The 144,179-nt window shown below is 39.4% G+C and overlaps 2 protein-coding genes, 1 long non-coding RNA gene and 1 other non-coding gene across 7 annotated transcripts; 3 read left to right on the top strand and 1 right to left on the bottom strand.

Annotated features, from left to right (window-relative positions):
- Positions 1-13,345: 13,345 nt before the first annotated feature.
- RNF103 (ring finger protein 103) lies at positions 13,346-33,840 on the top strand. Its single transcript, XM_025405798.1, has 4 exons — positions 13,346-14,560; positions 16,742-16,881; positions 24,900-25,015; positions 31,820-33,840. Exons 1-4 carry the CDS (start codon positions 14,335-14,337, stop codon positions 33,393-33,395), a joined length of 2,058 nt encoding a protein of 685 aa, XP_025261583.1. The 5' UTR covers positions 13,346-14,334; the 3' UTR covers positions 33,396-33,840.
- On the bottom strand, positions 18,421-33,231 carry LOC112636973. Its single transcript, XR_003122359.1, has 2 exons — positions 32,875-33,231; positions 18,421-20,012 (listed from the first exon to the last, which is right to left on the bottom strand). It is a non-coding gene; the product is annotated as an uncharacterized LOC112636973 (long non-coding RNA).
- A 38,257-nt stretch (positions 33,841-72,097) lies between the features above and the next one.
- On the top strand, positions 72,098-132,126 carry CHMP3 (charged multivesicular body protein 3). Of its 4 annotated transcripts, none has more exons than XM_025405799.1 (6): positions 72,107-72,294; positions 95,804-95,864; positions 107,825-108,004; positions 126,164-126,285; positions 129,047-129,161; positions 130,713-132,126. In XM_025405799.1, exons 1-6 carry the CDS (start codon positions 72,250-72,252, stop codon positions 130,853-130,855), a joined length of 666 nt encoding a protein of 221 aa, XP_025261584.1. In that variant the 5' UTR covers positions 72,107-72,249; the 3' UTR covers positions 130,856-132,126. The 4 variants fall into 4 exon arrangements, with proteins under 4 accessions (XP_025261588.1, XP_025261584.1, XP_025261586.1 ...); XM_025405801.1 differs by having other exon boundaries at positions 72,153-72,294; positions 107,825-107,934; positions 126,214-126,285; positions 130,713-131,055; XM_025405800.1 differs by lacking the exon at positions 72,107-72,294 and adding an exon at positions 95,261-95,314 and having other exon boundaries at positions 130,713-131,055.
- LOC112605445 lies at positions 121,361-121,462 on the top strand. The gene has a single exon (XR_003115436.1). It is a non-coding gene; the product is annotated as a U6 spliceosomal RNA (small nuclear RNA).
- Positions 132,127-144,179: the final 12,053 nt, after the last annotated feature.

Genomic DNA, 144,179 nt, shown 5'->3' with positions numbered 1-144,179 from the left:
GAACCAAGCTCATACTACATGCAAAGATTAACTCAAAGTGGATCATAGACCTAATTTAAAAACATAAATCTATGCAATTTCTAGAAGAAAACATATACTAAAGTGTTCAACATTATTAGCCATTAGGAAAATGCAAATTAAATCCACAATGAGATAACACTACACACTTATTAGAAAGGCTAAAATTTAAAAGATTGACATACCAAGCATTATGAAGATATGGAGAACTGCACTCTTGTGAACTTTTGTTACAATGTAAACGTTAGAACCACTTTGGAAAACAATCAGGCAGTTTCTTAAGAAGTTGAACATGTAATGACAGCATGATCCACTCATTCCACTCCTGGATATTTACTGAAAGAAATTAATACATATAACCATATAAATACTTTTATGTAAATATTCATAAAAACTTTATTTGTAATAGCCGAAAAGCTGGAAACAGCTCCACCGTCCATCAAGAGGTGAATGGATAAACTATGGCATAGCTGTAAAATGGAATACTACTCAGCCATAAAAATAATGATTGCTATATACAACATATGGAGGAATCTTAAAATTATCATGCTGAGTGAAAGAAGCCTGCTTAAAAAAAAGAGTACATACTGTATGATTAAATTTATATAAAACTAGAAAATGCAAACAGTCCATAGTGACATAAAGCAGATCAGTGTCTGCTTAGAGGTGGGAGATGAGATGGTGTGGGAGGGAGGGATTACAATGGCTTATGAGAAAACTTTTGGGGGTGATAGCTATGTTCACTGTCTCAATTGCAGTGAGGATTTCATGGGTGTATACACATGTAAAAATTGTAGACTTGGGCTGAGCACAGTGGCTCACACCTGTAATCCCAGCACTTTGGGAGGCTGAAGTGGGTGGATCACCTGAGGTCAGGAGTTCGAGACCAGCCTAGCCAACATGGTGAAACCCCATCTCTACCAAAAATACAAAAAATTAGCCTGGTGTGGTAGCAGGCTACCTGTAATCTCAGCTACTTGGGAGGCTGAGACAGGAGAATCGCTTGAACCTGGGAGGCAGAAGTTGCAGTGAGCAGAGATCGTGCCACTGCACTCCAGTCTGGGTGACAAGAGCGAAACTCCATCTCAAAATAAAAGAAAATTGTAGACTTTAAACATGCAGTTTACCATAAAGCTTATATATATATATATATATATAAAGCTTATGTATCTGAATATAAAATTTATGTGTAAACTTTAGTGTGTGTGTGTGTATATATATATACACATATGTCTATCTTTATTGAGATATAATTGATGTACAATAAAGTGCACATTTAGAAATAAAGTTTTTTTTAACTTCAGCCCAGAAGTGAAAAATGTCACTTCTCATGTTTCATTGGCCAGTGAAAGTCCACATGTCCACACCTAACTCCAGGTGAGTCAGGAGAGTACATTTACAGTAGGATAATCAGTTAATATGAACTTGTTTGCTATATGAGAGTGGTGGGATTATGCATATTTTACATTTTCTTCTTTTTGCTTATGTGTATTTTTGAATATTTCTATAATAAATATGAATTACTTTTGTAACAAAATGTACCCTTTATTTTATTTTATTTTTTTACATACAATACTTTTATTTTAGACATGCAAGGAAAGCTATTTCAGAATCTACTATTTATTATTTTTTTAAGACAGAGCCTTGCTGTGTTGCCTAGGCTGGAGTGCAGTGGCACATTCTCGGCTCACTGCAACCTACACCTCCCTGGTTCAAGTGATTCTCATGTCTCAGCCTCCCTAGTAGCTGGAACTACAGGTGTGTGCCACGACACCCATCTAATTTTTGTGTTGTCAGTAGAGACAAGGTTTCACCATGTTGGCTACACAGATTTCAAACTCCTGGGCTCAAGTAATCCTCCTCAGCCTCCCAAAGTGCTGGGATTACAGGAGTGAACCACTGCCCCAGGCCACAAAAAAAAATACACTTTAATCTTCCCCTTTTAACTGAGAGCAATTTCGCTATCTTGATGTTCTCTTTCTTTTTCTCTCCTCCACGCTAACCAATTCCAACTTCCTTCCTCTTTCCTTAGAAGACCTACTTTTCATACTGAAATTATCTTTATCGGGCTTTTTAAGACTTTATTTTTGCCTTGTGTTTAGCTAAATTGAGTTTACTTTCAGAATTACTCTACCTTATGACTTGAATTTTTGAAAAAGCCTTTTCTAGTCTCTCTTTAATTTAATAGACTTATATTTGCACTACATTTCATTTAAAATATACATTAGCCAGATTGACACTTAAAACATGTTCACCTTGTATTCTTTTGTCTAAAGATAGACATATTAAGTGTCTTCTGTTTACTCTGGTACTCTCCGTATGCGTCATAACAGAGATGCATTCCTATCAGTGTATATGGGCACGTGTGTGTGTGTGTGTGTGTGTGTGTGTTCGCATGCATAAAACATGTGCCTTGGCCGGGCACGGTGGCTCACGCCTGTAATCCCAGCACTTTGGGAGGCTGAGGCGGGCGAATCACGAGGTCAGGAGTTCGAGACCAGCCTGACCAACATGGTGAAACTCCCATCTCTACTAAAAATACAAAAATTAGCCGGGCATGGTGGCATGCGTCTGTAGTCCCAGCTACAAGGAGGCTGAGGCAGGAGAATAGCTTGAACTTGAGAGGCAGAGGTTGCAGTGAGTGGAGATCACACCAATGCACTCCAGTCTGGGTGACAGAGTGAGACTCCATCTCAAAAACAAAACAAACAAACAAACAAAAAAAACATGTGTCAGACTCTGGGCTAAATGGCTTCTAAGCTTTACCTCATTTGGTTCTCACAACACTTTTATGAGATTATTGTTATTGTTTCTGTTTTACAGATCAGGGTTAGAGAGGGGGGCTCTAACATGCTAGAGATTAGCCTGAAAGCACAGGAGCTAGGCTATGCAGATGGCATCCAGCAAGGAAAGAGGGTAGTATAGAAATAAGACTATGTACAAGGCATTGTATGAGAAATGCTACACACATGTTTTTAAACACACATTTTCTGGACCTTCACTGATTTCAGTAATTTGGTTGCAGAGGACGGACTTCATGGGTATGTGAACAGTGCAGCTGCACATGGCCCCAGGTTCAGAAGAGTCCTGCATGCTTGGAGTTTAATGCTCTGCAGTTGCTGTCTTGATATTCTTAATAATTTAATCTCTGAATTTGTGTTTTGCAAGTGAAGTCCAATGGACATTGGAGCACGTGCCATTAGCTTACATGTGGTTCTGCCTGCTGCCAGCTCTCCACCTCCCTGAGAACAGGTCCTTGGCAGCCTGTTCTCCATTGCCTGGTTCCTGGGACCCTGCCCAGCCACCCCCTCTCCACATCTGCTCTCCCCACTATGGCCCCTGCCTGCCTTTACCTGGGATGGCAACTGGGTTGTGTCTGGCAGACGTGGGGGTTGGGGGTAATATTCTGCTGTCATCTTCTGATTTCAATAGGGACCTGGGTTGCACCCGGGAAGACTTGAGGCTGGGCATCCAGGGTCTCTTTGCAGCAGGGTCTGGCAGCACCACAACCGTTAGGGGGCAACTCGCCTCTGCCCCACCCCCAATCCAGGCATTGAGCTTGTCCTGGCACTGAGGTTTCAATCCCTTCAGGGTCAACCATCTGCTGCAGGTTGGCCCAGCACCAACCATTGGCCTGTGGCTGGAGAGAGGGTGGCCCCTGAGCCAGTGAGGACTCACACTTACCCTGGGAGTATCCCCTGCCCAAAGGCAAGCTATATTAAAGAGCAAATTTTAAAAGCATACCATGACCGATAGGTCGAAAGAGATGGTGAAAGAGAGGAAAAGCTTTGTATTTTAGCACTTTTAATGGCACTTTTTTTCTTCCTAGCCTTTTGAACAAGGGCCTGTATTGTCATTTTATACTAGGCTGGGAAATTATGTAGCCAGTCCTGCTGTCCCGTGGTTAGCTTCAGGCAATCAGAGAAAGGAATGGTTTACTCCACGAGGAACAGTGACTTCTTGTTTGTTTATTCCACCCTTCTTTATCTTTGCCTTCAAAGTGTTTATTCAGGGAGTCCTACTGCTGTTACTGGTGTTGGGAGAAGATAGCAGTGGTGACTGTTTCCGGCAGAGGAAGCTGCCAACCACTGATATAATTTCTTCTTTTATTTTATTTATTTATTTATTTATTTATTTATTTGAGACAGAGTTTTGTTCTGTCGCCCAGGCTAGAGTGCAGTGGCACGATCTTGAGTCACTGCAAACTCTGCCTCCCGGGTTCAAGCGATTCTTGTGCCCCAGCCTCCCGAATAACTGGGATTACTACTGGCATGCACTAGCATGCCTGGCTAATTTTTGTATTTTTGGTAGAGACAGGGTTTCACCATGTTGGCCAGGCTGGTCTCAAACTCCTGACCTCAAGTGATCCACCCACCTCAACCTCCCAAAGTGCTGGGATTCTAGGCGTGAGCCACCATGCTCAGCACTGATATAATTTCTTGACTGTGCATGGGAAAAGGTGGTGGGGAAAAAGGGAAATGAGAAATCAGGAATTTGAGATTATTAAACTGTGTGACTAACCATCACCTCCCGTAACTGCAGTCCTGTAACTTTCTGTTTTGACGCTGTGTATTCCTCATTTTGGCAACCTCATCTTCAAGGAAATCACACAAAAAGTTGACTGGCAGGCTGGCTGGCCAGAGTAGAAGAGCTGTTTATTATCAGGATGGCAATGTACAAAGCGAGCTGCCCCAGGGTGCATTCCTTTCAGCTTTATTGAAAGCCAGTTTCTGCAGGTATCTCTCTGGAGAAAAGGCAGTCCTGCTTTTGAAGACACCACCTCAAGTGCCAGATAGAGCTCTGAATAAAGCACTTGGCATTGCTCATTCCTGCAGATATTGGCCTTAATGCATTGGAAAAAGCAGCTTGGGACCAATGCTGTGGGGAGTCAGTCAACAGGGTCATCTCCACACAGGAAGAACAGGAAAGAGGCTCACAATCACAGCAGGGGCTGTGCCTGGAGAAGGCATTCTGGGGCAAGTTGGATTTTCTCACAGCACTGATATAGTAGGTAGCTGAGTGCTGACAGCTGAATCTTAACCCTCCTTTTTTATTGACCATAAATGCCATATTCAAATCAACTACAAATGATACAATTATATACTGCCCAGTGATAAGCTTTCAAAATGTAAATCAGTCTGGGAATACAGAAATCGATTATATGAATTTTCAATGATCTTTGTTTAACTGTTTAGGGAATTCCACAGAAGTGGGCTTGTGTAAGTGTGGGAAATGTGGGAGGAAAGGACTAGAAAAGGAAAGAGGAGCTTGGGCTGAGAGGGAAGAATCCAGGGGGAGTGTAGGTGGCAGGATGTGTGTGCACCTCCTGACTTCACCTTGTAACAGTTGTGGAACTGTCAAAGAGCCCCCAGGGCGAACTGCTGAAGGGCAAACTTTTCTAAGTCAAGGGAAACACGTATCATACTGTTTATTATTAGTCACTAATGAAATTAACATTTATGTCCCCAAATGAAATATCAAATATGTCTATATGCTGGAGACAGACTTAAAGTCACTTGCTTACCTGCCTAAAATCTGTGCCTAGCTGTGTTTATCAGCTAGATCTAAGATAACAAACCGACTCATCCCATCTATCTAAGTAGGATGCAGATTTCTAGCCTTTTTTTTCTTTTCACCATTTCTAGCCATTTTTACACTTTTTTTTTAACCAAAATGTATTCTTCATAATGCAGTTAGAGAGCAAAGTGAAGATAATAGGGTCTTTTCCTTTGCCTCTGTCTGCCACTCTCCCTGCCACAACAGAAAGCAAACTAGTGAAGGATTATTTTTCCTATGCTCCCAATTCTCAAGTTCCTGGAAGCCCAGGACTTGCTCCCCTGGTACTCTGGAATTGACTGTGTCTTGGATGCAGAGAGCTCTATAGCAAATATATATGTATGTATGTATGTATGTATGTATGTGTGCATGTGTGTGAGGGAGAAATATGTATATCTCAGCTAAAGATAAGAACAAATCCCAGGGGCCTCAGGGCCCAACTCTTTCATCCCTAGTTTAAAGGGCCTGCTATAGAGCAAAGGTCTCAGGGCTGTGCTCTGGGCCCACCCCACTCCCTACAGTCTGGAAAGGACTAGAGGCTGTTTTTTAGGGCCAGGTCTGAAAGGGGTAGACATCACTCCCACTAATTACAATTCAGTCACTTATCCAACCTAACTGCAAGAAAGGCCATAAACTCTGGTCTGTTTAGACTTATCGGAAGACACAATGACATGTTGGACCCATCGCATGACCTCTGCCACACTAACCAGTTAGTGCCACAGAACCCAGGAAAAGTCAGAAATTGGAAGCATAGCACTTTAGAAGCCCAGGGTGGAGGGTGAGGCCCAAAACTGAGGATTTGCTCAAAGTCTCTTAAAGTGCAGTTGGGCCCTGTGCAGCCAGGCCCTTGCCCCTCTCCTACCCCAGGGGAAGGTGGGGGTTTATCCTCTGAAGTGAACAGATTGGCTCTCCTAGCCCAGAGCTAAGCAAGGGAGAGGAGATGAGACACCCTACTGAAAACCATGGGATTAGGCACAAGCCTAATGGCTAATACTTGATAACCCCAGCTCCTTTTCCCTCTCAGTCCCAAAATGCTGGCAGCCATACTTGAACTCTCTAGGCAAGATTCCTCCCTTAAGAAAGAGAACAGCATGGAGAAAGGACTTATAGATAGATCCTCCCAGTGAAATGAGCAGGGCTCTTCTCTTTTACCTACAGTGAGCTCCATTCATTGTCAGAGAATTTCTAATGAGCTTTTCACTGCCTCATGTTTATGGACCTGTGAATAAAGACCCAAGAATTACCAAGCAATTAAAGGGAGCCTGTAATGTGAAAGGCAAAGTCGAAAGTAAACAAATAGAAAATTAATCCAGAGGCAATGCAAAGGGCAAAAGAAACCTCAGGGGGGACCACTATACTTAATATCTTCAGAAGGATAGGAGAATAAACATATTGCATACATAAAAAGAATAGGATGCCACAGAAAAGGCACATCCCAGTAACAAGAAAGAGCTTTTGAAAATGAAAAAGGAGTATAGACAAAATTAGAAAGTTAGGCAGTCATGGTGGCTCACGCTTGTGATGCCAGTAATTTGGAAGGCTGAGATGGTGGGATCCCTTGTGGCCAAGGGTTCAAGACCAGCCTAGGCAGCATAGAAAGACTCCATCTCAACAAGAGAAAAATTTTAAAATTGACTGGTCATGATGGTGCATGCCTGTGGTCCCAGCAACTTGGGAGGATGAGCTAGGAGGATCACTTGAACCCAGGAGTTCAAGGCTGTGGTGAGCTATGATTGCACCACTGCACTGAAACCTGGACGGCAGAGCAAAACCCCATGACTAAAAAAAAAAAGAATTTAATAGAAGGGGCAGAAGATAAAGGTGAAGACATCTCTTAGAAAATGAAATGAATGGCAAAGAAAGAAAAACTGGAGAAAAAAGAGAATATAATTATAGGATCAATTTAGGAGTTCCAACATCTTGCTAATAGGAGTTCCAGAAAAGTAAGAAAATGGACAGAGGAAATTATCAAAGAAATTCCCACAACTGAACGTCATGAGTTGCCATATTGAAAAGTACTCAACACAATTAAGGGAAGGAAACTTGGATTAAGGTACATCATAAAAGTTCAGAACACCAAAGATGAAAGGAAGTTCAAAAAGCATAGAGACAGAACAAACAAGTCACTTTTAAAGGGCAGGAGTCAGAATGATGCTAGCCTTCCAACAGCAACAACAGAAGCCAAAGGCTAATAGATCAATGCTTTCAAAATTCTGAGGGAAAATGATGTCCAGTTTAGAATTCTATATTTGGCCAAACTATCATCCAGCATAAGGATAACTGCAACTAATCCTCAAATGGTTCACACACAAAAAAAGTATGCACTTATGATTTAGAGAAAAGATGTGATTCAACAAATATGGCAAAAGGTTAACAATTGGCGAATTGGTAAAAACACTTTTTGTAATATTCTTGCAAGTCAAGTCTTCTCTAAGTTTGAAAAAAAAAAAAAAGCCCCATACAACTAATGGGGGTAAAATAAAGGAATTTTTAGATATGTAAGGCCTCCAAAGTTTATCTCCATGACCACTTTCTTACTAAGCCACTGTAGAAGTGGATGTGTTCATGCAAACAAGAAAATGAAAGAACTAAAGTGCAACCATGGGATCAAGAAAACAGAATCCAGCACAGAAGAGAAGAGGCGGGAAGTCCTGAGACAACAGCTGTGGGTGGGTCTGGATAGGAGCCAGGCTGACCTGGAGTGGGAGGACTGAGGACAGAAGGTTTATTTCCAATAAAATATGAAACTAATAGATTATTTCATCTATTTGATTCTTCTCTCTTTTCTTCTTTATTAGTCTTGCTAGCTGTCTATCAATTTTGTTGATCTTTTCAAAAAACCAACTCCTGGATTCATTGATTTTTTTGGGGGTTTTTTGTGTCTCTGTACCTCCTTCAGTTCTGCTCTGATCTTAGTTATTTCTTGCCTTCTGCTAGCTTTTCAATGTGTTTGCTCTTGCTTCTCTAGTTCTTTTAAGTGCGCTGTTAGGGTGTCAATTTTAAATCTTTCCTGCTTTCTCTTGTGGGTATTTAGTGCTATAAATTTCGCTCTACACACTGCTTTAAATTGTGTCCCAGAGATTCTGGTAATGTATCTTTGTTCTCATTGGTTTCAAAGAACATCTTTATTTCTGCCTTCATTTCATTATGTACCCAGTAGTCATTCAGGAGCAGGTTGTTCAGTTTCCATGTAGTTGAACGGTTTTGACTTAATTTTTTAGTCCTGACTTCTAGTTTGATTGCACTGTGGTCTGAGAGACAGTTTGTTATAATTTCTGTTCTTTTACATTTGCTGAGGAGTTCTTTACTTCCAACTATGTGGTCAGTTTTGGAATATGTGCAATGTGGTGCTGAGAAGAATGTATATTCTGTTGATTTGGGTTAGCTGTTTGAGTAATCTTAGAGTTCAGAGAGTTTGGGGATGAATAAGTGGCTGGGGCCATAGAAAATAGAACAAACCAAAATTTGAGTTAATTATTAACTCCAGGGGCAATGAACAATTGCACAAGAAAGGTTTCTTATATGGTTCAGCTATGAACAAGATTTATATGGGCATATTAATATAAAGATGAATATATAATATAATGTTGGGAATGAGCGGAGGGAAATGGTGTGTGAATAGAGGGCATAAAAGGCAGAATTCCTCATCGTCCATAGTAAGAAATCAATAGATAATGTATAAAATGGAAAAATCAAGAAAAGCAGTAAAAACCTATTCTTTGAAAATATAGAGGTAAACATGAAAAAATTGCTAAAATAATTGAAGGCAGTGTCTCTGAGGAATGGGAAGCAGAGATGGTAGGGAAAAGCAGTGGATGTGGTCTTTTTTGTTTTGTTTTGTTTTGTTGAGACAGGATCTCACTCTCTCACCCAGGCTACAGTGCCGTAGTGGGATCACATCTCACTGCGGCAGCCTCAAACTCCTGGGCTCAAGCAATCCTTCTGCCTCAGCCTCCTGAGTAGCTGGAACTACAGGAGGGTGACCACCATGCCTGGTTTATTTGTTTATTTGTTTATTTATTTATTGTATTTTTTTGGTAGAGACAGGGTCTCACTATGCTGCCCGGGATGGTCTGGAACTCCTGGGCTGAAGTGATCCTCCTTCCTTGGCTTCCCAAAATGCTACAATTACAGGTGAGCCACCTCTTCTGGCCAATGTGTTTTTTTATAAATAGGGTTTGTCAGGGACATTCTCAGTTTTTCCTCCCTAGTCTGGCATAATTTAATTACCATTGCCTCTTTTACTCCCAAAGTTGTCCCAGTTTTGTATGTAGCCCTGAAATGCTACTTCATTTTTTAAACTGTGTATGCATGATATTTTGATAACAGTGAAATAAAAAGAGAAAGCTCTTTGGACCTTAAATAAAATAACTCTCGTTCATCAAGCTCAAAGACTTTAATTTTCTTTTTTCCAAAAACTAATTCTTGGGTTTTTTTTTTTTTTCCAATTTTTACCCTCTGTACATTAGAATGTATTCAAAAACTAATTCTTGATTTTAAATTAATTACAAGCAATGTGTATTTCGAAGCACTTTTACAATCACTCACTCATTTAATCCTTACAATAGCTTCATAGGGTAAGCATCCTATTCCATTTTATAGATGATAAAAAGGAGGGGCCGGGCACAGTGGCTCATGCCTGTAATCCCAGCACTTTGGGAGGCCGAGGCAGGCAGGTCACGAGGTCAGGAGATCGAGACCATCCTGGCCAACACGGTGAAACCCCATCTCTACTAAAATACAAAAAAATTAGCTGGGCGTGGTGGCGTGTGCTTGTAGTCCCAGCTACCCAGGAGGCTGAGGCAGGGGAATCGCTTGAACCCAGGAGGCGGAGGTTGCAGTGAACTGAGATTGCACTACTGCACTCCAGCCTGGCAACAGAACAAAACTCTCAAAAAAAAAAAAAATGAGGTTAAGGAGGTCTTCTGATTGCCTACCAAGGTGACACTAGTCCACTGGGCTAGGCCCTCTAATTATAGTATGCACACTCTTGCCACAATATCAAATGATAAGGCATTTAAGCCATCCCACAAATGAACAGAATCTGAGCTATAAAACCAATAACCCAGATTAATAGCCTATTAGAAAAACAGATTATGAAAATGAATAATTCAAACATTCTTCTGTTTTTGAAAATAAATTCTAATTAGTCTGCCTAGCTAGGCTTAGTGGAAACTGAAATCAATCTCATGGGAAGACAGCCCACACCTCCAACCCCTGTCATCTTTGGAGTCCCAGAGGATGAATCACTGCTGCTAAACCTCCGGACCAGGAAAACAGTCCTATTGGTTTTTTTGGTTTGTTTGTTTGTTTGTTTTTAGATTACAAAGTAATACATGATTATTTCCGAAAATATAAGAAAATAGAGATATAGGATAAAAGAAAAAATATTCTAAACCCCATCACTTAGAGGCAAATACACCTAACAATTTAGTGTATACATCTCTGTCTTTTTGTAATACAAATACAAAAATAGGATCATATGATGCAAACTTCTCAGTTACCTGCTTTTTTTTCACCAAACACTATATTTTGGACATGGTTCCATGTCCATAACCATGTGTCTACGTTTTTCTTTTTAGTGGCTGCCTCACGGTTCATCATTTGAATTACTGTATTTGATCAATCCTCCGTCACTAGATATTTGGGTTCTTCCTTTTTTCTTTCCAGCATTAACTCTGCAACGACCACGAAATTCTATACACACATCTTTGTGCCCATGTCCAGTTATTCCTCAGGATAAATTTCACGAAGACAGATTACCATGCCAAAGAGCTTGTATTTTACAGGGGGCTTCTAACCCACATTGTATACCCCACCAACATAGAATGTGCTTGTCCATACTCTCATATTCAGATGACCCAATGTGTTCTCTTATCAATGCTTTTATCCCTCCTGTGGGTTAAACCATGAACTAAACAAAGCAAGGGGGTTGGGATGGGAGGCAGTTGAAACAAACAAGAAATTTCAAAAGAGTTCCTTAATTCCTTCTTTCTAGTCCCTCCCACACTCTAATGCTAATTTTTTTTTTCCAATTTGGAACTCTGGCCTCACTGGTTCCACCCTCAGCTCACACACCAACTTTCCCTGCCCATCCCTCTTCTGTATTTTTGAGATTGGGTCAGTCTCTCCTCACTAGCGAGTACATACATTCCTTTGAGGTGATGGACATCACCTTAAGTGTCAAGGTTTGGACAACAGTATCATCACAGGGTCACAGTGACATGCCCAAGAATTCTGAAATTCCAGAACCAGAGTCTCCCACACCGATCTGCCAGCCATTAGAACAAAGCCACATGGAAGCTAAAGACACAGGGGCAGTGTCCAGTCGCTGGCTGGACATTCCTACACCTCCTTCTCCGATTCTCAATGCTCCCCGGGCCCAGCCCCTTCCAACTCCTCCCCCACTAGCCCGGCACTGAAACGCCCTTGTTCACTTTATTTTAAATGGGCACCATTCGGAGGCTACATTCTCACAGTCCATTCTTTGCTTCTCGTTCCTCACTTGCTCCATGACCCGAGATCATATCCCTTTCTTTCTAAAACTGTCACCCCTAGTTTCGGATAGTTGATAGTTTTGCACAAATAGTCACATTTCCCAGTAATTCCTGTTTTTTGTTGGCTTGTTTGTTTGTTTTCCTTCCTTATCAAAAGCGGCTGGTCAAAGACAACCTGGTTCAATTTATGAACCCAACTCCTTCCTCCCTCAAGACTGACAGAGATTGAGGTAAAGAGTACGCTCAGCCCTGTTAAATTTATAAGCACAGAATCGGGTATCGCATGCTTGTCCATGTGACTATTTATTTTTATTTTATTTATTTATTTATTTTTGAAATGGAGTCTTGCTTTGTTACCCAGGCTGGATGGAGTGCAGTGGTAGGATCTCGGCTCACTGCAAGCTCCGCCTCCCGGGTTCACGCCATTCTGCTGCCTCAGCCTCCCGAGTAGCTGGGACTACAGGCGTCCGCCACCACGCCCGGCTAATTTTTTTTTTTTTTTTTTTTTTTTCTATTTTTAGTAGAGACGGGGTTTCACCGTGTTAGCCAGGATCATCTCGAACTCCTGACCTCGTGATCTGCCCGCCTCGGCCTCCAAAAGTGCTGGGATTACAGGAGTAAGCCACCGCGCCCGGCCCATGTACAAAATAAAGCACCCAGAACTTTGCACCTGGACGTATCAACATTCAACAACCTTTGTCCTAGGAACTCAGGGAGTTCACACCAGGCTTTTAACACCCCTGAGACTGAAGGAGGGAAAAGGCTATAACTGGCAGCGACAACTGGGCCTAGGATAATGCTAACTCCAGTTTTGGCCAAACCTCCTCCAACACACATGTGCAAAGCCACATTCTCATGAAGAGGGGGCAAAACATTTGCTTTCTGGGTTTAACCTTCTACCATCTCAAACCAACTGTGCCAAAAATTTCCCTGTTCACCAGGATTCATCAAAAAACGTATATTTCTATTTTTATCGATTTTAAGAGAATAATTAACTGCTCTATTTTTACAGAAAATACACAAAGTGATACAGTCCAAAGACTAATACTCAGACGAAATCAATTGCTAAACATTGGCGGGGCAAAAGAGGAGACCACGCAACAAAAGCACGGACAGGCAACTTTCGGCACCCCGGGAAGGCCCCGACCAGGCTGGGGCTCCGCCTCTCCTCCCACTCCTTGCTCGGTTGTCCAGGAGCCCCGCGGCTCCCCGAATTCCCCGCCCTCCGCCCCTGCGGGCCTGCCCTGCAGGCCCCGCCCCAGCCCCGCCTCGTCGCGACGTCAGTTGTTGTGTCTCAGCTCCGGCCGCGGCCGCCCCTGATCTACCGCTGTGGAGGCTACGGCCGCGGCCTCCGGAGGTGGCGGGGGTGCTGGGGACCCGTGCCGCGACCGGCGCCGCCCATCCGAGCGGGGCGGGCGCTGAGTGGCCGGGAGGCAGCCGGGTAGCCGCCTGGAGGAGCAGTCTCAGGGCCTGTTATTGGTTTTTTCCCACCGAGACCGATTCCCTCTGCAGGGACCGCGACGCCCCATCCTGGGCCGGGCCGCGGTGCCCGCCTGCCTGAGAGGCGCCGCCCGCCAACCGGCCCGAGCTAACGTGGAGCCGCCGCCGTGCCCGCCGTGCTTCTCGCGGAGCCTGGGCGGTCGGCGGGGCCTGGGGCCTGGGCTTCGGGCGCGGCGCTGCGGCGGTCGCTCCTCCCCGCGCAGGACACGCTGGGCCCCAGGCCTGGCCCGGCCGAGTGCCGCGCCCTCCTGACCCGCGGCCGCGGGAGTCCGGCCCCCACGGCCCCTGGGGCCCGGGCCTGCCGCCCGGATCCCCGGCTCCTGGGCGAAATCTGAGTTATTTTTTGGTCTCTCCCCCTCCCCCTTGAGATCGCGGCGCCGGAGGGCCGACCCCGCCACCTGGGTCAGTGTCCCCCGCAGAGGGAAGCGTCCCTCGTTTTCTTCCCGTGAGCTCTCCCCGCGCCCCTCGCCTCTCGGTGCTTAATGGATGGCGGTTGTGAGTTTTTCCCATTTATTTTTGTCGCCTCTTGACTGGGAGGCCCGGCGCGAGGCTCTGCGCCTCTGCGTCCCTCGTCGCCACCTCACGCCCGCGCAGATCCCGTCACCTGCCTCCCCGCCGCGGATGGCCGGCCAGTGACGGCGCCGGGTGGCCCGCGCGTGGACACGGGGCCCTCGCCCAAGCTGCCACCGAGCCGCGGCCTCCGCCCTCGACCCTTCTCTCCCGTATTCCGAGCTCTCTGGAAAGAGAGAAGACGCCAGGGAAGATGTGGCTGAAGCTTTTTTTCTTGCTCCTCTATTTCCTGGTCCTGTTCGTCCTGGCCAGGTTTTTTGAAGCCATTGTGTGGTATGAAACTGGCATCTTTGCCACCCAGCTGGTGGATCCGGTGGCGCTGAGCTTCAAGAAGCTGAAGACCATTTTGGAGTGCCGAGGGTTGGGCTACTCAGGGCTGCCTGAGAAGAAGGATGTCCGGGAGCTGGTGGAAAAGTCAGGCGAGTATCGAGCTTCCCCTAGGGCCCCCTCCACCTGGGAGAGGGGACGACCTGTACCTCCTGGTACCTGGCTGTTCCCCCAGAGTGAGGCCTTCCCTGGAAGGGTTAAAGCTGCCCAGGTTTCTTCGTCCAAGCTTTCTACAATCAAGTATGCGGACCCCAGCTTTGAGGAGGAGGCTGAAATTACTTGGAGGGGTGTTGGTGTATCCTTTTAAGGTTGTCGTAAAATGACAGTTTAAAGTGTGGCTTCTTAGCGTTGTTTACTAAGTTGAGTGATTTTCTCAAAATTCGGGAATATGAACTAGTTACAAACTGGAAAGCATTATTTGTCAGTTGAAGTTCATAAAAACGTAAGAAAAACTCCAAAACGTTGTCTGTCAATAGTAGTATTTGTCACGATAGTAATAATAAGGTACCCAGAGTGGGGACACATCTTTGGAATACTTACTATCAGAGGCACCTGGGCCTAGGATTTGAATGTTAGTTAAATCATGAGTTTGAATATAGACAGTGTACACCGACTTTAAGTCTGAAAAGGCGAATAAGTCTGAGTAAGATGAGCATTTTGTATAAATGCTTGCCATGTTCGAGTTTATATTATATTTCTGTTAGGATTTTTTTAAATTTGCATCTTGGATGTAAGAAAAAGTTTTTTTTTTCTCTTCTGTGTCACAGGCACCCTTGCATTGTTTAATGGGTTGAGAAATATAAGTGAAATAGTGCTGAGAGAATATTCAATGTCTTAAATAATGTGTTTTTCGTAATTGTTGGTTTTGGTAGGATTGGGTGAGAAATATGATTACTTTTTTTCACTGCTGGACAAAGTATATCTTTGCTTGGATATACTTCCTGAAAGTGGAATGTAATTTGAGAAAGGCTTTCTGCATTGCTGTAGGGAGCAGCTGAAACTGATGGTTATCTTTTTTTGTTGTTTCAAGTATTTCTGTCAGCTGTCTTTTACAAGACAAATCTTTTCCTTCTTTAGTACCCTATAGACATGTAGCGTGATAGACAAGAATATGAACTAGCTAGCAGTTTAACACTTGGATATTTGTAGGTTGTGGGTTATAAAACTCGTATCTCACTGTTAGGATAGAGAGGAACCCACTCTGCAAAAGTGATAAATATTTCGTTAGAGAAAATATAAAATCGTGTATTATTCTTGCCCCTTGTTTGCTGACTGGTTTATGGTGATTCTTATTTTTACCATAGGGGGAAGAAGTGGAGTAACTAGGGTAAAAGATCTCTACTAAATAAACTCTCTTGGTTTAGAGATGAGAAGTGTCTTAATTACTAAAGCCATCATTTTTTATGGAAAATAATTTGATCACACATTTTTTCTTTTGACAGTTATTTATTATTGCCTTCTTTCGGGACTAAAAATACATGGCACATTGAATGTATTAGGAGTCCACATATAACTTTAAGACGCACAGCCCAGTATGACTCAAATCACACATTTTATGGCAGAAAAGTCATGGTATAGCGGTTTAAAAATTTAAGTGTTTATTGTGAATGGTTTTGCTGCTATCATGGTGCAGTGCTTGGTTTCTCACTGTTTAATATTTAAGGCAAAAGTTAAAATAATTTGACTTTAGTGTTTTCCTTTCCTTTTTGTTTAATGATACAAGCTCTAAATTTACACTGTAAATTTGTATATGAATGTGAAGTTTGTTCTAACAGGTAAAGTTCTAACCTCCAAGTCATACAAACCCTGTTGCTCTTTTAAGCAGGGCTGATGGCAAATTCTGTGAACCCAATTCTACATCTTTTAAGTAAGAAGCATATGAGCCATACTGTTTAAAAATGTATATGAAGCCTGTATGTGTCATATGTAAAACTAAATAATTAATAAAGTGGTGCCTTTTTGGAGTGGTACAAATTTGGTAATTTCCTAATAATTATGTGATAACCCCACTAAAATATAAGCCCTATTCTATAAGAGATAGATTTTTGTCTATTTTGTTCGCTTTTGCCTGACACATAGGAAGTTCTTACTACATACTTATTGAATGTATGACACCTTAGTGGGTATATTCAGGTTCTACTAGTAGCTCTTGTCTATAGAATACAATGAAAGTACAATATCATGATTCTTAACAGTCTAAAAAATGGAATTACTGAAATTGGGAATCTAGGATTCTTGCAACCTTATTAGTGTTACTCTTTTCCTTTCTTTAGGTGACTTGATGGAGGGTGAGCTCTATTCTGCTCTCAAGGAAGAAGAAGCATCCGAATCGGTTTCTAGTACCAATTTCAGTGGTGAAATGCACTTCTATGAGCTTGTAGAAGACACAAAAGATGGCATCTGGCTGGTTCAGGTATGAAAAGCAGTGATAATTTGATATTTTGAGAACCCTAAAAAATTATTTTTACTCAAATAGTATGTACCAGCCAGTGACACTTCGTGTACTTGTGTCTTGTTTCTCACACATAACTTAGTTCTCTTAGGGAGGCTCTAGTAGCTTCTTAAAAAGGTTTTGGAGACTGAGGAAAATGAAAATTGACTAGTGGGAAAGAGAAAGTTGGGGGATGGGAGTCAACTTTTTGTTTAGAATCCCCAGAAGCAAATCTATTTTAATTATTGGACCTTTGTTGAATTGAGAAATACACATATATATCCCTTTTATTTAGTGATTTGCACTGTTTCTCTCAGTTTTTGTTATCTCCAGTTTTTAATTCAGTGGCCTGAATAATTTTTATATGTAAGTAAGAACCCTAAAGTAAAAGTAAAGGAATCATTTATTAGGGAAATAGCCAACTTTGTGACTATAGAGAAGCTGTTGCGGAAAATGGTGGGGGTGCTTATTACATAGCTCATGATGATGAGATTATAATTTTTAACCCTCGTTTTTATGATAGCAAAACTGTGAGACTTAATTAGCATATTAGAATTTTAGAGCTATGAAGGACCTTAAAAATATTTTATACTTTCCAAGATGTAATTTATGGCAAGTGGGCACGCATTATCATTTACATATTTTAATTTAAATTAGAAAAATTATATTAACATGTAAATTTCATAAATTTTGCTTAGGAAGGACTAAAGTTATTTACATTTTAAAACTGTACATTCACTTAAAGTGACATATCAAGTAAATTAACAGCATGAATGTGGCTAAAATTATTAATGTAGTCTGTGAATGGCTGAAGCTTGGAAATTGTATCAGACTAACCTTTTCTGAGACTCTGAGAGGTGAACTAGCTTGCCCAAGGTCATGGAACTAGTTGGTAATATTGAACCAGGGTGAAACCCAGATCTTCTGATTTCTTGTCTGGTACTCTTGTCATTTCACCCTGGAGTAGGCAAAGTTTGATTCAGGGCATGAAAATTAAAATAGTTTCTTCATGTTTCTTTCTGAGAGTAAAGACTGCAAATATGGTAGGAAAAGCTTTGAGTTCAGAGACCTTAGTTGCAGGTCTGGTACTGTCACTGACTAGCAGTATGATTGTGAATAGGTACGTTTTTCTGTTGTACATGACCTCAAATAAATACATATACATCTAAAAAGGATAAAATATTACAGTAGTCCTCTGTGCTAAAGAGTTGAGGTTTGGGAATTCTTCCAGAGATGACATTGTTTATCCATAGCCTTTCTTTATTGTAACCTTCCTATTGCATTTGTCCTTTTACCTTCCAGATAATCTAATTCAGTAATTTTAAGTTCAGCAATGGGAGAGAATGCAAGGGTATAGATGTAGTCTATACATTATCTGTTTAAATTTTAATTTATTTCTGTGTTAATTGGAGTTGAAAAATAAGCTGTAGCTTTTTTAAAGCTTTAATTTATAAGTATATTGTTATTCCATTTCCTTTCTCTGGTACTTATTTCTAATAGTCTGATTGAGAAAGACACTGGTTTTGATAATTTTAGATTTTATTACTGAAGATGAGTTGAATAGCCAGTCCCACTGCCCTGCGTTCAGTGTCTAAATGTTTGTCATCCACATTGACTGATCCCATGGAAATAAATAGTGAAGATGTTGCACCCTTGAAACATGGAAGGCCATGTCAAAAGTCTTGAGTTCTTTTGCTATATAGGCTGCTGCCTATAGACAACAAATACATTCTGGTTCAATAGTTAGCAGTATATTCTTGGCTTATAAATGATCTACTGTTTTTGATGTCCTGTTAAAGATATTTATGAATTAAGCTCCTGTAATAAATATGTGACAGAATTCATCAAAAGTTTATTTAGCAGTTGTGGGTGTGCCAGGCCCTGTTCTGGGCCCTAAAGATATACCAGAAACACATACCAAGCTATGTCCTTGCTCTGTCAGGTAGCTCACATTCTAGTTGGGAGAGGCAGACACCAAATAAATATTTAATATAACATCAGTTAGTGGAAAGTACTAAGAATAAAAATAAGCAGATTAAGGAGAGGAGAGTGGCAAGGAATTCTCTGGTAAGGTGGCAAATGAAGTGAAGAACAAATAATGATAGTAAATGGTAGCATTGTAAATTCTAGTTGCTAAATTTTTTTCTCTGAAAATATTTTTAAACCTCATAGGTATTAATAGCTAAAAAAAAACTCTTAAAAAATAGGATGTATTTCTATGGTTTTCTGTATATGGAAATGATGCAGTAGGACACCTACTTAATTTTTCCAATGATGCTCAAGGTTTGCACTGACCACCACTGTCTGGCTTGTGTTCCTTGAGGCCAGTGGCTTACATCTGTTAAATGGCTGGCCTGGTCTGAAAGAACAATCTCTGTCAGGACAACTGAGAAGAATGAGATTGAAACCTTGTCCGTGGCACTGTGAACTAGCCAGCTAAGCCAATCAGCACAGCCACCTTGGTTTAAGCCCTTAAAAGAGGGTTGTATTTTTTTTAAACTATGCTTAAAATTGAAAATATCTACTAGAAACAGAAGAGAAATGTCGTCTCCATTGCTTGCCATTCTTTCAGCTCAGATCATATATATTAATCTATTGTAAAGGATAACTTTCAAGAATTCAGTTTTTAACAATTTGAATTGTTGTTATTTTCTGTTTACGGTAGTCCCTCCTTATCTGAGGGGGATACATTCCAAGACCCCCAGTGGATGCCTGAAACTATGGATAGTACCAATCCTATATAATCTATGTTTTTTCCTATACATACATACCTGTGATAAAGTTTAATGTATAAGTTAGGCACAGTAACAACAACTAATGATAAAAATAGAACAATTATAACAATATACTGAAATAACATTTATGTAAATGTGGTGTCTCTCTTCCCGAATATCTAATTGTATGTAGCATTTTCGGACTGCAGTTGACTGCAGAAAGTGAAACTGAGGATAAGGGGAGGCCACTGTATTTTAGAAGAAGCTGACTAACTTGTTCTCTGTCATTTGTTTTAAGTCTACGAGGAGTGTTTTCATAGATGAAGATGCACAGATGCCAGCCAGTTCAATCCTCTTCACATTTTCAAGCTTTTCCAGGTCCATTTTACAATATAGTCTCTGTAACGTGAACAGAATTAATTTTAGTTTTTAAGGTAGCAACGTATGTATGACATCTTTACCAATGACACACTATGATATACATGAAGAACCAAGTGCTCTTTTTTTCTAAGTTATTTCTAACATTGTTTTTCCCCTTTGTTCCTAACCCAAGCTCATATCTTTCATTAGCTATTCATTTAACAGTTTTGTGGATTATTTGGCCCCAGTCTTCATAGCATTACAAACAGAAGATGGTTACTTATCTTTCAAAAGACCCTTAGTCAGAGAGGCAGATGGCACATTGGATAGGCTTCTGAGGTGGAGAAGTTAGCATAATTTATGGGTTTTATGGATTTATCCTCTTCTTAACATTTCTATTTCTCTGTTTTGACTTTTGTTATAGTTCAAAGAAGGACATTTTTGTTGCCTACTGGCTGTGTTACATCATACAGAATTTAAAGTCACTGGAATTGTAACAGTGAGAAGCATCGTATGATTTAAAATAAAGCTTTGGGTCAATATTTACTGAAGTATTACATCAATATATTTCCTGTTTGGCTTACAAGAGTTAATAGCTGATTTTAAACTTGTTTATCTTTGCTCCTAGACAATAGTTTTGTTCGAGGAGATTCTAAATTACGTATTTCTTTCTTGACACTACTATAGAGGTGAAACATAGCAAGCCACTTTATCTTATATTTTGTAGTGGTAAAAAAATTTATAAATTCTTAAAGTAAGAATACAAAAAGTTAAAAGACCACTGTTTTATTTTTGTCAATCACTTGTCCTTACTCTTAATGATTTTATATAGTTTGCGTGTATATACTAGGTTGCCTTACGATTTTGAAAGTAGAGACTCCCTATTATAATGAAATACTGAGAATGCAGAAAATATTGTAGCACAATGCTCTTATTGCTCCAGGGAGTTACGTTACTTAACTAAACCTGGATGTTATTGTATGGAGATTAACAATATTAAAAGGGGTATGCCACATGGTTTGATCAGTGATAAACCTCACCTCTAAATAATGGGCATTTTAAAATGCACTGAATTAGACATCTTTATGTCTGACTGAGATCAAGAACATTAATATGCAGTTGCTTAGCAGAGTACTATTTATCCAGAAAACATCTTGGTACAGGTTGCTGGGGAAGGGACTTTGATTATAACAGAACTCAGAAGCTTAAGAGTCTTTCCTTTAGAGACTCTGTGTAATCAGAACTAGAAGAATGAGTTATTAAACTGTAAGAAGCTGAAATTGTTTGGTTTGACATAAATAGTTATTGAGCACCCATATGAGCTGGGCACTATATTAGCTGCAGGGACCACAGTGGTGAGCAAGTGTGGGGATGCCAGAGGCAGATATCCTGGGAAAGGGAATGGAAAGATTGCTTCACTTCTAGCCTGTGTTGCCAGGTCTGTTCCAGACCTGGAACTCAAGCTGCACTTTCTCCAGTTTTTTTCTAGTCTTTGAAAATGTTCCCCACATACAGTGTTCCTTCCTGAGCTGCTGAGGAAAATGTCTCTCCTTTTAATGAGACCAGCCATATGAATGCTACTCAGAATCATCATGCATCCTTCTAGGATATGAGCTATAAATTGGGGACTCTTACTAGTATGACATAGTGTGTGTGTTTGTGTGTGTGTGTATGTGTATATATATATAAAATACATAACATATAAGGCATATATATATATATTAGGCTGAGAATATTTGTTGTGCTCTGTGACTCAGCTATATTAGTTATTTTGTGAAAATATTAGCATTTTTATAGTGGTTGGTTAATTTAAACTCCACCAGATTTAATTTATGCTAAACCTTCAGTTGAATTATATAACTATCTAGGACATTGAACAAATTTTTAATTGCATAAATATAGCTGTAAAGTAATATAAAATGCTTTCATGCAATGCCTACAAGATTTTTCATTTTTGTGTAGCTCAGTCAGGGATCCTTAGACTCTTCAAAAACAAATGCTAGAACAGGTTGCTGAATAAATAAGGCCCTGGCATTGAACATTGTCTTGTACCTGCCCCAGGTACAAGTATGTTCTCAACTCTTTTCACTCACTTCTGCTATCTCTGCTGGAACCAGGACGTACCTGGGAAGAACGCCTCTCATTCCTCCTTCTTTTCCTAACATTGGAGCTCTTATCACATGTCTCAAAGATACCTGTGCAGTGAACAGGGTCTTCACTGAAAGCTGCCTCCAGACTTAGGAACTAAATATTTATACTGGCGAGGCAACCTCTAAACTCCTTGGAACAGTGTCATTCTTCACACAGACCTGAAATGTTTGGGTTATTTGCAACCTTGATCAAGAAATAGGATAATGCCTGAAAAGTGAGTTATTTTTGAAAGACGGCAAAGAGTAAAGAGTATGGTAGTATGCTTGCACACATACTTCTTAATCTTCCTAAGGAATCTGAAAAATAAGTTAAACGTGTCTTTGATTAGTTGACTAAAAGAACTACCAGATTGACTCTTGAGTGGTAGCAATAAAAATTAAAAAAAAAGAGAAGAGGCAGCAGCAGTCTGCTTTGTTTGATCTTCCTGATTTTCTAGGTACAACCTTTTTTTCTTTCTTTTTTTTTTTTTTTTTGTTTTTGAGATGGAGTCTTGCTCTGTTACCCAGGCTGGAGTACAGTGGCACAATCTCGGCTCACTGCAACCTCTGCTTCCCGGGTTCAAGCGATTCTCCTGCCTCAACCTCCCAAGTAGCTGGGATTACAGGTGTGCGCCACCAAGCCCAGCTAATTTTTGTTTTTTTAATAGAGGTGGGGTTTTGCCATGTTGGCCAGGCTGGTCTTGAACTCCTGACCTCAAATGATCCACCCACCTCGGCCTCCAAAAGTGCTGGGATTAAAGGCGTGAGCCACCGCATCCAGCCTCCTAGGTAAAACTTATAAAGTACTTTGGGGCCAGAGAAAAATGTAAAAGCTAGGGACTTACTGGGTAGGGTAACTGGTATAAGCATCCTTCAAAAGAGCTTTCACCTATTAAGTCCATGTCCCCAGATTGCCTTCTTCCTGGTTACTTCAACTGTCTTGAGTATTTGAATAAATTGTATCTGCCTCAATAAGACCACTTATTTTCATTAAAAAGTAGTATCAAAACCATGGTTGGGTGCAGAGGTTCATGCCTCGAATTCCAACACTTGGGAGGCCAAGGCAGGAGGATCACTTGAGGCCAGGTATTTGAGGCTGCAGTGAGCCATGATTGAGCGACTGCACTTCAGCCTGGGGAACAGAGTGACACCCTGTCCCTTAAAAAAAAAAAAAGTAATATCGAAACCATTTGCTTAATGCCCTAAATTGTGTATATGTATTCATTAAGCTTCAGACTTATGTGATAAAGTGTTATGTATGCATGTGTGTCTTGGTAAGTATGAGGATAGTAGTGGAATGTCACAGGGGTTATTTGGCACTTCAAGTCACTTGTCATCACCATGTGCTGTCTCTTCTGCTGCCCTCTGACATTTGTTAGACGTTCTAGCAGAGAGGCCACAGATGAGGTGGCTGCACCACCTCTTGTATCTCCCAAGGAGTTGACTGTCAGCACTCATTTTACATACCTACCTGCAACTTCACTTCCTGGAGGCTTTGTGAGTGTGAAAATGGTCCTTCCTCCCAGAAAGATTAGAGGTCCCCAGAGTATTATGTTGTAATTTTGAATTGTATAGTATCAGTAATATAACATTTATGAAAATAAACTTGGCCTATATACCCTGGACTTAAACAGATGGTTTCATGATGACTTTAGACATTTTTGGCTTTCCTTTAACTTCCCATTTAGTTATTTTTTATGGTCTTGTTTTTAATGTTTTTTGGTTTTTACTGGTATCTGCTTTGAAATTCTGCCTTCATTAAAGGCAGGGAGATTAGGAGATAAAGGGAAAGGTATTAATGATTAGAAAGGCTGACATTTATAAGAGAAGTCTTAACATATTTTGAAGGTCTTGCTCTGTCACCCAGGCTGGATTGCAGTGGCACGATCTCTACTCACGGCAACCTCCACCTTGCAGGTTCAAGTGATTCTCATGCCTCAGCCTTCTGAGCAGCTGGGACTACAGGTGCCTACCACCACGCCTGGCTAATTTTTGTATTTCTAGTAGAGACAGGGTTTTGCCATGTTGGCCAGGCTAGTCTTGAACTCCTGGACTCAAGTGATGCACCTGCCTCGGCCTCCCAACATGGGATTACAGGCGTGAACCACCACACCTGGCCTCTTTTTCTTAAGATTCTTTTTCTTTTCCTAATCCTAATTGTGTTTGAAAGCTCTTGCAAATTTGAAGTACAAGTTCAATAATGTAAAATTCATTATGGTAATTATTTTTGTATGTTAGAGCCATTCATGATTGTTAAGCAAAAAGCCATAGAAGTAGTAGTATTTATTGATTTAGTCAAAACGTCCTTTAATAGAAAACATGTGTTTGACTCTTGGCTCCATAATTATACTTTTTAAACAGTGAAATTTGAACTTGTTGAACCTACATGTGATAATTTTTAGTAAGCTTTATTTGGATTATTGTTTAAAATTTTCTTTTCAGAGCAAAGAGAAATTATTCCAAGGGCCATTTTCTTTCTGTGTAACTTAATTAGAGAGAAGAGGCCATATGGTGGAGAACATGGCTAGCTTTTTAATACAGTTTTGACTCCCTACCTCTCTTTGTAAGTGCCACAGAGTGTGGGAGAGTTTAATTTACTTTTCAGTGTTTTAAGTCTTTTTTCCTATTGGATAGTTGCTCCTTCAATAAGAATTGTAATGATAATGTGATGATACAGTAAACAATAACTGGGAACAGAATATCTTTTTTTTAAGTGAAATTATATTGTTGATATAAATGGTTGGTTTGACTCCATTTTAGGTAATTCAAGTTCCTTTTTCTCTTTTTTTGGGAATAGGTCATAGCAAATGACAGAAGTCCCTTGGTGGGCAAAATTCACTGGGAGAAAATGGTTAAAAAGGTGTCAAGATTTGGAATACGTACAGGCACATTTAACTGTTCCAGTGATCCCAGGTAAGTTGATTAGGCAATTCTTAGAATTTGAGTCCTGACCAGCATCTTTCTTGTTTGAAAAGGACAATGATACTAGAAGCCTGCTTGAACTGAAAGCTTATTATAATGTGTAGCACACTCTTAGTTACACAGGTGCTTGATTAATAGTTTTTAATAAACTGGCAGTTAATTACTTTTACTCTAAGATCTATCTCTGTCTTCTCTATCTCCCTCTCTCTCCCTGTCCCTTTCTCTGGCTCTTCTGTGTTTTTTCATAGCTTTAGGTGATATCTCTGTGCTGATCTAAATCTTCTTCTATCATTCTGACCTCTAGTTTGCATTTCTTTGCTTATTTCCATTGGCTCTGCAAGTATCCCTAGATATTTTCTTTTCCCTGAAACCTAGTATCTGAAATCAGATTCATTCTCTTTTTCTTTAATCATCCATGTATCTTTCTACCTTTCTTTTTTTCTGTCCTTCGCTGGTTTTCCCCCCATTTTCTCAAATAAGAATCCTCAGAGGTGTTTTTGTTTATGTTTTGTTTTTTTGTCATCATTTCCAGTATTCAGTCTGTCACATTATTTCTTGTTTTATTATTCCATTATTTCTTCTTTGAAATGCCTTTTTTTTCCCATTTCTCATGCTAACAAGTTATAACTTAGACTCATTCATTCATTTAATTTTCCATTTGGTGAATATTTAATGAAAGATTAGCATGTACAGCATGTTTTTGTTTTGTGTGGAGGAGGAGGCATATATATATATGTCAAAAACCCCACAATATTAGCTAGTTTCTAACGTAGGTAGATATGCCTAACTTGCATCCTTTATATGTGTTAGCCGTAATGGGCAACCCATTGGTTGTAGAAAACTCTCCTAAACCATGACTATACCTCCTTTCCTTAGCCTTACATTTACTTCTCTTCTGCTTAGAACCCCTGTTTTGCCTGCTAGTAATATAAGGTGAGATCGATGGTAGAGTTCCCCTAAGAGTTGGGAATAGGAGGGAAGTTCCTGCATCTCTTAACTCACATTTAGTCTCCTCATCTACCTGCAAAGCTCTCATGCTCATCTTCACCACAGAGTCTTTTTTTCTTTTCTTTTTTTGAGACAGGATTTGGCTCTGTGACTCAGGCTGGAGTGCAGTGGTGTGATCATAGCTCACTGCAACCTCCAACTGATGGATGGGCTCAAGTGATCTTCCTACCTTAGCATCCCAAGTAGCTAGGACTATATGCATGCATCACCACACCTGGCTAATTTTTTTTTTTTTTTTTTTTAGAGATGGGGTCTTGCTGTGTTGCCAGGCTGGTAACCACAGAATCTTAATCACATCCCATGGACTTTTTGTTGAAATGTCCAAGATAGCTTAAGTCTTAATCCTCTTTTGAAAAGGAAATCATTCTGATCTCCATCCATCATTTACCAAAGATCCTATTTCCAAATAGAGTCTAAGTGAAAGGTCTTTGTGTCCCTCACTGATTTTTACAATACCTAGAACAAATGATGATGCTGATATTTAGATTTTTAAATTTATGTCAAAAGTCAGTATTCATATCACTATCTTCTTTTAAAATACTTAATGTATTTTTAAAAACTCAATAGAACTAAATAATATATTTCAAACATAGTTTATAAATATATTAGAAAATATCAAATAAAAACACATTTTAAAAATATATAAAGTTGAATACATTAATTAAAGTCTAATGTTATTAGATAATAAAGAATTCAAAAACAAAATAAAAATCTGTTAAATATGAAAAACTGAAAGAATGATTAGGTGGGGGCAGACAGATCATAATCTTATAAATCAGAGTGCATCAGAAGTGTCATAATTCAGTCCAGTGGATTTTAGTGCAAATTTGTTTAGCTCTTCTTTTAAAAAGCTCTGATTCTGTATTAGCTGAGAAATGGTGAAGAGATACATATAACTTAGCTCCAGATGTTTTTCTCTAAATCCTTCATCTTCAAATAATCCTAGCTCTTATTTACAATTGAAGCAATGTTTTTTTGAGTAACTTTTTGCTTTTTTGTTGATTGTAGCTATAGCTTTTGTTATTTAAAAAAAGTACTTCTACTCAGCTTCATCAGAAAATGATTTTGTTGCACAGTGACTTGTACCAGTTCCAATAATGTGTCCCTGACTCCTCATTTGGAAAGTCCTCCAACTGGAATAAGAACTGTTCTTGCCATAGAAGCTATGCTTAGTCAGGGTCATTTTTTTCTTCTTTTGATGACTATGGAGATATAGAAGAATAAAATTTAGAGATACAGAAAAGAGTGTTCAGAATTTCAATGCAGGGTATAAGTGGGCAGAGAATAGTGTTATTCAGGAAGTGTTTTAATCACATATTTTGAGTAATTGAGTCATCATCTTGATTTTGGAGTTTTAAAAATACCAAAAGTCTGTGCTGCATTCTTTGACTGTAGTCCCTTCTCTGGGTGGCCTCTGGGCAGCTGACTTCAATATGCTGGTCCCACTGTAGAGCTATACTTTCCTTACCTGTTTAGCTCCTGCCTTGTCTGTTTTGTGTTGCTCTGTAAGAATATCTGAGGCTGAGTGGTGGCTCACGCCTATAATCCCAGCACTTTGGGAGACCAAGGCAGGTGGATCACCGGAGGTGAGGAGTTCAAAACCAGCCTGGCCAACATGGCGAAATCCCGTCTCTGCTAAAAATACAAAAATTAGCCGGGCTTGGTGGTGGGTGCCTGTAGTCCCAGCTACTCGGGAGGCTGAGGCAAGAGAATCGCTTGAACTCAGGAGGTGGAGGTTGCAGGGAGCTGAGATTGCACCACTGCACTCCAAGCCTGGGTGACAAGAGCGAGACTCTGTCTCAAAAAAAAAAAAAAAAAATACCTGAGGCTGAGTAATTTATAAAGAAAATAGATTTATTTAGCTCACTGTTCTGCAGGCTGTATAAGAAGCATGGTGCCAGCATCTGCTCAGCTTCTAATGAGGCTTCTGTGCTGCCAGAACATGGCAGAGAAGGTCAAAGGGGAAGTGACCACATGTGAAGGGCATGTGGCTTTATGTCAACTCACTGTCAAGGAAACTACTCCATTCCCACAAGAACTAATTCAGTCTTGCCAGAGCTAGTACTCACTAACTTGAGAGCAGCACTAAGTATTCATGAGGGATCCGCCTCCATGACCCAGACACCTCCCACTAGGCCCCACCTCTGAACACTGCCACACTGGGAAGAAAATGTCAACATGAGGTTTGGTGGGAACAGACAAACCGTAACCAAACCAGAGCAGCTCCCTTAAGAACATTCAGGACTACCACTTCAGAGCAGCTTCTGACTCTGTCTAGTTGTAGCAACTTTAATTTCTTTCCCCATATACCCAAAAGGAGTGGCCTTGCCTGGCTCTGCCTCTTCGCATTCCCTAACCAACAGATCAATTTCAGAGAGCTTTTCCTATGAGGTTCATACTCTGTAATTTTTTTGAGAAAATAGGAGATGAGGTGGTAATGATGTGTGGGTAGGGTTGGGGAGATGGGGGTTGGTAAAGAGAAGATAGAGGACATGGGAATTGCAGGAGCTGAGTGGTAAACAGGAAGCCTTATGGCAAGAGTGTCTGGGATGGTGGCCTGTGGAAAAAACAGGGAAGGAGAAGAGAAGGGATTGCAGAGAGAGCCAGGAAAGCCAAGGAGGCCAATGACCTTGTCTGAAAAAACAGCATACATAAACAGAAACGTTAAGGTTTCTTTTTCTTTCTTTCTTTCTTTTTCTTTTTTTTTTTTTTTTTTTTTTGAGATGGAGTCTCACTGTATTGCCCAGGCTGGAATGCAGTGGCACGATCTCAGCTCACTGCAACCTCAGCCTACTGGGTTCAGGTGATTCTCATGTTTCAGCCTCCCAAGTAGCTGGGATCACAGGTGCACGCCACCATGCCCAGCTAATTTTTGTATAGTTCAGATAGGGTTTCACCATGTTGACCAGACTGGTCTCGAACTCCTGGCCTCAAGTGATCCGCCTGCCTTGGCCTCCCAAAGTGCTGGGATTACAGGTGTAAGTCACCAAGCCTAGCTCTTTTTAAATATAGCATGTCACATCAGCAACTGGAAGACCAAAACTCACAAGCCATGTTTCTTATCATTTTCAGTCTTAAAATTCTCTAAGAGATCTTAAAAGGTCTCTAAGAGAACTCAAAAGGTTTAGTTTAAAAACTAGAGGATATTTTCATGGTATTGTCATTGAATTTATTCAGATTGTAAAAAAAAAATTTTTGAATTGGCAATAAAAGTTTTTGTATTGATGTAAGGTAATACAACATTATTCTATCTGGAATGATAAAATTATTACTTAGCTCTGAACTGAAAAGAAAGCACATAATATGTTTGTTTTCTTATATGAAGAAATGTCTGCACTTAGAACTTGTTCATTTTACAAAGTAAGTTTTCTGTCAGAAAGACTGTCATTTAATTTATGACACAAATCAGAGGCCACAGTAGGAAGATAAAATGGATGGCCAAGAGTTGAAATGTGTCATCACAAATATCATGTGCAATGAAAACGTTAAAGATACTCGAAGATATTTAAGATATAAATAAGACAATTGTTCATATGCATTTGACTTGTTACTTTTTTGGGATAGGGTAAAAATAGAATTCATGTCAATCAATGAATTATTATTTTGCATTGAGTAGAAGATAATTATTTTGTAGGAATATATACTTTTCAGACCATTTAGTTAAAACAGTAATGATATTAATGGAATCTGTCTTATTAAGGAAGTGAATCAACTCAACAAGAAGCTAAGAGTCACGGTCTGTGATTTTGAGTCACCTAGACAGTTTTCCAGAATCATCACTAACCTTGTCTTAAAACATAGCATCTTGTCATCATTTATCTTAAACTATATCACAAAATCCCTGAGATAAAATTAGTCATATTATCATTATAAAGCCATATGCTATCTATGTCAAGACTCCTCTCTCTTCATCTGATTATGTGATGTGTAATATGCTTATTTAATAAAATATAATCCATGCTAAGTAAAGCATAATATCTATGAGTTTTACATCAATATTCTGAGTAGCAAAATGAGAAGTCAGATATTTATTACTATGCATATACAAATCTGTAACAAATAAAACGTATCCATGTGGTAGATTGTCTTTTTTACAATTGTATTGAGGTAAATTTTACTTAAAAATTTCACATGGTAGGTTTTGGGGAAAAAACTTTGTAAAAACAAAAGATTAACTCTTCTGTGTGGTACATGAAAAAAGAAACTAAAACGAGCTAAAACTAAAAACAAAAGGCAACCTGGGCAACATAATGAGGCCCATCTCTACAAAGAATTATTTTAAAACTTAGCCAGGCATGGTGGCATGCATATGTGGTCCTAGCTACTCAAGGAGGCTGAGTCAGGAGAATTGCTTGAGGCCAGGAGTTCAAGACTACAATGAACTGTGATTGCATCAGTGCACTCCAGCCTAGGTGACAGGGAAAGACCCTATCTGTTAAATAAAATAACTAAAAATTTAAAAATAAAAAACAAAAGGAAAATATTTTCACTTACAATCTCTTTACTGGGATACAACAGCTGTTTTCATTTTTCTTTCTTTTTTTTTTTTTTTTTTTTTTTGAGACAAAGTCTTGCTCTGTCGCCGAGGCTGGAGTGTGCCAGTGGCGTGATCTCAGCTCACTGCAACCTCTGCCTCCCAGGTTCAAGCGGTTCTCCTGCCTCAGCCTCCCAAGTAGCTGGGATTACAGGCGCGCGTTGCCATGCCAGCTAATTTTTGTATTTTTAGTAGAGATGGGGTTTCACCATGTTGGCCAGGATGGTCTCAATCTCCTGACCTTGGCCTCCCAAAGTGCTGGGATTACAGGTGTGAGCCAACTGCGCCCAGCCTGTTTTCATTTTTTAATATTTATTTTCTCTCATTACCTAGTTTTCTAAGGGGAGATGGATGTCACAAGTCTCCTAGCAAGAACCTGTCAGTAGACAGGTTTCCAAAAGGAAGAGAGTCCTGACCCTACTGAATAAATCTAAACGAATGATTGAATTTTAGTTAAATTCTTCTGAATATACTCTGCTGTAAAATGGGAATCATTCTTGAAGTGAACCTCTTAATCTAAATACTTCCTGTTTTTGTTTCCTCTTGTTAAATACTCCTCTTCATAATCTTCATTGAAGAAATAAGAGAATACAAACATATATGGGGCTTGCAGTTGCTCTTTTCTTGGTTGGCTTTTGTGCAGATTACTTTGTAGCAGTCAGGCATTGTGGTAGTTGTTAATTAAATGGGTGAGCATGACTCCTACCCTCAAGGAGCTTGTACCAAACCAATGACTCAGCCTTAGGATAATCTGTTTTCTTCTCTTTTCTCCACCCATCTGGATTCTAACCATCCTTTAAGACCTAGTTCAATTCCTGAACCATTCATGAAATCTGCACCAGCCCAAACTTTGAACTTCTTTTGCATTATTTAGCAACAGAATATATAAAGTTTTATCTCTGTTTTGTCTCCTTAATAGGATTTTAAATTCCTTCTGAGCATGAATTATTCTTATCTTCTGGATCTTAGCACATAACGCAGTTGTAGGTACATAAGAGATGCTGAAGTAATTGCTGATTCCTTTGAATCAGGCTTTTCAAGATACACTTTATTTAAAAAAAAAAAGAAACATAGAAATACAAAACAAACTAGAAAAACAGAGCTTGCTTTTCACAGCTGCCAAGTAGTGGTACTACTTTTTGATTATTTGGAGATTATTTGGTTTTGGGAACAGGTGCTAAAGAAATTTATCAGGGAAGATAAATTGATTGCATTACAGCCTAGCTGTTTACTTACAGTTTCCTCTCTTATAGATATTGCAGGAGAAGAGGCTGGGTCCGATCCACACTCATTATGTCTGTTCCACAAACAAGTACTTCAAAAGGGAAAGTCATGCTTAAGGAATACAGTGGACGCAAGATTGAAGTAGAGCACATTTTTAAATGGATAACTGCTCATGCAGCTTCTCGGATCAAAACCATTTATAATGCTGAACATTTGAAAGAAGAATGGAATAAAAGTGATCAGTATTGGTTAAAAATATACCTATTTGCAAACCTTGACCAGCCCCCAGCTTTCTTCTCTGCACTAAGTATAAAGTTTACTGGAAGAGTTGAGTTTATTTTTGTTAATGTAGAAAATTGGGACAACAAGAGTTATATGACAGATATTGGCATATATAATATGCCATCATACATACTTAGAACTCCTGAAGGAATTTACAGATATGGAAACCACACAGGCGAATTTATATCCCTTCAGGCCATGGATTCATTTTTGCGCTCATTACAACCTGAGGTAAATGATCTGTTTGTTTTGAGCTTGGTTCTAGTTAATCTTATGGCTTGGATGGACTTATTTATTACACAAGGAGCTACCATCAAGCGATTTGTGGTTCTCATAAGCACTTTAGGGACATATAATTCTCTATTAATTATTTCCTGGCTACCTGTGTTGGGCTTTTTACAGCTACCTTACTTAGATAGCTTTTATGAATATAGCTTAAAATTGTTGAGATATTCCAATACAACCACACTGGCTTCATGGGTAAGGGCAGACTGGATGTTTTACTCTTCACACCCAGCCCTGTTTCTCAGTACATACCTTGGACATGGTTTACTAATTGATTACTTTGAGAAGAAGAGAAGGCGCAACAACAACAATGATGAAGTCAATGCCAATAACTTAGAATGGCTATCAAGTCTGTGGGACTGGTACACCAGCTACCTCTTCCACCCGATTGCTTCTTTTCAGAACTTTCCTGTAGAATCTGATTGGGACGAAGACCCTGACTTATTCTTGGAGCGCTTAGCTTTTCCTGACCTTTGGCTTCACCCTCTGATACCAACTGATTATATTAAAAACTTACCAATGTGGCGATTTAAATGTCTTGGAGTCCAGTCTGAAGAGGAAGTGTCGGAGGGGTCTCAAGATACTGAAAATGACTCAGAAAGTGAGAACACATACACTTTGAGCAGTGAGAAGGAAGTATTTGAAGATAAGCAAAGCGTATTTCACAATTCTCCAGGAAGAGCAAGTCACTGTGATGCTGAGGCTTGTTCATGTGCCAATAAATATTGTCAGACCAGCCCATATGAAAGGAAGGGAAGGTCATATGGATCATATAATGCTAATGAAGATATGGAACCTGATTGGTTAACTTGGCCTGCTGATATGCTGCACTGTACTGAATGTGTTGTTTGCCTAGAGAATTTTGAAAATGGATGTTTGCTAATGGGGTTGCCTTGTGGTCATGTGTTTCATCAGAATTGCATTGTGATGTGGTTGGCTGGGGGCCGACATTGTTGCCCTGTTTGCCGGTGGCCTTCTTATAAAAAAAAGCAGCCATATGCACAACACCAGCCCTTGTCAAATGATGTCCCATCTTAACCATGTGCAATTTGTCCTTTATAAGCTTTGAGTATCTTACAGCTTGCCTCTTTAATGTTAGTCACAATGTTTTTGTGGTTTGAAGTTTAGTTTAATGTTAGTGCAGTGACAGGAAATACACATTATGCTAATGTTGATGACAGAATTTATTTGGTTGCCTTGTGTGTTAATTGAATGCATACTTAATTGTAAAATTTTTTATTTACAACATTGGAAATTCAGAAGTTAATGTTTTTTGTAAGCACAAAAGAAGTATGATAGAAATTTATCCTAGCAAGACGTTACAAGATAGGATCAAATTCTAATAGAATTGAGCCGGTTTCTTATCCTAAATGTTTCCTCCCTTTTTACAATCTCTGTCCAACACCTCTTGGTTAAATAATGTATGCTGTGAGACATGAAATTAAAACAGACCTATGAAATAAATTATTTTAAAACCAGAAGATTACAGATTTTCCAATGTTAAATTTTTTTTGATAAGGTGGCTGAATGATACAGGTGTTTTGCTGGTTTGTTAATTTCACAGGTAGATCAAACATGATTCTTGACTCATGTTGGGGAGGAAGACAAAATGTTGCTGGCACTTGCTAGAAGTGACAGTTCACCTTTTAGCTTGGTTAGCTTTGATGGGAAAGAATTTCATGGTGGGCTTTTGAAAAAGTACTAAATAATTTATTAGTACTTAGCACATTTATTCATCTAAATAAAATCAACTGTAGCATATTAGCCATACATAAATTATGTTTTTTCTGACTTCTACTTTTGAAAGTTTTTAAAGCTACAGAAAGCTATAAACATAGTACAGTGAACATCCATTTCTTTTTATCTAATTTCACCAAGTGTTCATATTTTGTTATATTTATTTTATCTCCTATCTCTTATGTGTATATTTCTTTTTTTTTTTTTTTTTTTTTTTTGAGATGGAGTCTCACTTTGTCGCCCAGGCTGGAGTGCAGTGACGCGATCTCGGCTCACTGCAAGCTCCGCCTCCTGGGTTCACACTAGTAGTTGGGACTGCAGGCGCCTGCCACCATGCCCGGCTAATTTTTTTTTTTTTCAGTAGAGACAGGTTTTCACCATGTTAGCCAGGACGGTCTCGATCTCCCGACCTCGTGATCTGCCCGCCTATGCCTCCCAAAGTGCTGGAATAACAGGGATGAGCCACTGCACCTGGCCACTGATTCTTTTGAAAATAAATTTCAGTCATCATGATGACTGAGCCCTAAATATATCACCACATATCTAAGAACAAGGACATTCTTTTATGTAACCACTATACCGTGATGACACTCAAGAAATTTAATATTGAATAATAGCTAGTGTATATAAAAATCGATACTCCCCAATTGTTCCTAAAATATCCTTTATATCTAAATGTTTTTGTTTTATTTTTATTGTGAACTCAGACATAGTTGATACATTAGGTTTAGTCTCCTCCTTTACATCCTTTCCTCTACAGTAATTCCCCCTGCCCCCACCTTTTACTTTTTCTTTTTTTTTTAAGACAGTTTCACTCTTGTTGCCCAGGCTGGAGTGCAGTGGCACGATCTCGGCTCACCGCAACCTCCGCCTCCCGGGTTCAAGCGATTCTCCTGCCTCAGCCTCCCAAGTAGCTAGGATAACAGGCACCCGCCACCACACCCAGCTAATGTTTGTACTTTTAGTAGAGACTGAGTTTCTCCATGTTGGCCAGGCTGGTCTCAAACTCTCGACCTCAGGTGATCTGCTCACCTTGGCTCCCAAAGTGCTGGGATTACAGGCATGAGCCACGGTGCTCGGCCACTGCTCCCCCTTTAAAAAAGTAGACTTCTTTGATTTCTCTCTGGTGTTCTGTTTTATTTTTATTTTTATTTTTTTATTTTTTTTTATTTTTTTGAGACAGAGTCTCTCTCTGTCGCCCAGGCTGGAGTGCAGTGGCAAGATCTCAGCTCACTGCAACCTCTGCCTCCCTGGTTCAGGCGATTCTCCTGCCTCAGCTTCCCGAGTAGCTGGGATTATAGACATGCACTGTCATGGCATGATCTCAGCTCACTGCAACCTCCACCTCCCTGGTTCAGGCGATTCTTGTGCCTCAGCCTCCCTAGTAGCTGGGATTACAGATGTGCACTACCATGCCTGGCTAATTTTTGTATTTTTGGTAGAGACGGGGTTTTGCCATGTAGGCCAGGCTTGTCTTGAACTCCCAGCCTCATGTGATCTGCCCACCTCGGCCTCCCAAAGTGATGGGATTACAGGCATGTGCCACCACGCCTGGCCAATTTATTTATTATTTTATTTTATTTTATTTTTATTTTATTTTTTAGAGACAAGGTCTTGCTCTGTTGACCATGCTGGAGTGAAGTGGCATCAGCATAGCTTACTGCAGCCTCAAACTCCTGGGCTCAAGGGATCCTCCTGCCCCAGCCTCCCAAGTAGCTGGAACTACAGGCTCGAGCCACAGTGCTACGTTTGTTTGTTTGTTTGTTGTTGTTGTTTTCAAGAGTTGGAGTCTTGCTCTGTTGCCTAGGCTGGTCTTGAACTCCTAGGCTCAAGCGATCCTCCCGAGTAGTTGGGATTACAGGCACAAGCCATCATGCCTTGCTAGTTACCTTTTCTGATACTAACATTTTTGGAGACTACAGGATGATTGCCTTACAGAATGCTCCACATTCTAGATTTGTTTGTTTCTTTCATGATTAGATTTAATTAAAGGATCTTGCCCTAGAAGATATGTACTTTCCATTTGTATGGCATCAGAAGGCACATGTGAGTTTCTCCCATTATTGGTGACATTTGGTTAAAGTGATATTTGCCTTATCTTCCCATTCTAAGATACTTTTTCACTTTAAGAAGGAGTCTGTTGAGACTATGCAAATATCCTGTTCCTCAACAATCTAACCCAATGACTTTAACATCTGTTGATTCTTTGCATCAGTCAATTATTAAATAGAAGTTGCAACATGGGAATTTTATTTCTTTATTTCAAGACAGGGTCTTGCTCGGTCACACAGGCTGCAGTTGCAGTGGCATGATCACAGCTCCCTGCAGCCTCAAATTCCTGGGTAGCTGGGACCACAGATGTGTGGCACCATATCCAGCTAATTTTTGTATTTTTTTTAGAGACAGGGTTTCGCCACGTTGCCAGGCTAGTCTCAAACTCCTGGGCTCAAGTGATCTACCCGCCTTAGCTTCTCAAATTGCTGGGATTACAGGCATGAGCCACCGTGCCTGGCTAAGATGGGGGTTTTCTAATACCATCATTCATTCTACATTTATTGGCTGACTTTTTGTGAACAAGAACTTTCCATTTTTCTTTCACACTTTTGATTCACAGATTTTTTTTAAATACCCTATGTGTTAGAATTTATTATTATTATTGATTTTCACATCATCCCAGATTTGGCTAGAGGGAGCCTCTCTAAGCCAACTCTTACGTCCTATTGATAGTCCCTTTAATCTTGAAGCACTTCCTTGACACAAGGTATCCTAAGTTCACTTTATTTTCCCTGAGCCAGCCCTGTAATCAGCCATTTCTTCAAAGTGCCCGTTTCATGGTAGACTTTTAAAATCCTTAACTGGATGCCCCCCAAAATGGCAAGAAATTTTTTTCATTCTGAATTGCTGTTGGACTACTAACATTTTTTCCCCTTCACAACGCATTGTGTCTCACTTTCATACGCTAAGGAATAATAAGGCCTAGCAGTTACTTTGTATTAATATTTGGGAGTTTTTAAATAAAAGTACAAGCACTGCTTCTTGTGCTCTAATTTTACTTTTGAAAAAAGTAATTATTCACAGTTCTTAAATATGAGCATAAAAACAAATTAAAAAAATTTTAAGTGCCCGTATTATTGTAGATGTTAGTGTTTCCCAAGATTCTGCCATTGGTTCATTGATTTTTTTTTCTCTCTTCATTGGCTGTCTCCTAAATCTACATATCTAAGCAAAGGTCCCTCCTAGATCTTCACTTTCATTTATAGCTATCTGCTGGACAGCTCCTCCTGGATGTTTTTAAGTACTTAATAACCCTAAAAGAGCTTTTTTATTCATTTATCCCATTCCCAGTCATCCTCTTAATTAAGGTCCTGATTTCAATGAATGAAAAATTATATATATATACACGTGTGTATGTACGTGTGTGTGTGTATTTATATACATAAATATATAATTTTTCTACACAAAAGCATAGAAATTTTTTAAGAGAATTAAAATTTCTCCAGTATTCCAGGACATACGTTGGAGACTACTAACTTGGAAGATAAACTAATCTCTAACACTGGCTTTCAAGGTTCATAATCTGCAACTGGCCTACCTCTTATACTCATCATGACACTCTATTCTGCTTGTGGCCCAGGCTCATGCTCTGATTTTTCCCCAGGTTGGTGCTTTGCTATTCCCTCTACCTGATATTCTCACCCCTTCCTCTGTGCTTTGCCTGGCAAATTCCCACATTCTCCAGAAATTCTGTCCCTTCCTACCCATCTTCTCCTTCCTCACCAGGCTTATAAAGAGACAAAAATATACAATGGACACTTAGGTGAATGTCACCCAAGTGATCAGACTTACCATTATCCTATGTGTGCCCTTCCTCCCTATCCCAGTGATACCATGTACATGCCTGTCACGTTTAGCTGCATTGAATTAAAACTCTTGTGTATTTGGTGAGCTCCTTTATGGTAGGAACTGTTTTATCCAACCAAGTATCCACAGTGACGGCACAAAATAGACATAATAGATTTTCAACGTTAGATAAGCAATAAAAATACTACAATGAGATCACAGGGAAAATAATTGCCAAAGTTACATGTCTCCAGGCGAGCTTGACTTATCGCTTAATTGTCAAGCACAACAAGTAATAATGCTTTTGTCAGATTTTCCTGGAGGTGGAGCACTGAAGGAAATATTTAAGGTTGACAGACTCTAAACTTTAGCTGTGTTTAAAAGAAAAGTTTGAATTCTTAGAACAACCTATCTCATGTAATGAGCTATGGATTTCAAATATGTGGGCTATGTAGTTACTGAACTCTATGGTTAACTGTAATAGTAGGTAGGACAGATTTCTTCTGATCAAGAGTCTTTCTTCTGTCTTCTCTAATAATTTCTTGTGTGGTCTTTTCTTTCTTTAAGGATAAGCTCCCTGAGGGCAGGAGTAACACTATAATCTACTCTTATATCCTTAACATATTAGACTCAGAGTAGATATTCAGTCAATAATTGTTGGCTTGAACTTTAAGAATCTATTTTATTTTTTCCCTTTACCAAACTTTTATTTATTTATTTATTTATTTATTTATTTATTTTTGAGACGGATCTCACTCTGTCACCCAGGCTGGAGTGCGGTAGCACGATCTTGGCTCACCACAACCTCTCCTCCCGGTTTCAAGTGATTCTCCTGCCTCAGCCTCCTGAGTAGCTGGGATTACAGGTGCACACCACTGCACCTGCCTAATTTTTGTATTTTTAGTAGAGTCCCCTGACGTTGGCCAAGCTGGTCTTGAACTCCTGACCTCAAGTAATCAACCTGCTTCAGCCTCCCAAAATGCTGGGATTATAGGGATGAGCCACTGTGCCAGCTTTTGCCAAACTTTTTACTATCCATTTAGAATAGGTGGAAAAGATTGAAGAAAACAGATTGTATTTTTAGTGCCCATTAAAAGTGACAAAAATATTAATATTTATGGCCTGTTTCAAGACAAAAATCTTAATTTTTCCCCATAGTTACATACTTCTTTTTATCTATTCCTTACATTGTTTGAGAGCCTAGCAGATTATTGATGTGATCTTTCTCCTTGTTCTCCCATGTTTTTCTCCTTGGCCATTTTATTATTCCTTAACATTCTACCAAAGGGACATGAGGTAGAGAAAGATGAGATGTTAGGTCCTTTTTGCTATTGGATCTGATTAAACACTCAGAGAAGAATAAATTGAAATTTAATTGTTAAAATATTTTTGAATCATCTGTGTTTTAATCATTCTTGTTCTTTGTTGTCAATAATTAAATTTATTGACATGATCAATTTAGGCAATCTTTTCTTTTCTTTTTTTTTTTTTTTTTTTTTTGAGACGGAGTCTCGCTCAGTTGCCCAGGCTGGAGTGCTGTGGTGCCATCTCGGCTCACTGCGAGCTCCTCCTCCTGGGTTCACACCATTCTCCTGCCTCAGCCTCCCAAGTAGCTGGGACTACAGGCGCCCGCTGCCACACCTGGCTAATTTTTTGCATTTTTAGTAGAGACGGGGTTTCACCATGTTAGCCAGGATGGTCTCGATCTCCTGACCTCGTGATCCGCCCGTCTCAGCCTCCCAAAGTGCTGGGATTACAGGCTTGAGCTGCTCTGCCCGGCCTAGGCAATCTTTTCATTTAATTTTTTGATAATTAAGTGTAATGATGTGAAGTCATTTTTTGTAATGATGTAAAATCTCATCAAAATATTTTATTGTTTTATATATACTAGATTATTCCACTTCATAAAATCCTTGTGCAACAGGTCGAGTAGAAGAATTCCCACTTAATAGATGATCAAGAACTCAGGACAATGCAGATAGTCACAGATGTGACTAGGATGCAGCTTTCAAATTTGCATGTCTTCAGGGTCCCAGGAAAGTTTAAGTCAGGAGTGATGAGAGCAGAAATGTGTATGCTCTACTTTTAATTTTTTTTTTTAGAGGGAGTCTTGCTCTGGTGCTTAGGCTGGAGCGCAGTGGCATGATCTCAGCTCACTGCAACCTCTGTCTCCCAGGTTCAAGCGATTCTCATGCCTCAGCCTCCCGAGTAGCTGGGATCACAGGTGCCTACCACCACGCCCGCCTAATTTTTGTACTTTTTACCCACCTCAGCCTCCCATAGTGCTAAGATTACAGGCGTGAGCCACCACTCCCGACCTGCATTGTGTCTTTTAAAATATACATACCTTAATTAAAAAATATTTTATTGCTAAAAATGTTAATGATCACCTGAGCCTTCACCAAGTCATAATCATGGGCTGGTGGAGGGTCTTGCCTCAATGTTGATGGCTGCTGACTGAGCAGGGTGGTCGTTGCTGAAAGTTGGGGTGGCTGTGACAATGAAGTTGACCCTATCAATTGACTCTTCCTTTCACAAAAGATTTCTCTGTAACATGCAATGCTGTCTGACAGCATTTTACCCACAGACCTTTTTCAAAATCGAAGTCAGTCCTCTCAAATCCTGCTGCTGCTTCATCAACTAAGTTTATGTACTATTCTAAGTCCTTTCTTGTAATTTTAACAATGTGCACAGCATTTTCACCAGGACTACATTTTATCTTAAAAAGAAAAAAAGTCACTTTGCTCATCCATAAGAAGCGACTCCTCATCCACTCAAGTTTTAACATGAGATTGCAGCAATTCAGTCACATCTTTAGGCTCCACTTCGTGTTCTCTTGGCATTTCCACCACATCTGCAGTTACTTTCCTGAAGTCATCCATAGAATTGGAATCAACTTCTTCCAAACTCCTGTTAATGTTGATATTTTAACCTCCTCCCATGAAGCATGAATGTTCTTAATGACATCTATAACAATGAATCCTTTCCAGAAGGTTTTCAGTTTATTCTGCCCAGATCCATCACAGAAACTACTATCTATGGCAGCTATAGCCTTAAGAACTATATTTCTTTTTCTTTTTTTTTTCTTTTTTTCTTTCTTTTTTCTTTCTTTTTTTTAGATGGAGTCTCTCTCTGTCGCCCAGGCTGGAGTGCAGAGGCGTGATCTTGGCTCACTGTAAGCTCCGCCTCCCAGGTTCATGCTATTCTCCTGCCTCCTAGTAGCTGGGACTACAGGCGCCCGCCACTATGCCTGGCTAATCTTTTGTATTTTTAGTAGAGAAGGGGTTTCACCGTGGTCTCGATCTCCTGACCTAGTGATCCGCCCGCCTTGGCCTCCCCAAGTGCTGGGATTACAAGCATGAGCCACCGCACCCCGCCAAGAACTATATTTCTTAAATAATAAGACTAAAAATAAAAATTACTCCTTGACCCACGGGCTGAAGATGGATGTTCTCATACATTAGCAGGCATGAAAACAATCTCCTTGTAGAGTTCCATCAGAGCTCTTGGGTGAACAGGCACATTGTCAAAGAGCAGTAATATTTAGAACTGAATGTTTTTTTCTGAGCAGTAAGTCTTATCAGTGAGCTTAAAATATTCAGTGAACCATGCTGTAAACAGATGTGCTGTTGTCCAAGTTCTGTTGTTCCATTTATAGAGCACAGGCGGAGTGGATTTAACATAATTTTTAAGGGTCCTAGGACTTGGGGGATGGTTAATGAACATTGGCTTCAACTCAAAGTCACCAGCTGTATTAACCCCTAACAAGAGAGTCAACCTGTCCTTTGAAGCTTTGAAACCAGGTATTGACTTCTCTCTGGCTGTGAAAGTTCTAGATGGCATCTTCTTCCAATGGAAGGCTGTTTTGCCTACGCTGAAAATCTATTGTGTAGTGTACTCACCTTCATCAGTGATCCTAGCTAGATCTTCAGGATAACTTGCTGCAGCTTCTACATCAGCACTTGCAACTTCACCCTACACTTTTACATTACGGAGACGGCCTCTTTCCTTAAACCTCATGAATCAACCAACCTCTGCTAGCTTCCAACTTTCCCTCTGCAGCTTCCTCACCTCTCTCAGCCTTCAGAATTGAAGAGAGTTGGGGCCTTGCTCGGGATTAGGCTTTGGCTTAAGGGAATTTTGTAGCTAGTTTGATCTTCTATCCAGACCACTACAGCTTTCTTCATATCAGCAATAAGGTTGTTTCATTTTCTTATCATTCATGTATTCTCTAGAGTAGCACTTTAAATTTCCTTCAAGAACCTTTCCTTTGCATTCACAACTTGGCTGTTTGGCACAAGAAACCTAGCATTCAGCCTATCTCAGTTTTCAACATGCCTTCCTCACTAAGCATAATCATTTCTAGCTTTTGATTTAATGTGATTTAATGTGATTTAATGTGCAACTCTTTCGCTTGAACACTTAGAGTCCATTGTAGGGTTATTAATTGGCCTAACTGGAGATGTCTGGCCAGTGTAGCAGCCAGAATACATGCAGCATTTATCAATTAAGTTCGCTGTATTATATGGGTTCAGTTCATGATGCCCCAAAACAGTTACAATGGTAACATCAACAATCACCGATTACAGATCATCATAACAGATATAATCATAGTGAAAGAGTTTGATATATTGCTAGAATTACCAAAATGTGACATGGAGACACAAAGTGAGCACATGTTGTTGGAAAAATAACACTGATAGAATTGCTTGACACAGGATTACAACAAACTTTCAATTTGTAAAAAACACAGTATCTGGCTGGGCGCAGTGGCTTACACCTGTAATCCCAGAACTTGGGGAGGCCGAGGCGGGTGGATCACCTGAGGTCAGGAGTTCAAAACCAGCCTGTACAACATGGTGAAACCTTGTCTCTACTAAAAATAATAAAAAAAAAAATTGCTGGGCATGGTGGCACGCACCTGTAATCTCAGCTACTTGGGAGGCTGAGGCAGGAGAATCACTTGAACCCGGTAGGCAGAGGTTACAGTGAGCAGAGATCTTGCCATTGTACTCCAGCCCGGGTGACAAGAGCAAAACTCCATCTAAAAAAAAAAAAAACCCACAGTATCTGTGGTGCACAGTAAGGTGAAGTGCAGTAAAACAAAGTATCCCTGACACTGACACTTATTACTGTCAAATTCCCTTCATTTATGTGCATAATGGGATAGTAGACTCCTTACATTAGATGTTAAATGGTTTTCGAGTATTCTTATTTACAGTCTCTTTTAAAATACACTCTTGGTGTTGACATAGAGGATACTTAACTAAATTTATAGCCTATTTATCTAATAATGAAGAACAAAAGTAAGCTTGAAAATAGAGAAGCACGTAAAGAGATGTCAAAGGCGTGCAGACATTTTCTTATTCATAAGCATCTACTGAATGAATGAGGAGCCAGAGAGAATTTATTTTTACTTTGCATAGATTTCAATGAGCTTATTGATCTGGTTTCCCAGTCTTCAGGAGTCACACCTATAGAAGCTATGGAGCAGGGGAGGAGCGTGCCAGAGGCAGGCCAAAGAAGTCATAGTTACAACCTTTGACGTAAAGGGTGGAAGTTATGAAGAAACAAAACAAAAGACAGTAGTTTGTGGCCAGGTAGTGTAGTAACAAATAATGTCTTGAAAGAATGTCATTATCTTGCCAACAATGATTCTGTGTCACCAAGAAAAATATTTTACCGGTATCATCTGCACAAGAAGTCAGGAAGATTCATTTTATAAAATTCAAAACAATTAACTTTGAAATGTTTGGCAAAGTAAAAAGTTTCTGTTTCTAGGAAAACTCATTTTGGGTGGTAGAGTGAGAAGGACAGAAATCTTGTTCCTAGATTCCCTTATAAAAGGTTAATGGAGGCTGAGGTGGGCAGGTCGCATGAGCTCAGGAGTTCAATGCCAGCCTGGGCAACATGGTGAAACTCAGTCTCTAAAAAATACAAAAATTAACCAGGCGTGATGGCGCGCATCCCTGTAGTCCCAGATACTCGGGGGCCTAAGGCAGGAGAATCGCTTGAACGTGGGATGACAAAAAAAAGGTTAATGGTCTAACAGTCTCACCAATTTTGCCTTAAACCATGCCATCAGTTGTATAATATAAAAATGATGTTCACATACAGTGTGTATTTAGTGTCACTACTGTTCTAAAATTCTGTGAACTTTTTTCACTGGGGAAGTTGCTTTGACAATGCTGTCTATTTATCGACAAAACAGTCTAGGGCCATGTTTCCACATGCATAACTTAGTTTTGTGAAGTCTTTTCACAAAGACAAAGTAGTAGGGTTTCAGGCACAGCAAAAGGAAAATTAGAACTTCTTGATATTTTCAGGGTAGCTTTTGTTTTTTTGGTTTAAGTGCGCTTCATTTATTTTTACTTAATTTCTGAGCTGAGTGGCTAAAACAGTAGGTTTCTGGAACAGAATTCTTCAAGCTGACTCCTCGCTTTGTTGCCAGAGGCTTAGGTAAGAGATACCTCTCAAAATGCCAAACATGGCAATATCTTGGAATTTTAAAACCATCTTGTTAAAATTATTCATTAATTTTGAATGTGGTAGACTTGGTGTCCAATCTTGACACACATTGCTGTGTTTTAAAAGCATCTAGGTTTGTTTGGTGAGGAAAAAAAGAATGTGATTCTTACAGTTTTTTTGTTTAAAATAATAGAATCTGAGTGTCAGAAGCAAATGTGAAGGTCATTTAGTACAATTTTCTCTATGAATTTAGATTCTTTTATGTCCCAGTTACAAATTGGCACACTTAGATCTCACAAAAGGCATGCTACATTTGCAAAAATCTATAAACATTCCACCTGCCAGGATCCACAGAAAAGCGTGCAGTGAGCTGGCAACGCAGCAACAGCAAGTGCTGAAAGCCCAGATCTGGACGCTTTGTTGGACACCTCCCAGTCATCATCTTTGGGAGGCAGGATGAGTCAGGAGTTTATCTTTTTAAAAAAGCTAGTCCTAATAGAACCTACTTGCTCTGAAATATATTTCCATTATTCATCAAAATGGCTCATAGTTTACCAGGATTTTTATTTAGAGAGAAATCTGTGAATGTAAGGCATTAAAGATCATCCTCATGAGTTCAGCAATAAACTCATTTTACTACCCTGAACATCTCCAAAAAAGGGAACAGGAGGCATGAGAGCAGCTTTCTTCTGCTTCAGCAAGCATACTCTCTGCTGTTACTGAACAAGGGCAGATTTACACAGACTTTACTGTATTTCTGTGGCTATGGGAAGGATGAGAAGTAATACTACCAAAGCATGAAAAGGATGAGAGGTAACACTACCAAAGCAAAAGAGAGTTTGTTGCATAATATGCACTAGATTGGGCTATGCAGAAATTAAAGACCCTTTACAATTTCAAATATTTCTAAGGATGAGAAAAGCCTGCAGTAACTCATTCAGTTGTATTCCTTTAACCTAAGCAGAAATGTATCTAATTAACCTATTCTGGAAAAACACGTCTTCAGAGTCCTATATTTTGTTCAAGCAGCTTGGAGTTTTTGTCAAGGAACAGGTAGTGTTAACTATAAGCCACATATTATCTGAGAATTATTCCACAGTCTGAATGGAGTAGTAGTGTTTTCTGAAATAATATTCCTATAGGGCAAACCACATGTAGGAAGTGGAAAGAGCTTTTGATGCCTCGTAGCATGTATTCATTAGCTAAAAAGGAGAGGGCTGGGACAGGAAAGGGATGGAACAAATGTGCAGCATCCTCACCAACTCTTGTTTGGCCATTTCCAGCCATCTAAGGAAAATACATTATTTTATCCCTTTAGTTAAAGCTTTCATTGAAGGAAAATATATCTTCATGAAAGTATACAAGTTTCAAATATGAAGATTATTAATTTGTCACAAAGTCAACACCCTGATGTAACCCATTACCCAGTTAAAGAAACAGAACAATTGCACATTCAGAAGGAACCAGAGGGAAGTTCTACCTTCACATTTCTCCCCAAATGTAATCTCTATGCTAACTTCTACATTCATAGATTCATTTTGCCTCTTTTTTAATATTATTTAACTCATATAGGATATAGTCATTTGCCTATAGTTTCTTTTATTTACAGTTGTGAGGTTCATCTCTGTCATATGTAGTAGTAACTTGTTCATCTTCAGTACTGTGTAGAATTGTATGAATACACCACAATTTATAGTTATTCATTCTATTATGGTGAGCAATCTAGGTTATTTTCAGTTTTTGGCAATTATAAATAGTACTACTATAAATAAATATAATGAAAAAAATAAAAACAACAATAAAACAAAAAACTACTATATGAATATTCTTGTATATAATTTTGGCTCATTTATATTCATATTCTCCTGAGGGTGTTGTGTTGTTGAGTGTGCTATGTTCATTTCTGGTAAACATGAATAGTTTTCTAAAGTGGTTGTACCAATTTACATTTTCTTCAGTGGTATAAGAGAGTTTCAGTGTTTCATATTCTTACTAACATTTGATGTTACATATATTTTTTCATATTAGCATTTCTGGTGACTGTATAGAGGTATATCTCTTTGTGGTTTTAATTTGCATTTCTCATTCCTATACACCAACAAGAGCCAAGCCACGAGCCAAATCAGGAATGTAATCCCATTCACAACTGCCACAAAAAGAACAAAGTACCTAGGAATACAACTCACCAGGAAGGTGAAAGATCTCTACAATAAGAATAACAAAATACTGCTCAAAGAAATCGGAACTGACACAAACAAATGGAAAAACAGTCTATGCTCATGGATAGGAAGAAAAATATCATTGAGATGGCCATACTGCTCAAAGCAATATACAGATTCAATGCTATTCCTATCAAACTACCAATGACATTCTTCACAGAACTAGAAAAAAACAACTTTAAAATTTACGTAGAACCAAAAAAGAGCTCTAATAGCCAAGGCAATCCTAAGCAAAAATAACAAAGCTGGAGGCATCACATTACCTGACTTCAAACTATACTGTAGGGCTACAGGAACTAAAACAGCATGGTACTGTTACAAACATAGACACATTTTGTTGAACTTCTGTTGTACTACACTACCTGATTTTTACCTACTTCTCTGATCTTTCCTTCATAATTTCCTTCCTGAAATTTTCTTCCTCCCCTGCTTCTTCGGAGTTATTGTTTTCCTAGAGTTCTGATCCAGTTTTTAATTCATTTGGGTGATTTCATCAATACTCATGTCTTTGACTTCCACGTACATACTGATGGCTTCTGAATCTACATCTCTAGTCCAGAACACTATTCAAGACCAGATCTGCAAATAGACTATCTGCTGGACGTCTCACTTAGATGACCCACAGACATCCAAGACAGACTGCTGATTGCCTCCCTCAGCTCCAATCCATTCTTCCATTGTACTAGATTTCAAAGTTTTTTAAAATTAGAACTTTTTTAGAGCTCTTAGGTTCACAGCAAAAGACAGAAGGTATAGAGGTTTCCCTTACATGCCATACCACCACACATGTATAGCCTCCCAGATCTCAACATCCCCCACAGAGTGGTATGTTTGTTAATATTGATGAACCTATATTGACATGTTATACTCACCCAAAGTCCAGAGTTTACATTAGGGTTCACTCTTGGTGTCCTACATTCTATGAATTTGGACAAATGTATAATGGCACGTATCCATCATTGTAGTATCATTCAGAGTCATTTCACTGCTCTAAAAATCCTCTGTGCTCCACCTATTCAATCCAACCCCTGGCAACCACTGGTCTTTTTACCTCCTCCATAGTTTTGCCTTCCCCAGAATGTCCTGCGGTTAGAATCATACAGTATGTAGCCTTTTCAGACTGGCTTCTTTAAATTGGTAATATGCATTTAAATTTCTTCTACCTTTTTTTTTTTTTTTAAGATGGCAACTGGCTCTGTCACCCAGTCTGGAATGCAGTGGTGTGATCTCGGCTTAGTGCAATTTACGTCTCCTGAGTTCAAGCGATTCTCCTGCTTCAGCCTCCCTAATAGCTGGGATTACAGGTGCACGCCACTATGCCTAGCTAACTTTTTTGTATTTTTAGTAGAGGTGGGGTTTCACCATCTTGGCCAGGCTGGTCTCGAATGCCTGACCTCAAGTGATCCACCTGCCTCGGCCTCCCAAAGTGCTGGAATTACAGGCATAGTCACCGTGCCCGGCCATCTTCCATGTCTTTTCATGGCTTCATAGATCATTTCTTTTTAGCACTGAATAAATAGTTCATTGTCTGGATGCACCAGTTTATCCATTCACCTACTGAAAGACATCTTGCTTGCTTCCAAGTTTTTGCAATTATGAATAAACAGCTATAAACATACATGTGTAGGTTTTTGTTTTCACCTCCTTTAAATAAATACTAATGCTGGATCTTATGTTAAGAGTGTTTAGTTTTGTAAGAAACTGACAAACTGTCTTCCAAAGTGGTTTCCATCTTGGCTTCCCATGAGAGTTCTTGTTGGTCCACATTCTCACCAGTGTTGCCTGTAATCAGTGTTCCAGATTTTGGCCATTCTAGTAGATGTGCGATGATATCTCATTATTGTTTTAACTTGCATTTCCCTGATGACTTATAATGTGGAGCATCTTTTCACATGCTCATTTGACATCTGCATATGAGGTGTCAGTTAAAGTCTTTGAACTATTTCTTAATTGAGTTGTTTGTTTTCCTATTGTTGAACTTAAAAAGCTCTCTTTTTTTGAGATAGTATCTCTCCATGTTGTCCAGGCTAGTCTCAAACTCCTGGGCTTAACAGACTTTCTTGCCTCAGCCTCCCAAATACCTGGAATTATAGCCTCATGCTGCCATCCGCAGCTGAATTGAAAGAATTATTTGTGTATTTTGGATAATAGTCCTTTATCAAATGAGTTTATTGCAAACATTTTCTCCCATTTTCTACGGCTTGTCTTTTTACTCTCTTGATTTTGTCTTTTACAAAGCACAAGTTTTTTCTTTTAATGAAATTCAGCTTATCAATTTTTTTCATGCATTGTGCCTTTGGTGTTATATCATCACCAAGTTATACCATCACCAAACCCAAGGTCATCTAAATTTTCTCCTGTGTTATCTTCTAGTAGTTTTATAGTTTTGCATTTTACATTTAGGTCAATGATCCAGTTTGAGTTAATTTTGTGTAGGGTGTAGTCTGTGTCCAGATTCCTTTTTTTTTTTTTTAATGTAGATATCCAGTTGTCCCAGCACCATTTGTTGAAAAGACTATCTCTTCTCCATAGTGTTGCCTTTGCTCCTTCATCAAAGATTAGTTGACTGTACATTCAGCCCTTCATATTTGTGGGTTCCACATCCATGGATTCAACTAAACATCGATCAAAAATATTAGAAATATACTGAACACGTTCCCTAAACAATACAGTGTAACAACTATTTATTAGGTTGCTGCAAAAGTAATTGTGGTTTTTTACCTTTGAAAGTAATGGCAAAAACTGCAATTACTTTTGCACCAACCTAATACATAGCATTTATGTTGTATTATTACAAGTAATCTAGAGATGATTTAAAGTACCCAGGAGGATGTGCATAAGTAATATGCAAATACTATGCCATTTTAAATCAGAGAATTGAGCATCTGTGGGTTTTGCTATCTGCAGGAGGTCCAGGAACCAGTCCCCTGTGGATACCAATAGACTACTTTATTTATATGGGATTATTTCTGGGCTCTCTATTCTGTTCCATTGGTCTATTTGTTTATTCTTTTGACATTATCACACTGTTTTAATTGTGGTATTATTATTGTAGCTTAAAAATAAGTCTTGAAGTTGTGTAATCTTAGTCCTGCAACTTTGTTCTCTTTCAATATTGTGTTGGCTATTCTGTCTTTTGTCCTCCACATAAATTTTAGAATTTGTTTGTTGATATTCACAAATTAACTTGCTGGGATTTTGATTGAAATTTCATTGACTATTGATCAAGTTGGGAAGAACTGACATCTTGACAATATTGAGTCTTCCTATCCTATAGAATATCTCTCAATTTATTTAGTTCTTCTTTGATTTTTTCCGTCAGAGTTTTCTAATTTTCCTCATATAGATCTTGTACTTACTTTATCAGATTTACATCTAAGTATTTCATGGGGAGGGCTTGCTGATGTCAATGTTATTGTGTTTTAAATGTCAAATTCCACTTATTCATTGCTGTATGTAGATGCTCCGTGACTTACAGTGGAGTTATGTACCAATAGACCCATGTTGAAAATGTTGTAAGCCTGAAATGCAGCCCAGAGAGTCTTTGGACAAAGAATCACCAGTGGTTAAAATCTGAAACTTCATGGTTGCCAATCACTTTTGCACCATTGTAAGTTGAACCACTGTAAGTTGGCGACTGTTTGTATAGGAATGCAAATGATTTTCATATATAAACCTTGTATCCTGCAACCTTGCTAAAATTGCTTATTAGCTCCAGGAGGTTTTATATTTTCTCTCTCTCTCTTTTTTTTTTTTGTCAGTTCTTTTGGATTTTCTACATAGATGATCATGTCATGTTCAAACAAAAGCAGATTTATTTCTTCCTTCCCAATCAGTATACCTTTTATTTTCTTTTCTTGTCTTACTACATTCACTGGGACTTTAGGTAAAACGTTGAAAGGAAGGATAAGAAAGGACATCCTTGCCTTGATTTTGATCAGTATACTAGAAATTTAGCTGAACAAATACCCAGTTATCAACTATATTTCTCAACCCACATTGCAGCTAAGTGTGGGCAATGTGACTAATTCTTGCCAATAGAATGTAAGCAAAAATAATGCATGCCGCTTTTGAGTTTTGACTTAAAACATTGGGTATGTGTGTTACCACTTTCTCTTCCTACTTCTAATCTGCTAGATATGTTGATAATGGATGCAACCTTGAAAGTTAGGTATGACTGTTGGACAGAGTTGCTTAGCCAACCAGTGTTTCTGCATGACTTCACAGAGCAGAGCTGCCCTACTATGGACATTACTGGATTATTCCACAAAACAGAAATAAACTTCTATTTTATTTAAGTCATTGCATTTTGAGGTATCTGTTATAGTGGCTTAGCCTTTAACTATGACAGCATCTTAGTCACACCATATCCAAAATTTGCTAGTCATCTTTCCACCTATATATTGTATGCTATAATGCCAGTCTGAGTAAAGGCTCCTATAGTCATCTAATCTTCATTCTGCTCTCAACCCCAACATCCAGTTTTCCTAAGTGCCGTTCTACCTCTTAAAAATGACTCAGGATTTCTACTTCTGGCCGTGATGGAGTAATTGGTACTGGACTAGTCCTCTTGCTACAAATAAATGTAAAACCGGACAAAAATACATGAGGTAGTTGTTTTCAGGCAATGAATAATAAGAAGTACAAGATTGAGATCTTTAAGAGAAAGGAAACTACCAGGGTAAACTCTGTGATTACCTAGCTGTCTGCATAGGGCAGTTTTCTTACTGCAGTGCAAAAAGCTTGAGTCCAAGAAAAGCGTGGTGGTCCCTATGAGATTCAGCCATAATGCTGCATGTATCCATAGTTCTTTCTTTAAAAACTAATATTGTGTATATTATATTGTATAAATATCCCACAATTTATGCATTCATTTTGTGGCTGATGAACATTTGTTTCCAGTTTTTGCTATTACGAATAAAACTGCCTTGAATATTACTGTACATGACTTCCAGTGGACATAACCACTTATTTATGTTGAATATATGTAAGGAATAGAATTGTTCTAGCATAACATTTAATATATTTAGCTCTAGTAGACTCTGCTAAAGAATATTCCAAACTGGTTGTACCAATGTACACTCCAGCTAGCAGTGTATGAGTCCCTGTTACTCCATATCATTTTCCAAATTTGATATTGTGAGTGCTTTCCATGGTATTTCAGTATGGTTTTTATTTTTATTTCTCTGATGAATATGATGTTAATCATCCTTTCATACTGTTACTGGCACTTTTAATATCTTATTTTGTGGAGTGCCTATTTAAGTATTTTGCTCATTTAAAAATTATGATGTTATTAATTTGTAAGAGTTCTATATGTATTCTTGATATGAGTATTCTGTTGGAAATATGTTAACAGTTTCTGGTTTCCTGTTTTACTCTCTCTCTCTCTTTTTTTTTTTCTTTTTGATATGGAGTCTCACTTTGTTGCCCAGGTTGGAGTGCAGCAGTGTGATTTCAGCTCACTGTAACCTCTGCCTCCTGGGTTCAAGCAATTCTCCTGCCTCAGCCTCCCAAATAGCTGGAACTATAGGTGTGCGCGGCCACGCCCAGCTAATTTTTGTATTTTCTACAGAGATAGGGTTTTACCATGTTGGCCAGACTGGTCTCGAACTCCTGACATCAAGAGATCCACCTGCCTTGGCCTCCCAATGTGCTGGGATTACAGGCATGAGCCACCACATCCAGACCATTTTTACTCTCTTAATGGTGTCTTTTAATGAATAGAAGTTCTTAATGTTTAAGAAATCCAATTTAACAATTTTTATAGCTAATTAAAATTTGTGTTCTGTTTAAGTCACCTTTGCCTACCTCAAAGTCATGAAAATATTTTCCTGTTGTTGATGCTTTGTCGGTTTACCTGTCTTATTTCAGTTTGCAATCCATCTCAGATTATTTTTTTTTATTTTCTTTTTTTGTGATGGAGTCTTGCTCTGTCGCCCAGGCTGGAGTGCAGTGGCATGATCTCAGCTCATTGCAACCTCTGCCTCCTGGGTTTAAGCAATTCTCCCGCCTCTGCCTTCCAAGTAGCTGGGACTACAGGTGCATGCCACCATGCCCAGCTAATTTTTTGTATTTTAGTAGAGACAGGTTTTCACCATGTTGTCCAGGATGGTCTTGAACTCCTGAAATCACGCAATCCACCCACCTCAGCCTCCCAAAGTGCTAGGATTACAGGCATGAGCCACCGCACCCAGTCCATCTCAGATTAATTTTGTGTGTGGTGTGAGGTAGAGATTAAAGTTCACTTTTTTCTTGTGAATATCTTTTTTTTTTTTTTTTTTTTTTTTTTTTGAGAAGGAGTCTAGCTCTGTCACCCAGGATGGGGTGCAACGGCGCAATCTCAGCTCACTGCAAGCTCTGCCTCCCAGGTTCAAGTGATTCTCCTGCCTTAGCCTCCCGAGTAGCTGGGATTATAGGCACATGCCACCACACCCAGCTAATTTTTGTATTTGTAGTAGAGATGGAGTTTCACCGTGTTGGCCAGGCTGGTCTCAAACTCCCGACCTTGTGATCCGCCTGCCTCAGCCTCCCAAAGTGCTGGGATTACAGGCATGAGCCACCGCGCCCGGCTTTCTTGTGGATATCTAAATAGACCTAACAAAACTTAATGGAAAGAATATCACGGCTTCCACTAAATTGTGGTAGCATTTGTTGTAAATCAACTGACAGTGTTTATGTATCTTTCTGCTACTGGATTCTCTATTCTGTTCCATTGTTCTATACAATAATTTCACAACACTATTGAATCTTAGTTTTCAGAATTCAAATATACCACTGATATCAGGTATCATGAATCTTCTGACTTTAGTATTTTGCATTTCCACATAAAATTTGTGAATTAGCTTATCAAAACCTACTACCAAAAGCCCTTCTGGGATTTTAACTGGATTGCATTAAATTTGTAGATCACTTTTGGGTTGAATTGTTACCTTTACAATATTGAGTCTTCCAATACATGGCATATTTCTCCATGTTTTTAGATCTTTAATTTCTATCATCAGTGTTTTGTGGTTGCCTGTAAAGGAGTCTTGTATATCTTTCTTTCAATTCATTCTTAGGAATTTGATTTTTCTCATGCTATTACAAATGATTATGTTTTAAAAATTTCCCTTTGTAATTATTACTTGTGTATAGAAATACTATATATATATATATATATAGTTTGTTTGTTTGTTTGTTTACTGGCTTTGTTGGTAGAAATTATGTTAAACCTATATATGTCAATATGGGGAGAACTGACATCTTTACTATGTTGCATTTTCCAGTCCATTAACATAGTATGTGTCTCCATTCTATTTAGATCAATAATTTCCTTCATTAGTGTTGTGTGATTTTTAGTATAGAAGTTCTGTACCTGTTTAGTTAGATTTAGATCCAAGTATTTCATTTTTGAGTGATTGTAAATGGTATATATTTTAAATTTTGGTGCTCGTGTATTCATTGCTAGTGTATAGAATGATATATAAAATTAATTTTTTTTTGTAAATTTATCTTTATTCTGCAACCTTACAGAACTCATCTTTAGTTCTGGGAGTTTTTGGTAGATGTCTAGGAATTTCTACATAGACAATCATATTGTCTTCAAACAACAAAAGTTTAATTTCTTTCTTTCTGGTTGGTATTTTTAAATTTCCTTTTCTTACCCTATTGCAGTAGTTACATCTTCCAGCACTATGTTGAGTGGTGGAAGTGAATATTCCAGTCTTATGGGAAAACTTTCAGTCTTTCACCATTAAGTTTAATGTTAGCTGTGTTTTTTGTAGACAATCTTTATCAAGTTGAGAAAGTTCCCCTCTGTTTCTATTTTTCTGAGAGATTTTTGGTTTGTTTTAGTTATGAGTAGATACTGCATTTTGTCAAATGCTTTTTCAGCATCAGTTGATACGGTCATGATATATTTCTTCCTCAGTCCATGAATAAGGTGGCTTACACTTATTTTTTAAAAATAGTCTGGGTGTAGTGGCTCACACCTGTAATTCCAGCACTTTGGGAGTCCAAGGTGGGAAGATCAGTTGAGACCAGGAGTTTGGGACTATATATACGTATCTATCTATCTATCTATCTATCTATCTATCTATCTATCTATTTATCTAGATATCTCTAGATCTCTCTAGATAGGTATCTCTCTCTCTAGATCTCTCTAGATAGGTATCTAGATATCTATCTATCTAGATATCTATCTATCTTATCTCTAGATAGATGGATGGATCTACATAGATAGATAGATAGATAGATAGATAGATAGATAGATAGATAGATAGATAGATCTAGATAGATAGATAGATATATCTTTGCATCCCTGAAATAAACTCTACTTGATCATGGTCTATAACTCTTTTTCTATGTTACTGAATTCTATTTGCTATATTTTGTTAATTTTTATGCCTATACCACAAGGGATTTTAGTCTGTAGTTTTCTTATTTTATACTGTTTTCTGTATCTAGTTTTGATATAAGGGTAATATTAACTTCATAAAATGAATTGGGAAAGGCTCAATTTTCTATTTTCTGGGAGAGATTTTGTATAACTGGCGTTAATTCTTCTTTAAACATTGGTAGAATAACTATCTGTGCCTAGAGATTTCTTTTTGGGAGTTTTAAAATTATAAATTCAATTTTCTTAATTAAATATCATCTATTGTATTATCAATATCTATTATATCACATATTTCATATTGGATAGTTGTGGTAGTTTGTGTTTGAGGAAAATCAGTCCATTTCATCCTTTAGTATTCCTTTCGTGTGTGCAGGATCTGTAGTGATATTTTATTTAATTGATATTGATCATTTATGTCCTCTCTCTTTTTGTCAGTCTTTCTAGAGGTCTGTCCATTTTGTTTGTCTTTTCAAAAAAATGGCTCTTTGTTTCATTAACATTCTTTGTTGCTTTTCTGTTTTCAATTTTATTGATTTCTGCTCTTATTTTTCTCTCCTTCCTTCTGCTTGTTTTGGGTTTATTTTGCTCTTCACTTTTATGTTCTTGAAGTGTAAATTTAGATTACTGATCTGAAATTTTTCCTGTTTTCTAATATATGAATTTAGTCCTATACATTTCCCTCTCAACACAGCTTTAGCTGTACCGCACAAACATTGGTATTTTTATTTTCATTCAGTTCAATGTGTCTTTAAATTTCCCTAGGGGCTTCTGTTTGATTCATTGATTATTTAAAAGTGTATTGTTTAGTTTCCAAGTGTTAAGGGGGATTCTTCTGTTATTGATTTCTAGTTTAATTGCACTGTGGTTGAATAACATACTCAGTGTGATTTCAATTCTTTTAAATTTCTGGAGGTTTGTTTCATGGTCCAAGATAGAGTCTATCTTGATGTTTTGTGGGCACTTGAAAAGAATGTGTATTCTTTTGTTGTTGGGTGGAGTGTCCTGTAAATTTCAATTTGATCCTGTTGGTTGATGATGTTCTTCTATATCCTTGTGTATTTCTATCTAGTTATTCTATTAATTGGTGAGAGAAGGGTGTTGAAGCAACCAACTATAATTATGGATCTATACATTTCTTCATTTCAGTTCTATCAAATTTACTTCACATATTTTGCAGTTCTACTATTGGTGTATGCACATTTAGGATTGGTGTATCTTGGTGCACTGACACTTTTATCATGATGTGTGTGTCTCTTTGTCTCTGGTGAGTTTCTTTCTTCTGAGGTCTACTTTATCTGATATTAATATGGCCACTCACCTGTAATCCCAGCACTTTGGGAGGCCGAGGCGGGTGGATCACTTGAGGTCAGGAGTTCGAGACCAGCCTAGCCAACATAGTGAAACCCCATCTCTACTAAAAATACAAAAATTAGCCAGGCATGGTGGCAGGCACCTGTAATCCCAGCACTTGTGGCCTGAGGCAAGAGAATCATTTGAATCTGGGAGGTGGAGGTTGCAGTGAGCCGACATTGCACCACTACACTCCAGCCTGGGGGAAAGAGTGAGACTCCATCTCAAAAACAAGAAAACAACAACAACCAAAAAAACACACATATATGTAGCCACTCCTGCTTCTCTTTGATTAATGTTTACATTATAAAGTTTTTTTTCCATCCTCTTATTTTCAACCTTCTCATATCATTATATTTGAAGTGAGTTTATTACAGATGATATATAATTGGGTCATATTTTTAAATCTACTCTGCCAATTTCTTCTATTGTTATATTTAAACCATTTACAATTAATGTAATTATCAACATGATAGGACTAAATATGTCTTTTATATTTTGCTTCCCATTTGTTCTCTTTGTTTTCTTTCCCTGTTTTCTTGTGTGTAACTTGAACATTTTTTAGAATTCCATTTTGATATATCTACAGGGTTTTATAATAGATTTATTGAGAGATAATCCACATACTGTACAATTCACCCATTTAAAGCATACAATTTAATGACTTTTAGTATATTCACAAGGTTGTGCAATCATTACCACTATTTAATTCCAGAACATTTTCACCACCACCCAAAAGAAACCCCATATCTTAGCAGTAACAACCCAGTTGGTCTTCCCCCAGGCCCTGGAAACCATTAGTCTACTTTCTCTCTCTGTGGTATCTATTCTAGATAATTCATATAAATGCAATCATATAACATGTGTCATTTGGGTCTGGTTTCTTTCACTTAGTGTAATGTTTTCAATTTTTCATCAATGTTGTAGCTTGAATCAGTACTTCATTTCTTTTTATGGTTGAGTAATATTCCATTATATGGATATACCACATTTTATTTATCCATTCATCAGTTGATGGACATTTGTGTTGTTTATACTTTTTGGCTACTTTGAATAATACAACTATGAATATCTATATACAAGTTTTTGTGTGATCATACATTTAAATTTCTTGACAGTATATACCTAGTGTGGAATTCCTGGATCATATGGTATCTCTATATTTAACTTTTTGAGAAACTGCCAAACTATTTTCCAATATTACTGCAACATTTTACCTTCTTGCCAGTAGTGTATGAAGGTTCCAGTTTCTCCAGGTCCTTGCAAACACTTGGTATTATCTGTCTTTTTAAAAATTATTATACAATCCTAGTGTGTGAAATGGATCTTATTATGGTTTTGATTACATTTCCCTGATAGTTAATGTCTATGGCATTTTTTAGTGTATGTCTTTGTATATGCTTTTTAGTAGCTGCTGTAGGTGTTACATTATATATACAAAATGTATTACAATCTACTAATGCCATCATTTTACCAGTTTGAATGATGTATAGAAATCTTACCTCCCTTTAAGTCCCCCTTTTCTTCTCCATTTACAATATAATGATCTTAACTATCTCCTTTATGTATTTTTAGAACCACATTAGGTAGACAGTGTTAACATTTTTGCTTCAGTTGTCAAATGCATCTTAAAAAATTTGAAAGCAGAATAAAAACCTATAGTATTAATATTTTTCCATATTTTTACCTTCTGTGTTCTTTCTTCCTTTCTAGTGTTACTGGGTTCCTTCTTTTATCACTTTTTTTCTGTTTAGAGAACTTTCTGTTTAGAGACTACCCATTCTTTTAGGGTAGTCTTCTGGTGACAGATTCTCTTAGTTTACTTTTATCTGAGAATGTCTTGATTTCCCATCAGTGTTCTTCAAAGCAATGGAATCAATAGGAGGTAAATTGATTGACTGATACACACACACACACACACACACACACAAATACATACGTAGATGGATGAGAAGTGATTTATAAGAAAATTGTCTCATGTGATTATGCAGTCTGAGAAGTCCCATGACAGGCCATTTGCAAACTGGAAACCCATGAAAGTTGGTGGCATGACTCAGTCCAAATCTGAAAGCCTCAGAACCAAGGAAGCTGATGATATTAACTCTCGGTTCAAGGCCAAAGGTCTGAGAACCCAGGGAGCCACTGATGCAAGTCCTAAAGTCCAAAGGCTGGAGACCCTAGAGTTCTATGTCCAAAGACAGGAGAAAAAGGGGTCCCAGCTCCAGGAGACAGAAAGAGTGAATTCACTTCTCCTCTGCCTTTTTGTTCTATCAAGGCCCCCAGTCAACTGAATGGTGCTTGCCCACATTGAGGACAGATTTTCCCCACTGAGTGCACTGACTCATATGTCAATCTCTTCCAGAAACATCCTCACAGACACACCCAGAAATAATGCCTTATCACCTATCTAGGTATCCCCTAACCTAGTCAAGTTGCCACCTAAAATTAACTACCACACCTTCCTTCCATTCTTGAAGAATATTTTCTCTGGATACAGGATTCTAGGGTGACAGTTCTTTTCTTCTAGTACTGGAAAAAGATTGTATCTCTTCCTGCTGTCCTTTATGGTTTCTGATGAGAAATCCACTGTCACTTGAACTGTTTTATTCTGTAGAGGTAAGGTGTTGTTTTTCTCTTGCTGCTTTCAAGTACTTTTTTAGCCCTCCCTCTTTCTTTTCTTCTTCCAGTTTTCTGATTGTATAAATGTTATATCTTTTGTTATAGTCCCACAGGTTGCTGAGGCTCTGTTCTGTTTTGTTTGTTTGTTTTCCAGTCCGTTTTATTTCTGTTGGTCAGATTGGGTGATTTCTTTTTTAATTTTTCTTTTTCTTTTTTTTTTTTTTTTTTTGAGATGGAGTCTCACTTTGTCACCCAGGCTAAAGTGCAGTGGCATAATCTTGGCTCACTGCAACCCCTACCTCCCCGACCTCCTGGATTCAAGTGATTCTCTTGACTCAGCCTCCCAAGTAGCTGAGATTACAGGCACCTGCCACCATGCCCAGGTATTTTATTTTTATTTTTAGTAGAGACAAGGTTTCATCATATTGGCCAGGCTAGTCTCAAACTCCTGACCTCAAATGATCCACCCACCCTGGCCTCCCGAAGTGTTAGGATTACAGGTGTGAGCCACTGTACCCGGTGGGTAATTCCTATTGTTCTATCTTCTACTTCACTGATTTTCTCTTCTGTCTTCTCCAATATACTGTTGAGCCCATCTACTGAGCTTCTTTATTTTGGTTATTGTATTTTTCAATTATAAAATTTTCATTTAGTTCTTCTTTATATATTCATTTTCATTGCTGAGACTTTGTATTTTCTTCATGTTTTAAGCATATTTTTAATTGCTTATTGAAGCATTTTTTTAAAAATTGTAGCTGTTTACACCTTTGTTAGAGTACAGTCATATGGAAAACAACAGTATAGAGGTTGCTCAATAATTAAAAATAGATCTACTATTGGCTAGGCACAGTGGCTCACCCCTGTAATCCCAACACTTTGGGAAGCTGAGGCCGGCCAATTACTTGAGGTCAAGAGTTCGAGACCAGCCTGGCCAATGTGGTAAAACCTTGTCTGTGCTTAAAAAAAAAAAAAAAAAAAAAAATGTGGTGGTGCACGTCTGTAGTCCCAGCTACTCAGGAGGCTGAGGCAGGATAATCGCTTGAACCTGGGAGGTGGAGGTTGCTGTGAGCTAAGATCATGCCACTGCACTCCAGTCTGGGTGAAAAAAAAAAATAGATCTATTATCAACCCAGCAATCTGCTATTTGATATATATCCAAAGAAAATGAAATCAACATGTCAAAGAGATATCTGCACTCTCATGTTCATTGCAGCATTATTCACAACAGTCAAGATATGTAATCAACCTAAGTGTCTACCAAGGAATGAATGGATAAAGAAAATGTCGCATATATACACAATGGAATACTATTCAGACTTAAAAACAAAACAAAACAAAACAAAACAAAACAAAACAAAAAAACAACAACAACAAAAAACAAGGAAGCCAGGTGCAGTGCCTGTAATCCCAGCACTCTGGGAGGCTGAGGTGGAGGGATAGCTTGAGGCCAGGAGTTTTGACCAGCCTAAGCAACACAGTTACCTGATTTCCTAAAAACAAAAGAAGGACATCTTGTCATTTCTGACAACATGGATGAACCTGGAGGACATTATATTAAGTGCAATAAGTCAGGCACATAGATATACTGCATGATCTCACTGATATGTGGAATCTGAAAAAACATCAAATTCCTAAAAGCAGAGAATAGAATGGTAGTTACCAGGGATTTGGGGTGTGGGGAGGAGGATGGGGAGACGTTAGCTAAAGGATCCAAAATTTTAGTTATACATGAGGAATAAGCTCAAGAGAGGTATTGGACAATATAGTGACTATAAGTCAATAATAATGTATTATATACTTGAAAATTGCTAAGAGAGTAGATTTTAGGTGTTCTTGGCACACACAAAAATGATACAAATGAGGTAATGCATATATTAATTAGCTAAATTTAGCAATTCTACAATGTACACATATTTCAAAATATTATGTTGTACACATAAATACATACACTTTTTATTTGTCAATTAAAAATACACTTTAAAAATCTTTATTAGATAATTCTAACATCTCTGTCATCTAGGTCTTGTCACCTATATTAGTAAGAAATTACTATAAACTACATGGCTTAAAATATATCTATTTATTATCTCATGGCTATTAAGGCTAGAAGTTTGAAATCAAGTTGTTGGCATGGTCATACTCCCTGTGAAGGTGCTAGGGAAGAATCCTTCCTTGCCTCATCTAGCTTCTGGGGGTTGCAGATAATCCCTTGGTGTTCTTTGGCATTTAGATGCATCACTCTAGTCTCTGCCCCTGTCTCTACATGGCTTTCTTCCCTGTGTGTGCGTATCCAAATTTCCCATATAAAGTCACCAGTCATATTGGATTTAGGGCCTACTCTAGTCCTGTATGACTTTATGACTTTTTTTTTTTTTAGACAGCTCTGTTGTCCAGGCTGGAGTACAGTGGTGCGGTATCAGCTCACCGCAACCTCCACCTCCCAGGTTCAACAGACTCTCATGCCTCAGTCTCCTGAGTAGCTGGGATTACAGGCCTGTGCCACCATGCCTCGCTAATTTTTATTTTTAGTAGAGACAGGGATTCACCATGTTGGCCAGGCTGGTCTCAAACTCCTGACCTCAAGTGATCCACCTGCCTTGGCCTCCCAAAGTGCTGGGATTACAGGTGTGAGCCATCGCACCTGGCTCTATATGACATCTTAACTTTATTTATCTGCAAAGACTCTATGTCCAAATGAGGTCACATTCATGGGCTCCAGGTGAACATGAATTTTTAGGAGATATTATTCAATCTGCTAAAGCATCTATTGATTGTCTGTTTTCATTGAGTTTGAAATCTTCCTGGTTCTTGGTATGATGAGTGATTTTCATTTGAAATCTGGACTTTCATATTATGTCCTGAGATTCTGCATTCCATTCAAACTTCAGTTTCTGCTGCTCTGACGCTGCTTTGGTAGGAGAAGTTGGGGAGCCACCTTGTTGCTTCTAGGCAGACATAGACGTCCAAGTTCCCTGCTTAGTTCCAGTGAGATCTAGGAGAGCTTCCTGCTTAATGCTGAGCAGAGGTGGGAGCTCCAGTTCTCTACACATTTTCAAACGTCACAGTGGTAGGGATGCTCTCATTGCCACTGGGTGATGGTGAAAGTTCTGGGTCTCCACTAGCCCTCTCTGACACCACCCCATGGTTGTCTTGTTACTACCAGATGTGGTAGAAATCCAGGTTTCCCAACTTCCATTATTTCTTTGACTTTTGAGTTATTTGGCAATGTGTTTTATGTTTACAAAATATTTGTTTTGATTTCTTTTTTGTCATTGATTTCTAACCCAATTGAAACGTGGTCATGAAATGCAATGTGTATTAGAGTGATTTCTTCACTTCCTTTATATTCTAGTGTGTAGTCAATTTTTATAAATATTCCATATGTGGTAATTTATTATTTACTTGATGTGGACAGGATGTGACAATTCAATGACGCATATCTTGTTTTCATGTCTTCTCTGTATCAAATGTTTGTCTTCTTGAGCGATTAATGAAACAAAAATTTAAATATTTCCCTTCATGACGGTGGGTGGTTTTTTTGGGTTTTTTTTTTTGTTTTTTTTTTGTTTTTGAGATGGAGTCTCGCTTTGTCGCCCAGGCTGGAGTGCAGTGGCAGCCATCTCGGGTCACCGCAAGCTCCGCCTCCCTGGTTCACGCCATTCTCCTGCCTCAGCCTCGGAGTAGTTGGGACTACAGGCATCCACCACCACGCCCGGCTAGTTTTTTGTATTTTTAGTAGAGACAGGGTTTCACCACGTTAGCCAGGATGGTCTCGATCTCCTGACCTTGTGATCCATCCGCCTCGGCCTCCCAAAGTGCTGGGATTACAGGCGTGAGCCACCGCGCCCCGCGACACTGGGTGTTATGGACAGAATTGTGTACCCCTGAAATTCAGATGTTTAAGCCTTAACCCCCAATGTGACTGTATTTGCAGATAGGGCCTTTAGAGAGGTAATTAAGGTTAAATGAAATCATAAGGATGAAGCCCTAATCTGATAACTGATGGTGCCCTTATAAAAGGAGGAAGAGATTCCCACAGATCTCTCTCTCTCTCCCCCCCCCTCCACCCCTTTGTGGGTACATGGAGAAGAGGCCACATGAGGTCACAGTGAGAAGGTGGTCATCTGTAAACCAGGAAGAGAGTTCACACCAAGAACCATATTGCTGACAGCTTGCTTGTTATTGCTAGTACCTTGCTTGATCTGGGTCTTCTCCAGAATTGTGAGAAAATAAATTCTTGTTGTTTAAGCCATTCAGTTTTTGGTATTTTGTTATGACAGCCTGAGAAGACTAACACAGTGAGCTTATATTTCTCCTTGAAATTCTGTCAGTTTTGCTTCACTTTTTTTGAGACTACATGATTAGCATCTGGGTAAACTGAAAAATTTATCATTATGTAATACTTTTTTATCCCTAAAAAGTTATTTTGCCTGAAACTCTATTTTATCTGATAATAATATAGCTATAACAGCTTTATTTTGGTTAATATTTGTCTGGTAAATATGATTTTTCATGTCTTTCTTTTTTAGTTTCAGTCTTGCTGTATCCTATGTAGAATGTGTGTCTCTTTTAAATAGCTTAAAACTAGATGTAAATAAATATCTAGTTTGAAAATCTTTTTACTGGAGAATTTAGTGCATTTTGTTATGAATACAAATGTATCTTTAACTTAATTAATTTAATTCTGTAATTGTCTTTTGTGTCTTCCACTTTTCTGTATTGTCCTTCTTACCTTACTTCGAGTAATATTCTTAATTCCATTTTTTCTCTACCATTTGGAAGTACTGCTTTTATTTTAGCAGCTATCCTTAAAATTCTAACAAACTTACTTAATATGTAAATTAGTCAATATCTTTACCTTTTCTCAAAAAAATTAGAGTCCAGAATCATTTTAACTTCAATGACTTCTCATCTATTTTTTCATATGATTATGGTAAAATGCTTTACTTCTATCTTTTTGAACTTCTCAAATTAGATAATTTTTATATAATCAACTTTTTAAAGATTAACCACAAGTTAACTAAATTATCATGATTTCTTCTTATATGTAAGGGCCTTTTTTCTGAGATCATGGTTATTATTTCTAAACTACATTCTTCAGAATTTTGTTTGGTGTTGATCTGTTGGTTTGTGGGGTTTTTGTGTCTGTTGTTAGGTTTTTGTCCCCATTAAAGATGTCTTTATTTTGCTTTCACATAGGGGTGATAATTTAGCAGGGCATGACTATAAGTTATTATTTTGAGGATTTTAAAAATGTTTTAATTTTTAATTCTTGTAGGTACATAGTAGGGTATATATAGTTATGGGACACAAGAGATGTATTGATACAACATGCAATGTATAATAATCACATCCGGGAAAATCGGGTATCCATTCCCTCAAGCATTTATCCTTTGTGTTACAAACAATCCAGTTATACTCTCTTAGTTGTTTTTAAATGTACAATTAAATTACTACTGACTGTAGCCACTCTGTTGTGCTACCAAATACTTGGTCTTATTCATTCTTTCTATTTTTTTTTTGTACCCATTAACCATCCCCACCTCCCCCAAGCCCCTCACTACTTTTCCCAGCCTCTGGTTACCATCCTTCTGATCTTTATCTCTGTAAGTTCAATTGTTTTGATTTTTAGATCTTTGGGGACTTTTTCTCCTCAGTAATTTGAATACGCTCTTTCCCTTTATTTTAGCTTCCACTGTTGCTATTGAGTAGGATGTTGACAGTGTGTGTTGTCTTCTTGTACGTATTCCATCTTTTCTCTCTGGTTGCTTTTAAAATCTCGGTGTCTTTGATGTTCTGCACTGCCACTATAATGTGTAGCTGTTTGTGTTGAACCTAAGATTTATGTATAGTTATGCACTGTATGACAACCTTTCAGGCAACAGTGGTCCCATAAGATTATAATATCATATATATTTTTCCTCTATCTTTTCTATGTTTAGATACACAAATACTTACCATTGTGTTACAACTGCCTACAGTATTCAGTATAGTAACATGCCATATATGTTTTTAGCTTAGTAGCAATAGATTATATAGCCTAAGTATCTAGTAGGCTATACGATCTAGATTTGCGTAAGTACACTCTATGATGTTTGCACAACGATGACATCACCAATACATTTCTCAGAACGTATCCCCATCATTAAGTGATGCATGATTACTTCCTTAATCTTCAAGATTAACATCTTAATAAATTTGGGGAAATTCTTAGCTATTATCTTTTCAAAATCTTGTCTCTTCCAGTTTCTCACGTCAATCTTTCTGGAACTTCAATTAAACATGTAATTGATATCCATATTCTAACATCTGTATGTCATCTTCTTTCTTATATATTCATGTCTTTGTGTCTTCAGGCATTATTATTATTTTGGATAATTCAGATCTATCTTCTGATTTACTTATTCTTTCTTATGTGTAATCTGTTGCTTAATTTATTCCTTGAGGTTTATTTGGTGACTATGTTTCTTATTTCAATTAGTATATTTTTCATGTCTACAAATTCTTTTATTTTTAATTTTACCTGGTCAATTTTTGTTTTTTCTTTCTTTTACTTCGTCATTTTTTAATGGTCTCTTGTTTCTTTCAAGTCTCTCTTTTATTTCTGTGAACATTTTAAGCATAACATTTTATACTCTACATTTGAGAATTCTAATATCTGAAGTGCTTTGAAACATAAATGTGATGCTTTTAAAATTTACTTCTGGCCATTAATGTTTATCTCATACATTTGGTAATTTTTGTTGGTCATAATTTGTAGAAATACTACAGTGTCTGGATTTGGGGTATATTCATTCAAAAAGAGTCTGTACTGCTCTCACCAGATCCCCAGGATGTTATCAACCTAAGAACAGTTTAAATTAATATCTAGGCTTGGGATTTCCAATACCATGAAAGTAGAATAAATTTAGACTTACAGGAGGACAGCCTTGTGGTTTCTCAAGAGCTACACCCTAAAACAAACATTTTCTGGTTGGCTCTCTTTGTTGGCAGATAAGTATTTTTTTTTTTCCCTAGCTTGTCTTTTCACTGAGAATGAAGTCTTTAAAACTCCCAGCTTTAGGGCATCTCAATTTTGCTTCACCATTTTGCCCAGCCAAAAGCCTTGCCTCTTGTTCCCCTGTCCAAACATTAAAACCAAGCACTATTTTATTTTATTTTTTATTTTATTTTATTTTATTTTGAGATGGAGTTTCGCTCTGTCGCCCAGGCTGGAGTGCAGTGGCACGATCCCAGCTCACTGCAAGCTCCGCCTCCCAGAATCATACCATTCTCCTGCCTCAGCCTCCCAAGTAGCTGGGACTACAGGTGCCCGCCACCACACCCAGCTAGTTTTTTTTTTTTTTGTATTTTTAGTAGAGATGGGGTTTCACCATGTTGGCCAGGATGGTCTCGATCTCCTGACCTCGTGATTCACCCACCTCGGCCTCCCAAAGTGCTGGGATTACAGGCATGAGCCACTGTGCCCAGGCAAAACTAATCTACAGAGGTGGAAATCAGAATAATGGTTATCTTTGAGGGTACTGCCTGAGAATGGGCATGAAGGAGCCAGTTTAGATTTAGAAAATGTTTTAAATATTTACAAATATTACACATTTGTAAAAATTAATCGTGTTTTACACTTTAGATCTGTGCATTTTACTGACTATAGGCTTTATCACATCAAAAAAATATGCAAACAAGGTTCTGGGTTCCTGTTATTGGCAGATATTCCTGATTTCTCTTACTTTTTTAAAAAGAGATCATCCATGCACATAAAATAATTCTGGTTATATTTTACTAAAATTCTGTGTTTGTAGTGGGTTTTTCATCCACTCCACCATAATGTTGATGTGTATCTCACATGCCACTCTTCTAATTCTGATACTGTTTTTGGAGACTTTAGTATTGTTTAAATATTCCAGTTGGATTTTTAAATTAAACGTCAGGCTTTTTCTCTGCTGTGAGGGAAATAAGGTAAGGTGTGTGAATCCTCCATGAGAGGACCTTTAGTGGTAGAAATGGTGCTCTACAGGGCAATGTGAGGCAGCCACAGTGATTTTTATGATTCCCGGGAGAAGATGCCACTTCCACACTAGGGTCAAGACTGACAAATCGACTTTCCCTTCCCAATCATGGAGGACAGAGGTCTGTTTATTTTAGAAGGATTCAGTTAACCATTCTCCCCTCACCCTCTATCACCCTCTTTTTTCTTTTCTTTTCTTTTTTTTTCTGAGATGGAGTCTCACTCTGTCTCCAGGCTGGAGTGCAGTGGCACAATCTCGGTTCACTGCAACCTTTGCCTCCAGGGTACAAGCAATTCTTCTGCCTCAGCCTCTTGAGTAGCTGGGACTACAGACATGCGCCACCACACCTGGCTAATTTTTGTATTTTTAGTAGAGACAGGGTTTCACCATATTGGCCAGGCTGGTCTCAAAGTCCTGACCTCAGGATCCACCGGCCTTGGCCTCCCAAAGTGCTGGGATTACAGGTGTGAGTCACCGTGCCTGCCCACCCTCTTTTTCCTTTAAAGTGAGGCACCCATGTGTGTCTATGACAGTTGTTAATAGATTGAATTGTGACCTGTTAAGATTACGTTGAAGTCCTAACCCCTAGTACCTTTTAATGCGACCCTTATTTGAAAATAAGGTATAATAACTGCAGATGTAAACAGTAAGTTAAGGTCATACTGAATTTAGGATCGGCTCTTAATCCAGTATGACTGGAGTGAAACATATGGGGAGAACATATAATTGGGTTATATGTTCACAGCAGATTGGAGCGATGCAGCAGCAAGCCAAGGAATGCTGATGATTGACAGCCATCACTAGAAGGTAGGAAGAGGCAAGGAAGAATTCTATTCAGAGTGTCAGAGGGAGCATGGCCCTGCTGACACCTTGATTTTGGATTTACAGTCTCCAGAACTTTGAAAGAATACATTTCTATTGTTTTAAGCCACCCAGTTTGTGGCATTTTGTTATGGCAGTCCTAAGAAATCAACACAAGGATTATTGTAAGTTTGGTGAAGAAAGACTGCAAATGGACAGGAGGTGACTCAAGGTCTGTCTTTGCATTATCTCAAGTCATAAGTTGTGGGTTGGGAGCCCGTTGGTCCTGAAGTTTAGTCAGGAACAAAGATAAATGCACTCCAAAATTATTACATAAGTCATGGGAGAGAGTTCAATTTCCAAACATTGATTTATATCTAACATTTCCAGGGTCCATCTGTTGTATAAAACAAGGTGTATCTTGGCTTTAGAAAGCCAAAATTCTTGCCAGGAATTGGGTTATGATTTTCCTGCCCAAAGCATTTCATTCGACAATCTACCTGGCAAATGGGGAACAGTTGTGAGCCAGGAAGCTCCTAAGGCTGGATATCTTAGTGAAATGAACAAGGAAAACTGGAAAGTGGAGGAAAAACAGTCCTTTCTATTTCCCATTTAAAATTCAGGGAAGGATTTAAAGCATAGGCATTGAGGTACCTCTCAAGGATACACATCTATTTATATTTTTCAGAGATCAGGAGGAGAATGCACATAAAGCCTTTGAAAATGTGTGTGAACAAACATCTATGTGAACATATGGCAGGGGAGTGTGATCCTGTTAAACACTCGCTGTGTTTGGTAGGAGTAAAGAGCTAGAATGCCTGCTCACTTAGTTCCTCCCACCCCCGCAGATGTGTAAGTCTTAGCAGGTGGGAGGATCTGTGGCTTGCTTCCTGAGGTCCATGTAGGAAGGACAAACTTCAGCCCTAACCTCAACTAAGGAGTGCTTTGTCCAATGCAAAAGCAGTATCAGGACACAAATGGAGAGTACATGTTACTCTAAGGATAGAGCCTAGAAAATGTGTGGAAGCAAGACGCACAGTGCAGAGGAACTGCACTGATGTGTTGATAGGGCTGTCAGTACCTATGAGCTCTATATGACATTGAGAGGCCATGTGCCAAGTCAAACCTTCCTCCACACCCTGCCAGGCCTCTCTGCCATTGATGGCCAGCTTTAGAACAAATGCAGCTTTAGGATCTGAAATGGCTGTGGCCTAAAACCTCCACCCAGAAACTGGGAAGGCTCTTTGGCACATGCTGTTTCTTTTACTCTGGATACTCTTCCTCTCTCTGCTAGCTCCTCCTTCAGGCCTCAGCTTATTTGTCATCTGCTCAGGGAAGAGTCACTGATCAGCACGTTCTTCGTATAGTCAGAATTTTGCACATTTGTAGTAACACAATTTCGTTTACAACCATTGTTTAATACTATTGTCCTTCTCATCAGATTGTAGGAGATTCTTTTCTGCTCACTGCCATTTTCCTGAAGCCTATAGAATGCCTGACATATAGTAGGCATTTGAGAAATACTGTTGACTAATTGGCTATCCAGTATCCACCCACTTGAAAAAAATGCTTATAGTTTATTCTCAAAAAAAGGAAGAAGGGTGTGGTGAAAGAGACTTTAAAAAATTCCACATTTTCAAAGGACTCCTTCAGCTTTAAAATGGAAGGAAGAAAGGAAATAAGGAAGGGAAGAAGGGAGATAAATGGAAAATGAACAAGGGTTATGAAGAAGCAAGTCACAGAAGAAATTCAAACGGCCAACAAATATATGAAAAGATGCTTATCCAGACTAGTAGTCCGGGAAATTAAAGTTAAAAACAATATTTTATGCCCTTAGATTGGCAAATTAAAAATATTGACAAAATTCACTTTTAGCATGGATTTAGGGAATAAGATTGTTGATATACACTATTGGTAATTCACAATAGTGCAATGTATATGGAAGATACTGGTATTAAGTTTTAAATTTTTTTTTTTTTTTTTTTTTTTTTTTTTTTTTTTTTTTGAGACGGAGTCTTGCTCTGTCGCCCAGGCTGGAGCGCAGTGACCGGATCTCGGCTCACTGCAAGCTCCGCCTCCCGGGTTCACGTCATTCTCCTGCCTCAGCCTCCCCAGTAGCTGGGACTACAGGCGCCCACCACCTCGCCCGGCTAGTTTTTTTGTATTTTTTTAGTAGAGACGAGGTTTCACCGTGTCAGCCAGGATGGTCTCGATCTCCTGACCTCGTGATCTGCCCGTCTCGGCCTCCCAAAGTGCTGGGATTACAGGCTTGAGCCACCGCGCCCGGCCAAGTTTTAAATTTTTAACTGTGCCTATATTTACAGGATTATTTACTAGGGAAAAACTAGAAACAACTTAATCTTATATAATAGGGAAGCAGTTAAATAAATTATGGTACATTCTTGCTATGGATTGCCATAGGTATTCACACTGATGAAAATCTCTATAAAATTTGTTTAAAAGGAAATTGTAGGACAATGTATACAACATAATATCAATTAAGTAAAAATAGGGCTGGGTGAGGTGGCTCAATGTATATAATATAATCTCAATTAAGTAAAAATAGGGCCCGCCAAGGTGGCTCACACCTGTAATCCCAACACTTTGAGAGGCTGAGGTGGGAGGATCACTTGAGCTCAGGAGTTTGAGGCCAGCCTGGACAACATGGCTAAACCTTGTCTCTACAGAAAAACTACAAAATCAGCTGGGCGTGGTGGCTGGCACCCAGCTACTCAGGAGGCCGAGGTGGGAGGATTGCTTGAGCCGGGGAAGTGGAGGCTTCAGTGAGGCAAGATCCTGCCACTGCACTCTGGCCTGGGTGACAAAGTGAGACCCTGTCTCAAAAACAAATACATAAATAAAAATAAAAGTATATTTTCCAAAGGAAAAGGTTTCAGAAGATTCACACTATATTTAATAGTTGGTGTGAATCCTTTGAGACCTTTTCCCCTGAGGAAGTGAGAATGCGGGTTTAACTTTTCACAATGAACAGGTAGTGCTTTTTTAAAGAGAACCTTATTGAAGTATGATGGACATAAAATAAATTGCACATACTTAGTGTCCAACCTGTTAAGTTTTGATATTGTATACATCTGTGAAACCATCATCACAATCAAGATATTATCCATCATCCCCCTAAACTTCGTGTCTCTTTGTAACCCCTCTTTTCTGCTCCTTTCCGACCCCACTCCTATCCGCTAGCAACCGCCAATGTACTTTCTGTCACTACGTATTAGTTTGCATTTTCCAGAATGTTATATAAATGGAATCACACGATTCTGGCTTCTTTCGGTTGGCAGAATTATTTTGAGATTCATCCATGCTGTTGCATTTATAAACAGTTTACTCTTTTTTATTGCTCAGTACTATTCCTCCGTATGGATCAATCACAACTGGTTTATCCATTCTCTTGTTGATAGACATTTGGATTGTTTCCAGTTTACGGCTATTACAGATAGAGCTGCTATGAGCATTTGTGTACAAGTCTTTGTAAGAACGTATGCTTTTTTCCCTCTTGGGTAAATAGCTAGGAATGGAAGGCTGGCTTTGTTTAGCATTTTAAGAAATTGCCAAAATGTTTTCAAAGCTGCCGAACCATTTTATGATTCCACCAGAGACAGGAGTATGGGGCTGAGGTAACAAATGGTCCCTTCACCATCCTCGGATGAGGTAATGACAGTAACCATCAGCTCACCGTATAGGCCTAATCAGGGACTGTCTGTGCTAAAATGTGTCTAGTTCTCTTTAATCAGACTCCTTTGAGAGTGTGATTAGGCTCACGGTCGGTGTGGCGTGTAGGACGGCACACACATGGACAAATGCTAGGCAGGAATCGCCCACGCTGTAAAAAGGGCGATGGCCTGAACAAAAACTACCGCAGTTGGGATGGAAAGGAGAGGGCTGAAGTTAGAATGGTTGGGAGTTGGTAGGAGGGGAGACAGGAGGACGCCTAGGGTTTAGCGACCAGATGATGGTGGTGCAAGCAGACGGGAGGAGTGGGTTGGCTGGAGGAAAAAGAGGCTATTTTTGGTTTGTCACCTGTGAGTCGCCTACTGGACACAAAGACGAAGCTGTCGGGAAAGTGATGGTAAGTGTACACGTCTGCGTGGAGATCCAGACTTCTGGTGAAACATCTAGGTTTAGGTGAAGTATCAGAAGCAGTTATATTCAACGCATTCGTATCTTTCAGAGCAATCATTTCTACACCCCACGAAAAACACCGAATCCGTGGTCTCCCCTACACAGACACGCCCAGAACATGCGCAATGACGTCAGCCTTGTTGACTAGTATCCCACTCACTCAATTCTGCGCATGCGTACGGCGCATGCGCACCATCCTCTACTGCTGCCGCTCCCTACTCTGGGCGTCGGCACTACCTCCCTCTCCGTGGGCCCCGCCCAGGCGGCTGCCCGTGACCTGCCTGGGCGCGGGGAACGGAAAGCCGGAAGGGGCAAGACGGGTTCAGTTCGTCATGGGGCTGTTTGGAAAAACTCAGGAGAAGCCGCCCAAAGAACTGGTAAGGGCTACGGCGGCGGCAGATAAGCGGGTGGATCTGTGTGGGGCGAACTGGAGTTGGTAATTGACAGGACACTCTTCTCCCCACCGCCTGCCCGATACCGACCGGCCCCCATTTCCGGGGCCTCCCACTCGACTGGGGGGCCCGGAGGAAGAGTCTTTAGGAGTTGGCTTTGGGGAGCGAGAGCTCCTGGTGCCACTCTCTACCAGGTAGCCGAGGGGTGGATGAAGAGTTTCTTCACCTCGCCACCGAGCGCTTAGGCAGCGACACCGTCCTGGCCTTGGAAACCCCTTCCCCCTGCGCGCGTTGGTACGACCCGCCCGGAACCTTTTCCCTGCGTAGGCCCCACCCCTCACGCCCGTCTGCGGACCCTCGGGAGAACCTTCCCTTGCCCGGAGCGTTGTTTGGAGCTGGCTGGGTCGCGTCTGCCGGAGGAGCCTGGCACCTGCCGCCTGTTCTCGGTCCTCCCCGTTGTGTTGAAAAGGAGACTGTTTCCTCTTTCTCCAGCCCTACAACCTTGTGTTGACCCTTGTTACATATTATAGCAGGGCAGGGACTCGACCCAGAGGGATGTTGCAGAAGATAGCTCTGGACCCAGCTTCGAATTCTCATTACCTATTAATTGAGATAATATTGGGAGGCAAGCAGTTGAAAGTTCCCTGCAGTCAGTCAACCTAAGTTTGAATCCTGCCTTTCCACATCTCACCTCTGTGATCTCTGGAAAGTTCACTTCTCAGTGCCTTAGTCTTCTCGTCTGTCAAGCCAAAATAATAGTAGTGTCATCTCAGAGTAATTGAAGATTCAGGGATGTAAAGTTTTCATATTGGTAGTTAGGGCTAATTCTGTAAATACGGCACAGCCTTGCTACTCAGGTGCCAACCAGCAGCATCAACATCACCTGGGAGCTTGTTAAATCTCCAGACCCACTGACTCCAGACCCACTGAGTCAGATTTTGAATTCTGACAGGCTCCCGAAGATGGGTGTGCACATCAGTGCTTTCAGAAGCACTGCTCTACCACACCTAGGCTTGTCCATAATGGAAAAAAAAATTCTGAAATCCTTTAATAAATGATCTTACCTGTTCAGCTCTAGCAGGCACATTTTAAAAACCAATCTTATGCATCTTGCAATTCCTGGCACATAATGTGCGTTAATGTAAATTTTTTGTTGTTGTTGTTAATCAAAGGCCCTAGAATAGTAGACACTCATTTTCGTCAGGAAACTTACTCAGTTTTGCTCCTTGGTAAAATAGAAATCGTGGCGCTTAAATGAAATAACGGTGTAACATCACTTTGGAAACTATAGAACATTATATAGATGCACATTTTGTGACATCTGTATATTCTAAGATTCTTGTTATTGTAGAAGTGTGGTAGGGAGAGATTATTTATTGCCTTCAGTATTTGACCTTGGCATTGCCATTTGTAAATTGAGCTAAGATTATGGAGAAACAAAAAGATCATAGGGAAATGGTTGCTTTACTGTTTAAACTAGTCTCCAGTATATGTATTACTATACTACTATAGTATATTATACACTTAGATTGCTTTTAAATGATAAATACAATTGCTAAGAACACGATGTTAGTACACTCTTCAGTAGGGTAATCTACCTGAGAAAGCTGATTGACACTGGAAAATGGCAGGGTTGATGCATGAGATTGGTTTGTAAAACTATGCTTGCCAGAGCCAAACAGGTAAGATCATTTATTGAATAAACATTTTAGGTTTTTTTTTTTCCCCATTATGGACAAGTCTGGGTATTGTAGAGCAGTGCTTCTCAAGCATTAATATGCACACTAATCATTAGGGATCTTATCAGAATTCAAAAATCTGATTCAGTAGGTCTTGGATAAGGCCTGAAAGTTCTAATAAGCTCCCAGGTGATGTTGATGCTGCTGGTCTGCACTTGAGTAGCAAGATTGTAGAGTGAATTAAGATTAGCCCTAACTACCACCACCTTTACCTAACATATTGAACCAGGCATTGTGTTAAGCATTCTGCAGTGTTGTGAATTAGGAGCTATTATTATCTCCACTTTACAGGTGGCAACCGAGGCATACAGTATTTAGGTAATGTGCCCAAGGTCATATAATTTGTGAATTACAGCACCAGAGGTTATGTGTTCTAAGGCCTGTACTTAGAACTACCATGCCATTTATGCTGCGTCCCAAAGAGGGATTATAAAGGTGAAATAAGAAGCCAACGAACTTAATTTCTAACAAATAAGATAAACATTTTAAGAACAAGTTTGGATAGGGCACCTGATACGGTTTGGATCTGTGTCCCCGCCAAATCTCATGTCAAATTGTCATCCCGTATTGGAGGTGGGACCTGTGTATGAGGTGATTGGATCATGGGAGCGGATTTCTCATGAGTGGTTTAGCACTATCACCCTTGGTACTGTCCTTGAGATAGTGAGTTCTCATGAGATCTGGTTGTTTAAAAGTGTCTAGCACCTTCCCCCTCATTCTCTCTTACTCCTGCCATGTAAGATGCCTATTTCTTTGCCTTCCCCTATGATTGAAGCTTCCTGAGGCCTCCCCAAAAGCAGAAGCTGCTGTGCTTCCTGTACAGCCTGCAGAACCGTGAGCCAGTTAAACCTCTTTTCTTTTCTTTTTTTTTTTTTTTTAATTTTACTTTAAGTTCTGGGTTACATGTGCAGAACATGCAGTTTTGTTTTATATACACGTGCCATGGTAGTTTGCTGCACCCATCAACCCATCATCTACATTAGGTATTTCTGCCAATGTTATCGCTCCCCTAGCCTCCCACCCCCAACAGGCCCCGGTGTGTCATGATCTCCTCCCTGTGTCCATGTGTTCTCATTGTTCAACTCCCACTTACGAGTAAGAACATGTGGTGTTTGGTTTTCTGATCTTGTGATAGTTTGCTGAGAATGATGGTTTCCAGCTTCATCCGTGCCCCTGCAAAGGACATGAACTCATCCTTTTTTATGACTGCATAGTATTCCATGGTGCCACATTTTCTTAATCCAGTCTATCACTGATGGATATTTGGGTTGGTTACAAGTCTTTGCTATTGTGAATAGTGCCGCGGAAATATTTTTTTTGTTTTCGAGATGGAGTTTCACTCTGTCACCTAGGTAGTGCAGTGGCGCGATCTTGGCTCACTGCAACCTCTGCCTCCCGGGTTCAACCGATTCTCCTGCCTCAGCCTCCCGAGTAACTGGGACTACAGGTGTGTGCCACCACACCTGGCTAATTTTTTGTGTTTTTAGTAGAGACAGTATTTCACCGGGTTAGCCAGGATAGTCTCGATCTCCTGACCTCGTGATCCACCTGCCTTGGCCTCCCAAGTGCTGGGATTACAGGTGTAAGCCACCGCGCCTGGCCCTCTTTTCTTTTTATGAATTACCCAGTCTTACGTATTTCTTTATAGCAATGTAAGAACCGATTAATACAGTACGACATACACAGGTATAGGAGTTCAGTGGTTGGAGTGATTATCTCTAGGCTGAGATGGTCAGAAACAGTTGACCTTTCACTGTCGTGTGTTCCATCTCCTTCCTGAATGGGTTCTTGATTATTTAGTAGGATTTTTAGTGTTAGGTGATCCACTTTATCTGGTGCTGGAGATATCCTGCCCAAGATTTTCTTCAAGTTCCTCCTCAGTTCTTCAAGGTACCCCTTCAGTTTTGATGATATGTTTTAGTTTGTTAGAAGAATGTCCATCCACTTTAGGGTCAGCTAGGCTTTCTCTCACATCTGTGACTTGTGACCAAAGAAAGCGTTTTGTCACCAGCCTTGGTTACTTAGCATGAGTCTGTAATTCAAAAAAGTGCCAGTAAAGCAGCGATGGTGTATTAATCAGGGTTTTCCAGAGAAATAGAACCAACAGGATGGATGGATAGATAGGTAGTTGAGAGGGAATTTAATATGGAAATTGACTGGGGATTTTGAAGGCTGAGAAGTACTGTGATATGCTCTCTGTAAGCTGGAGACCCAGAGAAGCCAGTGGTGTAGCTCAGTCTGGGGTTGAAGGCTGGAGAATGTAGTGAGTTGGGGTAGCACTGATGGAGGTCCCAGAGTCCAGAGAGTAGAGAACCTACAGTACTGATGTCCAAGAGCAGGAGAAGGCTATCCTAGATTCAGAAGAGAGCAAGAATCTGCCTTCTGCCTTTTTTTATATCCAGACCCTCAACTGATTGGATGATGCCCACTCACATTGGGTGGGGGCTGATCTTTAGTTCACTGATGGAAATGCCAGTCTCTTCCAGAAACACCCTCATAGACATATTCAGAAATAGTGCTTTACCAGCTATCTGGGTATCCCTCAACCCAGCTGAGGAGATACCTAAAATTAACCATCACAGATGGGAAATACTTTTTTCTCTATAGAACTGCTGATGCACTGATAAAGTATTGAGAGCTGTATATGAATAAGAAGCCAAGTAATGTTAGTTTGGCCTTTTTTTTTTCTTTCTTTTAAGGGAGAAAGAAAATACTTAAGAGGCCAAGTGAAGGAAATTTTTTAAAGATAAGAAAAAGTTGGCAGAAATGGAAGAGGTGTTAGAGAGAGAGGGAATTGACTAAATGCTGTAGTATCAGCTGGGCATTTTTGAGTTGGGATAAGCTTACAAGACAGCTCCTTCCGTTGGGGGCTGAAAGATGCAGACATGTGGGTCTGGGTCCTGGCACAGTATAAGCAGAGGCTAGGTGTAGTCATGTCACACCATCATGATTGTCACACATGGTACCATTTAGGCCATGGTGACAGGTCAATTCGGGCAAGTAAGATACATTATAGGTGGTTTCTCCAGAGCTCTGATATAACATGCAGCATACAGTGGGTGCTAAGTAAATATTTGTTGAATGACGAGTGAGTGTCAGAATAAAGTTTAGTAGGGTTTAAGGTCAGGTAGTCCCAAGATGAGCAATATTTCAAGGAACTCTCTAGGGAAACATTAACTATATTAGGAGCCTCTACAGACTAAAGTCTTTGCCCCTGCACAAACTTTGATGGAGACATCTTAGTGGTGAAACCTATTCTGTTTTAAAGGATGCAAGTAAAGACCAGACTGGGCCTGCTGAGGATGAGGATGCCTTAAAATCCATTTAGAAACCTGTGACAATCTTGGGGTGGGAATCAGGAGGACATGGAATTCTGCTGGAAAGAGATTCTTCTCTTAGACTTGAGGTTCTGCTGGGAAAATTGTTCTGTCTTACTTAGGGACTTCACTAATTTAGTCTTGGGGTAGAGTGCCCCCTTCCGTGGCATCCGAATTCTTAAATCATGTGACTGACTTATGTTCTTAGACTGGGTCATGACTCGTGGTTGTGGATTCTATCAGAAAAGTGAAGAAAATGAGAAGGGGAGCTGGAGAAAAAGATAAAGCTTCATTCACTTAGTTCATACAACAAATATCGAGAGATTTTGGTGTGCATTGGATTGGAATAAGGTTTACAAAAATAAGACACTATATGATGACTTAAAAGAATGTGGAGGAGACTGACATGTAAGTAAACACTATAGGGAGATAGGAGCAATAATTTAAGCATGTACAAAGTCTTTGATGCCATAGTGGAGGGAGTGATTATTCAGAATGCGGAAGGGAAGCTGGTCAGGGAGGGTCTCTGGGTCTTGTCACAAGTGGCATTCACCAGGTGGACAGGTAGGTATAGGATCAGGAAAGGGGAGGCATCCCTAGTAAAGTGAACTGAATATGCAGGGTTTAGAAGTGTGGAACATATGTTAGAGGAACTAGGGAAAACATTCAGAATGGGTGGAGGATGAAATGCTGTTCTGAGTGGAATGCAAGAGGAGTGATGGTAGTGGTAAGATGTAACATTGGAGAGGTAGTTAGAGGGCAGATTAATAAAGGTCTGTGTGTCATGCCTATAAAGATGGGAAGCATTCAGAACAGTGGGTTAGGGCAAGAACTAGAAGTAAGAGATTTAGGTAGGGAGGCCGGTTAGTGGCCCAGGTGATAGATGATGTGAGCCTTAGAATGGCAATGGGAATGGAGAGGATAGGATGAGTTTTAGAAATATTTAGCATAGATAGTCAGAATTTGCTGAACTACTGCATGTGGGATGAGTGCAAAGATGATTCTTAGGTTTCTGTTTAACCCTACCCGAGTCAAACCTGTTCAACCCCCTGAATGGCAGTGCCATGAGCTGAAATGGAGAGAATTCAGGAAAGGAGCAAATTGTATGGGAATGGTGATAGTGGAGAAGGAGCCAGAGCTTAGTTTTGGGCAGCATTTAAGAAATGAGAGAAGACAGACACAGGGAAATCCTGAAAGAATATTTTTCTCTTCTGCTTTGTGTCCTCAGCAAAATTGTAAACTTAAGAGCAAGGATTGTATTTCTATTTATTCTCTATCATCCACTGGGCTGGCATAATGTTGAACTTCCTCAGGAAGAGTAAAGTGCTTATCAGGTGCTTGTTTCATGGACAGAAGTAAGGATGGTGTGCCGTGTCCCACCCGCGTATCCTGGCCCAACGATGGATGAAAGAATGCACTCAGACACAAGTATCCAGTGAAAGAGCCTAGGGGACCAGGCTGCTCACAGACCCTGAGGAGGGTGTTGTAGTAATCACGGCCCTGACAAGCCGGCCCTGCAGGCGTTTCACTACAGATTTAATGACAAAGGCTTTGAGCCAACACGCTTGTGGGTAATTAACACCCCCACCTTCGTGGAGAGAGCAGTTCTGCTGGCGGATGATTAAAGGCCAGCTTCCCAGGCCTAGGTAAACTAACTTATCTAGATCAGTTTCTTTACATCCCCTTGAGAATCTGGCTGCCTTCAGCCAAATCCTTTTCTGAAGCTTTTGTAAAACCTCCCGACCTTCCATGAAGGTTTGTGTCTTTTTGCAATTTTTCCCACCACCGTGACCAATCTCCTACAATGGTGAGAGAAAACACTTGGACATTTGAAATATAGCATGATTAAGCTGATATATACTCAGCTGACAGTGACAGGAATAGGCAGATTTTGATCTAAGGTCACTTGTATTTGTTGCTTTTGGCTGATTTCTAGTTTTATGTATATTTTAGATTGTCTTGAAAGATATACAAAATCCTACATTGCCTCCAGGAGAGGAGCTAGGTAGCTGAGGGTCAAAAATGGGAAGGAAACTTATTTTTCACTATTTGCCTATTGAATTTGTTCCATTTAAATGTATTATCTAGTCTGAAATTATCTTAAAAATGTTTTCTGGAGTCAGTATTTTCCTATTTTAAATTGATTTCATGTATTTCTGTTTTTTTTTTTTTAAGGATTTGCTTGTTATATTTTTCCAGTCCTTTAATTTCGCTCTTAAATATGTAAAAAAAATCTTTAATATTTTAAATTAAAAAAACAGAGGATAACATATCCATTGTGGCAGGCTGAAAAAGTCCCCCACCCCCAAAGAGATCAGGTCCTAATCCTTGGAATCTATATATGTTCCTTATTTGGAAAAAGGGTCCTTACAGGTATGACTAAATTAAGGTTCTTGAGATGGGGAGTTATTCAGGTGGCCCCTAAATGCAATTACCTGTATCCTTATAAGAGGGATTTAGAGGGAGATTGGAAATACACAGAAGAAGAGAAGGCAATGTGAGGATGGAGCAGAGAGACAGCATTGAAGATGCTGGCCTTGAAGATTGGATGATGAGGCTGCAAACTAAGGATTACTGGTAGCCATTAAAAGTTGGAAGGCAAGAAATGGATTCTTCCCTAGATCCACTAGAGGAAGCATGGCCTTCCTGCTACCTTGATTTTGGCTTAGTGATACTCAGATTAGAACTGTGAAACAGTACATTTATTATTTATTATTTATTTATTTTTTTTTTTTTTGAGACAGTCTTGCTCTGTCGCCAGGCTGGAGTGCAGAGGTGCCATATCGGCTCACTGCATTCCCCGCCTCCCGGGTTCAATTGATTCTCATTTATGTTTTAAGTACTTTGTTACGGCAGCCTCAGGAAACAATACACTTATATACATGATTACTCTCTTTATCCCATTTTCTTACATCAGCCCACAGAATGACAGTCACTGTCCTAAATTTGGTATGATTCCTTTCTGCTCAGCATTGTTTGTGTATTTTGAAAATGAAGTTTATTCATACCAATATATATAGATGTATTTCATGTATTTTAACTCCATGGAATTTGATTGTATAAATTTATGACAATACATTAGTTCTAAGGCCGGGAGTGGTGGCTCATGCCTGTAATCCCAGCACTTTGGGAGGCTGGGGCAAGCGGATCACTTGAGGTCAGGAGTTCAAGACCAGCCTGGCCAACATAGTGAAAGCCCGTCTCTACTAAAAAATACAAAAATTAGCCGGGTGTGGTGGCAGGTGCCTGTAATCCCAGCTACTCAGTAGGCTGAGGCAGGAGAATCGCTTGAACCCAGGAGGCAGAGGTTGCCGTGAGCCAAGATCACCCCACTGCACTCTAGCCTGGGCAACAAAGCGGGACTCCATGTCAAAACACACACACACACAAACACACACACACATTTATTCTATTGATGGACTTCTAGGTTGTTTCCTTGTGTAATACAACAATGCAGTGAACATTCTAATACCTGTATGCTTGTGTATTTGTGAGAGAGTTTCTTTAGGCTATATACACGGGAAGTTATTGGATCTTAGGATATGACTTCTTTGTACAAAAATACTGCCAAATTGGTTTATAAAGGGTTGAACTGATTTATACATTTACCAGCAATGTATGAAAGTTGCTTGTCTTTAGATCTTCTCTAGCACTTGTTATTAACTGAATTTTTGACTTTTGCCAGTCTTAGAGGAATGAAATGAATATCAGGCTTTTTCCTGATTACCAGTGAGATTGAACATCTTTATCTTCTCCAATTATGTGACTTGTCATTTCACTATTGTATATATTATCATAAAGACCTTGTCAAGTTTAATTTCTTCTTAAAATAGAATACCTATGAAATGCCAAGTACTTTATTTTAAAATTTTATTATGAAAATTTTTAAATTTTTAGAAAAGTAGAAGTAATAGCAGTTGTTAGTACATTTGGGCTGCTATCACAAAATACTACAAGCTGGGTAATTTATAAACAACAGAAATTTATATTCTACAGTTTATGGGGCCAGGAAGTCTGTGATTAAGGCACTGACAGATATAGTGTCTGGTGAGGGCACTGCTTTTTGGTTCATAGATGGTGTCTTCTTGCTGTCCTCACATGGTTGAAGGGGCAAAAGAGCTCCCTTGGGTCTATTTTATAAGGGCATTAATCCCATTCCTAAGGGACCTAATCACCTCTCAAAAGGCCCCACCTCCTGATACCTTGAGGATTAGGATTCAACATACGAATTTGGGGACATGCACCAACATTCATACCACAGCAAATAGTACAATGAAAACCTGTATAATCAAATGTTGATAGCACTTTGCTGTTATTTGATATATATTTTTCAGCTGAGTCATTTTGAAGTAGATTATAAATATAACACATTTTGCAACATTTCATATTGCATCTCTAGAATATATGGAAATTCTATATAACCAAAATACCTTCATATCATTGAATATCTAGTCCCTATTTAAATTTTCGCAAGTGTTCCCAGTATGTCTTTTATAACTTTTTAAAACTTAGGATTCAGTGAGGTTTGTGTTTGGCTGTTACTTGATTTTATTTAAAAATCCCGTTTTGGGTCGGGCTCGGTGGCTCACACCTATAATCCCAGCAGTTTCGGAGGCCGAGGCAGCTGGATCATGAGGTCAGGAGATCGAGATCATCCTGGCCAACATGATGAAACCCAGTCTCTACTAAAAATACAAAAATTAGCTGGGCGTGGTGGTGCACACCTATAATCCCAGCTACTCGGGAGGCTGAGGCAGGAGAATTGTTTTAACCAGGGAGCGGGAGGTTGCAGTGAGCCAAGATTGCGCCACTGCACTCCAGCCTGGCAACAGAGCAAGATTCCATCTCAAATAATATTAATAATAATAATAATAAATAAAAATCCCCTGCTTTCTACTTACAGCATTGTAAGAATAAAGACTTATTTGTAAAGTAGGGCATTTGTTTTGTAGAATGTTCCTTGTTCTGGATTTGTCTGTGTCTTGTGGTTAGTTTTTTTTTCCCCCCCCAACTTTTAAGTTCAAGGGTATATGTGCAGGATATGCCGGTTTGTTACATAGGTAAACATGTGCCATGGTGGTTTGCTGCGCACATCATCCCATCACCTAGGTATTAAGTCCAGTATCCATTAGCTGTTCTTCCTGATGCTCTCCCCCCCCCCCCCCCCCCCCAAACTGCCCCCCCCCGCACTGGCTGACAGGCCCCAGTGTGTGTTGTTGCCCTCCATGTGCCCATGTGTTGTCATCATTCAGCTCCCACTTATAAGCGAAAACATGCGGTGTTTGGTTTTCTGATCCTGCATTAGTTTGCTGAGGATAATGGCTTCTAGCTCCTTTCATGTCCCTACAAAGGACATGATCTTGTTCCTTTTGTGGTTAGCTTTTTTCTCTACCCTTTGCGTTTTCTATGAAATGGAAGTTGGGTCTAAGTTTGACAAGATCCAAGTTAAACAATTTTAGCGAGAATGTCTCACAGGCAACCTGTGTACTTCATAGTGTATCACATCAGGAGGCATATAATGTCTGTCTGTCTCGTAATTAATGATGCTAATAACTTTAGCCACCTGGTTGAGTTAGTGACACACCAGATCTCTACATCATTTTCTTCCTTTTTATGCTAGTAACTAACCTGAGGGGTGATATTTTAGCGCCGTGTGAATGTCCAGTTCTTCAGTAACCCTTCACTTAGACACATTAACGTTTATAGATGTCCCTTTCTGGAATCAGCTATTCTATAAGAGTTTTTAGAGTGGTGATTTTTCTAATTCTCTGATTTCTTTTTCATTTTTAGCTGGCAGTCTTCTGTAAAGATCTGTCTCTTATTAGCTGGGGCTATTTGGTTACCTTGACATATAGTTTCTATTGAAAATGCAGGATAAGTGCTTAATGCTTTTTATTTAATTGCTAATATTTAGAATAAAGAATTGGTATAATAGTATCCGGTGGTATCAAATGCATTCTCTCTCCACCTGTGCCTCTCAGAAGCACCATTTTGGACTCATGGATTTTTGTATATTTAGTGTGTTATAGCCCTAACCATTATTCTGTTTGATGCTGAAAAACTTATATATTTGGTCAGTGGGAGCTATTTCAAGCCAGTTCCTATCTGCTTTTAGCATAATTTTACTGATCTTTGAATACCTCCTTGTTTTCTAGCATATATCCTGGTGTGATTTATGAATTCCTTGCCTGAGACCTGAAATCGGCCATTTCTCCAAGATGCGGTGGTTTCTTTTAGCGGGAATGCTATTTAGAAACCAAAATTTGAGTGCACATGATGCTTCTTGCTACTTGAGTGTCCCTGCTTCTAAGCGTTTCTATGGAACAGAACTAGGAAACATGTTCTTTAAAAAATCATGAAGGTGTTTATAGACCAAGTTGCTTTGAACCAACCCTTTGCCAAAAAAACTAAAAGAGCTAAACAAAAAATGTAACTATTTGAAATCACTGAAAGCTACCAGGGCAGTGAGAAATTGCAAAACCAAGATCTCAGCGAAGAGGGAAGCTCAGTTACATGAGCCCAATCTCTTGGAACTACCTTCCCCCTAAAGAGATCTTCTAATTCCTAATGCAGTGGCTGGCAAATAGAATTTGAGTAGAGTTTTTGACAAACCCTGTGGCTGGGGAGTATAAAAATTGGAGTTCATGGCCAGGCATGGTGACTCACACCTGTAATCCCAGCACTTTGGGAGGCTGAGGTGGACAGATCCCCTGAGGTCAGTAGTTCAAGACCAGCCTGGCCAACATGGTGAAACCCCATGCCTACTAAGAATACAAAAAGTAGTCGGGTGTGGTGGCGGGCATCTATAGTCCCAGCTACTCGGGAGGCTGAGGCAGGAGAATTGTTTGAACTTTGGAGGCAGAGGTTGCAGTGAGCACTACTGCACTCCAGCCTGGGTGACAGAGAGAGACTCCATCTAAAAATAAGTAAATAAATAAATAATAAATTGGAGTTCGTAAGTAGATATTCAGGGCTTTTGGTTGGGACTCTGAAAGAATCCCCTTTAGCAATAATAGTGACCTGGAAATAGACTGGCTTTCACAAAGACTGAAGACCAGTTTCAAATAATCTCTATCCCCTGATAGGATTAATTACGATTAGTTAAGAACCAATTGCCAGGACACTTAAGCTGTATGTTTGCCAGAAGCAAATGTAATTCCTCTTTGGAAGAAGACAATATCATTCAGAAACTTAAATTATCCTGCAGATTTTCATATGTAGTTGTTTCTCAGTATCTGAGGAGGATTGGTTCCAGGGTCCCTCCGCCCATACCAAAATCCATAGATGCTTAAGTCCTTGATTTTAAAAGAAAAAGGTAATATTTGCATATAATCTATGTACATCCTCCTGTGTACTTTAATCTGTAGATTACTTACAATACCTAATACAATGTAAATGCTATGTAAATAGTTGTTGCACTGTATTTAGGGAATAATGATAGGATCTATATGTTCCATGCAGATACAGCCAACCATTTGTTTTTTTAAAATATTTTTAAACTGTAGTTGGTTGAATCCACACATGCAGAACCCATGGATATAGAGGACTGACTGTACAATATTGAGAATTCCATTCTTAAAAAATAAGTAAATGCCTTTTATTTATTACCATTTATATGGTTACAAATATTATCTCCCAGTTTGTAACATTTTTCTTTTTTTTTTTTTGAGATGGAGTCTCACTCTGTCACCCAGTCTGGAGTGCGGTGGCGCGATCTTGGCTCACTGCAAGCTCCACCTCCTGGGTTCACACCATTCTCCTGCCTCAGCCTCCCGAGTAGCTGGGACTACAGGCGCCTGCCACCACGCCTGGCTAATTTTTTGTATTTTTTAGTAGAGACAGGGTTTCACTCTGTTAGCCAGGATGGTCTCCATCTCCTGACCTCGTGATCCGCCCGCCTCAGCCTTCCAAAGTACTGGGATTACAGGTGTGAGCCACCACGCCTGGCCAACATTTTACTTTCTTAATGGAGTCATGGTGAATAAAAATTTGTAATTTCAATATAGATAAAAATAACAAGCCTTTTCCTTTTAGTGGTTATTGCTTTTGTGTCTTGTTTAAGAACTCCTTGTCTAACCTGAAATCATAAATGTGTTCTCCTATACTATCTTCTTAAAGCACCACAGTTTTGCATTCCAAATGTTTTCAGTCCACCTAGAATGAATTTCAGTGAAGGATGGAACAGGAATTCAATCATTTTGTTTTCTATTTGTCTTAAGCCGTCTCTCAGCATGATTCATGGAAAATACCCTCTTAATGGTGTTAGTGTCCTTTGCCTAGTTTGGCATATAATAGACTCTCTATGAATGACTTTGAATAAAGGATAATATTTGGTAGTGTGAAACTCTAGAGGTTCCTTGTGGTTTTCAAATATATTGTATAATTTACTAATTGATTTTTTTATTCTGTACTCCTTATGTTCTGTTTTGCTGATCAATTATAAGGGCCTCTCATACTACTGAAATCCTATCGGCACTAAATTAATATTTGTCGAATTTTCTTTACATCTGTTTTAAATTTCCTGTTGTTTATTGTAGTGGTCTTTACAATTATGAGACTTGCTTGATACATTTTCTTGAGCTCTTTGTCTTAGACTGTGTTTTTTAACTTGAACATAACATTACAGTCACCTGAAGAGATTTTAAATGCTACCTGTCATTTGGGCTCTACCCCTGGCCCAGTTAAATTAGTATTTTTAAAGGTTCCCAGTTGACTTTTGTGTAGTTCAGGTGGAGAAGCACTGGTCTGAGACATGACTGGATATTTTGGTTCTTCAGATTTCTCTTAGGTAAGTTTTTCATTTTTGCAAAGCCCCTTTTGATTTTATAAGTTTAAAAGGAATTTCTCTTTTTGACAGATTTTATGAAACTTTTACTCTTTGACATTTAAAAACATACATAGAAAGTTTCTGAAGATTGTTACATAAGTGTTATTTATGGCTGAAATTTTTTGTCCCATCACATTTTGTATTCCATGCAATTAAATTCAACAGATATTTATTGTCCTTTGTGCCAGGTATTATGCAAGGGCTTGGTGAATAAGAGAAGGTCTTTGACTTTCTGGAGCTTATAGTCTATACTTGTAAGTAGCTCTCCAAAAGAGGTGGGGGTATAGGGTGCTGTGCAGTTGTACTGCCTGGAGGGTTGAACCTATTCTGTGAGTCAGGGAATGTCTCCCTGAAGTAACATTTAAGCTGAGACTTTAAGAACAAGTTCAGAAAACACATTCTTTAGATAAACTAGACTTTTTCAAAGTTAAAAACTTTTGTATTTCAAAGGACATTATCAAGAAAGAAGACTTTCTTGAATGGAAGAAAATATTTGCAAATCATGTATCAATGAAAGGTCTACTACTATCAGAATGTATAAAGAACTCATACAACCCAACAAACAGACAACTCAATTAAAAAATGGACAGAAGATACGAATAAACAATTCTCCAGAGGAGATATAGAAATGACTAACAAGCACATGAAAAGATGTCCAATTTCAGCCGGGTGCAGTGGCTCATGCCTTTAATCCCAGCACTTTGGGAGGCTGAGGCAGGTGGATCACCTAAGGTCAGGAGTTCGAGACAAGCCTGGCCAGTGTGGTGAAATCCCATCTCTATTGAAAACTCAAAAATTAGCTGGGCATGGTGGTGAGCACCTATAATCCCAGCTACTTGGGAGGCTGAGACAGGAGAATCACTTGAATGCTGGAGGCGGAGGTTGCAGTGAACTGAGATTGCGCTAAGGGAGGAGACCACCCTTCATATCGTCTTACGCCCAATTTCTGCCTCCAAAGAAAGAAGAAGTAAAAACTAAAAGGCAGAAATGAAATCCACAGGCAGACAGCCCGGCGCCACACCCTGGGCCTGGTAAAGATTGACCCCTGACCTAATCGGTTGTGTTATCTATAGATTACAGACATTGTATAGAAATGCACTGTGAAAATCTCTATCCTATTTTGTTCCGATCTAATTACCAGTGCATGCAGCCCCCAGTCACATACCCCCTGCTTGTTCAATCAGTCACGACCCTCTCACATCCACCCCCTTAGAGCTGTGAGCCCTTAAAAGGGACAGGAATTGCTCACTCGGAGAGCTCGGCTCTTGAGACAGGAGTCTTGCCGATGCCCCCGGCCGAATAAACCCCTTCCTTCTTTAACTTGGTGTCTGAGGATTTTTGTCTGCCGCTTGTCCTGCTACATTTCTTGGTTCCCTGACTGGGAAGCAAGGTGATTGGCGGATGGTCAAGGCAGCTCCTTAGGCGGCTTAAGCCTGCCCTGTGGAACATCCCTGCAGGGGACTCCGACCAGCCTGAGTGACGCGGATCCTGAGAGTACTCCCGGGTAGGCATTTGCCCCAGTGAGACGCTTCGCCTGAGCAATGTGTGGCAGGCCCCCATGGAGGATCAACGCAGTGGCTGAACACCAGGAAGGAGTGGGCACTTGGAGTTTAGACATCTAAAACTTGGTAAGACTAGTCTTTGAAACTTGCCCACTCCATTTGAGTGGAAGCATGGCCTGATCACCCACGGTGTACCTGTACTGGCACTATGGTTTTTGTTTTTGACTTGACTTGGGTTGCTTGATACTTTGGTTTTGGTTTTGACCTGGCTTGAATTTCCAGATATTCTGATTATGGTTTCGATTTGGGTTTGGTGTAAACTACAAAAGTGTGTGTGTGCCCTTTTTACCTGTTGTTTTGTGATGTGTGTGTGGTGTGAGTGTGGTGTTTTGTCTCAAGGAAACATGGGTAGGCATAAAGTAAGCCCACCCCAGTAGGAGCTATGTTGAAAAATTTCAACAAAAGGATTTAAGGGAGACTATGGAGTACTATGAAACCAGGAAAACTTAAAACTTTGTGTAAGATAGACTGGCCAGCATTAGAGGTAGGTTGGCCATTAGAAGGAAGCCTGGACAGGTCCCTGTTTCAAAGGTATGGCACAAGGTAGCCTGTAAGCCAGGGTACCCAGACCAGCTGCGGTACATAGATACTTGGTTACAGCTGGTTTTAGACCCCCCCCCCCCACCCCCAACACACAGTGGTTCAGAGAACAGCAGCATAAGCGGCTGGCAGAGGCAAGGAAAGACCAGCAGAGAGAGAGAAAGGAAAGAGACAGAGGAAAAGAGGCAAAAAGAGAGAAAGAGACAGGCAAAGAGGGAGTCAAGGAGAGAGAGAGAGAGATTAAGAGAGAGGTAGAGAGCGAGAGAGAGAGAGAGAAGGATAGAGGCAAAAGGAAAGTCAAAGAGAGAAAGATGATTTAACATTAACCACTGAAAATTCCCTTAACCCAGCAGGTTTCCTAACAGGAGATCTAAATCTTAATTGCCATACGGATGTCTGACTGGACCTAGGAGGAACTCCCTTCAGGACAGGATGATTGATGGTTCCTCCTGGGTAACTGAAAAAAACAAAAAACTAAAAGTCTTTTAGCACCTGTACCACCCCTAGAATTTCTAGTAAACCAGTACCAGCCTGAAGATCACATTCTCATCAAAGGGTGGAAAGAAGAAAAACTTGAGCCAGCCTAGGAAGGACCCTACCTTGTGCTGCTAACCACCGAGACTGCCGTTCGTACAGGAAAAAAAAAAAAAAAAGGATGGACTCATCACACCTGAGTCAAGAAAGTGCCACCCACTCCAGAGTCGTGGGCCATAGTCCCAGGGGAAAACCCTACCAAACTAAAGCTAAGAAAAATTAAACTCTTTTCATCTATTCTATTACTCTTTCTTCTTTCCTTGTTCTATTGCTGACCATGTAGTCAGCAACATAACCAAGTCAATTTCACCACAAACTATTGCATATAATGCTTGCCCTGTTATACCCTGTGAGGACTTGCCAAGTCAAAGACAGCTTTATATTTCAGAAAAGCACTTTTGTCCCTCCTGACTCTCCTCAGACTGGGCATTAGTAAACTAGGACCATTTAATCCGGGGAGATTTCGATAAAGACCCCAGTGCCAACCAGGAGTCTTGCCCCCCAATGTAGAGCTTTCATGCCGTAGTTGGTCCAGCGTTCTATGGACCACTGAAGAGCAAGGATGGGTAAACTAGGACCATTTAATCAGGGGAGATTTCGATAAAGACCCCAGTGCCAACCAGAAGTCTTGCCCCCCGATGTAGAGCTTTCATGTTGTAGTTGGTCCAACGTTCTATGGACCACTAAAGAGCAAGGATGGGTAAACTAGAACCATTTAATCCAGAGAGATTTCAATAAAGACCCCAGTGCCAACCAGGAGTCTTGCCCCCCGATGTAGAGCTTCCATGCTGTAGTTGGTCGAACGTTCTGTGGACCACTGAAGAGCAAGGATGGACCGCCCCAACTGGTTTTTGTAATTTCCTTAAAACCATACATTCATTTTACTAGAGGATCATAGAAGTTAAAGACTTAAAACAAACTTTACCAATTAAGACAGGATACTAAGATGCAAATGCCTGGTTAAAATGGATCAAATGTTCCATCTGCATGTTAAACAAAAGCAATTGTTATGCTTGTGCACATGGCAGGCCAGAAGCCCAGATTGTCCCCCTTCCACTAAGGTGGTCCTCCAGTCGACCAGGTGTAGGCTGCATGGCAGCTCTTTTCCAGGATTCTACAGCTTGGAGTAATAAGTCGTGCCAGGCTCTCTCTTCACCCTGCGGTTCAGCCCCCGAGGGCCGTCTAGCTTCCATCTCCCAACACTAAGTTCACTTCGTGTCTCTCACGACAGGGAGGAAACATAGCATTCCTGGGAGACCTGAAGGGATGCGATGAGCTTAAGAATTTTCAAGAGCTTATCAATCAGTCAGCCCTTGTTCATCCCTGAGCAGATGTGTGGTGGTATTGTGGTAGACCTTTACTGGGGACTCTGCTGAATAACTGGAGTGGCACTTGTAGTTTAGTCCAATTGGCTGTCCCTTTCATCCTGGCATTTCATCAACCAGAGGGAGAAAAAATAAGACATTGTAAAGTGAGAGAAGCCCCTTGTGGGTCTTTTGACTCTCATGTCTATTTAACACAACTGGAGTCCCATGAGGAATACCAGGTCAATGTAAAGCTGGAAATCAAATAGTTGCAGGATTTAAGTCAATATTTTGGTGGGTGACAGTTAATAAAAATGTAGATTAGATAAACTACATCTATTACAACCAACAGCAACGAGGTTTTCATGAGTTAAAAGAAAAACTCATGTTGGCCCCGGCCCTAAGGCTACCTGATCTGACAAAACTCTTTACACTCTGTGTGTCAGAAAGAGAAAAAATGGCAGTTGGAGTTTTAACCCAGACTGTGGGACCCTGGCCAAGGCCAGTGGCCTATCTCTCAAAACAACTAGACAGGGTTTCCAAAGGCTGGCCCCCAGGTCTAAGGGCCCTAGCAGCAACTTAGCACAAGAAGCAGATAAACTAACCCTTAGGCAAAACCTGAATATAAAGGCTCCCCATGCTGTGGTAACTTTAATAAATACCAAAGGACATCATTGGTTAACAAATGCTAGATTAACCAAGTACCAAAGCTGGCTATGTGAAAATCCCCACATAACCACTGAAGTTTGCAACACCCTAAACCCCACCACCTTGCTCCTGGTATCAGAGAGCCCAGTTGAACATAACTGTGTAGAGGTGTTGGACTCAGTTTATTCTAGCAGGCCCAACCTCCGAGACCATCCTTAAACATCAGTAGACTGTGAGCAGTACGTGGATGGGAGCAGCTTCACCATCCCCTGCAAAATGACTCTGACGAAGACGACAAGCCCTGCTCCAGTCACACCCGGAAGCTGACTGGTCCATGCATGGCCGAAGCATGAGGAAACTCATCACGGGACTCATTTTCCTTAAAATTTGGACTTATACAGTAAGGACTTCAACTGACCTTCCTCAGACTGAGGGCTGTTTCCAGTGTATACATCAAGTCACTGAGGTAGGACAAAAGGTTGCTATGGTCCTATTATTTTATGGTCATTAGAAGTGTACTGGAACGCTAAAAAGAACTTGTTTGTATAATGTTATTCTATACAAGATATGTAGCCCAGGAAATGACCAACCTGATGTGTGTTTTGCCTCATCTGAGCCTCCCATGACCACAGTTTTTAAAATAAGATTAAGAACTGAAGACTGGTAGGGACTCATAAATGGTATCAGTAAAGTGTTAGCCAAAACAGAAAAAAAAAAAAGGGTGCCCAAACAAGTCACCTTGAAATTTGATGCCTGTGCCGTCATTAATAGCAATAATTAGGAAGGGGATGTGGCTCTTTTAGTTGGCAAAAAGGCTATATGACCAAAAATAAGTATATTTGTCATGAATTAGGACTGTATGGAAATGAATGTGGCTACTGGTCTTGTGTCATTTGGGTCACTTGGATAAAAAAATGAAGAGGATCCAGTCCACCTTCAGAAAGGAAAAAATGGCCCTTCCTGTACTAAGGGACAGTGTAACCCCTTAGAGCTAGTAATAACCAATCCCCTGGATCCTCTCTGGAAAAAAGGGGAGCGTGTGACCTTAGGAATTGATGGGGCCGGACTGGATCCTCGAGTAAATATCTTGGTTCAAGGAGAAGTTTACAGATGCTCTCCTGAACCAGTGTTTCAAACTTTCTATGATGAACTAAATATACCAGTACCAGAAATTCCAGGAAAAACAAGAAATTTGTTTTTGCAATTAGCTGAGCATGTAGCCCAGTCTCTCAATGTCACTTCATATTATGTATGTGGAGGAACTGTAATGGGAGATCAATGGCCATGGGAATTCCGAGAATTAGTACCTACAGACCCAGTTCCTGATGAATTCCCAGCTCAAAATAATCACTTTGATAATTTCTGGGTCCTAAAAGCCTCAATTATTGGACAATATTGCATAGCTAGAGAAGGAAAAGAATTCACTCACCCTGTAGGACGACTTAGTTGTCTGGGACAGAAACTGTATATTGGTACCACAAAAACAGTCACTTGGTGGAGTTCAGATCAAACAGAGAGGAATCCATTCAGCAAATTCCCAAAGTTGCAAACCGTGTGGACCCACCCGGAGTCCCACTGGGACTGGACAGCCCCCACTGGATTATATTGGATATGTGGGCATAGAGTTTATGCCAGATTACCTGACTAGTGGGCAGGTAGTTGTGTTATTGGCACTATTAAACCGTCTTTCTTCCTACTGCCCATAAAAGCAGGCGAACTCCTGGGCTTCCCTGTCTGTGCTTCCCGTGAAAAGAGAAGGATAGTTATAGGAAATTGGAGAGATGATGAATGGCCCCCTCAGAGAATCATACAATATTATGGGCCTGCTACTTGGGCACAAAACAGCTTGTGGGGATACCGGACCCCCATTTACATGATCAAACGAATCATACGGTTACAAGCTGTCTTAGAAATAATCACTAATAAAACCGGCAGAGGCTTGACTATTCTGGCCTGGCAAGAAACTCTGATGAGAAATGCTATCTGTCAAAATAGATTGACTCTCGACTACTTGCTAGCAGCTAAAGGAGGGATCTGTGGGAAATTTAACCTTACTAATTGCTGTTTACAAATAGATAATCAAGGGCAAGTAGTTGAAGACCTAGAAACATGACAAAACCGGCACATGTGCCCATGCAAGTGTGGCATGGATTTGATCCTGGGGCCATGTTTGGAAAATGGTTCCCAGCACTAGGAGGATTTAAAACTCTTATAATAGGAGTTATAATAATAATAGGAACCTGCCTACTGCTCCCTTGTTTGATACCTGTACTTCAAATGATAAAAAGCTTCATCACTACCTTAGTTCACCAAAATGCTTCAGCACAAGTGTGCTATATGAATCACTATCAGTCTGTCTTGCAAGAAGACATGGGTAGTGAAAATGAAAGTGAGAACTCCCACTAATAAAATGAGAGTCTCAAAAGGGGGGAATAAGGGAGGAGACCACGCATCATATCATCTTATGCCCAATTTCCACCTCCAAAGAAAGAAGAAGTAAAAACTAAAAGGCAGAAATGAAATCCACAGGCAGACAGCCTGGCGCCACACCCTGGGCCTGGTAGTTAAAGATCAACCCCTGACCTAATTGGTTATGTTATCTTACAGACATTGTATAGAAATGCACTGTGAAAATCCCTGTCCTGTTTTGTTCCAGTCTAATTACCGGTAAATGCAGCCCCCAGTCATGTACCCCCTGCTTGCTCAATCAATCACAACCCTCTCACACACACCCCCTTAGAGTTGTGAGCCCTTAAAAGGAACAGGAATTGCTCACTCGGGGAGCTCGGCTCTTGAAACAGGTGTCTTGCCGATGCCCCCGGCCGAATAAACCCCTTCCTTCTTTAACTTGGTGTCTAAGGATTTTTGTCTGCCGCTCGTCCTGCTACAGTACCACTGCACTCCAACTTGGCCAACAAAGAGCAAAACTCCGTCTCAAAAAAAAAAAAATATCCAACTTCACTGGGCATTAAGAAAATGTGAATGAAAACAGTGAGATGCCACTTCACACTCAGCAGACAGCTATCATTAAAAAAATTAGAAAATAACAAGTATTGGTGAGATGTGGTAGAAATGGTAACCAAAAGGTATAAACAACCCAGACATGCACATGCATTAACAGTTGAATGGATAAACGAGTTGTGTTATACACATATAAAGAAATAATACCCAGCCATAGAAAGGACTGAAGTACTGATACATGCTACAACATGGAGGCACCTTGAAAACATCATGTTAAATAAAAGAACCACAAATGAAAAGTTAACACATTGTGTGATTCCTTTCATATTCAGAATAAGCAATCCCATAGAGACAGAAAGCAAATTAGTGGTTGCCAGGGAACTGGGGAGGGGGAGATAGGAAGAGATTATTTAAAGGGTATAGGGAGGTGGTGGTTGTATGACATTGTATATGCAGTAAATGCCAGTGAATTGTATACTTTAAAATGATTAATTATATAAATTTCACTTTGAAAAAAACTACATAAACCTGATAAGATTTTTAAAACTTGTATGAGCATACAGTTTTAAGTGCTTAAGTATTTCTTCTGAGTGGAGTTGGTCAACCTAAATAACAAGCAGAGAGAGGTTCCCTAGAAGAAAATGATGGTTCTTTGGCAACAGCATTGCAGTGGGAATGTGCTTGCCATGGTAAACTATGTATATATTCAAAGACGTAAAGGAAGGCAAAGATTTTTAAAGGGAAAAGGAGGGTTATGTAATTGTTTTGAAATGATTATCCTTGGCTACAGAGATCAATAACAAGAGTGATGCCAGTCCAAGGTTGGACAGGCAGTTGCTGGGCAGATGTCCTTGTGAAAGTATTTTTTGTGTAAGATTGCAGTGCCTCTGAGCAAGCAAGGCTGTGGTTTTTGCAGAGTCTTTTGTGATAGTTTTTGTCTAGGTATACAAGTGTGAGAACCCTCTTAGCCTTTCCAGCTGTATATGTCAGATTTTTTAATACACTAGTGACTTCATTTTGATTCTGACAGCTTTCACAAATTATTACAATTGTTGTTGCATAATAGTTTACAGATTTTGTTCAATGTTAAACATTAAAAATGAAATTTATTGGAAATACATCTTCTAATGGTATGGACTTTTAAAAAATGCCATTTAGTCTGTATGTCCATGGATGACTGCTACATGAATGAATGCTACAAGGGTTCAGCATAAATTCTGTTCCTGTTTTATGATTTATTAGACTCAAGTGCTGAGAAACCTTGTTGATGTAATAAAAGGGTAATGGAAGGAGTTTAGTTATAGCAGTGTCACTCATTTTTTTGAACTTCTGAGTCATGTTACTAAAAAGCACATAGTAATTTAGCATAAAATTGACTTTTAATGATTGACTCACACAACTCAGGTTTTCCTACAGGGTTTTTGAAACGTGAAGAATTGGAAAACAGTTCACTTGCATAACAATTTGGTAATCATTAGAGTAATTTACTACTTCCTCAACACCTCCATCAGCATTTCCAGTCCACCCTCTGTTTAGTGCTTCAGAAATGTTTGCCTGTCAGGGAACTACCATGGTAATAAGAGACATAGGTTAGGGGAATGCTTTTCTTTTGTAAAATGGAAAAGCATTATTGTTAAAGGGAAAAAGGGAAAGATGAGTTCTCATCACACAGGCAGAATAGTTTTTGAAATGATTACCTGTGAAAGATGAAAATTTTCTGATGCTCTTAAAGCTAACTGTGCACTTGGACCTCTTCAAATCTTTGTGTACCTAGAGAGTACCATACTCTTTCTGAGGTTTTATATAAAGTGCTGCTTACAGCCTGCCCTCAGCTACAAATCTTTGAATAAGGTGAAACTCCTGTGCACTGTGAATAAAAAGAGGTGAAATTTTAAAAAAAGTAAAATTTGACCCTAAAGCTCTGTCTTTGAAAATGGCTTTTTTTTTTTTTTTTTTAAATTTTGTATCTGGAATAAATGTAGAGTTAATACAAAATTGTCAAATTAGATTGAGTTAGGAGTTTCAGCTTTTCTTCTCATTCCTTTTCTAAAAATTTTCCCAGGTCAATGAGTGGTCATTGAAGATAAGAAAGGAAATGAGAGTTGTGGACAGGCAAATAAGGGGTAAGTTATCATTTTATGTCTTCTATTTTTCACCTTCTTGGTATATTTTGCTTCAGTTCATAAAAATAAACTGCATTTATATATCATAAGACATAGTTTATTCCTATATCAGTTACTTATAGCTGTCTGACTTATTTTGCTTTTTAATTCTGTAATCAGTATTTTTAAAAAAGATCATGAGTTAGAAGAAACTTTATATTTTGGAAGAGCAAAAGAAACCTCTTGCTACTTATAAAGAATTGTCTTTTATGGAATTCAAATTAAATAAATTATACATAAGTAAGGGATACAGTTCCATTGTGACTGCTCTGTTTATCTTATCATGACTGTAAATTGAGGACAGTATGTTTATAAATAAAGTTGATTTTTTTTTGTTTAGTACCATTTAAGGTGATTTACAAAGGGATGGTAATATTTAAACTTTTAAGGTTTTTAACACTCTCATGATTGGAGAAGAGTTAATATCATAAAGGTATCCCAGTATCACTTTCTTTAAAAAGAATTGGAGAGGGAAATTCCATTCCCAGCCATGAAGGAGTAATTGCTTTTCAACTTGCATTCTCATTGTAAATAAAAATTTGGACAAAGCAAGAGAGAAAAAAAAACTGGACAAAAATCTGTGAAACAGCTGTTTTCAAACATTGGACAGCTGGCACTACAGGGTTGTGATCACTGAGAGAATAGAAACAAAGACAGAGAGCCTTAATATGACCCTGTCATTCTGCTTGGAGATACTTTCTGGATTATAGCCCATGGAAAGACATTCCAAGCAGAGCATAGTGGTTTCACTGGGTTGAGAATAGAGATAAGGGTTCAGAGAGTGGCTGGAATTTGTGGGGCAGAGTATCAGAGAGAAGGGAAATACTCAGAGAAAGAACTTCAAATGTCTCCATAGGATCCATTGGAGTCTTTGAATACTAAGCTGTGCATGCTTAGAGTGAAATTCTGAGAGGCTGGGCAAATAACAATTACTAGGAACAGAATAACTACCAGGAAGCTGTAAGGTGAATAATTCCTAGAGCTAATAAAGGATTGAGAAGTGGTTGAGTTCTGATCAGACACAGAAAAGAGACTTTGTTGAACCTCTGGGATGTTCAGTAGAGACCTCAGAAGAGTCACACCTTAATAATAAGGATCAGGTAGGTAGTCCTAGAAAAAAGGCTACTACAAGCCCATACCAACTAACCAACAAGACTTAAAAGACTTGAAGGCTGATTTGCAGGTAATTTGACTGCCTGCCAAAGTAAAGATTAACACTCTTTAAGGGAAGACTACAAAATTCAGACACCCAACAATGAAACATACACAGTGGCCAGCTTCCAATGAGATACTATTATGAAGAAGCAGGAAAATGCGACCCCAAATCAGGAGAAAAGCCAGGTAATAGAAATAGATTAAAAAAAAAAAAAAAAAATTCCAAAACCCCCACGAAAAAAACAGATGATTGAATTCACAGTCAAGGATTTTTAAGCAGCTATTATAAATATGTTGAGATTAAAGGATAATGTATACATAATGAGGAGATAAATACAAAATACAGAAAATAACAAAATGGAATTTCTAGAGGTGAAAGATCTGAAATGAAGTGAAATTAAATGAAGACTCACTAAATGGGTTTAACAGCAGAATAGACACTACAGAAAATGAGATAAGTGAAATTGAAGATATACAAAATCTAAAATGTTCAAATGAGCATTTCCTTTGAGTGTCCTATCAGCAGCCCAAATATTTCAGATTTTGGATTTTGGATTTTCTGATTAGGGATATACAACTGGTATGATGCAAACCTTCCGAAATCTAAAGCCTGAAAGACATTTGGTTTCCAAGCATTTTGGATAAGGGATATTCAACCTGTAATACAAATTATCCAAACTGTAGTACAGACAGAAAAAAGAAAAAAAAACAACACAGAGCTTTTAATATCAAGTGAGCTAATGTGTGTAATTTGAGTCTCAGGAGGAGAGGGGTCAGGAAGAGATCATATGAAATAGTAACTGAATGTTTTTCAAACATGATGAAAGCTGTTAAGCTTGCAGATCCAAGGAACTCATCTCCAAATCGAATAAACACAAAACCATACAAAGGCAAAGCATAATCAAATTACTGAAAACCAAAAAGATAACCCCCCAAAAAAGACAAATTTAGGTCCAATAAACAGTGATAAGAATGATTTTTAAATTCTTATCAGAAACAATGCACACTAGAATATCTTTCATATGGTGAGAAAAACCCCACAAAACAACCCCATGTTATCCTAGACTTAAGTCCAATGAAAATAACATTCGTAGGTAAAGGTGAAATAAAGATAATTTCAAACAAAAGCCAGAAAGAATTTGTTGCCAATAAAATAAATGTTAAAAGAGGTTGTAGGCTGAAGAAAAATCATACCAGATACAAACTTGGATTTATATGAAGGAATAAAGTATGCTGGAAATGGTAAATATATAAGTAAATATAAATTATTTTTTCCTCTTAAGAATGTGTTTAACTTACTGACTCTTGAAAGTAAAAATAATAATGTATTGTGGGGCTTGTAACATGTAGAGGTAAAATGTATGACAATTATAATAATTGATTTGTGTCAAAAATAAATGTTAGAAACCTCATAAGTTTCATTAGTGTCTCACAGCCTTGCATATTCCTTTTTTGTGCTATGCTCACTGTATTTCTTCTCACATCCATAGCTCATTTTGCCTTTTAAATGACGATCTTCAAGCCCAGTATCTTTCATGTATGTTTCCTATTATTTGTCATTAATAGTAATTTATTAATTTACTAACTCTAACATGATATCAGAAAAAGATCATGGATTTTGGAGTCTTAACATTACCAGGTTTAAACTCTGATATCACCTGTCCTTATATAAACTTCTTTGAATCTCATAGAATTGTTGTGACAGTTAAATCTGTGAATATATGTAAAATGTTTAGGGCAGTACCTGGCATACAGTAGAGACTTCACTACTTGATGGTGATACCAAAAAGGGGGATGGGGCACTTTGATAAAGTGTGACTATGAAGTAATGTGATTGCTTTAAATGTTACTTGTGAAAGCATATGAAGGTTTATCGTAGCAGTTGGTTTTTCATTTGGTTTCATACTAGCAGTCAAGGTGAATGGATTTAAAAAGAAATACTAGTATAAAAATGAGCAACTGCAAAACAAATTTATGTTCTCAGAAGTCAAGCTATTGGCTATGCTTATTGGGGGGAAATGGTGGATGGAAGGTGACATAAGGGGGCCTTGTGGCATGTTGGTGATACTCTGTTTCTTGATCTAGGTCCTGGTTACATGAGCATGTTTAATTTGTGAAAATGTATATAGCTGTACAGTTATGGTTACTTTTCTGTATATATGTTATACTTAAATAACAAGTTAAGTAACTTAAAGCAAAATGTAACTATAGGGTGTTCTCAGCTTCTCATGGAAGATTTATGGTAGTCCACATGTTTAGCTTTCAGTCAAATGTAACACATTTTGAACACTCATTATAGGCAATAATTGGAATGAATTTAGGTAATTCATTTCATCTTCTCCTCAAATGAAAATAGTCAGCTTGGGTGAGTACTCATGACTATAAAGGTGAAATATACACATGTGAAAATTCAGAAAAGTAGAAAGAAGAAAGTTAAAATCGCCCTGAAGTTTGACCACTTAGAGATAACCACCACAAATACTTTTTATGATCATCCTTTTCCAGATATATTTCTCTCTGTTTTTGTATTTATACCCAAATGTTTATTTATAAGTGAGTCATACTAGTCTTGCTGCTGATTTTTATTTATTTTTATTGTAAAATTTACATAAAATAAAGCTGACCATTTTAACCATTTTTAAGTGTACAGTTCAGTGGCAGTAAGTGCATTCATAATGTTGTGCAACCATCACCACTATCCATCTCCAGATCCTTTTCCTCATCCATACTGAAACTCTGTACCTATTAAACAATAACTTCCTATTTCTCCCTACCCCCAGCCCCTAGTAACCACTCTTCTACTTTCTGTATCTAAGTATTTGACTATTCTAAGTACCTCATATAGGTAGAATCAAATAATATTTGTCTTTGTGTCTGGCTTATTTCACTTACTGTAATGTTTTTAAGGATCATCCATGTTGTAGCAGGTATCAGAATTTCATTCCTTTTTAAGGCTAATATTCTGTTGCCTGTATATACCATATTTTCTTTATACACTCATCTGCTGATGGACATTTAGATTGTTTCTACCTTTTGGCTATTGTGAATAATGCTGCTATGAAGATGGATGTACAGATATCTGCTTTGCTTCCAATTCTTTTCAGTACTTTTGCATACATAAACGAAATCATTATTGGATCAAATAATAATAGTATTTTTAATTTTAGGGGGAACCATTTACTGTTTTCCATGGCAGCTGTGCCATTTTACATTTCTGTCATCGAGAGCTAGGCTACTCAAAAGTAGCTGTATATATGAGGGAATATAGAAGTCACTGTGCATGCCCAGGGAATGGTACAGGCTCATAAAATAGCTCAGAAGACCTTGAGTTTATACCTTGTGCTGATCTTTACCACAGAAACCCTATGCCAATTTTAAAAAACAAAAAAGAAAACAAAACCAAACCTGATGAGCCCTGGGGAAGAGGCAGCATCTGATCTCCAGAGTTATCACATTAGAAGATTCAAACATTCAGTAAAATCATAAGGCATACAAAGAAACAGGAAAATATGGCCTCCTCAAAGCAGGGAAAAGTAAGTCACTAGAAACTGTTGCTGAGAAAGACTAGATGGTAGATTTGCTAAACAAAGACTTAAAGCAAGTATGTTACAGATGTGCAAAGATCTAAAGGAAGAGGTGGATTAAGTTAAAAAAAAAAACAGTGGGAACAAAATGGAAATATCAATGGAAAGATAGAAAACAAGAAAAGAAACCCCAAAATTCTGGAGCTGAAAAGTGTAATAACTGAAGTGAAAACCTTACTTGAATGATTCAAAAGCATATGTGAGCAGGTAAAATAAAGAATCAGCAGACTTCAAAATAAAACAATTGAAATTATGAAGTCTGAGGAACAGAAGAAAAAAATGAGACTGGCTGCAATGGCTAACGCCTATAATCCCAGCGCTTTGGGAGGCTGAGGCAGGTGTGTTGCTTGAGGCCGGGAGTTTGAGACGAGCCTGGGCAACACAGCAAAACCTCATCTCTGCAAAAAATAAAAACAAAAATTAGCCAGGTGTGGTGATATATGCCTGTAGTCCTGCCTACCCAGGAGGTTGAGGCAGGATCACTTGAGTCCAGGAGCTTGAGGCTGCAGTAAGCCGTGATCATGCCACTGCACTCCAGCCTGGGCAACAGAGCAAGACCCTGTCTATAAAAAAAAAAAAAAAGAAAAAATAAATGGACGGAGCCTAAGAAACCTGTCAGACATTATCAAGTAGACCAACATGCAATGTGGAAATTTTAGGAGAAAAGAGGGAGAAAGGTGCAGAAAGAGTATTTGAAGAAATGGCTGAAAACTTCCTAGATTTGATGAAAGATATGAATATAAACCTCCAAGAAGTTCAGTGAACTCCAGGTAGGATAAACTCAAGTGAGATCTCGCCAAGAAAGACACATTATAATCAAACTGTAGAAAGCCATAGACAATGAGAAAATCTTAAAAGGAGCAAGAGAGAAACATCTTGTCACATACAAAGGATCCTCATAAGATTTTAGAAGATTTCTCATCCGAAACATTAGAGGCCAGAAAGCAGTGGGTTCAATCGCTTGAACCCGGGGGATGGAGGTTGCAGTGAGCTGAGATCATGATACCACTGCACTCTAGCCTGAGTGATAAAGTGAGACTCAAAAACAAAGAAGCTCATGCAAATTCACATTAGAGTATTATAAGTTTAGGATGTTAAGCGTAATCCCTGTGGTATCCACAAAGAAAATGGCTATACAAAAGGAAATAAGAAGGGAATTAAAATATTTCATTACAAACAAATCAAGTAAACACACAAGAAAACATTAATGCAGGAAATAAGAGACAAAATAGCTATGACATACAGAAAATAAATGACAGGTTGGCAGAAGAAAATTTGTCCTTATCAATAATTCCTTTTTTTTTTTTTTTTTTTTTTTTTGAGATAGGGTCTTGCTCTGTCACCCAGGCTGGAGTGCAGTGGCGTGACACGGCTCACAGCAGCTCGACCTCCTGGACTCTAGCAATCCTCCCATCTCAGCCTGCCAAGTACCTGGGACTATAGATGCATGCCACTGCACCAGCTAATTTTTGTATTTTTTGTAGAGACAGGGTTTCATCATGTTGCCTAGGCTAGTCTGGAACTCCTGGACTCAAGCAGTCCTCCTGCCTTGGCCTCCCAAAGTGCTAGGATTACAGGCATGAACCACTGTGCCCAGCCCACAGTAATTACTTTGAATGTAAATGGATTTAAAGTCCCAAATCAAATAACAGACATTGGCAGAATGGATTTTACAAAACATAATCTTATATTTAAAAACACATATGCTGTCTACAAGAGTAAGACTTTAGATCCAAAAATGCAAATAGATTGAAAGCAAAAGGATGGAAAAAGATATTTTATGGACATAGTAAATAAAAGACAGCAGGAATGTCTATGTTATTATCAGATAAAACAGACTTTAAATAAAGATTATATGAGACAAAGAAGGATATTATATATTAATAAAAGATTAAATACAGCAAGAAGATAAAACAAGTGTACATATTTTTGTATATAATAACAGACTGTCAAAACATATGCAGCAAAAGTGGACAGAATTAGAGAAATAGTTCTTCCGTAATAGTTAGACAATACCCCACTGTCAACAATGGGTCTATTAACTAGATAGGAATTAGGTAGGAAAACAGGGGTCCTGAAGAATTAAGGCAGAGCACAGTGGCTAACACCTGTAATCCTAGCACTTTGGGAGGCTGAGGCAGGTGGATCACCTGATATCAGGAGTTTGAGACCAGCCTGACCAACATGGCGAAACCCCGTCTCTACTAAAAATACAAAAATTAGCTGGGTGTCATGGTTTGTGCCTGTAATCCCAGGTACGGGAGGCTGAGATAGGTGAATCACTTGAACCTGGAAGGTGGAGGTTATGTTGAGCCGAGATTGTGCCACTACACTCTAGCCTGGGAGACAGAGCGAGACTCCATCTCAAAAAAAAAAAAAAAAAAAAAAAGAATGAAATAAAACAATTAGATCTAAAGATGTATACAGAATACTACCCAACAACAAAATACACATTCTTCTCACATATATGTGAGACATTCTTTAGGACAGACCATATGTTAGACTTAAATCAAGTCTCAGTCAAATTTAAAAGATATATAAGGTATCTTCTCTGACCACAACAGGATGAAATTAGAAATCAGTAACAGAAAGAATACTGGAAAATTCACAAATGTATGGAAATTAAGCAACACATTCTTAACCAATGGGTGAAAAAAGAAATCACAAAGGAAATTAGAAAGTACTTACAGACAAGTAAAAACCAAATCAGAACATACCAAAAGTTAGAAGGTGCCGCAAAAGCAACACTCAGAGGAAAATTAATAGCTATAAATGCTTACATTAAGAATGAATGCCAGGTGTGGTGGCTTAATCCCAACACTTTGGGAGGCCAAAGCGGGCAGATCACTTGAGCCCAGGAGTTTGAGGCTAGCTTGGGCAACATGGCGAAACCTGTCTCTATCAAAAATGCAAAAATTAGCTAGGTGCTGTAGTCTATGGGTAGTCACAGCTACTTGGGAGGCTGAGGTGGGAAGACTGCTTGAACCCAGAGGCAGAAGTTACAGTGAGTTGCGATGGTGACCCACCTTGCACTCTAGTCTGGGTGACGGGAGTGAAACCGTGTCTCAAAAAAAAAAAACCTCAGGTGAACAACCTAGCTTTCAACTTAAAGGCAATAGAACAAGAACAAACTCATCCCAAATCTAGCAGAATGAAGGAAATAATAAAGATAAAAGCAGAGACAAACAGAACAGAAAAAGAATAGAGCATTAACAAAGTCCATAGTTGGTTCTTGAAAAAGACAACGAAATGTATATGCCTTAACTAGATTGACTAAGGAAGAAGAGAAGGTTGAAAGTACTAAAATCAGAGTTGAAAGTGGAGACATTACTACTGATTCCACAGAAATAAAGATTATAAGAATACTATGGACAATTGTATGTTAATAAATTGTGTAACCTAGGTGTGATGGACAAATTACTAGAAACATAAAACTTACCAAGATTGGAACATGAAGAAATAGAAAATGTGAACAGACTTATACCTAGCAGGGAGAGTGAATCAGTGATCAAAAATATCTTGACAGAGAAAAGCTGTGGACCTGATGACTTCACTGGTAAATTCTATCAAACAGTTAAGAACTAACACCAATGCTTCTCAAACTTCAAGAAATTGAAGAAAAGAAAACGCTTCATAATTCATTCTGTGATGCCAGTATTGTCTTGATATAATATCAGACAAAGATGCTGCAAGAAAACTATAGACCAGTATCTCTTATGAACATTGATGCAAAAATCTTCAACAGAATACTAGCAAACCAAATCCAGCAACACATTAAACACATCACGGCCAAGTGCGATTTATCTTGGAATGCAAGAATGATTCAACATATAAAATTTCATCAGTGTAATATATCACATTAACAGAAGGGGAAAAGAAACTCACATTATCATCTCAATTGACACAGAAAAGGCATTTGGCCAAATTCAGCACCCTTTCATGCTAAAAACAACTAGGAATAGAAGGACCTGAACATAGTAAAAACCATGTATGAAAAGAACCACAGGGACTATCATAGTAAATGGTGAAAGACTAAAAGCTTTTCCTCTAAAATCAGGAACAAGGCAAGGAGACCCACTTTTGCCACTTCTCTTTAACATAATATTGAACTTCTAGCCAGAGGAATTGGACAAGAAAAAAATAGTTAAAAGTATCTAAATTGGAAAGGAAGAAGTAAAAATCTATTTGCAGCTGATACTATAAGTGTAATACCCTAAAAATTTTTCAGAAAAGACCTATTAGAACTAATAAATTCAATAAAGTAGCAAGATATAAAATCAGCACCAAAAACATCAATTGTATTTCTCTATATTAACAATGGACAATCTGAAAAGGAAATTAAGAAAACCCATTTTCAATAGCATCAAAAATAATCAAATACTTAGGAATTTACTTAACCAAGGAGGCAAAAGACTTGTATAATGAAAATGATGAAATATTACTGAAAGAAATTAGACATAAATAAATGGAAAGATATCTCATTTTCATGGATTGGGAGATTAAATATTGTTAAGATGTCAGTACTACCCAAAGCAATCTTATACATTCAAAGTGCTATCCTTATCGAAATCCCAATGATATTTTTTGTAGAAATAGAGATATCTGTCCTAAAATTCTTATAGAATCTTAAGAGACCCTAAATAATCAAAATAGTCTTAAAAAAAGAAAGTTTGACCACTCTCTTCCTGGCTTCAAAAGTTGCTACAAAGCTACAGAGATAAAAGCAATGTACTTAAACTAACATAAAGACAGACATATAAACCAATGGAATAAAATAGGTATCCAGAAAAACTGTGCCTGTTGTCAACTGATTTTTGACAAGGGTAGCAAGACCATTCAGTGGAGGAAAGGACAGTTTTCAACAAATGGTGCTGGGAAAACTGAATATCCATTTGCAAAAGAATTTAGTTGGACCTTTACCTAACAATGTATACAAAAATTAACCCAAAATGGATCAAAGACCTAAATGTAAGAGCTAAAACTATGAAACTCTTAGAAAAAAACATAGGGCAAAACTTCACAACATGAAGAACAAACTGCTGGGCATGGTGATGTGTGACTGTAGTCCCAGCTACTCGGGAGGCTGAGGCTGGAAGATAAGTTGAGGCCAGGAGTATGAGGCTGTAATGTGCTATACTAATGCCTGTGAATAGCCACTGCATTACACCCTAAGCCACATAGATCCATCTCCAAAAAATAGAGTAGACAAACTGGACTTCATGAAAATAAAAAATTTTCGTGCATCTTAAAAAGATTACCTGGCAGGGCACAGTGGTTCACGCCTATAATTCCAGCACTTTGAGAGGCTGTGGTGGGTCAATTGCTTGAGCCCAGGCGTTTGAGACCAGCCTGGGCAACGTGGCAAAACCCCATCTCTACAAAAAAAGAAAAAGAAAAATTGTGTATTAAAAAGATAAGAAAATGTTACCAACAGAGTTACTCATAGGCAACTCATAGAGTGGGAGAAAGCATTTGCAAATCATTTGTCTGACGAGAGATTGTATTCAGAATATATACACAACACCTAAAATGCCACAACAATAAAACGACTTGATTCAAAAAGAGGCAAAGGACTTCAATAGACTTTTGGAATTTCTCCAGATAAGCTGTACAGACTGTCAGTAAGCATATGAAAAGATGCTCAACATCACTAATCATTGGGGAAATGCAAATCAAAATGACCTCATACCCATTAGAATGACTACTATCAAAACAACAACAACAAAACCCCCAGAAAATAACAAGTGTTGGTGAATATGTAGTGAAATTGGAACCTTTGTATACCGTTAGTGAGAATGTAAAATGATGTCGCCATTGTGAAAACCGGTACAGCTGTTCCTCAAAAAATTAAAAATAGAATTACCATGTAACCTAACAGTTGTACTTTTAGGCATATGCACAAAAGAAAGCAGGGTCTCGAAGACATGTTTGTACATTCATGTTCTTCACAATAGCTAAAAATTGGAAGTAACCCAAGTATCCATTGACAGATGAATGGTTAAGTGTCGTATATACATACAATAGAATATTATTGAGCCTTAAAAAGGAAGTTCTGACATATGCTACAACATGGATGAACCTTGAAAATATTATGCTTAGTGAAATAAGCCAGTCAGAAAAAGAAAAATATTCCACTTAAAGGAAGTAACAAGGGTAGTAAAATTCGTAAAGACAGAAAATAGAATAATGGATGCCAGGAGTTAGGGGAAAGGGGAAATGGAGAGTTACTGTTCAGTGGGTGCAGAATTTTAGTTTTGGGAAAGTTGAAAAAAGTTCTGGGCCAGGCGCGGTGGCTCATGCCTGTAATTTCAGCACTTTGGGAGGCCAAGGCAGGTGGATCACCTGAGGTCAGCAGTTCGATACCAGCCTGGCCAACATGGTGAAACCCCATCTCTGCTAAAAATACAAAAATTAGCCGGGCATCATGGTGGGTGCCTATAATCCCAGCTACTTGGGGAGGCTGAGGCAGAATCACTTGAAACCCAGGGGGTGGAAGTTGCAGTGAGCTGAGACCGCACCATTGCACTCTAGCATGGGCAACAAGAGTGAAACTCCGTCTCAAAAAAAAAAAAAAAAAAAAAAGAGAGTTCTGGGTGGAGGTGATGGTTGCACAACAATGTTAATGTTACTTTATTCCACTGATTGTACACTTAAAAATGGTTAAGATGGTATATTTTATGTATTTGCCACAGTTTTAAAAATTGGAGAAAACACTACTGATCATAAAGCATATAATAAAGACATATGTTACCTTTAGCTGATGCTGGTATGAGACTTATAATATGTTCAGGCTTTCCTTAAGTTGCAGGTTTCTAGAAATGATTAGTGACTGTATAGAAACTGTACTCTTATGATTGTGGGAATACTACTTATTGATTATTGGAGCAAGCTCTGGAATGCATTTACAGTAATTTTGTTTTTTAAGTTCTTAGGGCCAGTACCAACAAATGTAAGAAGGGTGTTTCGAAATTTTGTCAAGTGTAATAATATCGTACTTTTCTTTTAAACTACTTTGATGTTGTTTCTGGAAATGATGAATATTCACTACGTTATTTTGATTTTATGTTTATCCTTCTACATGTTTTTCTACTTAATAGACACATTTAGATCACAATAAGAATGTATTTGAGTGCCAATAAACCTGACTTACCCTTGATTTTTGATGTTCTGTTCTAAATTTAGATATCCAAAGAGAAGAAGAAAAAGTGAAACGATCTGTGAAAGATGCTGCCAAGAAGGGCCAGAAGGATGTCTGTGTAGTTCTGGCCAAGGAGATGATCAGGTCAAGGAAGGCCGTGAGCAAGCTGTATGCCTCCAAAGCGCACATGAACTCAGTGCTCATGGGGATGAAGAACCAGCTGGGTAAGGCTGCACTTAACCTTACAGTCAGCTTGTAATGCCAGTGTTGCTGTTATTATCAACATGGGTTCCTTGAATAGGAAAAACTCTACTCCGGTTTTTATTCTTTGTATTTTCTTAGTGTTGAGTGTTGTACAAATGCAAAATATAATAATGTTTTCTTTTGTTAGTATTTTCTAAATAATAATGAAATCTACATATATATCTGCTTTGTTTAGAAGTTAGAATGTATTGAACAGTGTTATCAAGTGACCTGAGAATTCAGTTGTAGAAGTAAGGGGCCAGCTTAGATGTTTGGAGGGAGACTGAAGAAAAGAGCTTTCTACCTTTGTCCTAGTCCCAGAGCAGCCCCAGGCAAAATGTTACAACAGGCTGTGGGGCTTTGGCTCATCTCCTTTTCTCCTTCATCTCTGTCTACCTAATGCTTCCTCACATCTTAGGAATCTGTAGACCACGTTATGGGTATTCAGCATACATGTGAACTGTTCATTTTCTATGACTTTTAGGAACTCATGATATTTAAAATAGGAATAAACATTGTTTCCTTTCAGTATCCAGTACAGTACTGTTTGTAGTCATTCATCTAGTTGGTTTCTTTTCTTAATTTCCATTAAATTATGAAGTAGTTCTAACTCAGAACTATAATTCTTTAGTAATGGCAGCAAATGACTGTCAGATATTTAGATTGAATACAGACTCAGAAATCATGGAGAGCCACGCATGGTGGCATGCAGTTGTAGTCCCAGCTGCTAAGGAGGCTGAGCAAGGAGAATTAAGTGCTTGAGCCCAGGGGTTTGAGGCCACAGTGAGCTATGATTGCACCTGTGAATAACCATTGTGCTTGAGCCTGGACAATATATATAGCAAGACTGTGTCTGTAAAAAAGAAAGAAATTATGGAGAAATTTTTCACTAAAGAATATTTTCAACTCTGTCAGATACTTCATTGATCACACTCAAAAGAAGTTAGAAGATGAAGTGATTTAATTTATAGAATGGTGCCAAATGAGTTTTTAATGCATTATTTGGTTGTATTTCGTTCTGAAGGCATTTTCTTCACATTCAATTTTAACATTCAAATGTGGTTTTAAAATATGCCTAACCATTAATGTATCATTAGTTTCTTTCTCCAGATACTGAAGAGAATAATCGTGGGCTGAGAAAGAGTAAAAAAAATGACAAAATGTTTGTACCACATCATCTTTTAAAAAATCTATCAAGATTATCTTTTATTTATTTACTTTTTGTTTTTTGAGGTGGAGTCTGTCACCCAGGCTGGAGTGCAGTGGTGCGATCTTGGTAACTGCGACCTCCACCTCCCAGGTTCAAGCGATTCTCCCGCCTCACCCTCCCGAGTAGCTGGGATTACAGGTGCCCACCACTACGCACCCCTAATTTTTGTATTTTTAGTAGAGATAGGGTTTCGCCATGTTACCCAGGCTGGTCTCAAACTCCTGACCTCAGGTGATCTGCCTTCCTCGGCCCTGCAAAGTGCTGGGATTACAGGCATGAGTCACCACTTCTGGCCTATCTTCACTTTTAAATACCATGTTATTTCAGCCCTAAAGTGATGATTTTAGGCTCTTGAAATACTGGATATATCACCTAGATATGCCTTTTGACCAAACTGAGTATCAGTGCCGTAAAGAAATAGTCTAATCTTGTCATGTTTGAAAGCTCAAGTATTCTTGTCTTTTATAGCCAGCTTGAAAGTTTCAGATTTATTCTCAATTTTTCCTGCAACATGCTCAAAAGACACATGTTCAGTTGACCATGATAAGCTTGTTTAAAAATTTTTCACTCTTTCCTTATTGCTTATTTTGCCTTTTTTCCTCTGTGAATAAAGCAAGTATATGCACAGCCTCTTTTTTCCAATTGTGGAGATGAAAGCAGAGGATAATATAATAAATCTTTATGTACCTATCATGCAGAACTAATAAAATCTATCTTTTATTTATTTATTTTTTTGGTAGAGACAGGGTTTCGCCATGTTGCCCAGGCTGGTCTTGAACTCCTGAGCTCAAGCGATCCACCCACCTCAGTCTTCCAAAGTGCTGGGCTTATAGGTGTGAGCCGCTGCACCTGGTCCAGAACTAATAAAATCTAACGTTTTGTTGTATTTGCCTGCGTCTATATTATAAAAGAAATAAAGCATTATTACAAAAGTTGAAGTTCCTTTACTACCCCTTTCCAGTTTCATTCTCTTCTCTCCCATCCTCTCCAGAGAAAACCACTATTGTGAATCTTAAAATTTATATGAATAGTATCATACTATAGATACCATTCTGCGTCTTTTTTCTCCATTTATCATTGTTTTTGAAATACGTTCATATGGATAAATGTAGGTGGGGTACAATGGCTCACACCTGTAATGCCAGCCCTTTGGGAGACTGTGGCAGGAGGATCACTTGAGCCAGGAGTTCGAAACCAGCCTGGGAAACATAATGAAACCCTGTCTGTATAAAACAAGACAAAAAAAACCAACAGCAACCACAATAAAATGATCTATGTATATATATAGAGAGAGGGAGAGGATGCTGTAGTCCATTGATTTGAACTACTAGATGAAATTACATTGGTGTATCACATTTTATTTTTCTGTTCCCCTTTTGATGGATATTAAGGTTATTTTCAGGTTTTGCTATGTGTAAAAGTTTAGGACAGTTGTATACTCAGAAGTAGAATTGCTAAGTAAATAGCTGGGTTTAAATTTTGCTAGAATTACAAAATTGCTCTCCAAAGAAGCTTTACTAATTTATATTTCCAGCAGCAGTTCATGAGTTCTTTTTTTCCATACCTTTTTAATTGGTATTGTCATACTTTTTTATTTTTGAGAAATGTTATCTTGTGTTAATAGTTCTCTCAGAGCTACTAAACTTGATCATTCTCTTTTCTTTGCCCTTTCTTCCTGTATCCTGATTCCAAAATACCTTTTCAACTAGTTATAGTAAGTAATCATTAGTCTGCATAGAAAAAACTCTTTTATCATACACTTTAAGCGGTATACATAACAAAAGCTCCCCTGTGCACTGCACATAAGAGCCTATTGTTTAAGTATACACCCATAACCATATGTTAAGTTGTTTGTTTCATATATACTGTAGCTTTACCAGAATTGAAAAGTGAAGTATTTGCTCTTTGGCTTCTGAATGTTAAGGTGCTAGGGTTCTATTCTAGATCCTCTGCTCCTTTCCATCTTTACTCCCACTGGTTGATCTTATCTAACCCCATGCCTTTAAATGCCATTGATTTTTAAATTTTTATCTTCAGGGCTGACTTTATCTCTAAGTGCGTAATTGGCATCTCCACTCAGATGTCTTAAGGGGTATCTCAAAATTGATATGCCTATAAAAAAAAATCTTGATTTTCCTTCTCCCACCACTTTCTCTTCTTCCAGTCTTTCTACTATGAGAATTTTTTTTTAATTTTAATTTTTGGCATCATTAAAAAATTAAACATATGTATACTCTGGGTTACATTATAATTGATGAGTTTAATGAGACTTCAATCCCCCATTTGCATTTTTGTTTTTGAGGTTTGGTGTCAAATTTCACTGTGGCAATCCAGTGTGAAAAGAGGATAACTCAATTTACTGTGTAAATGTCCTTACCAAAGGAATCCCATCTGATGCAAGGATTTTAAGTAGCCTTTTTTTATTTTATTTTTTGAGACGAGGTCTCGCACTGTCGCCCAGGCTGGAGTGCAGTGGTGCCATCTCGGCTCACTGCAACCTCAGTAGTCTTAATGGAGAAAAGTGGGAAAGGAGTCACTGGACAGATAGATGAGAACAGTATATATATATGCATAGTTCTCAAGTATTTTATCTGTAGCATAACCCACATTATAAGTGGTGTTTTAGTTCAGCAAAGTATCACATGAAATTTATGTTGTTAATGTGAATTTTATTGATTTTGAAGTTTTTTTATATTTAAGTTTGTTTTTGAAATAGTTTTATAATTGTACAATTATAGGCATTGGGCATTTGTACCCAATTAGTAAAATACACATAAGTAAAGCCAACAACAGAAAGTTGTTTGTAACAGGGGAACTGTTAACATTTTATTTTTCTTCAGTGAAGGATTGAATCAGTAAATTATGATTTATTCAGGTTTCAGCATAGTAGTCAGCTATAGAAAGATGTTAATGATGCATCATTTAATAAGAAATCAAGTTGCAGAACAGTATATATAGCATGATAGCGCTCTGTAAATAAGTAAATAGAGGATGCGTTTGTGTAGGTGTGTAAATAAATGATAAGTGGATAAACAGAGGTCTGAAAAAGGTTTACTTCTCAGGAGAGAAGTTGGATTGTTTGAATTGTCCTTATTGTTTTCTCTTTAACTTCTTATTATGGAAATTTTAAGCATATGCAAAAGCAGAGTGAATACCCAAATGAATCTCTATGTACCTATCACCCAGCTTAAACAATTGTCAACTCTTGGCTGATTTTACTTAATCTATATTCATCTCACCTAGTCCCTGTGTTTTCCCCTGGGAATCCATATACATTTATCCCTCGGTGTCCACAGGGGGATTGGTTCCAGGATCCCCACAGATACCAACATTTGTGGATGCTCAAGTCCCTTATATAAAATGAAGTAGTATTTGCATATAACCTATGCATATCCTCCTGTATACGTTTAACCTCTAGATTAATTATGTAATACCTAATACAATGCAAATGCTATGTAAATAATTGTTATACTATATTGTTTAGGGAATAATGACAAAAAGCTTATCCGTGTTTGGTACAGACACAGCCTTTCATTTTCATTGTTGTTGAATATTTTTGATATTGAATATTTTGTTGTCTTTGGTTGGTTGAATTTACAAACACTGAACCCACAGATATGGAGGACGAACTGTAATTTCATCTATAAGTATTTCCATATGGATTTCTAAAAGAAAAGCATTGTATCCTTCTATTCCTTGGCGCATCTTTTCAGTCCTGGGGACTTGTATCCTACAGTGCTTGGATGTGTGCATGTACATTGCCTTTGCACTGTATTTTCTGTTTCTTTCTGAAAGCAACAGTCTTAGTTATTGGATTTCTCAGACTGGTCCTTTAATTTTCTTATCTTTTCCATGTTCCATTTTGAGGATAATAATAGTTAGTGCCTTCCTCATAAGCAGGTTGTGAGGCTCACTTCATTGTCTGGCATAGTAATTGCTGTATAGATAGGTTCTAAATATTCTCATCATTATCATGATCAATTTTGTCTGTATAATACTTTTTGCAAAATTTCCTCAACTTTATTTTCCATTTTTTCTCATGAATTCTTTATTTTGGCTATCTTAACTTTAATTTTCAAGAAAGAGTTCTCAGTTTCTTATTTTAAAAGAAATCATTCTGTTCTTCCTCGTTGGTGCAGTATTTTCTTTTGTTAATGATAGTTGTCCTTTTGAAATTTTCTTACGTTCTGTATACTGTTTCTCAGAACTTCTCCCAGTCGTCCTCTTCTTTCCTATTCCACTTACCTTTTTAAAGAAAGAGGTGGGTGGGAGGGAGGGAGGCAGAGGAGAGAGTGGAAGGGAGGAGGGTAGGGGAAGCTAGATTTAAATATAGGCTTTCTGAGTACCTGCCCTCCCTAGTCTTTTCAGGCATATAGACTGAGCTACAAAAACCAAAATGTTAATTCATTTAATAAATATCTCTTTTAGCCCTATTATGTGCTAGGCATACTGCTGGGCACTGGGGTTAAAATCGTGAATATTACAGGCACAATCACTGCCCTCTAGGTATGGGGTAAATTGCAGATAATTGAAGAAATATAATAAAAATTAAAAATAATAAATAATCAAATGGATATTTATAATTGCAAACTGTGATATGCACTAGCAGAATGTAAAAGAGAAATGTAGAATCAGGGATGGCTCCTTTCAGGCGCTGATGAATCCTGAAGGAAGATGAACTATTAAGTTTGTGGGGGCGTGGGAAGCGGTGTGCCAACTTGGATGGCTAGCATGTGTGAAGGCCCTGGGGCCAAAAAGAACTGAGCATTCCCGGCACAGAAGGAAGGTCTGGGAGGTTGGGTACTGAGCAAGTGGGAGGGATGGCTGGAGAGGATGAGCAAGGAGGTGAAGATGACAGTTTTTACAGCTGTTAGAAGAGCAAGGTTTCTCAAAGACAAATTCAAAATAAGACGTGCTGTAGCGATGCAGATAAAGTGCAATGCGAGTTAAGAGGAAAAGTATTTTGGGGAGAATCAGGGCAGCATCTGAGTATAGAGGGATTAGGTGTACTAAGGCACAATTGAAATATTTCAGGCTGTGTTCAGGAAACAGTTTGACAGGAATACATGAAGGGGAGCAGTGGGAGGTGAGGCTGGAAAGGTAAGTTGGAGTCAGAGTTCTGAGATATCAGGCTGAGGAACTTAAATTCTTTTGTAGACATTTGAAAGCTTTAGCACGTTATAAGCACAGAGCACAGGTGCAGGGAGGGACAGTCCATTGTGATTGGTGGCAGTGGGACCTGAGAAGTAAAGGAGTGGAGTAGGGGAATGGAATAGGTTAGTCTAGTGAGAATGGAGTAGAAGACACAAGAACAGGTGCAGAGTGAAGGTATAAACAAAGGCTGAGATGCTCTGAGCCTTTGAGCCTGGAAAGAGACTGCAGGGCCATTAACAGACACTGGAAATACAGGGAGAGGAACAGGTCTAAGAGAGGAGTCTTCACTGATCAGACTAGCCCCAGGAAATCAGTGGCTATTTGGTTCACCTGGCCTCTGCAGCGCCTAAGCTTTTGCTGGCAGGAAGGATTCCTAGACAGCATTGTTGCGTTGGTTAATAGTGGAATGTTGCTTGTTGGGAGATTAAATACAGCAGAGTAGGTACCAGGATAGAACTTGGGACAGGGCAGGAAGGAAAAGGCTACATTTTGGGAGTGGAAAAAGAGAAAACTAACCAAAGTTCCTGAGATGTCTTTGTTGTCTTTCCATGGCCCCATCCCATCCCTAGCCTGTTGCTGCTTTGAAAAGCCAAGATTTAACAAAGTCATTCCTCTTTCTTAAGATGTTCGCCTATTAAAATGCAGATGCCTCTGGGGAGGGGTGATCTGTTCAGCCTTGTCACGTATTAATACATTGTCATGATTAGGTGCTTTCCAGATAACAGCTTTCTGAAATCAGCTCCTTGTAGTGTAAGACAGATGATGAGTGTATTTTGATTGGAAGAGAGGGTTAAGGGAGAGGGTCAAAGGTGGGGCAGGAAATGGAATTACCATATGCTCCAGCAATTCCGCTTTTGGGATCTACCCGAAAGAATGGAAGGCAGGGACTCAAATAGGTATTTGGATGCCAATGTTCATAGCAGCAGCATTCACAATAGCCAAAAGGTAGAAGCAACCCAAGTGTCCATTGACAGATGAATGGGTAAACAAAATATGATGTATCTGTATAACAGAATATTATTCAGCCTTAAAAAGGGAGGAAATTCTGACTTATGCTACAACAACATGGATGAATCTTGAAGGCATTATGCTAAGTGAAATGAGCACTTCAAAAAAGGATGAATACTACACGATTCCACTTACATGATGTACCTTGAATTCTCAGATGTAGACGCAGAAAGTAGAGTGTTGGTTGCCAAGGGTAAGGGGAAATGGGGATTGAGTTGAGTGACGGTACAGGGGTTCAGTTTGGGAAGATGAGAAAAGTTCTGGAGATGGATGGCGGTGATGATTACACAAAAATGTGAATGAATGTACCTACTTCTACTTAACTATATACTTAAAAATAGATACATTACAAATTTTGTTATGTATAATTTTGGGTTAAAATAATTTATGTATATTTTACCATTAAAGCAGTGGGGCAGGTGTGAGTGCTGAGCTATGGTGGGATTCTGAGTGGCAGAGATGCATGAGAGCTCCAAACTCTTATATATTGATGACACTGTGTCTAGAGGGGGCAGGCCATGCAATAAAAGGGAGGCCCAGGTAGGGTAGTACATCCACCTAGCTACCTTTGTCCTTTTATTTTGTTTTCTTCTGTGCTTTGATTGGAGTACCTGAAAGTGAGTTTGCAAGTATGGATCTTTGGGGTCAAGCATAACGTTTGTGAAGTTTAAACCAATTTGTTGAATCAAAACACATTTTAAAATAATTTTCTAGTATTTTTAACTTAAGTGTTACAGATTTTGATATGATTTGGCTCTGTGTCCCCACCTAAATCTCATGTTGAATTGTGATCCTGAGTGTTGGAGGTGGTCCTGGTGGGAGGTGATTGGATCATGGGGGTGGTTTCTAATGGTTTAGCACCATCCCCCTAGTGGTGCCTCATGATAGAGTTCTCATGATCTGGTTGTTTGAAACTGTATAGCACCTCCCCTATCTGTCTCTCTCTCTCTGTCTCCTGCCTGCCATGTGAAGATGTGCCTGCTTCCCCTTTGCCTTGCACCACAGTTGTAAGTTTCCTGAGGCCTCCCCAGAAGCTGAAGCCTATACAGCCCACAGAACTGTGAGCTGATTAAACCTCTTTTCCTTATAAACGACCCAGTCTGAGGTGTGTCTTTATAGCAGTGTGCGAACATACTAATATAGACTTATTGTTTTTTAAAATGCTGTAGAAATATGTAAAATAAAAGTAATTGTTCACCAATTTCTTTGTCTTGGCCTCAGCCCCCTTACCCACTGGTAGCTACTATTTGAGTACTATACGAACTGTCCTGCAGTTTGTTTTTGTTAGTCTAACATTATGTCATTTTATACATACCACACACATTTATTACTCAGGTCTACAAATTTGAGTCCTTAAATAAACAAATTTTGCATTTAATATTAAATTGTGATCTAGCATATGCAAGATTAAAATTCAGTTTCTTTAAGGCTTGCTGAATAATAAGTAATCTTCTAAAATAAATACATATCCGTGTCATGTGTTGTTCATGATGGTGTTTATTCAAGGATTTTAAGTTTTCCCCTCCAAAACTTTTACAGATTTCAATTCTACAGTGCATGATTGTCTTTTTCAAATGAAATATTTGCCCCTACATAAGCAAAATACAACATTAAATGAAATTTTTAAAGGGAGTGAAAAAATCATCTACCTTCCTCACAAATTGATTGTTTCATATTTAATTTTAGTTGTTATTCATATGAATGTTTATTTTATACTCTGTAAATACCATATAAAAACACATCATTGGCGTTAAGTGAGAGTGACAGTAGGCAGTCATCCTTCTAGAATTTTAAAGTCCAATTCCTGTTAGCAAGCTGGATCCTCAGAAACCCTTCTCCATCCTCCTGTTTTACTTCCCACAGCAATGCCTTTGCTGAGTTGTTTTCATAGTATTCCTTTGCTTTTTGTTGTTGTTGTCGTTACCCAGGCTGGAGCACAATGGCGCAATCTGCTCACTGCAACCTCTGCCTCCCGGGTTCAAGCTACTCAGCCTCGCAAGTAGCTGGGATTACAGGCGCCCGCCACCATGCCCAGCTCATTTTTGTATATTTAGTAGCAACGGGGTTTCACCATGTTGACGAGGCTGGTCTTGAACTTCTGACCTCAGGTGATCCACCCGCCTCGGCCTCCCAAAGTGCTGGGATTACAGGCGTGAGCCACCCGCCCAGCCCTCCTTTGCGTTTTTGTGGTGGGTAAGAAAACAGCCACATGAAGATTATTTCTATAACTTCTATACAATTAGTGGTGCAGTCAATAAAGATTATATGCTTTAATATTACTTAATATTAAAAGCCATGGAAGAAATTTATCTTAGAAGCTAGCCTGAAAAAAAGTCTTTCCTAGTGAAACCGTGTTGCTTTTACCAGTGAGTGTCCTACAGCCCAAAACATGATTAACTTTTATGTTTTAGCTGTTGAGATGCTCACAGCTAAACTTAATCTCAGTTGCAGTAGCTTTTATTAGCCTAGGCCACTGATTCTCAACTGGGGCTTGGGAGACATCTGACAGTATTTGGGGCCATTTTCAGTTGTCACAACTGGGAGGAAAAAGGGTGCTGCTACTGGCATCTAGTGGGCAGAAACCAGGGTTGCTGCTGAACACCCTAGAATGCATAAAACCGCTGCCTCCAAAAAAGAATTGTCCAGCCCAAACTGTCAATAGTGTGGTTGTTGAGATACTCCAGCCCACATTTATGGAATCGACTCACACTTTTGAGCGTTTTAAATTTATTTTATTGTATCTGCCATATACATCTTTTTGATAAACTGCTTCAAGTTATTTTTTTCAAGTGGAGCGTGTAAGTCATAAATAAACGTGACTTTAAATTTTTAAAGTTTCTGAAATGTACATTGTTTCGATATTCTTTTGTGACATCCTTTTGGTTTTGGTTCACCATATTATAGAATGTTTGTACTATCTCCTTTTAATTTTTATCTTTCTGTTCATTATTATTATGTGTTAGGGATTTTTTTGGAAATCATGATGTACCCTTTAACTGTTTTTTTTTTTTTTTTCTTGTTACAAAGAAAAGGTGTCTTACTCTCAAGGGATTTTTACTTCTGAGGTTCAAATGTTTTTAATATCCCTTCTCTGAGCTTTCATTTATCATTATTGTGAAATGTCATAAGATTTCATATTTTCTTATAATCTGATTCATTGTGTTTGTAAATGCCGGTTTTAAGTTGGCTTTTAAAACCCACACTGTTGGTCTAGTGAGTCAATGTATTGCTCCCCTGGGCTCTTGCTACCAATGAGCTGCATGTTTTTGATGCTGTTTTTAACATTATTTTTACTTCATTTTATTTTTATTTTATTTTTGAGATAGGGTGTGTTGCCCAGTCTGGAGTGCAGTGGTGCGATCATGACTCACATAGCCTCAACCTCCGTAGCTCAGGTGATCCTCCCACCTCAGCCTCCTGGGTAGCTGGGACTACAAGCACGAGCCACCTTACCCAGCTAGTTTTTTGTAGAGAAAGGGTTTCACCGTATTGCCCAGGCTGGTCTCGGTCTCCTGTGCTCAAGTGATCCGCTTGCCTGGGCCTCTCAAAGTGCTGGGATTACAGGTGTGAGCCACTATGCCTGGCCCCATTTTTATTTGCTAATTTTAAAAAAATTTAACTAAAATTTAATTTTTAAAAAATTAAATTTTAAAATTTTAATAATTCCCATGAGAGCCTGTGATAGGTAGAAAGAGTTCTCTGTTTTTGTTGCTTTCATTATTGGTGTCCAGATTATTTTCAGAATATTTTCACTGGGTTCCACATCTACTGATTATGAAACTAATTTTTTTTTTTAATTTTCTTTGAGACGGAGTCTCGCTCTGTCTCCCAGGCTGGAGTGCAGTGGCACGATCTCGGCTCACTGCAAGCTCCGCCTCATGGGTTCACGCCATTCTCCTGCCTCAGCCTCCTGAGTAGCTGGGATTACAGGTGCCCGCCACCACGCCCAGCTAATTTTTTGTATTTTTAGTAGAGACGAGATTTCACCGTGTTAGCCAGGATGGTCTCGATCTCCTGACCTCGTGATCTGCCCGCCTTGGTCTCCCAAAGTGCTGGGATTATAGGCATGAACCACTGCGCCTGGCCATGAAACTAATTTTTTAGTTACTTTGCTTCCATCTTTAGTTGTTGATATTATAACATGGTCATATTTATAGCAGAAATTGTTTTTGTGTGTATAATATCCCTTTTTCATTTGTATCAGGTGTGGGGTTGTAATGTTACTTTATTTTTACATGCTTTAATGTTTTTTAAATTAAGGTTTGTGTTTTTAGAAACTAGTAGACTCACATACATGTGGTATACCTGTATTTGCAAGAAATAATACAGAGAGATTCTGTGTACCCTTCACCTACTTTCCCCCCATGGTAACATCTTGCAAATCTGGAGTACAGTCAAACTACAGAACATTTCCCTCAATACAAGGATCCCTCATGTCGCCCTTGTATAGCCACACCTACTTTCCTCCCATCTCTGCCTTCTCCTTAGCAGCCACTAATTCTCCATTTCTATAATTTTGTCATTTTAAGAATGTTGTATAAATGGAGTTACATAGTTATGTAACTTCTTGGGATTGGCTTTTTTCACTCAGCATACTTCTATGGAAATTAACTCAAGTGTTTACATGTATCCATAGTTCATTTCTTTTTATTGTTGAGTAGTATTTCATTATATGGATATACCAGTTTATTTAACCATTCACCCAGTAGGACTTCTGAGTTGCTTCCAGTTATTGGCTATTATGAATAAAGCTGCTATGAAAGTGTACAGGTTTAAATTTCCACCAGCCAATGTATGAGTGATCCTGTTTTTCTGCATCTTCTCCAACATTTGTTGTTGTCACTGTTTTTCATTTTAGACATTCTGATAGGTGTATGGTGCTGATTGTGGTTTTAATTTGCATTTCCTTCATGGCCAGTTATTAAGAACATCTTTTCATGTGCTTATTTGCTACCTGTATCTCCTGTTTGGTGAAATGATACTTCTCTACTTTTCTGTGTCTTCAAAATTCTCTTTGATGAAATATTTAAAAGTGAACCTTTTTTATTTCTGGTTTTTAATTTCTTTTCCTACATCAGTTGCTTTTTGTTACCAGTATGTGGATGTTCTGTCTATAATTTAAAACACTGGGAGAATGAGCTTCTATTTCCTTCTCCCTGCTATTTGCCATATGAATTTTTTTTTGTTTTTGTTTTGAGACAGAGTCTCGCTCTGTCATCAGGCTGGAGGTGCAGTGGTGTGATCTCGGCTCACTGCAAGCTCCACTTCCCGGGTTGAAGTGATTTTCCTGCCTCAGCCTCCCAAGTAGCTGGGATTACAGGCGCACACCACCACACCCAGCTAGTTTTTGTATTTTTTAGTAGAGGGTTTCACCATGTTGGCCTCTATCTCCTGACCTCGTGATCCACCCGCTTTGGCCTCCTGAAGTGTTGGGATTACAGGGGTGAGCCACTGCACCCAGCCGAAATTTTTTTTTTAAATAAAGAAATGTTCTGGAAGTTTTCTGATCAATACAAGAAAGAAAAAACATTATTTCAGACCCAATACTAAATCTTTCATTCTTGTAGGAGCACTTGAGTCTTTATAAAACCACCTCAGTGTTAAATTCATTTATTGGTTTTTTCAACAAATGCTTGTCGGCCATGTCAGGCACAGTGCTAGGCACTGGAAATAAAATAGTGAGTCTTCCTCCAGATAAAAGGAATCTAGTGGCCAGGCACAGTGGCTCACGCCTGTAAATCCCAGCACTTTGGGAGGCTGAGGCAGGTGGATCACCTGAGGTCAGGAGTTCGAGACCAGCCTGGCCAACATGGTGAAACACCGCCTCTACTAAAAATACAAAAATTAGCCAAGTGTGGTGGCGTGTGCCTGTAATCCCAGCTACTTGGGAGGCTGAGGCAGGAGAATCGCTTAGAACCGGGGAGACAGAGGTTACAGTGAGCTGAGATCACACCACTGCACTCCAGCTTTCTTGGGCAGCACATATACTAAAATTGAAACACTACCGAGAAGATTAATGTGGCCCTGCGCAAGGATAAATACAAACTTTGAAGCATTCCCTTTTTTTTTTTTTTTTTTAACTTTGTCCACCAAGCCTCTACAGTATGGAGCTGTCAGTGGGACTGGCACTCCACACTGAGGGAGGACCATGTGGAGAGGCCCTGAAGTTGGAGAGAGCCTGAATCCAGAGAGATCTGCAGACAGGCCTGGGGTAGGGAAGGCATTTCAACAAAAAGAGCTGTGACCAATGGAATGCTGCTCAGTTTATTTCATATTCCTCTCTGTGTAACTTTGATCTTTGTAGTTTTAAATGTGATCAACTAATTTTTACATTGCTGACTTAGTAATGTTTTCTGTAAAATTTTAACATTTTGGGGGGATGTGGGGAAAGTTTTTTATTATAGTTAAATATACATAAGAAAATTTGCCATTTTAACCATTTTTAAGCATGAAATTTGGCATTTTAATTAAATATATAATGATACTTTGAATGCTGTGGTCTTTTGAAGATTTTAGATAGGAATTTCTGTTTCAGTCTAACACATGCTTTCTGGGACTTTCTACCATTAAATAATGCTTTGTTTATGGATTGATTCATTTATTTATTCAGCATCTATTTGTTGATTGCATTCTGTACACTCAGCATATTGTTAACATAGTGGGACGCAGTCACTACTCTGATGCCATTTATATTTTAGTATATAATATGTGTTCTTGGTTTTTGAATGTAGTATTTTTAGATTAAGCCACCCATGCCTATTGAATGTGAATCTACTTTGGTCTTAATGGGTTTGTACAATCTATTTGAGGATAGTTTTAGTATTTTAAATAGCACCTGAGTTCATTAGAATACTATCTGGCAACTCTATGATTAGAGTTTTGTTCAGACTTTAGAATTAGTGTTACATATACTTCATAAAACATAATGGGTGATATTTTTGCTTTTTTTTGTAGTATTAGCTAAGGAATATGTTCAGCAGCAAATAACAGAAAATTTTACTACAGTGGCTTATAGCAGAGTTGTGGAACTAGGCCTCTTTCACCTCTCATTGCCTGTCCCTGCTTCGAGCTGGTTATCTTGTACGTGTGACATGGGCCTTTCCATCAGTGCTTTCTCAGAGTCAGGAGCTGACCAGCAGCACACCAAGGTGTGGTCATGCATCCTAACCAAGTCCCACTCATCTGGGACATTCTTAAGATACATTTATAAACTGCTTCAGCAGTAGCACTTTATATTTGTATGTGTGTGAGAATTTACAAAGCTCTTTGACATGTGATCTCATTCAGTCTTCACAAATAAGGAAAACAATTCAGCTTGCTGAAGATGACAGTGAGGAAATGGCAGAGATGGGGTTCAAACCCAGTTATCTCTAGTCTAAGTCATATGTACACTAGAACAATCAGGCAGAAAAAAAGCCCAACGACTCTCTGGCATGTTGGTTTTGTAGATTCTGGAGGAAGCGCCTGATGCCAGGTGTTGCTGCATTCTACTGCATTCTACTGATATTAAGGACTGGAGTCCTTCCAGTCTCATCATACAAAATGGCAATCTTGAATACAGATGGCCCTTCTATTACTCTTGATTTCACCTTCAGGGTATAATTGTTTTTATTTTTTAGTAAATTTATTTTTTGAACAGTTTTAGATTCAGAGCAAAATGGAATAGAAAGTACAGAAGATCCATGTACCCCTGCCCTCACACGTGCATAGCTTCCATCACTATCAACATCCCACACCAGAGTGGTACATTTGTTACAATTAGTAAACCTCTATTTACATGTTGTTATCACCCAAAGTCCATAGTTTACATAGGATTCACTCTTGGTGTTGTACATTCTATGGGTTTGGACACATGTATAATGATATCCACAATTATAGTATCAGTAAATACAAAGTAGTTTCATTGCCCAAAAAATTCTCTGTGCTGTCTTTATTCATCTTTTTTCCCTACTAACCCTTGGCAACCACTGATTTTTTTTTTTACTGTCTCCATAGTTTTGCCTTTTCTAGAATGTCATATAGTTGGAATCATACAATATGTAGCCTTTTCAGATTGTCTTCTTTCACTTAGTAATATGCATTTAAGTTTCTTCCATGTCTTTTCATGGCTTTTAGAGCTCATTTATTTTTAGTACTGAATAATATTCCATTGTCTGAATGTACCAGTTTGTTTATCCATACACCTGCTGAAAGACATCTTGGTTTCTTCCAAGTTTTGGCAGTTATGAATAAAGCTGCTATAAGTCATCTGTGTGCAGGTTTTTCTGTGGACCTATTTTTAATTCATTTGGATAAATACCAAGGAACACACTTGCTGGATCATATGGTAGGTGTGTATCTGGCTTTGTCTTCCAAAGTGGCTGTACCATTTTGCATTCCCATCAGTAATAAATGAGAGTTCCTGTTGCGGCACATTCTCACCAGCATCTGGTATTGTCAGTGGTCTGGACTGGGCCATTCTAATGGGTTTTTGGTGGTATCTCATTGTTTTAATTTAGTCCCCAAATGATACAAGATGTTGAACATCTTTTCATATGCTTACTTGCCATTTGTATTAATATATCATCTTGGTGAGTTATCTGTTCAGGTCTTTTGACCATTTTTAAGTTCAGTTATTTTCTCATTATTGAGTTTTAAGAGTTCTTTGTATGTTATGGATAGCAGTCCTTTATCACATATGTCTTTTGCAAATATTTTCCTGCAGCTTGTGGCTTGCCTTCTCATTCTTTTGAAGGTCTGGCTATTTTTATTATGAAATAATTTTTACCTGCCATACCTTCTTATTTCATTTTTCCTTTTGGAACATAGGAAATACATTTTTTTAAATACCTTAGTTTGTTTTGTGCTGCTATAGCAGAATACCTGAGACTGAGTTATTTATTCAGAGTAGAATTTTATTTTATGCAGTTCTGGAGTCTGGGAAGTTCAAGATCAAGATGCTGGCAGGGTTGGTTGTCTGGTAAGGGCTGCATTCTCTGGAGGGTAGGCATGCTGTGGTCTCACATGGCAGGAGGAAGGGCAAGGGAGAACAAACTGCCTCCTTCAGGCCCTTTTCTAAGGGCACCTGATCCATTCACGAGGGTGGAACCTCATGGCCTAATCACCTCTTAAAGGCTCCACCTCTTAATACTATCACAGTGGCAACACCTGAATTTTGGAGGGGACATATTCAAACCATAGCGACCACCTTTGTCTTGAGTTTCAAGTGTACAACATAAAATTAGTCTGGCCTTTTAAAAATCCACTTACCTAATCCATTTTGATTGGTTATCAACTTGAATGTTTTTGTAGTAAGTTTTATTTCTAAGTTTATTTTTGCGTCCTCTTTTTCCTACAACATTGACTCTTCCTTTCTTGTACCTTCTAATAATGAGAAATTTATACCTTTTTCAAAATACAGATGACTCAGTGTTTAAATACTTCTCTAGTCATAGTTTTTTCCATGTCTCCCATCTGTTTACTTATTTTCACTAATTCAGCTCAAAGAAGTTTATTGAACACATACCATGTTCAGGTACTCTCTCTGGGTTACAGACTCAGGATGCAAATAATAATGCAACTTATAATATGTATAAGGATGTATCAGGACACAAATTATAAAATAATACAACTACAGGCTCATGTAGACATCAAGCTTTATAAACAAAACTGGATGGAATTTGCTTTATTTTTACCCTTTTCTTCCCATCTTTATATAATCAATAATAACTTTTAACATTCTATAACTTTTTATAATCATTTTAATGGCATATGTAATTTATTGCTTATTTCAGCCTCACAGATTCTTGACACTTCCTCTGTCATTCTACTAATATTAATAAATATTTTATTTTCCCATTTCAGTGTTAAGAGAAATGAAGTGTTCTCTGCAACTAGCAAACTCCCTTACTCCTTTAGAAAAAACATAGTGCTATAAATGTCAGACAGGCATTTCTCTGGTCACTCTTGCTTTCCCTTAGATGTGAAAGCTTCCTAGGGTCTGGATTCCACCAGAGGTAAACCTATAGTGACTCCTGATTTAGCCAGGAGGAAGGAAGTCTGTGCGTCAGTTTTAGGGAACAGCTTGTATATGACAGCTCTCAGAACTTCAAGTCTCAGAAATTCTAAAACAGGTTTGGATGGTTGCCAACTCTGACATGTTAAAGACATTGAGAGTAGGGCAATGATCTTTTGATACTACCATGATTTCTTATAAAGAAGATTGTAGTAGGCATATAATCTCAGACTACAGAAGGTTTTTCTCTAGTAAGGAACCACCTCACACTGACACACATACACATATTCACTGTATCTATCCTAGTTTCTCTCATTTTTCTGAGGACCAGTGATAAGCTGGCTCCATACCGAACAGACACTGTCCATAGGCTGGTGAATGGGGAGCTCTACTTGGGTCCTAAAGCCTTCTCTTTTCTAGTGTGGCCTTTACAAGGTCTGGAGCTGTTCCTCCCATTTGTGATTTTCCTGGGTGTCACAGTTACTCCGAGCTGGCTTCTTTTCCTAAAAGTCAAGAGTGGCTTCAGGCCACTCTCCAGATTGGTCATCTGGTGTGCATGCTCACTGAATTCACATCAGTAGTAACCCAGATAGCATACAATTTAGAAAAGTCAGTCTCTTGGTCAACAAGGACAGTAATTAATGTAAAGGCACACGAATAACCTTGGGAGTCCATCTGCTACTGCTGTTATTTATTGGAATGGCTCATAATTTGGCTGTGTCTCTTTTTATTCCGTCCTGTTGAACAATCCTGACTGTACACATTATCTTTCAGCGGTCTTGCGAGTGGCTGGTTCCTTGCAGAAGAGCACAGAAGTGATGAAGGCCATGCAAAGTCTTGTGAAGATTCCAGAAATTCAGGCCACCATGAGGGAGCTGTCCAAAGAAATGATGAAGGTGACTTAGGCTAGCCCTGCTTTCCTTTCCAAACCCCGGAGTCACTCTAAGCAAGTAGCAGTGGTCCAGGGATGAGGGTGGGTGGGGATGAACAGACTACACCTGCTAGACAGAATTAATTTTAAGGAGTAGCTGTTAATATTGATCGAAACCATTTGAGCTCAGCATGGCAGAGTCTGGGTCAGATTGCCAGAGTGTTTTGTAGAAGTAGCAAAAGTCTACCCAGAGCTCTAGAGGAGGTGGGGGATCCAAGGAGCAACCATTTAGGGATCAAGGAAATAAAGTTTGTAGGGTCCAACATAGGCAAGGAGAAGGAAAGAAACTTGATTTACAAAAACAGGCAGAGACCATATTTGGCCTGCAGCAGCAGGTCAAATTTGCTGATCCCTGTTTTAAACTGAAAAAGGAGAGACTGAGAATCAATAGAAAGCATGTAAATACCTGCCACGCCCAGAATCAGGGTCTGGCAAGGACCTGTACTCGTGGCCTTCAGACAAGGACAGGGACAAAGAAGGCTTTGTTGCCGAGCCCCGGCAGCCACATACTGTCCTATCTCCTAGTCTGTTCTTCTAGCCATCTTGAAAGGGAGGGATTTTTATCCTCTTTTTACATAGACAGAAACTGAGTCTTTGGGTCATCAGGTAGTTTCCCTAAGGTCACCTTGGTTGTAAGTGAAGATCTGGAGTTGGGGCACTGATGTCTGACCTTATCACTTGAGTTGTCACAGTGGAAATGAGGATGGGAGGTCCCTCACACAGATGCTGTTTCATGCTTCAGACCTGTGACTGACAACCAAGAGTGTACACCTCAAATTCTTGTATAGAGGCTGTGTGTAGAAATCGCTTCCCTTCGTCTCAGTGAATTTCATTTATGAACTTGAATTGTATACAGGGTTTAGGGCATGGGAGAGAGGGGCTGGAAAAGAAAATTGCAGAAAAACAACATAGAAAGCCCAGGGCCCAGGTTGTTTGAATGAGAAGTCCTTGGGCAGCAGCAGTAAGGAAGGAATGGGTCAGGAGGGTATGTCCTTTACAAATAGCATGTAGGTGTCTTGCCCCCAAGTTGGTGATCACTGTTCATCTAGAACCAGATAATAAGATCATTCTTGGAGTGCCTTCAGGCTTGCTCATTTTAACTCAGAGCCACCAGGATCTGAGAGGGAAGCCTTTTTCAGAATCTGGGATCTTTTTCATAATGATTTCTGAATACTGGGAGTAATACAGATTTGGAAGAAGGCTTGCGTCTGGTAGATTCTGAAGGCCCCAGTAGGGGCTCAGCTTCACAAGGGCAGGAACACATCTTAGTCATTCCGTTTATCCCCAGGCCTATTGTGTGGGACAGAGCAGGACTTTGATGAATCGTTGCTGATTGAGTGAATAAATAAATGACAACTTCTGCCCCCAGAGTGTGAAGGGCTATTACAGTTAGGATTCTGGTGGACTCTTTTTAACCAATTAGCAAGCATTTATTGCACTTCGTTTACAGTAGCTCCCAGTACTAAGATGATCCCATTCAGGAAGGCCCTAGGGTTCCACCTGGGTGAACATGAATTTGAATTTATTTGTTCATTTTGGTTGGATAGAACGGATATGAGGATGGGCAGAATAGGGTGCTAGTTAGATTCAGGCAGGCAGGATAGAGGGTTGCTTTAAATCTGAACCCTTCAGCATAGTCACTGAGAATTGTACCCTGGCTGAGTACAAGGGAGCCAGGGCCAGAGCTGCTACATGTGACTTTCTGCTCCTTGAATCACCAGAACGTCAAGGTACAAAGCAAGGGACTTAGTTTTTTCAGGTGGCAAGACAACCAGGGTTTTCTTTTTCTAGCAGCTTCTCAGAAACCTGAACCCATGCCCTCCACCACAGCCACTCAACCCCCCAGTACCTGTTCTGCCCAGGGATGTCAGCAGCCCCCTTGTTGACTTTGGAGGTTGCTGTTCCAACCCTTTGCTTCAGTAACAAACAAAGAACATTCAATAGGGTCCTATCTGGGAGTTGAGGAACTGCTGAGCACAAAGACTGCAGGGCTAGGTTGGTTGGGCCAGTGTTAAAGCTATTTGCTTGTGTCCTGCAGTGGTGCCGTGCTGCCTTGAGAACAGAGGGGGCTGACTGGCTGGCTCCTGCACGCTGCCAGGCACAGGACTTCCAGAAACGTGTCTGGCCTTTACTTTGTTGGGTCCAGAAATATTGTCTTAGTCCTCCCAGGAGTGGGTGATCAGATTTTGGTTAATTGATCCTTGCAGATTACCCCATTCTGGCAGATGTAACCTGGACAAGTTGAAGTCCTCTCCAGGCCTTTTTTGGCTTCTGCCCTGCTGTTGGCATTTGTTATCACAGCGTCTACTACGGCTCCAACTACTTTTCATACCATATTCCAACCCCTGTGTTCACGAATTATATTTGCAGCGTTAGGGCAGATGCTTCCCAAAACGGCACTGGAAATACACTCATCTGTCAGCGAGCTGTTTCTCAGGTGCTGCCATTATATTGAGTCTGGGTTACTTTAGGAAGCTCTGCTGACAGCCAGTAGTAGCAATCCCCACCCCTAGGGTGTTAAATTTAGAGAGCCGTTTCCCTTTGGGGCTTTTGCATTTCTGCAGAGAGGACAACATCCAGTGTTTCCTTTGGCCAGCTGTCTTGTGTGTCAGCCCTTGAAAGGATGGACTGGACTTAGGCTCGAGCTCGGTCTAGGTGATATGTAGGGTGTCTGATGGGAACAGATTTAACAGTTGACCGAAGTGACATATTTATTCTGTGTTTAGGCTGGGATCATAGAAGAGATGTTAGAGGACACTTTTGAAAGCATGGACGATCAGGAAGAAATGGAGGAAGAAGCAGAAATGGAAATTGACAGAATTCTGTTTGAAATTACAGCAGGTATGACCATGAGATCCCTCCTTTCTTCTCCTTTTATGGCCATTCTTCCTGCATTCACTAAATTAGCTAGTAGCTTTTTCTTTAGGCATTAACTCCCTTCTACATTTTTAACATTTTAGAGTATACAGCTTATTTCTTGAAAAATAAGCACAATATCCATAACCATCTTTTCAAAAAAACACAAATAATTCTTAAAATTTTTAGAGTTTTCTTGATTTTAAAGGAAGATACTGCTCTCATATACTGCTGTTGGGATTTTAAATTGGTATAGACTTTCTTGAAAGCCATTTGACCGTAGCCATTCAAAAGCCCTTGCCCTCGCCAGGTGCAATGGTTCACGCCTGTTATCCCAGCACTTTGGGAGGCTGAGGTGGGTGGATCACTTGAGCTCAGGAGTTTGAGACCCGCCTGGGCAATCATAGTGAGACCCCATCTCAAAAAAATATGTATTAAAAAAAAAAAAAAGTATTTGCCCTAACAGATTGACTTCTGGGAGTTTAATGAAATAATTAAGAATGTGCTGAAATATTTAACTCAAGGATGTCTGTAGTAGCATTCTTTATAACAATGAAAAGTTTGAAGGCCAGGTGCAGTGGCTTATGCCTGTAATCCCAACACTTTTTGAGGGAGGCCGAGGCAAGTGGATTGGTTGAACTCAGGAGCCCAGCCTGGGCAACATGGTGAAACCCTATCTCTACAAAAAATATATAAATTAGGTGGGTGTGGTGGCACATGCCTTAGTCCCAGCTGCTTGGGAGACTGAGGTGGGAGGATTGCTTGAGCCCAGGAGGTCCAGGCTGCAGTTGGCCATGATCATGCTACTGCACTCCAGCCTGGGTGACAGAGAGACATCCTGTCTCAAAAAAAAAAAAAAAGAAAAGAAAAGTTTGAAACAAACTAAATGCCTAATAAAATCATTTGTGTTATATTTATTTTAATGGTATACTATATATTGTGATAGATGATACAGAAATATACTCATTAACATGGAAAGATATTTACAATATGTGATTAAAGCCTTTTAACTGAAATACATACTTTTGTGTAAAAACATGTCTATAGAAGTCTGGAAGGGAGATGATAAAAATAGTAATCTCCAAGTGATGGTTAATGAGTTTTTAAACTTTTTACTTCTAGATTTTCTGAGTTTTATGTTTAAAAAATGGTGGGGTTTAATTTTTATTTGTTCATTTGTTGGTTTTAAATTGTTGGGGAAAGGAAGACAGTTACTTCAAGAAAATATTTTGTGAAGATTTAGAAACAGTTTAGTTTTATTCAGAAAGAAGATTTAAAGTTTTCAGTAGCATTTAGGAATTTAGATTAGGAGCTTCAGAACCAAGATTCTTAAAATCCTTACAATTATTATGACTTTGGCATCATTACAGGTAGCTATTTGCACATTTCCCAGAGTGAGTAAACCCCCCCAAAACAACTTGATTTACGGTCCCATTTTTGTATCTGGTCAGATTGGTCCAGGAATGAAAGGCAGGGAAGATTGAGGGGCTGCTTCCTTAAGCCAGTGTGGTGTTCATTTTCGCTCTTTCTTTTCAGGGGCCTTGGGCAAAGCACCCAGTAAAGTGACCGATGCCCTTCCAGAGCCAGAACCTTCAGGAGCGATGGCTGCCTCAGATGAGGAGGAGGAGGAAGAGGCTCTGGAGGCTATGCAGTCCCGGCTGGCCACACTCCGCAGCTAGGGGCTGCCTACCCCGCTGGGTGTGCTCATACTCCTCTCAAGAGCTGCCATTTTATGTATCTCTTGCACTACACCTCCGTTGTGAGGACCATTTTGGAGAAGGTTCTGTTTGTCTCTTTTCACTCTCTGCCCAGGTTTTGGGATCGCAAAGGGGTTGTTCTTGTAAAGGTGGTGTAAATAAATGCATCATTTTTAGGAGTATGTACAGAAATATTGTGGGGAGGAGAAAGAAATCCATCTTCTCATGAAGCAGTTCTGAAAATACAGGTGATGGCGTGAATGTCGAAGATTCTACTTTTGTCTATAAAACACTGTATAAATGAATTTTAATAAATTTTTGCTTTAGCACTTGGCCCCATTGTAGATTGCCCTGTGCAGTAAACTTTCAAGGTGTTGGCTGCCCCAGATTGCTTCATTTGTTGGGCGTGGAAAGAGTTGCGATGGCCAGGCATATGGGATTTGGAAGCTCAGCAGAACTGACTTCTGCTCTGTGGATGCTGCTCCCCAGCTTTCACAGACATGGTATGGCAGCCATTCTTTTTATCTGTTTAACCAAGAGGATGCTTGGGAATTGTGCTGCTTGTCCTGTTGGCTGGTGGCTGTAGTATGTCCTGGGGTGTGTATGTGGGTCTATTTAGAGCTTCTGTCCCTTCCTTTCCATTGCAAGTTGCACCCAGATCAGACAGCTGTAGGACTAGGTCTCTTTCACCTCTCATTGCCTGTCCCTGCTTTGAGCTGGTTGTCTTGTGCATGGGACATGGGCCTTCCTATCTGTGTTTTCTCAAAGTCAGGAGCTGACCAGGAGCACACTAAGGTGTGGTCACACATCCTAACCAACATTCACTCATCTGGGACATTCTTAAGATACATTTATAAATCATTTCAGCAGTAGCACTTTGTATGTGTTGAGAGTTTACGAAGCTCTTTGACATATGCGATCTCATTTAGTCTTTACAAATAAGGAAAACAGCTCAGTTTGGGAAGTATCAGAGCTGGGATTCAAACGCAGATCCTCTGGTCCAAGTTGTATGTGCACTGAACTAATGAGGCAGGAAAAAAGCCCAGCCACTGTCTCACAGATCGGTTTTTGTATATTGTAGCAAAATCCTGAAACAATGGGGTCCTTCCAGTCTCATCATACAAAATGGCAATCTTGGCTGGGTATAGTGGTTCATGCCTATAATCCCAGCGCTTTACAAGGCTGAGGCAGGAGGCTCTCTTGAGAATAGGAGTTCAAGACCAGCCTGGGCAACATAGCAAGATCCTGCCTCTACCAAAAAAAAAAGAAGTCATTCTTGAGTCCAGAGGACCCTCCTATTACTCTTGATTTCATCTTTAGAGTATAGTTTAAAAAGTTTTTTAAATAAAGGATTTTTTTAAATCAGTTGTAGGTTCACAGCAAAATTGAACAAAAAAATTTCTCATATATCCCGTCCTCACACATGCACAGCCTCCCACCACTATCAATATCCCACACCAGACACATCATTATTGCCTGAAATCTATAGTTTACATGAGGATTCACTCTTCGTGTTTTACATTGTATGGACTTGGACAGATATATAATGATATCTTCTACAATTATAGAATCATATAGAATAGTTTCACTGCCCCAAAACTTCTATGTGCTTCACCTGTTCATCTCTTTCTTCCCTAATCCCCCAGCAACCACTTAAAAAAATTATTTTAGGTTCGGGGGTACATGTGCAGGTAAACTCATGACAAGGGGGTTTGTTATACAGATTATTTAGTGACCCAGGTACTAAGCCTAGTCCCCAATAGTTATTTTTCTGGTCCTGTCCCTTTTCCCACCCTCTACCCTCAGGTAGGCTCCAGTGTGTTACTCCTTTGTGTCCATGTTATTTCGCTCCCACTTGTAACTGAGAACATGCAATATTTGGTTTCCTGTTCCTGCATTAGTTTGCTAAGGATAATGGCCTCCAGCCCATCCATGTTCCTGCAAATTATATGATCTCATTCTTTGGCAACCACTTTTTACTGTCTCCCTAGTTTTCCTTTTTCTAGAATGTCATATTAGAATCATACAATATGTAGCCTTTTCAGACTGGCTTCTTCTACTTAGTAATATGCAATTAAGGTTCCTCCATGTCATTTCATGGCTTAATACTGCATTTATTTTTAGCACTGAATAATACTCCATTGTCTAGATGAACAGTTTATCCATTCACCTATTGAAAGACTTCTTGGTGGTTTCCAAGTTTTGGCAATTATGAATAAAGCTGTTGTAAACATCTGTGTGCAGGTTTTTCTGTGGGCATGTTTTTAATTCATTTGAATAAATACCAAGAGCTTCAGTGCTGGATCATATGGTTTGTCTCGTTTGACTGTCAAAGTGCACCATTTGCATTCCTGCCAGCAATTAATGAGTTCCTGTTGCTCCACACCCTCACCAGCATTTGGTGGTGTAAGCGTCCTGGGTTTTGGCTATTCTAATAGTTGTGTGGTGGTACCTGATTGATTGACATTTGCAGTCCCCTCATGACATGTTGAACGTCTTTTCATATGCTTGCTTCTCAGTAAGTTGTCTTTTCAGGTCTTTTGCCTATTGTTTAATTGCATATTTCTGATTACTGAATTTTAAGTGTTGTCTATTTTGGATAACAGTACTTTATCAGATGTGCCTTTTGCAAGTATTTTATCCCAGTCTGTGGTTTGTCTTCTCGTTATCTTGACAGCGACTTTCACAAAGCAGAAGTTTTTATTTTTATTGAAATCCAGCTTATCTGTATTTTTCATGGATTGTGCCTTTAGTGTTGTATTTTAAAAAATCATCACCAAACCCACAGCCATTCTATATTTTCTCCTGTTATCTTCCAGGAGTTTTGTGTTTTACATTTAGGTCTGTGATCTACTTTACTTTTTATGAAGGGTGTTAAAGTCTGTGTCTAGATTTGTTTTTTCTTTCTTGCTTTTTTTCTTTATTTATTTTGCATGTGCGTGTCCAGTTGTCCACCATTTGTTGATGTTGAAAAGACTTCTTTTGAGACAGGGTCTGACTCTGTCGACCCATGCTGGAGTAGAATGATGCCATTTTGGCTCACTGCAACCTCTGCTTCCTGGGCGCAAGTGATCCTCCCCCGGTGCATGCCATCATGCTCAGCTAAGTTTTTTTTTTTTTTTTGAGACGGAGTCTCACTGTGTCTCCCAGGCTGGAGTGCAGTGGCGTGATCTCGGCTCACTGCAAGCTCCGCCCCCCGGGTTCACGCCATTCTCCCGCCTCAGCCTCCCAAGTAGCTGGGACTACAGGCGCCCGCTACTGCGCCCGGCTAGTTTTTTGTATTTTTAGTAGAGACGGGGTTTCACCATGTTAGCCAGGATAGTCTCGATCTCCTGACCTTGTGATCCACCCGCCTCGGCCTCCCAAAGTGCTGGGATTACAGGCTTGAGCCACCGCGCCCGGCGCTCAGCTAATTTTTAAAGGTGTTTTTGTAGAGATGAGGTTTCACTATATTGCCTAGGCTGGTCTCGAACTCCTGGACTTAGGCGATCCTTCCTCTTTGGCCTCCCAAGTTGCTGGGATTAGACATGAGCCACTGCCTCTAGCAAAGACTGTCTTCTCTCCATTGTATTGCATTTGCTTCCATGTCAAAGATCAGTTGACTATATTTGTGTGGGGCTATTTCTGGGCGATTTGTTTCCAGTGATCATGTCTATTTTTTCACCATTACCACCCTATCTTGATTACTGTAGCTTTATAATGAGTCTTAAAGTTGGGTAGTATCAGTCTTCTGATCTTTTTCTCTTTCAACATTGTGCCAGCTATTCTGATCTTTTGCCTCTCCCTGTAAACTTTAGAACCAGTTTGTCAAGATCCACAAAATAACTTGCTGGGTTTTGATTGGGATTGCATTGAATCCACAGGTCAAGTTGGCAAAAACTGACATATAGCAATGCCAGGTTATTGTTTTATGATAGCCTTAATCCATCTAGTTTCTTCACAGGATGATGTTGGAATTATGGGATGCTCATAATCCCTGAATATTTTTTAGGTGGATAATTAAACTTTATCTCGGTAGATGGTTGGATAACCAGAATAGTGATAACCTCTCTTCCAGCCACTCAAATAAAATGATCTAAACACAGGGTTGGTTTAATTGTTGAGAGGTCATGTTTTTTCCATTCTTGCTCTCAGGTAAGCAAAGAGCACTGTTGGTTCATGCATTCCTTTATCCCTCATACACTTTGTTGGGCACTGATACAGTTTGGCTCTGTGTTCCCACCCAAATCTCATGTTGAATTGTGATCCTGAGTGTTGGAGGTGGGGCCTGGTGGGAGGTGACTGGATCATAGAGGCGGATCCTTGGTGTTCTCATGATAGTGAGTTCTCATAGATGTGGTTGTTTAAAAGTGTATAGCACTTCCTGCTTCACTCTCTCCCATTCCACCATGTGAAGAAGGTGCCTTTGCCCTTCCGCTGTGACTGTAAGTTTCCTGAGGCCTTCCCAACCATGCCTCCTGTACAACCTGCGGAACTGTGAGTCAGTTAAACCGCTTTTCTTCATTAATTACCCAGTCTCAGGTAGTTTTTTATGGCAGTGTGAGAATGGACTAATACAGAAAATTGGTACCAGAGAAGTGGGACATTGCTATAAAGATACCTGAAAATGTGGAAGTGACTTTGGAACTGGGTAATGGGCAGAGGTTGGAACAGTTTCGAGGGCTCAGAAGAAGACAGGAAGATGAGGGAAAGTTTGCAACTTCGAGACTTGTTGAATGGTTGTGACCAATGTGCTGACAGTGATATGGATAGTGAAGTCCAGGCTGAGTTGGTCTTAGATGGTAGATGAGAATCTTATTTGGAACTGGAGTGAAGGTCACTCTTGGCTTTAGCAAAGAGAGTGGTGGCATTGTGCCCCTGCTCTAGAGATCTGCAAAATCTGAACTTGAGAGGGTACCTGGCAGAAAAAACTTCTAAGCAGCAAGGTGTTCAAGATGTAGCCCGACTGCTTCTAAAAGCCTATGCTCATTTGCATGAACAAAGAAATGACCTGAAAGTAGAACTTATATTTAAAACGAACGCTGAGCTTTTATAAAAGTTTGGAGAATTTGCAGCCCAACCATGTGGTAAAAAAGAAAAACCCATTTTCTGGGGGAAATTCAAGGCTGCAGAAATTTGCATAAGAAGACTCTCATGCTAATAGCCAAGACAGTGAGGAAAATGCCTCCAGAGCATTTCAGAGACCTTCACAGCAGCTCCTCCCATCACAAGCATGGAAGCCTAGGAGGGAGAAATGGTTCTGTGGGCCAGGCCCAGGGCCCCACTGTTCTGTACAGCCTTGGAACATGGCACACTGCATCCCATCCACTCCAGTTCCAGCTGTGACTAAAAGGGACCAAGGTACAGCTTGGGCTGCTGCTTCAGAGGGTGCAAGCTCCAAACCTTGGTGGCTTCCATGTGGTGTTAGGTGGGTGTGCAAAGGCAAGAGTTGAGGTTTAGGAACCTCTACCTAGATTTCAGAGGATGTATGGAAACACCTGGATGTCCAGGGAGAAGTTTGGTGCAGAGGCAGAGCCCTCATGAGTAACAGCTGCAAAGGCAGTGTCGAGAGGAAATGTGGGGTTGGAGCCCACACACAGAGTCCCCACTGGGGCACTGCCTAGTGAAGCTATGAGAAGTTGGCCACCATCCTCCAGACCCCAGCATTGCAGATCCACTGACAGCTTGCACTGTGCACCTGTAAATGTTGCAGGCACTTAACGCCAGCCTGTGAAAGCAGCCGTAGAGGCCATATTTAGAGCCACAGAGGCAGAGCTGCCCAAGGCCTTGGGAGCCCACCCCTTGTGCCAGTGTGGCCTGGATGTGAGACATGGAGTCAAAGATCATTCTGGAGGTTTGAGATTTAATGACTACCCTCCTTGGTTCTGGACTTGCATGGGGCCCATAGCCCCTTTTTGGCTGATTTCTCCTGTTTGGAATGGGAGCATTTACCCCAATGCCTGTATTCCCATTGTATCTTGGGAGTAACTTGTTTTTGATTTTACAGGCTCATAGGAGGAAGGGACTTGGCTTGTCTCAGATGAGACCTGACTTGGGACATCTGAGTTAATGCTGGAATGAGTTAAGACTTTAGGGGGCTGTTGGGAAGGCATGATTGTGTTTTGAAATGTGAGGACATGAGATTTGGGAAGGGCCAGGGGTGGAATGATATGGTTTGGCTGTGTGTCCCCACCCAAATCTCATGTTGAATTGTGATCCTGAGTCTTGGAGATGAAGCCTGGTGGGAGGTGATTGGATCATGGGTGCAGATTTCCCCCTTGCTGTTCTCATGATAGTGAGTTCTCATGAGATCTGGTTAAGTGTGTAGCAGTTCCCCCTTTGCTTGCTCTCTCCTTCTGCCATGTGAAGAAGGTCCTTGCTTTCCCTTCGCCCTTCTACCATGACTAAGTTTCTCGAGGCCTCCCAGCCATGCTTCCTGTACAGCCTGCAGAACTGTGAATTAATTAAACCTCTTTTCTTCATAAATTATCCAGTCTCAGGTAGTTCTTTATAGCGGTGTGAGAATGGACTAACGCACGCATCACTGGGGACAAAGTGAGTCAGACACTTAGTCCTAGAAGGGCATATGATGATGGTTGTACAGATGTGCAATAAAATAAATAAAAATCAAATAAATAAAATATCTATCTTCAGGTACTCAACTTGAGTCCAGCAATAGCAGCATCAGCTCCCACCCACCCTGCCTCGCATCTTACCCCCAAACACATATAGGATCTACTTGGTGCCCTAATTTTATTCATTTCCAAGGGCACTCAAACTATCATTCCATACCACCTTCACATTTCTGTTTTGAAACATAGCTTTTTAAAAATCACTTTTCAGCTTGAGGTGGTCACCTAGTGGTTCACTCCAGGCAGGCTATAACCTGACTATCCCTGTTTCGTCTATCAAAGATGTCTTCCACAACACTTAGCAATCATACACCTCATATGGCTTTAGGCACCTTGGTTTTATGTATTCCCAGGTGTTTGTCTTGGAACTCCTGGAGAGATGGGGTTCTGATTCATTTGTTTCCAAATAGTACTAGTCATGTCTGCTTTGGGCCTTTTTCCAGTCCCACAACTGACAAATCATACAGCTTTCAAAGCTTTCACTAACTGGGACCATTTTTCTTGTCCTACTGTAGTGACAGGTGCTCTTCAAATAGTAATCTTTATTATCAGTAATAAAAGGATCTTAGACTTGGAAATGTTTGGTTAAAATAAACATAAAACAGGCTTTCTTGAGAACTTTTCTAAGGCTTTCATATGCTTTTCCCAAATTTATTTGACTAATACAGTTTTCTTTTGAGACATCAGAATTAACATCCCCCAGCCACTGAACCATCTCAGAAATGCAGATCTAGTAGGCCATAGTGGGGAAATACCTTGTTTTTTAGAGTAAGGAAGTTCTTTCCTGTACATAATTATAGTTTCAAAAATAGATTTATAGAATATCAGCAAGATGTTGGAGTAGACAGCTTCAAATACCCATCCTTCCAGAGAGGGGAACACGCCTGAACCCAGTTTGTCAGAGCTCTGGAAAACAAAGGTTACTATAAAGCAACCAAGTAAATCTGGATTAAGAAAAAGGAAACTTAATAATGGTAAGAAAACTTGGTGTCATTTTTACTTGCCCCTCCCAGCATGGCAGTGGTCTTGAATACAGCAGCCCACAGACCCTGGTTCTTGGTTCCAGAGGGAACAAAGCAGGCCTTATTCACAAGTTATATGTGTCTGCCGTAAACCTGTCTGGGAGACTGACACAAGGTGCTCATCTCTGGTTTGCCTGAGAACCTCCTTGGCAGAAAAGCTGCAGGCATTGCTTGAAAACACTGTAAGGCAATCAGGAAGAAAATGCACCTTTTACCTGAGGTGAAAGATTAAAGTTGAAACATACAATGGACTGCCTAAAACCTGGGAAGAAAAGCTGGGGAGGTAAAAGAAAACCATGGACAAATGAACTAAAAAGGAAACCAGGAAAACACTACTAATGAAATGAGAATATCAATAAAGAGACAGAAACTGTAAAATAGAACCACACAGAAACACTGGAGCTCAAATGGATGCTAACTGAAATTTTTGAAAATACACTAGAGGGGTTCAACAGCAGGTTTGAGTAGGTACAAGGAGGAATCAGCAAACTTGAAAACAGAATAATTGAAAAAAATACAGTCTGAGGCTGGGCTTGGTGGCTCATGCCTGTAATCCCAGCACTTTGGGAGGCCAAGGCGGGAGAATTGCTTGAGCAGAGGAGTTTGAAACTAGTCTGGCAACATGGAGAGACCCCATCTCTACAAAAAATAAAAAATTAGCCAGGCATAGTGGCATACACCTGTAGTTTCCACCAACTTGGAGGCTGAAATGGGAGGAGGATCACCTCAGCCTGGGAGATTGGGGCTGCAATGAGCTGTGATCATGCCACTGCACTCCAGCCTGGGTGACAGAGTGAGACCCTGTCTCAAAAAAATCAGTCTATGGAACAGAAAGAGTTAAGAATGAAGAAAAGCCAAAGGACTTGTGGAAGCCCATCAAGCTCACCAATATACACATTATGGCAGTGTCAGAGGAAAAAGAGACAAAAGGACAGTATTTGAAGATATAATGGTTGAAAACCTCCAAAATCTGAAAGATAAGAATCCAAGAAACTCAATTCCAAACAGGATAAACCCAAAGGGATCCACAATGAGACACGATAGACAAACTTAAAAAAAAAAAAAACTTAAAGCAGCAAGAGAGAAGTGACTCATTATATACAAGGGATCCTCAATGTAATTTCTTATCAGAATCCATGAGGGCCAGAAGGCTGTAAGGATAACATATTTAAGGTGCTGGGGAGAAAAAAGCTATCAATGAAGAATTAATTATATTCCAGGGAAATTATCCTTCAAGAATGAAGGAGAAACTGAGACATTCCCTGAAAAGCAAAAATGAAGGCAGTCTGTTTTTAGCAGATCTGCTACACAATAAATGCTAAAGTGAGACCTTAAGGCTGAAATGAAAGAACACTAGACTAACTTAAAGTCATACAAAAAAAGTAATAATTAAGAGCACTAGTAAAGATAATTCTAAGTAAATATAAAAGCCAGTTATACTTCTGGTTTGTAATTCATTTTTTCCTATTTTTTGCCTTAAGGCAAATATGCATAAATAATTGAAAATCTAGGCCGGGCGCGGTGGCTCAAGCCTGTAATCCCAGCACTTTGGGAGGCTGAGACAGGCGGCTCACGAGGTAAGGAGATCGAGACCATCCTGGCTAACACGGTGAAACCCCGTCTCTACTAAAAAATACAAAAAACTAGGTGGGCGAGGTGGCGGGTGCCTGTAGTCCCAGCTACTCGGGAGGCTGAGGCAGGAGAATGGCATGAACCCGGGAAGTGGAGCTTGCAGTGAGCTGAGATCCGGCCACTGCACTCCAACCTGGGCGACAGAGCGAGACTCTGTCTCAAAAAAAAAAAAAAAAAAAAACTATGTTAATGGACACTATAGAGATGTAATCTGTGACAATAACACTATAAATAAGCAGAGATGAATATGTATAGGGGCAGACTTTTTGTATACTATTGCAGTTTATAAGCCAGGCACAATGGCTCACGCCTGTAATCTTAGCACTTTGGGAGGCTGAGGTGGCCACGTGGACTGCTTGAGCCCAGGAGTTTGAGACCATTCTGGGCAACAGTGAGACCTCGCCTCTACAAAAAAAATAAAAAATAAAAAAATTAGCTGAGTGTGGCGGTGCATGCCTGTAGTCCCAGCTACTCAGGAAACTGAGGTGGGAAGATCACTTGAGCCCAGGTGGCAGATGCAGTGAGCCAAGACTGTGCCAGCCTGGGTGACACAGTGAGGCCCTGTCTCAAAAACAAAACAAGAAAAACTCCTGAAGTTTGTAAAGCTTAAGATGTTAACTGCAGTTCCTGAGGGAATAACCAAGAAAATAACTTAAAAATATACACAAAAGAAAGAAAAGGAGGTACAATACAAAGTTTCAACTAAATATGAAATAAAGTAGTAATGGTGGGATTTTAAGTAACAAAAACCAGATAAAACATACAGAAAACAGCTAAAAAGCAGAAGTCAGTCATCTAATTACTCTAAATGTATTGAACTACAATTAAAAGGCAGATTGAAGGCATAAAAAACATGATCTAGCTATATGCTGACAATTTAGATACAAAGAAAAAAAGGTTAAAAGGATGGAAAAGAGCCCATAGAAATGGTAACCACTAGAAAGCTGGGGTTATCTATATAATTGTCAGACAAAACAGATTTCGGTTTAAGATTTCAAGACACCAAAGAAGGACATTACATGTTGATAAAAGGACCAATCCATTAAGAATATATAATAAACACATATGCAATTATAAACATATATGCACCTAACAACAGAACTTCCAAAAGACATGAAGTAAAAATTGCCAGAATTGAAGACATAAATCGTTCTACAGTAATAGTTGCAGACTTCAATATCCCACTTTCAATAACAAACATGACAACCAGGCAAAACATCAATAAAGAAACAGAGGGCTTGGATGACACTATATACCAAACAGACCCAACAGACATACAGAATGACCCACCCAACAACAGCAAAATATACACTGTTCTCAAATGCAAATGGGACAATCTCCAGCATAAACCATATGGGCACAAAACAAGTCTCAAGAAATTTAAAAAGACTGAAATTATACAAAGTATCTTTGCCAACCAGGATGGAATAAAATCAGAAATCAGTAACAGAGGAAAACTAAAATATTCACAAATATGTGGAAATTAACACAGTCTTAACCAAAGAGGAAGAAATCACAAGAGAAATTAGAAAATACCTGAGACATGGCTCACGCCTGTAATCCCAGCACTTTGCGAGGCTGAGGCGGGCATATCACGAGGTGAAGAGATCGAGATCAGCCTGGCCAACATGGTGAAACCTCGTCTCTACTAAAAATACAAAAATTAGCTGAGCATGGTGGCATGCACCTGCAGTGCTAGCTACTCGGGAGGCTGAGGCAGGAGAATCGTTTGAACCCAGGAGGTGGAGGTTGCAGTGAGCCAAGATCACACCACTGCACTCCAGCCTGGTGACAGAACAAGACTCTGTCTCAAAAAAACAAAACAAAACAAAAAAAAACCTGAGATAAATGAAAATGAAAACACAACATGCCAAAACAAAGGGGATGCAGCAAAAATAATGCTCAAGAGGGAAATTTACGGCTATAAATACCTATATTAAATGAGAAGATTTCATATCAGTAACTGTCATAGTCCATTCAGACTCCTATAACAACATACTTAAGACTGGGTAATTTACAAAAAAAAAATTTATTGCTCACAGTACCACAGGTTTTCCAGAGGCTGGAAAGCACAAGACCAGGGCAGCAGCAGATTTGGTGTCTGGTAAAGGCTTGCTCTCTGCTTCATGGATGGTGCCTTCTAGCTGTGTTTTCACATTTCCGAAAGGTTAGAGGAACTTGCTTGAGCCTCTTTGATAAGCCCTAATCCAACTCATGATGTTCATGTGAAGCCCTAATAACTTATTTCCCAAAGGCTCCACCTCTTATTTTTTTGTTTTTGTTTTTGAGACAGAGTCTCGCTCTGTCACCCAGGCTAGACTGCAGTGGCTCACTGCAAGCTCCGCCTCCTGGGTTCACACCATTCTCCTGCCTCAGCCTCCTGAGTAGCTGGGACTACAGGCGCCCGCCACCACGCCCGGCTAGTTTTTTGTATTTTTTAGTAGAGACGGGGTTTCACCGTGTTAGCCAGGATGGTCTCGATCTCCTGACCTCGTGATCCGCCCGTCTCAGCCTCCGAAAGTGCTGGGATTACAGGTGTGACCCACCGCGCCCGGCCTCTTAATACTATTACGTTGGGCATTAGATTTCAATATATGAATTTTGAGAGTCAACAACATTCAGACCATAGCAATAACCTAACTGTACACCTTAAGGAACCAGAAAAAAAGAGAAACTAAACCCAGAGCTAGCAAAAGGACAAAGATTAGAGCGAAATTGGAAACAGAAAAACTACAGAAAATCAACAAAATCAAAAGACAGTTCTATAAAAATGCCAATAAAATTAACAAGCCTAGAGCTAGACTATAGGAGGATGAGGATGAGGGCAGAAGTTACTAAAATCAGATACGAAATAGGAGAAACCACCACCCACTTTACACAAATAAAAAGGATTTTAAAAGAATGCTATAAACAATTATATCTCAATATATCAGCAATATCCTGATACCAATTTCAGACAAAGATACCACAAGAAAAACTACAACAAACCCTTATGGTTACAGATGCAGACATCCTCAAAATACTAGGAAACCAAGTCCAGTGGCCTGTTAAATGGAGTATACACCACAACCAAGTGAGATTTATCCTCGGAATAGACAGGTGGTTCAACATATGAAAATTATTCAGTGTATATGCCACATTAATAGAATGAAGAATGGAGGAAAAACGTGATTTCTACTGATGCAGAGGAAAAACATATGACAAAATCCAACACCCTTTCAGGATAAAAAAAGAAAACAATAAAAAATAGAAGAGAACTTCCTTAACAGTATAAAGGCCATAGATGAAAAATACACAGCTAAGTCACTCTGAAAGCTTTCCCCTAAAGATGAGGAACAAGACAAGGATGCCCACTTTCACTACTTTTATTTAACATGGAACTGAAAATTCTGGCCAGAGCAATTAGGCAAGAAAAAGAAAGGTATCCAGATTATATACAGGAGTAAGTAAAATTATGCCTGTTCACAGATGGCATGATTTTATATGTATAGTTGCAAAATACAAATCAATGCCAAGAATCGGTTGCATTTATAAATGCTAGCAATACAAGAAGAAAAATAATTTCATTTATCATAGCAAAAAAAGAATAAAATACCTAGGAATAAATTTAACCACGAAGGTACAAAACTCATACAACTGAAAACTACAAAACATTGCTGAAAGAAATTAGACACCAATAAGTGGAAACACAACATCCCATGCTCATGGATTGCAAGAAGTAGACTGTCAAGATGACACACTACCCAAAGCAACATACGGGTTCAATGCAATCTCTATCAATACCCAGATGGTGTTTTTTGCAGAAATAAAAAAACCTACCCCAAAATTCATATGGAATTTCCAGTGACCCTAACTAAAACCATCATGAAAAAGAAGACCAAAGTTGGAGAACTCACAGTTCTTGATTTTAAAACTTACTACAAAGTAGCAGACATCAGAACAGTGCAGTATTGGCATAAAGACAGATACACAGACCAATGGAATATGAGAGCCTAGAAATATGCTTTCCCATCTGCGATCAACTGATTTTTAACTAGAGTG

Source organism: Theropithecus gelada, chromosome 13 (assembly GCF_003255815.1).
Source record: "Theropithecus gelada isolate Dixy chromosome 13, Tgel_1.0, whole genome shotgun sequence".
NCBI classification, from domain to species: domain Eukaryota; kingdom Metazoa; phylum Chordata; class Mammalia; order Primates; family Cercopithecidae; genus Theropithecus; species Theropithecus gelada.
This window is presented reverse-complemented; position numbering and strand designations above follow the sequence as displayed.

Coding starts and splice junctions, on each gene's coding strand:
- CHMP3 (XM_025405799.1), top strand. CDS start 72,250: ATGGGGCTGTTTGGAAAAACTCAGGAGAAGCCGCCCAAAGAACTG. Junction 108,005..126,163: donor GGGGATGAAGAACCAGCTGG/GTAAGGCTGCAC, acceptor ATTATCTTTCAG/CGGTCTTGCGAGTGGCTGGT. Junction 129,162..130,712: donor TCTGTTTGAAATTACAGCAG/GTATGACCATGA, acceptor CTTTCTTTTCAG/GGGCCTTGGGCAAAGCACCC.
- RNF103 (XM_025405798.1), top strand. CDS start 14,335: ATGTGGCTGAAGCTTTTTTTCTTGCTCCTCTATTTCCTGGTCCTGTTC. Junction 16,882..24,899: donor ATGGCATCTGGCTGGTTCAG/GTATGAAAAGCA, acceptor TTTTGGGAATAG/GTCATAGCAAATGACAGAAG. Junction 25,016..31,819: donor AACTGTTCCAGTGATCCCAG/GTAAGTTGATTA, acceptor CCTCTCTTATAG/ATATTGCAGGAGAAGAGGCT.